The sequence below is a fragment of the Thamnophis elegans genome, chromosome 6, assembly GCF_009769535.1.
Source record: "Thamnophis elegans isolate rThaEle1 chromosome 6, rThaEle1.pri, whole genome shotgun sequence".
Lineage (NCBI taxonomy): Eukaryota > Metazoa > Chordata > Lepidosauria > Squamata > Colubridae > Thamnophis > Thamnophis elegans.
The window spans coordinates 39,777,683-39,921,861 of NC_045546.1; the positions used below are offsets into that span (position 1 = coordinate 39,777,683).

Below are 144,179 nucleotides of genomic sequence, written 5' to 3' on the forward strand. Positions count from 1 at the left end.
TCTCCTAAATAGCTCAGTGAAGTATGTGTCTGGTATCTGATATGATTACTTAGGTCAGAGCTACAGAGAGAAAGATTTATGTAAACAATAAAATTATTTCCAGAATGTAAAATATAAGGGAAACTAGTATATATAAATAACCTCAAATTCCTTTCAAAGAATTCTTATTCATTGGAGACTTGTAGCAATCAATGACACAGAATAAAACAGATGTGGCAACCACACCCACACACACCTACACACAAAAGTAAGAGGACATGAAAATTAGAGTGAGAAGTACAAAATTATAAAGTTGAAAGGGAGAGGCCATTCATAATTCATCTGATTCAACTTCCTGATCCATGTACAAAACCCAGAACTAGAACATTTCTAATAGATGACCCCACTAGTTTTCCCTTGATGCAAAGAAGAGAGCTCCTCTTTCCTGCATGGTAACTGGCTCTATTGTTAAAGTGCTTTTATCAACAATAAGTTTGTTTAGCGCTCAACTGAAATCAAGCATTTTGTAACCCAAGACTATTACATTTAGCTTTGACCTTTGGGCAGCTGAGAGAAAATGGGGTTCCCAGATGAGGTTTTTTTTTTTTTATTAAATGTTTTATTCATTTTCATTTTCAATTTTGTACATTCACTTATATACTGTATATTTGCAATAATAATAATATAATAGTAAGAAAAGAAAAACCCCAACCTAAACACAACTCATAAACCCAACCTATCGCTTTCATACACCCCTTCTTCTCCCCCTCCAACTTTCCTTTCTCCCTCCAACGATCACCCCTCTTACTTCCCTTTCCCCTCCTATCTTCCTTTCTCACCTTCCTCACCCTCCTTCCCCTCTCATCCTCCTTACATTCCCCTCTTCCTCCCTCCTTACTTCTCCCTCTTCCTTTCCTCTACTTCTCACTATGGTGCATTTCTCTATTCCTTAATCTATTCAGTTACGCTAAAAAGAAAAAAGAAAGGAAAAAAGCAAAGAGAAAAAAAAAGAGAAAAATAAAAAGAAAATATAAGGATCAACAGTATACAAGTGTATTCTTCTTATTCTATATATTGAAACTATATCTCCACCCGCCCACCCACCCCCAATGAACCCCCCTCCCTAACCCCCTCCGACTTCCCAGGTCCCACACCCGGCACCGTTCAGTACCATTCACCTTCAAAATATCTTATTAACAATAATAATGAAAATAAAATAAAAAGAACACTCTGAAAAAGAAAAAAGAAAAAACGAAAAAGTAAATAAAAAAAATTTTAAAAATCTTTTGCATTATGCTCAGCCTCCCATCATTCTTAAAATTTAAACAGTGTGAATCATTCCATTTATATTTTGTCCTCGTCCCTTACTTCTTTGATATTTACCCCCATCTTCCTGTAGACTCTCCAGATAGCCTTTCTTAACCTTATATTCAAATATTAGTTTATACAAAAATCAATTTATCTTCAAATACAGAGCAGTCTAATCATACTTTCGCTACTCATCTTCCTACCCTTCGTTTCACGTCTCCATTCCTCCCAAGCCCAAATTGCATAAGATTAGGATCTCGCTCTTCACTTTAAAATCCTGAGCTTTTTATGTTATACTTCAAGCATGTAAATCCGTAAAATGTGTGCCCAAAATCCATACCAGTTCATTCAATCCCAAGATCCCTTCATCAATATCCCGCTCCACCTTCCTTTCTGCCCCACTCCTCCCAACTCCATTCATCCCAAACCGCAATTCAAATAAATCTTAGTCCCCGCTTTCCTCACAGAAAACACTTCATGCGCAGTTTGGATTGAGATTCAAATAAGTCTTGTAAAAGTCCCGTATAATATCTGTCTAGAATAAGCAATGCTTCTTTCCATTCCTCATCAGTACACAGCTTTACCATTTCATACCAAACAGAAATCCTAAAGTTTTAATCAGTCCAAAAGCTTAGAAAGTATTTTAAAGACATCGCTGGATCTATATTCTTTACTCTTCTGCCCTTTCGGAAAGAGAAGGCTACCCTCTCCCTTATAACCACGTGTCCCGCTGCTTTGAAAATATGACTGAATCCTCAGTTTCCGCTCTTCTGTCTCTCCAGTAGGGGGAGAACAACTCCCTCCTTCTTGTAACCAAGTGACTTGCTGCTTGTCTTTCCTTCACCTTGTCCTTCCGCGTTTCCGAGTGAGTCAAGAAGCCCCGCCTTCAGAGTTTTATAATAAAAGTCCCGAGCTTCCGAGACAGAATTAATACGAAATCTTTGATTTTCAAATGTAACTGTGATTCCAACTGGAGCTTCCCATTTATACTGTATTTGACGATTTCTAAGTTCTTGGGTTAAAAAAGTATAACCTCTCCTTGCTTGCAGCATCTGGAGCGGGATTTCTTTAAAGACAAACAAATCATGGCCATCGATTCGGAGCCTGTTATTGTAAAACTTTTGAGTGATTGCATTTCTGGATTCTCTTGTGAAAAAGTATATAATTATGTCTCTTGGAAGCTGTCGTTGCTCTGCTACACGCGAATTCTGGCGATAGATTTTTCGAATATTCCAATCAAAATTGAGTCCCGGACCTCCCACCGCTTGGCTGAAAGCTTCTACAAATGTCTGTTTCAAGTTCTCTCCTTTCTTTTCGGGCAGTCCTCTGATTCTTATTGCAGACGCCTTTCTGTTATAATTTATCATTGTAAGTTGTGTTTGAGTATTTCTAATCTCTTGTTGTAATGCTTGGATATTAGAAGTCAAATTAAAATTAGCCCCCTCCAAAGTTTCCAGTTTAGTCTCCATTTCTTTGATATAATCTGTCAAAGTAGACGTAACTTCAAACATATCCGCCTTTATTTGGGCAATTTTAGTCTGTATTTTATCGCATAAATCCAGCACAAATTCTTTAATTTCTTGTTTAAAGTCATTAATTATTTGAAAGAAAAGCTCCTGTGTCAAGGAATCTCCAGTAGGTGGTGTAGGAGACAAAGGCAGCGATTTACTAACAAGTTCTTTAAGCACATGCGGGGGGGATTTTTTTGCCTGCTTAGACCTGGGAGGCATTATAGATAAAAGCTGAGAATAAACAGATAAACAGTGTCTTCAGCTGGTCAGTTCTCAATAAATTATTTGTAGATTTTGCTTGTTAATGAGTAGCAGTCTCCGGGGAGATAAAGCCGGTTAATTACGTCATCAATCACCAACACAGTAAAAACGCCATTTTGTATCCCATTTGCACAGAGAAGTTTCAAAGGAAAAACAAGGCTGGTGTTTAGATAGTTATAAAAAAAAACATCACAGGAGTGAGACCCGCTCGTGTTAGCTTAAGTTGCTTTAAACAATTTATCATTGTCCTGAGTGGGGGGGTCGCCTGTCTAGGGCTGCAAAAAGGCAGCTGCGAGGAACTGGCTGGAGATAAGAGCTCAGTTACGCTGGATCTCTTCTCCGTTCGCAGCCCAAAAAAAAAGAAAGGGGGCTGTGAACTACGAATAAATCCTAGCACCTGAGCTTCTGCCTGCCCCTTTCTGCCAGAAAGGGGTGATATCTATTGATCTTAATTAGATATACAGACCAGAACTCTGAGAGGGGCTCCGTTGAGCTCCTTCAGCGACCCCAGATGAGGTTTTTCATGTGCAGTATAAACCTTGTCTCATTCATAGAAATTTACAGGTATTTTACCAATCTTTTTTTCACAGAAAAAAAAAATCAAAGAAGGAAAATACAGACAGCAGAAAGGTGCTATGGTTACTCAAGAACCAATGCATTTACAAGTAGTCCTCGATAATCGAGCTCAAAATTTCTGTTGCTAAGTGAGACATTTGTTAAGTGAGTTTTTCCCCATTTAAGAACTTTCTTGTCACAGTTAAGTGAATGACTGCAGTTGTTAAGGTAGTAACAAGGTTAAGTGAATGTAGCTTCCTCATTTACTTTGCTTATCAGGAGGTCATAGAAGGTGATCAATCACATGGGACACTCCAACCATCATAAACCTGAATTGGTTGCCAAGTGTCTGGATTTTCATCATGTGGCCGTGGGGAATGCTGCAAGGGACATAAATATAAAAATGGTGTTAAGTTGCTTTTTCAGTGGCGTTATTTTGAATGGTCACTAAACAAACTGTCGTAAGTTAAGGACTATCTGTATTTCAAATCTTTAAACGTGATTTTACCCTTTTTAAATTAGGGTTAGGGTTAGAGTTTTTCTGATTTTTTTTTTTTTTAAAGACCTTATATGAAATACCAGCTTTGCTTTGGAAAGAAATTACTGGGCCATTTTCAAATACAAAGATGTGAGGTCAAGCTGCATCAAAGGAACATATGGAAAATTGTGTCACATTAACATTGAGTCCATGTTCAAATTAGTGCACCTTTTCTTGGGTTCTTCCTATTTATTTATTTAGTTTCTCAAACATGTACGAGATACAAAGTATAAATATAAATATTGACATGAACACAGGAAGTGGGTACAAATAAATGGGGACAGTAGGACAGGGATGGTAGGCACACTGTATGCCTCCTTTAGGAACCTCTTAGGAATGGGGTGAGATCCACGATAGAGAGTTAAGGTTAAAGTTTTTAAGGGTTTGAAGATGTAACAACAGAGTCAGGTAGTGCATTCTAGGCATTGACCACTCTGTTGCTGAAGTCGTATTTTCTGCAATCGAGTTTGAAGCGGTTTACCTTGAGTTTGTATCTATTGTTTGCCCATATATTATTGCGGTTGAAGCTGAAGTAGTCATTGACTTTAGGACATTGTAGCAGACAATTTTGTGTACTCCACTTAGATCAGACCGTAGGCTGCATAGTTCTAGGTTGTCCAAGTCCAAAATTTTAAGCCTGGTGGCATACATTTCATTGTTAATATTTCATGTTGTCAGGGCAACTATAATAAAATGTAGTCTGGAGTCCCAGGAGAGAGGAAATGCTTCTCAGAGGCCCAAGAGGTAGTGGAGTATGGTAGACAGGAAGAGGCATCCTTTCTTAGCAATTCACAATTCATATTCATAGTTATGTAGATACAGTAGTTGCTTTAGGTTGGCAAGTTTCTGTCTGTAAGTGAACAACAATAAAGAAGCTACTCAATGTAGCTACAGATGTCATTCTTGATTCTTGGGGCCTGACATCAATCTTGCCAGACAAAAGAATCGGCATAACTATACTCTATAGGGGGGAGCTGTCTTCCTGCCTACCAGACATTTCAAGGTCCTGAAGGCCAAATATGGCTTTTGAGGATCATGTCTCGGCATGCATATTTTCCAATGAGACAGACTGAGACATTTAATGTCATTTAATTACAATTTATTAGAATATTCTGATAAAAGGAATTTCTCTCATTCAAAGAGGGGACTCAAATCCTTAGCTTTCATTTCATTTTATAGCTAAGACTTCAAGGAAAATGCAAGTGAAAAAGTGTTTGGACATGACAAAAGTAACTTCTCTTTTCCATAGGAAATCAGTTACATTTAGTCAAACATGCTACATGTTTGCATCCCATAATCTCACACATGCTCATTAAAATGAAATATGATGACAGAAGGGATGTAAATTTTAGGATGTTAATAAGGAAAAAGGTTGTTTGGCGTTCATGAGACAAACCAGATGCCAATTAGGGCTAACAAGCTTTTCCTTATCAGGAGAATTCTCCAGACATCCCCTCTTATAACTTTTCTTTTCAGTTTAGAAATGTTAGAAGCTATCAATCATTCAATCCTACAGCAATAGGATCAAAAGATTTGCTACATTCCAGTCTGTGATGATTTGATAAATCCTTGTCACCATTTTAAAAGAAAGAAAAATAAGTCAAATTAAAATATAAAGTAACTACCATATTTTTCGGAGTATAAGATGCACTTCCCCCCCTAAAAGAGGCTGAAAATTTAGATGCAACTTATACTCTGAATTTAGCTTTTTGGAAGCTTTTTTTCAGCCCTAATGAGTTGCTAACAAGTTCCCGGGTTCGTTCCAATTGGGAGAAGCCGAGGAAGATTTGAAGACTTAAGAGGTACTTTATTCATCCAGTTTCTATTTTTGGGAGATGAGCTTCTCAAGGGCAAGGCAGAGAATTCCTGTGATTACATGATTTGTATTCTTTTGGGGACAATCCCTGTAAGGCAAGGCAAGGATTTTTCTTATTGGCTATCTGAGTTTTCTCAATGGTTTCCTTCAGGCAAGCGCTGGGCCGGTTTGTTGATTCAGCTTTGTTACATTTTTACAGATGTGTTACACTTATTAAGAGTTTCCTGGCTGTCTGGGGAAAGAAAAAAAAGTGGCAAAAAGTGGCGTTTATTATACTATTGTGTTTGCTTACTTTTCTGGTGTTATGGGAATAAAAATGAATACCTGGTAGGCAGAATTCCCTCCCCCCCCCACACACACCATTTTCCTTCCCAAAAACTAAGGTGTGTCTTATACTCTGAAAAATATGGTATGTTAGTTAACAAGTATAATATTATCACAAGGTCCATGTTATGTGGCCCTCAGTCTGTTGCTCTTCGCCCTCTGGGAAGTAACCCCTCTCTCCTGGACTCCAGATTCCATTCCACCACAGCAATATAGAACAGAAGCCCCAAAGCTCCTGAAATTGTCTTGGCAATGTTTCGGTGAGATCTCACTCGCTATCTTCAGGCTAGTGTTTTCAGTTTAAAGTGTGGTCGTGGCTGCCATCTTTCTATAAATCTTGGTGGGGTGTGTGTGTAGTGCTGGCTTTGTTTCAGTAAGTGGAATGATTGGTTGTGTGGTTGTATCATGATTGGTAGATTGGTGCTGATTGGTGCTGGCTGTGTTTCTGTTGTTGTTTTGTGTTGTAACGGCCTAGGTGGTGGGTGATGCTCGTTTGTTGACTAGGGCTGGTTTCCAGATGTCTGGTAAGCGGGAGGTATCATCACATTTATTCATGTTGTGGTGTTTCTCTATTCCAATAGCTTCCATAATTATTCTCTTGTTGAAATGTTCAGTTATGGAGATTAATTTGGTTCCTTCAAAATTAATTTCATGTCCTGTAGCTTTAAGGTGCTGGAAAAGGGAGGAAGTTTTTTTTTTTTTTACTGCGTTCTTATGTTTTGCGATGCTTGCATTAATTCTCCTGTTCGTTTGTCCTATGTATGTTGCAGGGCAGATTTTGCATGGTATTTTGTAGACTCCTTGGCTTTCTAGCTGGATTTTGTCTTTGGGGTTTCGTAAGATGTTGGGTATTTTTTGGTCAGTGTTGAAGGCTGTCTTGACATTGGTTTGTGGAGAATTTTGCTAATTTTATCTGTGGTGCCTTTGATGTAAGGGAGGAGGGCAATGCCGTTGTCCTGTTCTGTGTCTCGGTTTTTGGAGGGAGTCTCCCTTTGGATTAGGTTGGTAATTGTTTTTCTTTGGAATCTGTTGGAGTTTAATTCGTTTGTGAGAGTGTGTAATTCAGTTTTCACGTGGTCTTTGTCGGCTAGACGTTTGGTTCTGGAGATGTGGGTCTTGGCTAGAGAGTTGATCTGTGCAGGGTGGTGATGGGATTGTGTGTTTAAGTAGCAGTTGGTGTGTGTTTTTTTCTGGTAGATGGTGTGTCCTAGGGAGCCATTAGGTTTTTTGTAGATTAGGATATCCAGAAAGGGAAGTTGGTTGTTTGCTTCTATTTCCATAGTGAATTGTATTTTGAGGTATAGGCTGTTGAGATGTGTGAGGAAGTTGTCCAGTTTTTCTTTCCTGTGTGGCCAAATCATGAAAGTGTCATCAACATATCTAAGACAGAGTTTGAGTTTGTGTTCAGATTTATCTAAGGCGTTAGTTTCAAAATGTTCCATGTATAAGTTTGCGATGACGGGTGAGAGGGGTGATCCTATGGGTGCTCCTACTATCTGTTTGTATTATATATATATATATATATATATATATATATATATATATATATATATATATATATATATATATATATATATATATATATATTCATTCATTCATTCATTCATTCATTCATTCATTCATTCATTCATTCATTCATTCATTCATTCATGGATGTATTTGGGTCTTTTCCCGTGTAAGATTGAGATTGTCTTGGAAATGTTTCAGCGAGGTCTCACTCACCATCTTCAGGCTAGTGTTTTCAAAAACACATATACACACACGTTTGTTTGTTTGTTTGTATGTATGTATGTATGTATGTATGTATGTATGTATGTAATTAGTGTCACAACCCCTGGTATGCCCAAATATGGGAGGAAGCTCACAGCTTCCATTCTCTGTCTATCGGCTCGTCACAAGAGACCATCCAGACAGAAACCCAATATTTTTACTGTTGCCTTTGTGTTGTATTTGTGCTGATAAATAAATAAGGGAGACTAGTATAGATCTATTTCAAGCTATTTAGCTCTCATCAGCTAGCCATACCCTTACTGGGATTCAAACCTGGGCTGTATTACATATTAGGCAGATGTGTTAACCACTAAGCCACAGGCTCTACTCCTTTATCAGCTGAGCCAGGGAAATAGGTATGTAATTAGTGTTATTTATTTATCAGCACAAATACAACACAAATGTAACAAAGGCAACAGTAAAAATGTTGGGTTTCTGTCTGGATGGTCTCTTGTGACGAGCCAATGGACAGAGAATGGAAGCAGTGAGCTTCCTCCCATATTTGGGCATACCAGGGGTTGTGACACTAATTACATACCTATTTCCCTGGCTCAGCTGATAAAGCTGAGAGCCTGTGGCTTAGTGGTTAACACATCTGCCTAATATGTAATACAGCCCAGGTTCGAATCCCAGTAAGGGTATGGCTAGCTGATGAGAGCTAAATAGCTTGAAATAGATGTATACTAGTCTCCCTTTATTTATTTATCAGCACAAATACTATATATATATATAGTATATATATATATATATATATATATATATATATATATATATATATATATATATCACATACATACATACACATATATACATATACACATATACATACATACATACACACACACACACACACACACACACATACATACATATGACACAACTAATTATCGTAGTGTAAAATGTGAGATATTTCTTTGAACCAGCTAGTATAGAGATGAGTTAGAAGAAATGTAACAAAACAAATCTGCGGAAAAAAATAAAAACAAGATAATTCCAGCTATTGTACAGGAAAGTAAGATTGGATTTTTCCCATTGAAGCAAACCATTCATAGAAAATGCATTCTGCACCTCATAAATAAATATATGGTCTTTAAAAAAATAGGAAAATGTTATTTGATTAATTTAAGGCATCAGAAGAAGCCCCTTTGACATTAATCTGACATCTTGGATAAAAGCTTAAATTGCTACAAAATGGAAATTGTGAGAAGAGATGCCTAAATCAACTGGTGTATCAGTCCATCAAAGTTAAAGTAAGAATACAGTAAACAATATGTAAATGAAGGATCTAAGCATATAAAGAAGAGCAATCGTTACAAAGAAACACCACCCTCTTCACTAGTTATCTGCATGATCTGTGAAGCAGCTGCTGATTTGAGCATCTTCCTTTAAATAAAGTGTTTTTCTGTGTGTATATGTGTGTGTGTGTTGTGGTGGTGGTGGTGGGAAATAAGCTTGATTTTTCACTGCTCAGCACTTATCATTAACTCTTTCATAAACTGACTACAACACTGTAAATGCTACATACATCACTAGTACTATTTTAGAGTTCCTTTTCAAACTTTGCTCTAAAAAATACACTAAATACAATTTTCCAAGATATGCCAGTGTACAAAGAAGGAACTGTTTCTTGTTCCATGAAGGAATAGATAACATTTATTTTATTTTCATATTAATATAAACTTAACTTGATTTACATTTCTAAAACTAATAAACCAAAATGAACCTATTCTTGGACATTTCTTTGACAAATTTTGTGAGGTGAGTCTAAAAGTGTATGTAAAACATGCATATTCTTATAAATAACCTAAAAATGTATCATGTCGAAGAAAATTGCTTGCAATAATAGAAAAAAATATTGTATTCAGGAAAGTGTACTTTAAGATTTTTGTGCTCCTAAACTGGTACAAATGTTTTTCTGTATTTAAAAACATTCTGGAAACTGATCATGATAGACAAATAAATTAAAATTGAAAAATTAGAAACTTAGAAAACATTGAAAGATTAATGCATCCTTAACTTCTTCTGAAATTGGTAGAAACAGCAATATAAGATTTTTTTTGTCTACCTTCTGTTGTTTCTTTTAATGAAAGAAGACAGGTGTGCAATTCAGGTGTGGAACAGTGTGGATACCTTGTTTTAAAAAGGTATCAGGAAATGGCTAGGAAGAAATAATCATTAACAGTATTGAACAAACAATCACACAAGAATTTGAGCAAACACTAATGCAGGATTATAATAGGCAGGGTATATTTCGTTTTCCATTCTCATACGTATTTGCATAAGACATTGTAATGTGTTTTATCATTGAAAAATTAGAATTCAAGGCCAAACTAGACTATTTCTTGGTACCAATAAAAGCTGTTTCTTTTTAAGATTATGGTTTTGATTCAGTTTAGCCCCACCTTGTTATTTGAACATTTAAGTAGAAGTTTCACAGAAGAATATTAGTAATTTTTAAAAAGAAGATTGGAATTATGTGCCAAGAAAGGCTAAATTAGATTCTCATTTGTTCTTACCTGATTTGCTTTTAATTTGTTTGCAAAACTGAAACTATTTGTGTTTTAGTAGTGTTTTAATATATATTGTTGTTAATTACATTTGATTTAAAAAAACTTTACTACTCTCTGCTTTAAACGTAGTTTTGTACTAGAAAGAATAAAGGGGTAGGAATGTCCTCAGGAAGAGTGAAGCATCACTCAATCAAAGTGCTGTTTCTTCATTATATGAGTATAATGCAGGAAAGGAAGGAGTCCCTGAGGATTTTATTCCACAAGTCATTGCCTACTATGGGGAGGGGATAATGCATATACCACATATTAAAAAAGGATCAATTTTCCAGCCATGTGGTGGTAGCTGTCCTTGACATTTTGGTCAATTGCGCCTTCCATATACACTGCTGAGTAATCTTTTTCAGGCTAAGAGATGCATTTGGCCTTTAAATGGTACTTGAGGAGACACTTTTTTTAGGATTTTCACACATTAAAATATTTTAGGGCCCTAAGTGTGGATATATCCAATTTATTCTAAATTGTCCTAAGGACACTATTAATTTATTTAGAAAATTTATATTGCTGCCTATTCACACATAGCAACTCAAAGTTAGAGGATATAAAAACACAACGTAAAACAAATAAAAATAATAATAAAATAATAGCCCTGGAAACAATACACATTTATATCAACCCAGAGTGGGCTCCATCCCATTCTGGGAACTTTAGGCCTGTGGCAGAACCACGTCTTCAGGTCCTTCATAAAGTGTTAGAGAAGGGACCAGTCTAATTTCTGGAGGGATGTTATTCCAAAGGGAGGGAGCCACCATGGAAGAGGCCCTTCTTCTGGGTCCCACCCGATGTATGTCCTTAGGGGGAAGGAGCAGTGATGGGATTCAACATTTTTTTATTACTGGTTCTGTGGGCATGGCTTGGTGGGTGTGGCTTGGCGGGCGTGGCAGGGGAAGCATACTGTAAAATCTCCATTCCCTACCCACTCTGGGAGAATGATAAGTACAATCTCCATTCCCTCACAACTCTAGGGAAAGATTACTGCAAAATCCTAATTTCCTCTTGATCAGCTGGGGCCTGGGAGGCAGAAAATAGATGGGGGCAGGGCCAGTCAGAGGTGCTATTTACAGGTTCTCTGAACTACTTAAAATTTCAGCTACCGGTTCTCCAGAACTGGTCAGAATCTGCTGAATACTACCTCTGGACAGGACCCACAACATTCGTTGCCTCCCGCCTTAGTGGGTTGGGTAGAGCACTATGACCAGGACTATGTTGGAAAACGTGCAATTTAGAACTGGCCCAACAGCATTTAGCACACAAATTGAGGCAAGCCTTTAACCACTACTGTATCATGCCTCCCTATCAGAATGCACATAGTTCCATTTATATCTTCCTCCTATCAAAAACTTATTCAGTTCTCACTCAGTATCAGCAGGTAGGTATTGTCACTATAGCCGTAGCTTTCTGTTCTGACCCCCCTCCGTACGGTAAGTCATGCCGACACAAGATTACTGTTAGCCACGCTTTATTCACAGTAATTACTCACAGACAAGACTTTGGCAGCAACCCAGACTCCCACAGATAAGACATACACACAAGAGCTTCTCCAGCTTTAGTAAAACTTTTGTGTCCTGCAAAAGGTCTCCTCCCTAAGTCTCTTCTTATATACTCTCTTGGGAGGAGCCCAAATCACAACCACCTGGGCCTGATTATCTTCTATGTCTCCGTAATTGCTGCTGGCGCTTATCTGCCCATCTCTGCCTGGCGTCCGGGACCAACTCCCTTTGCTTCTCCCCACTGCTCCAGGGCCTGATGTCTTCACCACTGCTCCAGGGCCTGACGTCAACTCCCTTTGGCTTTCATCGCTGCTCCATGCCTCAGGTGCCTCCTGGTGGCCAACCAGCCTCTCTGGTCCCTGCTCGGAGTCTGAACCCTGCCCGGGTCCTCCACATCATCCAGAGCCAACTCATAGGGTCCCTTGCAGCTCCAACAGCTCCTGCTGGGCCACAACAGCTTTCTATAACAATATACATAATCCATTGAAATCCAGACACCTGAAGCATTAAGTATTTCTTTCTTACTGTAGGGTTATAACCTATATCAAAGAAAAAGAAATCAAGAAAAACAGTAATTGGATAGCAGATAACTCTTTTCCAAATGATCTTAAGCAGTGCTAAATCAATAGAGAATTTGAGAATTAAAAAAGAAATCCAAATGAAAAACAACTCCACCCTGTAATAAAACCACCACCACCTACTGTAAAACCTGATCTGTAAAGCAAATAACTTTTCTACGATCCAATATCATTTGATGCCTTTGGCCTACATTCCAACAAAGGTAAGAAGAAGAACTCAACGATTAGTCATATGAAATGTTTTGTGCAGAGATTAATTCAAAAAATAGAGAATAAAAGCATAAATAATGATAAAATGTTATAATTTGATAATTTTAGCTTTGACCCTACTTTCACCAATTTGTAAATTACTTACAGATATGATTATACTTATCTACGTATAAAATTTAAAATAGTGTACATTCACTGTAATGAATATTTCAAAAATTGCTGAAAAGAAACCAAGGATTTGCTGAGGAAAATTTAGATTAGTTTGATTGCTATTTCAATGCTGATATTTTAACAAGTATTAAATATTTGTAATTTAAATGCTACAAAAATATATTAAATATTAACTGTTCTAAATTAAGAGGTTTCTAATAAAATGTTAAGAGAGCAGCAATTTCCATTAAAAGTCAGAAAAAAACTTCCGAATAAAAAAAATCTGAAAAGCACTGCAGCTGGTGTCATACTGTAGGTCTCTCAGGAGATAATTCCTTAAGATAGGGGATCCATTACTATTCTTGACTTACTTACCCGAAGTAGAAAATTAACAGCACATCTCTGTGAATGATATTAAAAGACGCATAAATTGTCAAAAAGTCTTAGGAACATCACTCACATGAATAAGATTAATCATGTTACTTATGTGCATGCTATCCCTTGCCATCAACATGCTTATATGCACTGTTTGCTTCAACATTTCTATGTTGAATGCAGAAGTAGGCCTTCTGCTTCTACTGGCATTCTTTTGAGTGCAAGTGGGGCCATTTGTGGAATCAGTCATTTTGATAGCCTTCGATTTATTTCATACATAATAAAAAGCAGTATCTAGAAATTGAAAACATGACTGAAGGACATGAACATTTCTCTTTTATTTTCCTTAGCATCCTTATTTGGTAAATGCCTACATAGGTTTCTAGTGATTACATAAACTTGATAGTTGCTAACATGGATGGGAGAACACAAACTTCAGGTGGACAATCGGCTGATGTGAAATTTAAGCAGATGCAAATTACAGGTATTTTTCTTCAATTACAATCTCCTTTTTTACTCTTCTCTTTTTCCCACTTTCTATTTCTGCATATCTCAATTCCCCTTCCCATCCAGTTTGAAAAGTAATTGTCTAAGCCATTAGGCATCAATAAAGAATGAGGCTCTGTTTCTCCTCCCCTTATGTAATTTCCAAAAGAAAGGTAAGTTTTATAAGGCACGCATAATATAGAAGAGAGGATTGGCAGTAGAAAGACAATGGCAATTTAACAGTAGATGTGCACAACCGATTACTTCTCTTTGATGGAAAAACAAATAGGATCACTAAAGTCAGTCTGGTTCTGGTTGCTTAAGTCTCTTATGAAGTTCTGTATCTGAATCACTTCCCATTGGGATTATAACTGCTCTGCCATGAATAGACATTTAGAATAATTAAAAACATTAGTCTTGAAACAGAAGGGCGCTCTTTAAAAGACAAGGTAAATAAGCCTTTCTTTTTTTAAAAAAAATCCACAATAAAATATTTACTTATTTATCTTCACTGTATTAATTATGCAGATATTTGTGTGTTCAAATGACCAAAAATATTTGTAGTACTTCCATATGGAGAGCTAATATTCCTGAACAAATGACAGTGTGTGACTATTTTCTGTGTTGGCTTCCTGTTTTATTTGTGAAAAGCTGAAAGATGGGAAAAATGTAATTAAAAACCAGCCAAAGGAGTTTCATCCTCTTCTTTGGTGGGGGACATCTATCTCAGTGATCTTTGCACTGTGGTAAAGAAACTTTAGCAATAGATGTCTTCAATTTCAGTAAAAAAAATGGGGGGGGGAGCACATTTTTTGCGACTACATCTTGCATTTGCAATGGGCATAGTAAATGAGGTAGACAAGAACAATGCCCATCATTTTCCTTTCTTTCTCCTTTTTTCTTTTTAGAATCTCAGGCTATGAGGTAAACCACTGGGTACTATTTGGAAGATGAAGTAGTCATCTTCAAACGGATTTGAAATCAAGAAAGCTTTGCTTTGGAGATGTAACTGTGATATATTTCAGTTGTCTGTAAAATCCCATGGATGAGGTTGAACAATTGCTTTAGAAAACATTTTTGGAAATTATTGGCATCTTTTTTTTTATGAATACTTTTATACCGCTTTACCCAGTTAGATTTATGTAATCCAAGACACATAAATTGTAGGTTAAAAGTTTGTATCTCAATGTATTTCGATGTCAAACTTTTAAGAGTCACAGAAAACAAATTTTGCATTTTTTTTGCATTGTAGCCTTAAGCTAATGGACTACAATGCCTTGCCCAGTTTTAAATGAAGATGAGTTAAGAAAACTACATTTGTATTTTCATCTTCTCAACCACTTTGGTACAGTACATATCCTAGCTCAGTCATGTTTTTCCGATTTATGGGTTTTCCTTCTGGAATAGTTAAAAGGGAAAGAAAACTTGGAGGAGAAGATGAAGTGTCTTGTCAATTACACTTTCTTATAAACAAAACAAAAACCATTACTTCACTCTTACACTATTTCATCTCTAATGTTAAAACAAATACAGATAGATACTTTGTTTCATTGTTTCATCAATAAATTTGGACCCCTACCCCACAAAAAGCAAAGACAGATCCACAATTGTTTCATTATTTATGTTGTAAATTTATAAAGTCCACTTTTCACTGTTCCACTGGTGAACTTGTAACCAAACAGTGACCAAAAGGATGGGGTGGAGAAAATCCTGCCATAGTACACAGCATCCAATTTGAAAAGAGGTGTTTACATACAATGAAATGAAGTATACTGTACACTTGATCTCAAGTCAGAAAACATTACTTCTGAAGTGGAGCAGAGAAAGGCTGTAGGAGGTTGCCTTCCCAGAGGGCTGGGGGAAAATAGAGGATAATATCAAGTGTTCCTGCTTCAAGAAATGGTCAGTGGCCCATGCTTATACTAGGGCAAGCTGGTCACGCAGATCAATCATTAGCTGCAAAACTTCTCTGTGAGATAGCCCAACAGCTTTATGAGGGAAACTTATGAAAAAGAGACATATTAAACAAAATTTATTACCATTCAAACTTTTGTGGATTTTGTATAGAATGTGAAGGATGTGTGTTTTTGTTTTATTTTTTATAATTTTATTATGTATGATGTACACTGATGATGGCATTGAATTTCATTGTACGAAGTGCAATGACAGTAAACTAAAACTAAATTGCATCTGTCTCCATTTATCTATTACATATACATCCTACTTTATAATCGTTTAAAACAATTCCCCAAACAGATTAAAATTAAAAACAGCAAGTCAGTGAAACTCAGTAAGTCAGCATGTCAGTACAAAAATATTTTATCTTTTATTTTCCCAAATGTCATTGAAATAGTAACACCTGTGCAGGAAAAAAGAAGTGAAAAGAATTTGAAACTTAGTGAAAGCCGTGAAATGTATATTGGAAATGAAGCACTGCTGTTAGCCTAAGAGTCAAGGAATCAGTGGAAGAGAAGTATGGAGTAAGAGTAGAGCATATACAGTATATTCTTTAAAAAGTCATTGCTGGGAACTGCCACATATGCCAAGATTTCTGTGCTGCAGAAGCCCATATGGCCAAGCATGTTGTAACTGGTAGGTAATCTGAGGATCTTGGCTTTACATGACCTGCTTTGCAGGGCCTCTCTTTAAAGACACCTAAAAGCTACTGCTGGTCCAGAATGCAGCAGTTATCGTTTCACACTTGTGTGAAACTGCTATTGCAAGAGCTGAACTGGTAATGGGTAATATCTCTGTGCAGATTAAGGCTTAAAAGTTTGACCCCTTTTAAAGCCTTACATAGCTCAAATCCTGGTTATCACTGTATGTTGCTCACAGTAATATCTGTTCATTCAATAAAATATGGAAAGAGCTCCTCCTCTCAAGGAGTGTTGCCATTAGAAGTCAGGGAGGTAGGTCTTTCCCATTGCTGCCTTTCTCCTCCAAACAGCACTGTTTCCAAAATCATACCAGAACCAACACTTAAGATTTAGGAAAGCTGCAAAGGCAGAATGCCTTTGGGGCTATTAGGGTTGAAATTGCTCCTGCAGTGAGATTACCATTTGTATCAACTTGTTCTTTGTTGTTTTTTGGCACAATGTGGTAGGAGAGAATATTATTATTTTGTTTGTTGTTTTAACTCTTTTCAGTGTATACTAGAAGTGTAAGCTGATTAGAATCAAGTGACATGCAAGTTTAAATAAATACTTTCAAGGCATGGGAAAAGAAAACTGTGGGAATAAACACCTTCCAGTTGTTTTGTTTTACTACCTGTATTATTGAACAAAGCTGAAAGTGTATTAAATAGGAAGCACAAAAATACTGATCATTTCATTATTCTCATCACTGTGATTCAGGATGTCAACTCTTGATTTCTAAAGCAGTAATGTTTTCCCTTTGAATTAGTTTTCTTTCTCCAGAGTCACCTTCCCTAAAAAAAATCCTGTGAAAGAGAGCAAAATTCATACCTCATAAATTATAAATATTATCTTCAAATGCTGGGCTAACACAAGCTCTCTAAATTAAAACTAATTAAGAAATGTCTTAGTGAGAATCTCACCCTACAGTTTACATATCAGTGTAAACCAGCATCAATTAAAAAGCTCCCGGAGTTCAAGAGGAACTCTTCCTTACACAAGAGGAAATACTCAATGTCCACAGTTACTTATAAATGAACAATGAAAGGACTACACTGCAGCTCGGAACATGGACAGATCCGAAAACACAGCTGCTGTTTTGACGAAACTAGACGGACTGCATCCCTTCCCATGCTTACCTGAGACTAAACCTGGTGGAAGCAAAGGGATTTTACCTCCCGAATAAACACCTCCAGTCCCGCCTTGCAAATCTTACAACCTTTGGCGTCGAGCGCATTTGTTTTCAAGAGAGATTCCTACACTCACCACGGTTTTCGAAAGCGCGGGGTAAAGCCCACGTGCGGCCGGGCTGTCAGCAGCCGCGTTCTTTGATTCACTTCCCGGCTTCTTTGACTTGAAAGTCGTTCGGTTATGCGGGCAATCTTTTCCCCTCCCCTCCTTTCTCCTTCACTCATAGAACTGGGCGGGGACAGGCGGAGGCGAAGACTCGGTGTGTGTGTGTGTCTCCGTTCTTGCCTTTGCCCGGCGACCACTTTTCCGCCGCGGACTTGGAGGCGCTGGGTTTCCCTTCCCGCGCCAAAAAGAGGGAGTAGAGGGCGGGGTCCGCTCAATGGCATTGGCTGGCGCGCCAGCCTCGGGTGGAGGGCGTGACCGGCTTAGGTAGCGAGGTTTCCTTGTAACCCGAGCCTTAATCGATGGCTTTCCTCAGCCCGGGAGAGGCGACGCGCGGACTCTGTAGAACGCGCGGTCGGAGGACAAGCAGCGGTTGCCTGGAGGAGTGTCCGCGCTTCACCTTCCTCCTCTTCCCCTTTAAGGGATAGGGGCCGGGCTGGCCTCCCCTCGGCACCTGTGGGAGGGGGAGCGGGGCGGGGGCAGGGAAAGTTTGGGTCTGTGGTTGGCTGCGCGGCCGGACTTTAGGCGGCGGCGGTGGGGGAGAGAAAGCGGGCGTCTCCCGCCCTCTCTTGCTCGCGCCTGCCGGTTCCCAGGACAATCCAGAGCCAGCGGGGAACGAGCGACGGCTGTTGGCTGCCACTCGGATTGGATTCGATTCCCTCCCCCGCCCCCCTCCTGGCATAGGCTTCACTTGACTGAAGCGGGGAAGCTCATTAACCGGCCGCTTTGGGAGGTTCCGGCTGGCTTTCGGCGCGTCTTCGCTCCCATCTGGACGCGGCGGAATGGGGCACCGGGCGAAGAAGGCGCCTCTTTCCCTGCTCCTCTTAGTGTTGGCGGGTGAGTCTTGGGGAGAGAGAAAGAAAAGTGGCTGCGGAAAGGGATAATGCCGGTATGCACCGAGGCGGGAGGGAGAGATTTTAGTGGGTGTGAGAGCATGCTTTTTTCAAGACGGAGGGTGACGGTCTGGAGCCCTCAATAAACTAATTTCTTTCCGCTCATTAAGCCGATACAGGTATTGTGGCGAGACGTGCGGTGCCAAAAAAAGGAGGGTGGAATGGTGAAGGGGGGGGGGGAATGGGTATCGGTCTTGCTCGCGAGCCATATTGTCTTTGATAGGAGTCTCTCTCTCTTTAATCCCTACTGGGACCATATAAGTCATGACTTCGTACTGGGCAAAGCACACTTCACGCTCAGAAACCCTTTTTTCTTTTTTAATGATCGCACAGTTGCTTTTTTCTTTTTTAAGGAATCGACCCTACACACCTTAAGACTCGTGCATTATGGGCACATGGTTTTTCTAACCCGAGCATGTAGGAAATCCTTAAGGGAAAAAATATTGTGCTAAGTGCCATGACCGTCCTTTCTCTTACTCTGAATTTAAAAATCGGGTCTAGATCTTTGATTTGTATGTGTGTGTTGAAAGAGAGACCTTTGTTTTCTTAAGCTGTTTTTCCCAACTGTCGAAGAGATAGATAATCTATAGAATTCTTTGGATAGTTTATTACCCCGTCTCTTCCGCTCCTTAGCAAGGAATTAAAAACATTTACCTTGAGTTTTCACATTTCACTAAAACAGTAAAAAACAACAACAACAACGGGTATTTGCAACGGCTCCTTTAAGCGGTTAGGGCATGTAATTATTGTGAACTTTCTAGTTGAAAGATTTTTAGGAGAGGGGGAGGGAATGTTATCTTTTTTCTTCCTTTTGGGAAGTGTCTCCCCCAGTAATCACTTCATAGTTCCTTTTGTGATGATGTCACTGGGTTCACTTAGGGAGCAGTGAACTTATTTGCATTATGTCTATCTTGGTAGAACTCTAGCGTCTGAGGTGCTCCAACACTAATTTTAGGTTTGTTAATTTGTGTTTTCTCTGCTATGTTCTAATTAATGAATGGCACCTCTAAAGTTATAGGCTCTGGGGAGAGCTGTCTTGGTGTGGATTCCAGTGCTAGACAAGAAAAGGTGTGTTTTGTACTTGTGTTTTGGGCTTTAGTATGTGGTTTAAAATTAGAAATATGTATGAGACTGAAGAAACCTAGATATGCAATATGTACAAAGGAATTTTGAAGTAGTGTATTGGTGATTTTGACTTTGGGGAATTATTTGGTGATTTTGACTCTGGGGAATTATTTCAGAACTTCTGTCATTAACCAATAATGTCAGTTAAAATTAAATACATTACAAAATGTTTTCATTTTTAAAGCTACAGAATTCAGAAGAATTTTATTGGGTTAAACTTAATTGGAATTTATCCCTGGGGCTAATGGGAGGATAGATTTTATTAAATATTACATCATTAACTTTGGAGTACAATAAGCCTCAATTTGAAGGACCCATTCAGAAGACATCAGCTATCTGAATACAGACTTTGGACTTTACTCCTAAAAACATAAAGGTTCATTGCTTGGTGAATCAGTCTAGATGATTTGCATTAATTTGTATGTTAAGTTATTACAGCAATATATTTTATGTAATTTTCATAGACTTGGATTTCATGGACATAGAGATTTAGTAGCATTCCTTCTCAACATGTAGTTCATTAAACTGAGGTGTTATTAGACTTCAATTTTCATCAATTCTTACCAAATAATTATTTTCATTCACAAGATTACTGGATTATAGGAATGGCCATATTTCATATTTCTGTAGTTTATTTATTTTGGAGGTGATTAATTTAATTCCATGGAGATATTTAGTGAAGATCATTGATAATGATCATTAAGCACAAAATCAGGAGTTATTGTCTTTCAGTAGCATGGCTTCCCTGAACTATATTTAAGAACAGATTTGGACTGCAATTTCTATGTTAGCCCTGAACTGAAGAGGCAAGAGTCCAGTTTTAAAAGCCCAAAGGCTTCATGCTGTATTTATGTTTTTGCATTAATTGTTGGTAATGTTGCCCAATTAATTGGTTCTGGCTTGTTTTCAGTATTAGAAAAGAGGAGAGAACCTATAACCAGCAAGTTATGAAAAAAAATGTATTGTGTTCCAAAAATGATAACACCAACAATACTTATTCTTAAATTGTCTATGAAGAAAATGGTGCCTTGCCACCATCACGATTGAAAAAAAGTTTCAGCACTACTGTAACAATATTGCATAGAAGTTGCACACATGGAAAGTGAGGTGAGGGAAGAAGGAAGAAGAAAAAGAAAAGAAGTATGTCAAGATGCAAAAATACTTCTATGCTTATTGCAGATATTGGAATGTAATTACATACTGGTAGGTTTTGCATAATGACACCATCATCTGCGCCTTCAATTTGATATAACCTTGATTTTCTGCAGATGCTTTCTTAAAAATGCCCTTTGCTTTGTTTGTTTGCGATAATTGTTTTCAAGTCACAATTGACTCATTGTAGGTGCCTGAACTAGTTCCTGCAGTTTTTTTGGCAAGATTTTCAAAAGTATCTTGTCACTGCCTCCTTCTTAGGAATGAGAGATAGTGAGTGGCCCAGCTGTATTCATGCCTAAGGCAGGACTCAACCTCATGCCTTCCTAGTTTCTTGCTTAGTGCCTTAAACCACAGATTGTAAGCAGGCCTGTTTTTACATTTCACTCATATTTCCATCTTTAAATGTCAAAATATAATCCTTAGTCAATAAAGAGTTTGAGAATTGCTTCTCATATATGTTGAGGGTTGTGTTGTTAAAGGGACACAAGTGTTACATGTAATTAGATCAGTGGTAGTCAACCTGGTCCCTAACGCCCACTAGTGGGCGTTCCAGCTTTCATTGTGGGCGGTAGGCATTTGCCGTAACTCTGCTTTATAAATTTTATAAAGTAAAATTACTTCCCTACTTTATAAATCACCATTACTGTGGAACTAGTGGGTGGTCAGAAAATTTTACTACTAACAGAGATACAAAAGTGGGTATAAAAAAGTTGACTACCCCTGAATTAGATAGAGTTTGTACCTATAAAACAAGTAAAGACATTTATGAAATGTTTGACTAATTTATACCACATAGGCAGGCATAGTTCACTGTGATGTGTTATATGATTAGAAATGTACCAGTTATATATTTACCAACTACAGTAGAAAGTGTGATACTGTTTCACAGAAAAACAAATAGAGGCACTTGCCTTAAGAAATCACTTTCTGTGACTGCACATATGGTGTAAACCCCATAGGTAAATGCTTCACTATCCTTCACAGTTTAATAGCAACATAGAAAGTTTCTGCAAGCTGTTTGTGATCAATCTGTAACCTGAGCAAATGTCAAGCTCTCCAGTTCTAATTAAGATAAATAAGATAATTTAATTTAAAAACCTGCTGCTTTCTTTGGTGGGAAAAGCTTGAGGGAAGGAGGTGAGTCAAGTTATACCTCTGTAAGAAAACTCACAGTAAACTTGTAAAACCTCCAGGTAATCAATATTCCTCTTCCATGCTTCAGAGGCCATTCTTTTTTTTCTGCCTAATCTTCAGTTTTTGGCTAGCATTAGGGAATCTTTCAGAGACTTCATTTCATGTTCATTGTTCTTTGCCATTGCTTGCATTTCCAGCTGTTTGATTTCTTTGATGCTACAACAGTTAGTAATTTGAATCAAGGTTTAATTCAAATCCTGCCGTTAAAGGCTTCCAGTAATTAGTTGCTTGTCTGCTTGTAATCATGAACCTCATGAAGCAGTGTCCTTTACAATGCAATTATAGTTAGACAACAAAAATTAGAACATAAAGGGGTTTGTTCTTTAGATATCCTATTTAGCAGATAAATAAAATAAATATGCAAAAATAAATCTGAGAAATCCTGCTTGTCCAAATGGTAAGTAAAAGAATATGTTTTGTTTTCTTCTGCTGGAAATCTACATGAATTGGACTAATTAAATAAACTACTTTGCAAGCAGACATTTTGGGGTTCAGCAAGTACAAAAAGAGAACTGTGTGAAACCAAAACAATTCTAAGTTGAGAAAAATTCTGCTGTAAGGAATTATTACAATGTTTTAGGCTTTTAGAAGAATGAGAATGAGAATTAGAAGAATTTGAGAATGAAGGTGTGCATTGGGAGACCTAGTAGAGGTATAGAAAATGTGCATATATGTGAAAAATAGTACAAGATTTTGTTTCTTCTTTTGTAATAGAATTCTGGGTCATTCATTGAAGCTAAATGTGGGGAAATTTAAGGCCAATGAAAGGATGTACTTTACACAGAAACCACACTTGTTTAGCCAAGTTCTGGTTTGGTTTCCTTTTCTCTCTAATTTCAATACTAGACAGTTTCCCAAATATAATATGAAGGAAAGTTTGTCTACAAGTCTATCATATGTTTAATGTTTGTTAAGTATACACCCAAGGAAGATTGTCTGAGGTGAGACAGTGGAGATGTTTTTGTTTGTCTTAAAGATCATGGTATTTGGGAGGATTTTGAAAAATAGTTCTTATATAGCATACATGTGTTGCCTATGCATATTTTTCTGAGCATTAGCAATTTCCGTTTTATAAAATGGGTATTTGCTGGGCTTTGTGGCATAGATAGAGTAGCATTTGGAAGTCAGATCCCCTCTTCAAACTATATTCACGAAACAGCTGTGTAGAGGACTGATGCCAGGAAGTAAAGTGAGAGTGGCTTAGCCTCAGGACCAGGATGCTTCTCTGCAGCACTTTTAAAAAAGCTGCTTTTGTTTTATAACTCCATGAATTCAGGAGTTTATGTGAAGTTCTGGAAACTATACATTCACTTCTAAAATTTAAGATTATATACAATTATGTACAATTATATACAGGTTTAGACAACTCTAGAGAACTTTTATGTTTTAACAAATCACTAAGTGAACCTGAAAACCTGCATTATGATATAAAAACATGAAAGGTTCAAAAATATGAAAACCCTTCAGCCAGACTTTATATTTCTTCCTCTGGAGAAATAGCTTTCAAACACTTCCTGTAGCAAGCTAAATGCCTTTTTTTCTATTCTTGATTTTGAATTTTACCCCATTGTTCCTTGCAAAACTCTTCAAGCTCAGATAGTGCTTCCACAAAGGAGCTGTTACATGTACCAATTTAAGGGGCATCCATTTCTTTACCTATCATATTCACTTTTTCTTATCCTGAATTTGTCAACAGCTGCACGCACATCAATTCAAATTTGCACAAAGATGGTATGTTTAGTTTGTACCATGTAGAGGTTGTGTCAGCTTTTGTTCACTTAGGAATTCATACAGCTGCATTATTTACTCAAAGCAAGTTGCATTTAGCCTGCAGTCTTTGTGGCCATGCTTACAATGAAAGCATCTGAAAACCTTTGAAGAGATATTGTAACTTCTCTTTGCATGATTAAAATGCCCGTGCAGATCACATCTGTTAGTATTTGGCATGCTATGTGAAATCTACTCATTTTAATGCCTCAGGAGAGAAACTGTGTTCTTTATTGTTTTCATGGTATGTGAATTTGAACTAGACTGATCCTATTAAATTTGTTGTAGTTTCATGTTGTGAAATTGTTTAGGGATCCGCAATAATACCCTATTTGTGCTTTTTTTTAAAAAATCCATTGTATGACTACACACAGGTGTCAAACTCATGCCATCATGTGATGTTTTGCAACATTTCCCCCCTTCGTGGAACTGGGGTGGGTGTAGCTTGCACATGACTCATCCGCCCCACGGGCCACCAGTTTGAAACCCCTGATCTACAACATAAAAGCTTCACCAATGCTATTTTAATAAAGTGTGGCATACAGTGTATGTTTTTCCATATTTTTTAAAAACAATCAGGACTGCTTTACTTTAAAGATAAAGGTTTTATTCTGTCCAGTCATGTCCAACTCTAGGGGGCAGTGCCCATCTCTTTTTCTTAGCTGTGATCACATCTTTGGTGATCATGTGGCAAGCATAACTATTATTTACCCAAGATGTATGGAACACTGTTACCTTCCCACCAAAGTGGTACTTATTTATTTATTTGCATTTGCATGCTTTCAAACTGCTAGGTGGGCAGGAGTTGAACCAATTAATGTGCGCTTATCCCATCATGTGGCTCTCAGGTCTTGAACCCAGCTGCCAAGCTCAGTATCTTTAACCACTGACCATTGCAACCCCTGTTTTATTTTACTTGTGCATTTATTAGTGCATTACATGTTATAGCTGGAATATTGACATGGTAGTTTATGTAGGCATGCAAAAATATATGTTGTGTATATATATATATGTGAAACTGAGAAAGTAAAAAGGAATTGAATAAGAATCCTCTGATCTTATGGAATGTGATTGATGAATACAGGTAGGAACTTAAGAGTTAGGTTTAATTATTAATAAAAGGTCTAAATGTATGGCAAAAAGTATGAATTAGCTCTCTAGACCAGCTAGATAGGTTAATAAACATGCATGTTACACTTCACTAATGGGGCTGATGGAAGTACAAGTTATCTTTGTTTAGTGACCACTATTGGAATGGTCAGTGTGGTCACTACGTGATGCAGAAAATCATGTGACCATGGCTATGCTTATGATTTTACTTTAGCTTTTCTTTGTTTTAGTGTCAGAAGAATCAAATCCCAAACAGTCAGGTAGCTCAAACATCAGGAAAGGTTTCTGGAACTCAACTCACAAGGAAGGCAGATACAAGGGCAAAGTCCTTCTTCCCTGTCTGCCCTGTCCTTTGGAATATTTACCCTGGCATTGGAATAATTAGTAAGACAGGAATTAATGTTTGTATTGACATTCATTGGAGAGGAGAGGAAGGGATTAAAGAGAGTAAGCAGGCACATAATGGAAAGTACCCATAGAAAGGAATGTGCTAGTGCTGGCTGTTTACCTACTATGTTCCCACCTACTATGCTGCCAATTTGTAACCCTAAACTACATAGAAAGGAAAGCCGAAGTGTGAAGCTGATTAAAGTCTTGTCAGTTCCAGGCAGCATTCATGATTCTGCTAGTTAAAGTCTCAGAATTGTGTTTGTTAATATGCAAGCCCTGTTTCAGACAAAAGCAGCTCAGGAAGAGCTAACTTGTTTAGATATTTTCTCTACTCTGCAGGATAAGAAAAAATGAGTTAGGTACAGAACAATGCATACACATTGGCTGTAATGGCAAATGTGCGATAAAGATTCTGCAAATGTGTAATAGGTATGTTGGCATCAGGTATAAGGTTATTTTGGAATAATAATCACTTATTGAACTGGTATTCCACTCAACTCTCAGTGACTCTGAGCGTTAAATTCACAAATTCAAGATTAGTGAACCTAAAGCATCAGTCCCAAACAGCCCAAAGTTTTTGTGACTTTTAACTTTTGGTTCACTAAAAGCTAATATTTTTTTTGAACATGGAGGTGACATTGGAATTGAGAAATTTCATGCTTCAAGATGGGAAATAGTACAGTCTGGAGTACAAATATGAAGGCATTATTTGAAAAGCTATACCCTAGGAGTCTAGGAGAAGCCATGTCCCCCGAAAAAACAAATCCCAGGATAAAAATTAATACATGAGTTATGACTGAAATAATCCTGAGCTTGAACTTGACAAACTGTAAATTCATTTTTTTCTTCAGAAAAAGAGTCTGAGACAAGTTAAGAAATTTTTGCACACCCAGAAATGAATAGTGTAGTTTAATGTTTTAAAAATGTGTAAATATGAAGATTGTTAAGGAATGGAAGTGAAATGGAACAGGTATCAGTGTATTTCTCTATTCCAAACAAAATAGTATGAATGTTTCTGATAACTTAAGGAACCGTTACTAAGGTTCTCAACAGAAAACTATAAATATATGATAATCATATTTCATTATACAATTTTCTTAAAAATGTAATTGCCAAATTGAAGGTACACCAGCTAGATTGTAACTTATCAATAGATGTCTCCAAACAAGAAAAAGGAAAGAAATGTAATCTGTCATTGCTATAATAAAAGACAATATAGTATATTTAAAAAAAACCTCAGAGCTTAGACCCATAGAGAAGGCGAGATAATGAAATCAAATGTCCTAAAAAAAAAAACCCAAGGCCGCACAGGGATTTCAGAATCAATTAGATGCAGACAAAGAAATAGTTGTGTTAGCATGTAAGTGCTTATTTGAAAATGTTTCATAATCATGTGATCATAATTTGTATGCTTCACAGCCAGCATCTGGCAAGCAGAGTCAGTGGAGAAGATGGCTATACAAATTAAATAAGGACTGCCTGTACTGTGTTGTTAAAACTCAGTCATAAAATTGGAATTCTTGCACAAAAATAGATAATGAATTCTAATAGAACTACCAAATATCAAGAAAAATGTAATTAAGTATTCAATATAAAGCTCATGGAAATATGCAATACGGGTAGTTCCCACCTTACAACCATTTGTTTAACAAGTATTTAAAGTTACAATGACATTGAAAAAAGTTTCAAACATCAGAGTATTCTCATGGTCGTGATCAGAATTCAGGTGCTTGGCACCTGGCATATATTTATGATGGTTGCAGCATCCCAGTGTCATGTGCTGACATTCATGGCCTTTTTAACCAGCTTCCAAAAAGCAAGGTCAGTGGCAGAAGCCAGATTTACTTAACAACTGCACTGATTATCTTAACCATAGCAGAAAAAGTTGTAAAATCAGATGCATGTCACTTAACAACAGTGATGTGTGGTGAGGTTCACCGCCAGTGAGGCAAGCGGGCAGGATTTCTCCTCCCCACCCAGCCGGAATAGTGCACGTGCACACGCCATCCATCCCCCTCACCCCAGCTGCACCTGAGGAGAGGGTAGAAAGCTAAGCAGAGCCCCCCTTCTCACTCAAAGCCCTCTTAAAGCAGAGAACAAGCCTGCTCTATGGCGGACAGGCGCACTGGCACTTTAAAGTGCCGGCATGCCTTCCGGGCCGGCCATTCCTGCTGAATAGCTAGGCTGGAAGGCATGCTGGCACTTTAAAGTGCATGCTGCCCGGCCACAAACCAGGACATGTTTCGCTGTATGGCGGGCCGAGGCGGCATGCACTTTAAAGTGCCGGCATGCCTTCCGGGCCTTGGAGGTCCTCCAGAGGCTTCATGAGCTTCCGTGAAGCCTCTGGAGTGCAAAAAACAGCCCTACGTGCAAATCGGAAGTTTGGGAATGGACTTCTGGTTTGCTCGGAAGGCCGTTTTGAATTTAGAATTTAGAATTTAGAATTTTATTAGAATTTGTAGGCCGCCCTTTTCCCTGAGGGGACTCAGGGCGGCTCACACAAAAACTGGGAAGGGGGGGAATACAGACAGTAGGACAACATGTAATAAAATAGCAAACAACATACATTCATCATTCGGGAGGGGCAACTATCCTATCCCCAGGCCTGACGGGCGAGCCAGTTCTTCAAGGCTATGCGGAAGGCCTGGACGGTGGAGAGGGTACGAATCTCCACGGGGAGCTCGTTCCAAAGGGTCGGGGCTACTGCTGAGAAGGCCCTCCTCCTTGTAGTTGCCAGCCGACACTGGCTGGCCGATGGAATGCGGAGGAGGCCTAATCTATGGGATCTTATCGGTCGCAGGGATGTAATTGGCAGAAGGCGGTCTCTCAAGTATCCAGATCCACTGCCATGTAGGGCTTTATGGGTGATTAATAGCACCTTGAAGCGCATCCGGAGATCAACAGGTAGCCAGCGCAGCTCGCGGAGGATAGGTGTAATGCGGGTGAATCGGGGTGCACCCGCAATCACTCGCGCGGCTGCATTCTGCACTAGCTGAAGTCGCCGGATGCTCTTCAAGGGCAGCCCCATGTAGAGCACATTGCAGTATTCCAGCCTAGAGGTCACAAGGGCCCGAGTGACTGTTGTGAGAGCCTCCCGATTCAGGTAGGGTCGCAACTGGCGCACCAGGCGACTGCTCCGGAGGCTTCTGGGAAACTTCCTGAAGATCCCTGAAGCTGCCGGAGGGCGTCCCGGGGGGCGGGAGAGGCTGTTTTCACCCTCCCCAGGCTCCTATAAAGCCCTGGAGCCTGGGGAGGGGGAAAAAGCATGCAAAAATGGGGGGAGTGCCTGTAGTGTGCGCATGAGCATTGGGGGAGTCATGCATTGCAGCATGCCCGTACACGACCCCCACCTGCGCTCTCCCACTTATGGCATGTGAGCCAACAAAGGTTTGCCATCGCTGTTCTATAATATTGAACCGGATTTCTCCCAAGCATTGCAGATGCCCTCCGTAGACCACCCATGGTGGCTTTGGCTTCTCTTTGCTCCCTGGTACCCAAGGATATGGCAGACAACTTGAAGGCCGGTGCTAGGAAGGCGTAGATGATCCTCAGGAAGACCTTCCAATCGGCATTGTGGGCCATAAAGGCAGCAGCCTCTGTGTCATTTTTGAACTGTACGGCTATCCTTTGGATGGAGCAGATCCAGGCGTGTATCCCACCGGAGGACGTTCATCTCCACCAGGACTTGAACAAGTTAGTAGTGGTTACTCAATTCTCGACTGACGCGACCTTAAACACTATGAAGTTTGCCTCCAGGGCCATGCCATCATCCGTTGCGTCTTGTCTCCTGTTGCTCTGGTGCTGGCAGGCGGACAACAAGGAGAAGTGGCAGCTGGCCTCAGCGGCCTACTCTGGGGTTTCCCTTTTTGGGGCTTCCCTTGACCCAATCCTGGTCGAGGACAAAAACAAGAGAAAGGTCCTGCCTACCTCGGCAAGGAAGATGGAACAGAAGGCCACTCCCTATTACCGCAGGTCAGCATTCCACCCACAGGAACAGACGCACCAGAGCAGGTACCCTCCCACCAGGTCAGATAGGCGAAACGATAGGGGATACAATAGGAATAGATCATGCTTCCAGCCCCAAAGTAAGCAGCCCTTTCGGGTCGAGGTGGTCGCCTTTATTGCCGGGACAAATACATCGGCCTCTACCCCACCCATTGACGGACTGGCACTGTTCTCGGATGCCTGGGCACAGATTTCCACTGATGCATGGGTACTTAGTATGGTGAGATTTGGTCTTTGTCTGGAATTCCTCCCTGTTCCTCCGAACACCGCACATTTCCCCCTGCCAAGCGCGTTGAGAGGCGCCAGCAGATGTGTCAGGACATCCAACATCCAACACCTGCTTGATGTTGTGGTGATAGAGCCAGTCCCTGGGGACCAGGCGGGCAGGGAGTTCTATTAGAACATTTACGTAGTGCCCAAGTCTTCGGGGGGATGGAAAACCATTTTGGATTAAAGCTTCTAAACCAATTCCTGGTCTACAAGTGTTTCAAGATGAAATCTCTCAAGTCCATCTTGGCAGGGATTTGGGAGGGGGGATTACATGGCCTCCATTGACCTCACGGAGGCCTACCTGCACATTCCCATTTTCTCTGAGCATAGGCATTTCCTTTGCTTCCTCTATCTGGGGGTTCACTATAAATACAGGGCCTTGCTGTTTGGGTTAGCTTCAGCATCCTCGTCCAGGGGGTGTCACCTTCCCAGACAAAGACGGACCTTCAACGGGTCATTTACATGCTCCAGAGTTTGGGGTTGTCTGTTAACTTCGATAAGAGTACCCTTACACCAGCCACTAGGATTCTTCATCTAGGAACTGTTATTGAATTCCGTTTCGGTAGAGTTTTTCTTTCTGTGGATCGCAAATCCAGTTTGTTGAACTTAGTTAAGCAAGTTTGGAAGGATCGTTGTGTTCCCATAGCCCTCATCTCCAGCTTGCTGAAAAAGCTCATCTCCTATATTGAGGTGGTGCCGTGGACGCAACTACATGCTAGGACACTTCAATGGAGGCTGCTCCCGTACCAGAGGTCCGATTACAGCAATTTGACGCTCAAGATGCTACAGATACTGTTGTCCCTCAAATGGTGGATGTCTCCAGCCTTGCTCAAGGGTTGCAAATTCAGGGAACAGGAGCATCTCATCCTGACAACGGACACCAGTCTGTTCGGCTGGGGGGTGACCCTGAATTCCCAGCTAGCACAGGGCCAATGGTCATGGAATGACTTGCGGCAACATAAATTGGCTAGACCTCCAGGCAATCCAGCTCACACTATGATGATTTCAGACCACGGTCGAAGGCCACCGCATCCTGGTATTAACCGACAATGTGGCAGCAAAGGCACACATAAATCGACGGGGGTACGCAGTCCAGGGTGCTGCAGGTAGAGGCGATGTCACTGGGGCTCTGGGTGGAGAAGCATCTACACTCCAAGTGGAACACATCACCGGCATCGACAATCACCAAGCAGACTGGTTGAGTTGGGAGACGGTGGACAATGGAGAGTGGAGACTTTCCAGGGAGCTGTTCCAGAAGGTTTGCCAGAGGTTCGGAAGACCGGTGGTGGACCTGTTCGCCACTCTGTCCAACGTGCAAGTTCTGCGGTTCTTCGCTCATTTCCCCACTCGGGGAATAGAGGGGGTCGACACCCTTCACACAAGATGGCCAGTCGGGCTGCTGTACGCTTTCTCTCCCCTCCCTCTCCTTCCTGGGTTCATACAGAAAGTGGTCAGAAAGCAGGCAGAAGTCATCCTAGTGAGTCCGCATTGGCCCAGGAGGGCCTGGTTTGTGGCTCTCATGAGCCTTTCATTAGAAAGACCATGGAGGATCCCCCGGGGAGAAGTGGAGTTGCATCAGGGGAAGCTGCTTCACCCAAATCCACAGTGGTTTCAACTAACCGTGTGGAGATTGAGTGGGAGTGCCTGAGGGGTGCTCACCTGTCCCAGAGGGTAATCAGGACCATTGAGGCTTCCCGCAGACAGTTAACCAATAGAATATACGACTCCACCTAGGCGATGTTTGTTGCTCGGTGTTGGTCTGTTCGCGTGGAGCCTCGGTCCCACAGGTCCTGGACTTCATCCAGGATGGGTTGGATAAAGGATTGTCTCTTGCCACAGCCAAGAGGCAGTTGGCAGCGCTAGCCACAATGATTCAGGATGAGGGCCATACTCCGCTAACCCGTCTACCCTAGTTCAGAGGTTCCTCAAAGGGGCGGCTCACTTATGTCCCCCGCCTGTTCCCAGGTGGGACCTCCCCACAGTGCTGTGGGCCCTTATGACATGTTGACCTGCAATATGTGGACATGCAAAAAAATAAGTGCAAGTGAAAACTGATGTAGCACCCCCAGATGATATAGTGGCAAATGCTCTCACTAAGCTATCACCTGCAGACTCCTTTTTTAGGCTCAAAAAACACAAAATAATGCACATGGTGCAACCAATTGCAACACAGTTTGGTTCATTGAGCTGATAAGATAGGGAATGGACTGTATCATTCTGTTTCCAAATTGTTCCCTTCAGGATCCAGAATAGAGCAGGGATCATCTGGTGTGTTATTTTCCATCTCTATTCTGTTGCTGTTTTATATGTAAATGAATGAAAGATGGAATAACTAAAGGTCACTCCCTTTGGTACAATCTATGATAGCTACCTAGTTCAGTCCTTCTAATATAAAGGTTCTGACAAAAGGTCTGTCCTTCTGATACAGATATATAGATAATGTAAATTTTTGCCTCTTATTCATGTTTCTCCTTTTCTTGTTTTTTCTGGTTAACTTTTTTTCAGTTTTGGCAATGTTTAATAAACAAACAAACATCAAATTATATTGTTAGCTGACTGAATGGTTTGTCTGCTTGCTCTGATTTGGATATAAAGATTGACAGAATGTTCTTGGGGCTGGAAGTTATCAACAGTAACATTCTACTACCACAGAAATATGTGTGGTTTCACTAATGGAAAATATGAAAGAGAAATACTTGATGGAATTAGGAAATAGCGGCTGAAAACAATGCATATAAAATTATTGCTGCAAAAAAATATGAAAGGTTTGATACGTATATTGAAAAAAAAAAAGGTAAGTTACAGAATACATAGTCCATGGGTGTCAAACTCATGGAGTCACATTGCCATCATGTGATGTATTGCAATGTTTTCCCCCTTCACAGAGCTGGGATGGGCGTGGCCTGCATGTGATGCATCTGGCCTATGGGCCGCCTGTTTGACACTCCTGATGTAGTCACAGCAACGATCAGATTAACAAGAAAATGCAAAATAATTTAGTGCTAATAAGCCAGGTTTTGGAAGTGGGAAAAGAAAGCTAAACGAAGGGCTTTTAGCAGACTAAATGGAATTAAAAATGGATTGCTGAAGAAATTTGAGATTTAATCTGAAATGTGGGAAATATTCCAGAGATTTGTATGATATTGATAGGTTGAAGAGTGGGATTATAAAATTTTGTCTCTCAGAAATAAAATGATGTAAAGGAAATCATAAAAGTTGCGAAACTGTTGAAAAGAAAAGGTAAGCCTGCATTCATAGATAGAAAACTGTAATTCCTATTATTGACTATGAAATATAGCCAGTGTGAGGGATGCTGGTATTTTTTCTCAGCAATATCTAAAATATCACAAATCACTTTTAAAAAAAACCTTTTACTGTAGCAAGGATGTTCTAGGTTTGGGAAAGCAAGTGGCATAACAAGATTTGGGAAAACAGATTATTTCAACTTCATGATATTTCTGAGATAAATGGCACAATGAAGAAAAAAGCTGAATTAAAGAATAGCTAGAATCGCTCACATTTGTTGAGTATCTGTCAGAAATAATGAGGTTTCTGATAGAAGTAAATATAGAAACCTTACAGTAAGCAATGGAAATTCTGTGCCATCAAGAAGGATTTCTTTTTCTTTTATTTCTTCTAAATGTTATTTTATGTACTGTATTGCTTAGAAACACTTCCTTCCCTTCTGAAATTCTTTGCTGTAGTGACATTCCCGACATCTGTATAAAGGGTTGTTAAGTGCTTTGAGAATCATGCTCCTGAGAGTTGACTCAATTAAAACCAGGTTCTTTACATGTGAGCAGGGCCAATCTTGACAATTTTAATGTACGTTGAAGTGCAATGTGAGAACTGGTGGATCAGATACAGAAACTATTGTCATCTCAATACCTTGCGCAGCTACAGTATATGAATGCATTGTCAGACTAGTATTTACTGAGAACAATTTTGTTTGCTCATGTAAAACAAAATAGTCTTTGTTTTTTTTTGTGAAGTGACCCCAAGGGATATATAAGCAAAGAGAATGCCAACTTGCTTGTTGAAAACCAGGTTCTGTAGTCCGTTTACAGCAATGTCAATTTTTATATACTAGACTGACTGTAAAAGCAGATTTTAGAAGAATATCTTTCAATAAATGATATAAAACGATATAAAGAACCATAATGGCCCAGTGGTTGGAATATAGTATTGCAGGCTAATTCTGCCAACTGTCAGCTGACTGCCAATAGTTCGGTTTTCACCAGCTCAAGGTTGACCCAGCCTTCCATTCTTCCAGAGTTGGTAAAATGAGGACCAGATTATTGGGGGCAATATGCTAACTCACTGCCCAGAAACAGCTATAAAGCATTGCGAAGCAGTATATAAGTTTAAATGCTATTGCTATTACTATAATATGCTATCCTAAAATAAATTATTCCAATAAATAATGGCAGTAAATAGTAGTAATTTTGGTTGGCTTGCTGTACCTAACCATGATATTCATAAATCAGGGAATACTTAAAGGTAAAAGTTTCCCCTATCCAGGTGTCCGACTCTAGGCAGTGCTTATTTCCATTTGTTAGCTGAAAAAGCTAGCATTGTCCAGCATGACTATACATTGGGCGCATGGAACACTGTTACCTTCCCATTGAAGTGGTACCTATTCCCTCACTTTTGCATGCTTTCGAACTGCTAAATTGGCAGGACTTGGGATGAGTAATGGGAGTTCATCCCATCATGCAATGGTAGAGCCTTGAACCCAGGACCTCAGTTTTCCTGCTGATAAGATTAGCATCTTTAACTGCTGAGCCATTGTGCTCCTTAGGAAATACTTAAGATGTAAAGTGAAGAAATATAAAAACAAATCAAAAACTCCAACAATTTGGTGGAAAAAAATGTGACTTCATAATGTTAGTTTCTTCCCTGAATGTGATGTGGTTATTTATATAATCGAGCCCATTTTAACAGTAACAATTAAAAAGACACATAAATATGATTGCATGACAAAAGCTACATTTTTCAGAGGGTAATATTCTTTTGAATTATACTTGGTAATTGGACAATATAAATGGATTTTCCATGAGCTTATTATAGCTCTAAGACTGATTTTGAGCATTGAAAAGATAAATGATTCCATTTGTTCGGTGAATTGAATACCTGATTGCACTTGCTACTTAGAAGCAGTTTGCCTATAGACATTGACTTTGTATAGATAAGTATAATAAATATGTGACTCATTTATATTGAATACATAAAAAGTCATATAAATGCATTAGAAATATATATTTGAATACTATTTGCATTAGTCAAATATATATATAATTGTGTATATATAAATTTATACATGTATAAATATTTTTCTTGTATTTTGTCTTTTTCTGTTTTAAAGTTTTATTTAGTATTATTATTTCATAAAATACAACAAAATAAAAAGAATAAAAAAAGGGGAAAATGCAAGCTAAAGAAAAGGAGACAAGAAAATCGACTCTTTCCAACACAGTAAAATGTTAATACATTTATGACCTCAACTTTTTATATTATGTATAATTAATATAAGCCAGTTCTATAGCTACACGATTATTAAATCAATAAAATTCTAAATTTATTTATTTTCTATTTTGAGCATAAAATTCAGAAGCAATATCCCAATAGAAACACAACTAAATAAAATCTATTTGTTTAAAATAGTTTATATTGCCATCTTAACCAAATCTATTTTTTTTATTTTTACTCCTGTTATGGAAATTTTTTATACACACACACACACACACACACACACACACACACACACACACATTTATTAACATTTCTGAATCATAATTTATATTAACCATAACACAATTCTCTATCAAATTCTTTAACTCTAAAGGGAAATATCTTATATTTATTTTAAGAGTTCTAAACATTTTTTTTAAAGTTCCATCTTTATAACTAAAATCAATTCTAATGGCATCTTTTTAAAATTGCTTATAACAGACATTCTTTCAAATTCAGTTTCAATAATATTTTGCCTTAAGAATTATTCAGGCATATATAAAGAAAGAAGGAAAAAAACCTGACCCATTTTTAAACTTATTTTATAAGCACGAAACAATCCATTGAAACTTTTTAAAATTACATATGTCAAATCAATAGAAAATCTATCCTAACTCCATTTAACTTAATTTTTAAGTCACTTCCTTAAGCTTGTCTTCATAAAATAAAATAAACATCAGAATGTTTATTGAATAAATATAAATTTCTTTTTTTCTCAAGAGAGTCTCCAATATGATTTTTGAAACAAATATGTCAGCATTGTCAATTTCCATTTCAATTTTCAAACTTGTTCTCTTGAGGATTGTAGATTTACTTGCAACTCTTTTTTGAATTGTTTTGTAATTAAACCATCTTTATAGTAGGCAGTGTTGGTGTAAGATTTATATTTCAAAATTACAGTTGCCCTTTGCATTGTCAAATACTTGTGCAGTAGCTTCAGTGGTTTGATAATTTTATACATGTGGTTGTATCTCTTAATTACTCATCTTTCTTCCAATTACTTGTGTGATTTGTTTCTCTTGCTGCACTTTCGTAATGTTTCGTAATCAACATAGTTGATTTATCAAGTGAATTGTTCTGTTTAAATACTCTTGGAAAATAATTTTTCACAATCTCTTTCTGGCTTAAATGCCTTCCATGTTGCAACATCTTATGTTCTTTAGCTCCCTCTTATGACCAAAGAATAAAACTTTTATTTAAAAAAAAAGATTTTTGTAGATCAGCTGGTATCTCCTGGCCAATACATTAAAATTGGAAGATTGCAGCTTCCCACAACAATCTAAAACACCCAATGTCAAATAAAGTAACACATTCATGAAAAATGAAGAAATTTTTATGTCCCTCTATCAAAATAATAAAAAAAAAACCTTGCACACTTCCTTATTTTAGCTCACCTCCAGAAATTCTCCTCATTTAATAACAATATCCACAAAATGATGCATATCTTCAAGGGCCTCTTAGTAAATGTAATAATCAAATAAAGTGTTTTAAGAAGTGAAAGGCACAGGTTTATTGTCTATTTGAAAAATAAATTCCAAAACCACTGCTTTTTCAACAATGAAATGATTGCAGCCCACCTTCCAGTTTTTAGAGATTTATCCATCTATGTTGGAGTGCTGCTGCAGTCTTTTTGCAAACCCCACTATGGAAGATCCTGTGGGATGATTCTGGGACTCTCCGAGGAAAGTCGTATACTGTTAACTTGTGGAAGTCAATTCATTGATTTGTAAATTGAAATGCTTCAGTCCAGAAAGAACTTTCAAGATAGGTCAGTTGACCATGTTCACTGAAAGCCCTGTTCCAGGGATCTTGGGAGTAATGTTAGGAGTCATGCCTGGAATAGGGATACAGAACAAACAAGCGTACAACATTGTGATATGTCACACTGTGGAGTTTGTCATGTCCTTCTCTGGTGCAAAATTGTTGAAATTTTTTTGTTTCCCTGGATTTGATGCAAATCAAATGTCTCTGAAGTAAAGGGACTAATTAAATATATGTCATTGAAGTCAAAAGATAACAAATTAACACCAGATTAGGACAAGGTATTCTTTTGCCTTGTGTTAAGCAATAGCAATCAAAATGGTTGCGGATTTTAGACTTCATTATGCTTTTGTTTTTTATTTTTTTATTTCCTTGGTTGTTGACTTTTTCTATAAAATATTTATGAATAATTTAACATTATTATCTGCTGTAATTGAAGCAGTGATTGATTTATGTCAATGAAAAAGCTTTGAGTGCTGAATTTGGCCAGTCTATTCTTAAAATGAGCAACATTCTTTTATGTCCCAAGGTGATTATGTCTGCTTAAACTGAAAAACTGAAAAACTAAATAGAGTTGGGTAGGAATGAAATACAGACACACACACACACACACACACACACACACACACACACACACACACACACACACACACACACATCTGACCTGTTAGGAGACAGTGTCTTGAGTTTTGCTTGGGCTTCTCATTTCAAATAAATGAACTAGAATTTTGTTTAATATTAAACTTTCCATTGGAGATCAGCTACGGAAAGTGACATGGTGGTTTCACATTGAGATGAGACATATGAGTGACTGTCAAAGTCTAGCCATCTGTTATCAGAGAAATAATACTATACAAATTTCAGAAATTGGGCATTTGAGACTAAACAAGGAAAATGTAGTCCCAGTTTATAAGGAGTTTTAGAATTATTCTTTGCTTAATTATGTGTTATGATACAAATTATTTTTTAGTTTTCAGCAAGTATACACTGAAAATTGTAAAGAAATAGTAATTTTTTGTGGATTTTTAATATAGGGCTATTGAAGTTTAGATGTGAAAAATAATTCTGATTGTATCTCAACAATTTAGAGCTGCATAGTTTGCTGTATATTTTCCTGTTTATTGTGTCAACATTTTTAACATTTGTACTGAGTTGTTTCTACTGCTTCATTTCAAGGCAATTATGCTGGCATTGGCAATCTTTGAGTCTAAAAGATTGGAAGCTACTTGTTACGTCCATCAGGATTATAATTCTTTAATCAAGTACATTTGCTAACTCTTCTGTTTTAGTCCAATTTTATTTTCTCTCTCAAGAATTCAAGTATAAGATTAAGCTTACATGCATACTAGATTTTAAGGCAATGTCTACATGTTTTATAACTTCTCCCATGGAAACTGTTATTGTTTAAGTAGCCTTGATGCTGATGCTGTGCATGTCTGCCATTATGACTTATGAATCCTGCATGTCTTGAACTATTTGGGGTTCTTGCTCATATGCATGAGTATTTTCTTATATACACAATAAAAACTTCTTCTCAATGGTTTTACTCTATATATCATATATGAAGAAGAGGGCCTAATCATATATATGATTTTAAATACAGAGAGTTTAATTTAGTCTTACCCAAAACATGCTGTCAATTTTAAATTAATCCCTGAATATAAGAAATTAATTAAGATTGCTTTTATTTTTGTTTGGGCAGGAATTATATTGTCTAACTTTTTAAAAATATATCCACTGCTGGATAAATGTTACACATTTATATTGATTTGTTACAGGGCTGGAGTTTTCTCTGAAATAAATTGATGTGAAACAGAAATGATAATCCCAATTCATTGGGGGACAGAGGTGGATGTTTTTCACTTTTATATATCAATACTTTTTATAAGCTTGGGGAATGACTATATGATGATAACACAATTTTATAAAAGAAGAAGAGAAAAAAGAAGCTGTGGTTGTTGTATAGAATATTATAGAATTTAAAACTAGCCTAATGAACCTCAAAACAATGACAATATGTAAAAAGATTCTTAGGAGAAATCATAAGTCTGACATTGTGGTGTAGTGGTTAGACTGCAGTATTGCAGGCTAACTCCTCACTTCCAGAAATTCGATCTTGACAGGCTCAAGGTAGGTCCATCCTTCCATTCTTCCAAGGTTGGTAAATGAGGACCCAGATTGTTGGGGGCAATATGCTAACTCTGTAAACTGCTTAGAGAGGGCTGTAAAGCACTGTAAGCTGTATATAAGTCTTAAGTGCTATTGCTATATGTATGAATCTTTCTAGATGATAATTTTAAAGTAAAATATAAGAATATTCATACTTTTTAAAATGTGTTATACACGGACAATCTTCATAATATATTGCAGTATAAAACCTACAGATAATAAAACTATTAAAAACTATTAAAAACTATAAAATCTTGAATCTCTATGGAAGGTGTAGATTGCAATGTAGATTGCAAATGTGGTCATTTTCTTCCATGTATAATCACATCATAATTCTTCCTTCTATAGTTGTCATTTGCGCTAATACCTATTTATGTTCCTCCTCCTTGTTAGGTTGCTAGGTCAATGTGGTTGCTAACTTCATGTGCTTTCCCGGCAACTGGCCACCTTCTTTGGACTTGAGCTCATGATGCGGGGTGGAGGGGAGCCTTGCAACCTTGCTCTTCCAACATTATTATTACAACATTATTCAGTGGTTTCTAAATAGCTTGAGTGCCTGAGAGGTTCCTAAAACTGAGATTGTGAAAGACCACACAGAGTGGAAGCCAGCCTAAATTGCATGCTGTGACTAAGGTAAATTCCTTCATTGCTAGCAGGTAGATCACTCTGAAGAAGCCAAATTGCTACAATGAGCCTTTGTAGAGCCTCATACTTAGGCTGACCCAGATGGCCGAAAGAGTTTTCACTGAATAAACAACATGACCCTAACCCATAAAGACTAAAGACTAAAATATGTAGCCAAAATGCCATTTATCATTCAGTTCATGCATAATATAATAAAAAAGCAAGGCTGAAATTGATAATATAATAATAATAATAATAATAATAATAATAATAATAATAATAATGCAGTGTTTTCAACAATTGAACCGGGATCCATCTTGGAAACAAACCAGTTAATGTACAGCGCAGCTGTAATAGTCACTAATGAACTAGGCATTAAAATTAAAGTACCTAGTCATACAACAGAAAAAGCATCAAAGCCAAAGTGGAAAATCCGTCTAGAACAAAAAATCAAAAAATTAAGGGCAGATGCTAGTAACTTAAAGAACATGCATGAGCAACGGCTTAAAAACAACAAAATCATAGATCGGCTAATCAGGAGATATAGATTGGATACAAGAAACATCAATGAAGCTGTAGAGATTGTAAAACAGCAGATAACAGCAACAGCTAGAAAAATTGAAAGATATGAGGCATGAATCATCCAATATAAACAAAATCAGCAATTTCGATCAGATCAACGGCGTTTTTATCAAAGTCTTAATGTAAATGGTGACACCAAAAGTGAAAAACCAGAAAAACAGGCCACAGTTGAATTCTGGAAAGAATTGTGGGAAAATGCAAAGGACTACAACAAGGAAGCAAAGTGGATACATGACTTTGAGAAAAGCATTGGCAACAAACAAATGCAAGTATTAGAAATAACAACTGAGATGGTCAAAAATCGAGTTAAAAAGGTAAAGAATTGGACATCACCTGGAAGTGACCAATTACATGGTTTCTGGCTCAAATATCTGACCAGTTTACATGCAATATTGGCCAGGCAACTGAATGAAATTTTACAAAAGGGCCAAATTGGTGAATGATTGACAACTGGAAAAACATACTTGATTCAGAAAGATCCAACTAAAGGAACAACACCAGAAAACTATAGACCAATAACATGCTTGCCAACAACCTTCAAATTACTCACAGGCATTATTGCAGATAACATGATGGATTATTTGGAAACAAACAACATCTTGCCAGTAGAGCAAAAAGGCAACAAAAGAAGGAGCAGGGGCACAAAAGATCAGCTTCTAATTGATAAAATGATATTAGAAAATTGTAAGAACAGAAAAACGAACTTGAATATGGTCTGGATTGATTACAAAAAGGCATTTGACTCACTGCCACATAGTTGGATCATAAAATGCTTAGAAACAACTGGCATTAGCAAAAATATTACATCCTTTACTGAAAAGGCAATGAAACAATGGAGAACTGAGTTGGCAGTAGGGAATGAGAGCTACGGAATGGTTAATATCAAGCGAGGAATTTTCCAGGATGATTCACTTTCACCTCTTCTCTTCATCATCGCAATGATCCCACTATCAGTAATCTTAAAAAAAATGAAATTAGGCTACCAAACAGCCAAAAAAGCTGAAAAAATTTCGCATTTACTATATATGGATGATTTGAAACTCTATGGAAAGTCAGAAATAGAAATCCAATCATTGACAAATACAGTCCGAGTATTCAGCACCGATATTTCAATGCAGTTTGGCATGGAAAAATGCGCCACTGTATCCATAAAAAGAGGCAAAATCACTGCATCTGAGGGAATTGAAATGCCCAATGGCCAACTAATTAAATGCAAAGAAAATGAAGCCTACAAATACTTAGGCATTCTGCAGTTGGATAACATCAAGCATGGAGAAGTAAAAACTATTGTCAGACGAGAGTACACCAACAGAGTTAGGAAAATTTTGAAATCTAAATTGAATGGTGGAAATACAATCAAGGCCATAAATACCTGGGCAATACCAGTTATAAGATACACAGCTGGCATAGTTAACTGGACACAAACTGATTTGGACCTTTTGGACCTTTTTAACCATTTTCATGATAGGGGCCAAAATTTTCTTAGGCACAGTTTTTAGTGATGGTAAACGTTGCCTTTCCTCATTAAGCAGAAAATGCTCCATGATCTTATCCTTCAATTCTTTTTGTTTTTGAGTTAGTTCATCAGTTGGTTCAGTGATAACTGGTTCTAGTGGTGGTGATGTTATTTCCTCCCTGAGAGCTTCTTCTGGGAGTTCTACTATAATGTCTTTAGTTGTGTCTTGAATATCAGTTATTTCCGCTTGTGATATTGTTTTTTGGGGTTTGCCTGAATTTCCTCATGTTCAACTTCACTTTATTCCGTATAATAAATCGCCTTTGATCTGCTAGTTGTTGTTCACTAACATTTGAATCTGGATATTGTTGTTTCCATAATTCATACATTCGCTTTAAATAGCCTCTTTTTTCTGGCTCTGAGTTGTAGTAACAGGCCATTATGGCACGGTTTTCATCTCCACTATATTTTTGTCGTTTTGTTGGCTGGTCCACTTGTAGCCCACTTGTCGACGGATGTCCAGGGACCCCAACATCCACTGCGGCCCTTGTTAATCCGCACGACGACCGATGTGGTATGGAATTCTTATTTGTTTTTTTCACCATATTGTATGGGTTGGCGGTTTTTTTTTTATGGGACCAGATGCCAACCTGACCCCAACCCTCCTCCTTTCTCATCCGGGCTTGGGACCGGCAACGGCGGAGTTGTTGTTGTTGTTGTTGTTGTTGTTGTTATTATTATTATTATTATTATTATTATTATACAATTGTATCACAGCGGCCAGTTGTTTCGCCGGATTTGGCATTGGTTACTAGTCAGGCCCCACCCAGGGGCCTAGGACGTCATAACGTATTTTTGTAATATGCGTGCAGATCCAAGCAGTGCGGCTTTTTGCATTTGACTGATGGTGATTTTGTCAATGCACTATATTTTTGTCATTTTGTTGGCTGGTCCACTTGTAGCCCACTTGTCGATGGATGTCCAGGGACACCAACATCCGCCGCAGCCCTTGTTAACCCGCGCAACGACCGATGCGGTATGGAATTCTTATTCGTTTTTTTCACAATATTGTATGGGTTGGCGGGTTTTTTTTATGGGACCAGATGCCAACCTGACCCCAACCCTCCTCCTTTCTCATCCGGGCTTGGGACCGGCAACGGCGGAGTTGTTGTTGTTGTTGTTGTTGTTGTTATTATTATTATTATACAATTGTATCACAGCGGCCAGTTGTTTCGCCAGATTTGGCATTGGTTACTAGTCGGGCCCCACCCAGGGGCCTAGGACGTCGTAACGTATTTTTGTAATATGCGTGCAGATCCAAGCAGTGCGGCTTTTTGCATTTGACTGATGGTGATTTTGTCAATGCACTATATTTTTGTCGTTTTGTTGGCTGGTCCACTTGTAGCCCACTTGTCGACGGATGTCCAGGGACACCAACATCCGCCGCGGCCCTTGTTAACCCGCGCAACGACCGATGCGGTATGGAATTCTTATTCGTTTTTTTCACAATATTGTATGGGTTGGCGGTTTTTTTTTTTATCGGACCAGATGCCAACCTGACCCCAACCCTCCTCCTTTCTCATCCGGGCTTGGGACCGGCAATGGCGGAGTTGTTGTTGTTGTTGTTGTTATTATTATTATTATTATTATTATTATTTATTAATTAGTTTTGTATACCGCCCACTCTCGGAAGACTACATGCCTTTATGCATGTAGCATTGATGTTTGACTTTTATCAATCTTAGATATGTGAAACTATGGATAGTGGCGTAATGGATTACAATGTCCAGCTACATCATGCCAAAGCAGTATTATATTTAGAAATAAAGTTTTGGATTGTTGGGCCACTGACTAGAACCTGTGCCAATATAAGCATGAAGAAGCAGGTTTACAATAATTTATGTGTTTGGTTGCCTCTGTGATTTGAAGAATTATTTGTGTAAAACTATTAATATGAAAAACATACAGATTCTAATGTGCGCTCTTCTGTTAATCATCTTTATAATCTTTCTTGCCAAAAGTAGCACACTTTCTTGCCAAAGGTAACATATCCAATGCTTAATGTGTTTAAAGAGTGCCACTTAATGTTGAAGGGCCTGAAAAATTTCCTTATATTCTGATGACAAACTGCACAATTGTAAGTCACCTTGTTTAAAACCAACAGCTTATTCTGGGAAGGGGTTTCAGTGGAATGAAACAGCTGCAATTTATTATCTTCTTGTGCACAGGTGTCATGGAGTGTAATATCCAGCCAGTATAGTAACCTTGTAGCTAATGCAACTTGTAATTCTGTCATTGCATCTGCACAAATATGACTGAAATAATATGGCTTGAGCAGTTAGCATGAATGTGCATAAGTATGTACATAGGACAAAGAGAGTTAGACTCTGAATTAACTGAACTAAATAAGAGGTTTAGCTTTTTTAAAATGGCAATAGTCTATTTATTTCATTACCTTATGACACTGTGATTGATACTTGCCAAAATATTTCGTTGTCAATATCGTAAGTCATATAACAACCCTGTAAGTAGTCAGATAATTATTTCTTTTCTTCAAGTAGGGGAGTTAAGAGAATAATATCAAATACTAATTTAACCATGTATCAAAGCAGTCAGAATGGTTTTGTTAGTAAGGATGAGCACAGATGAGAGAGTGAATCTCCTTATCTGTTTTTCCTTAATTGCTCTAATCCAAACACAGCTTCAATCCATTACTATTAGTCTATGATCACTTCTCTGAGATTGTGTTTAAGATGCAATTGATATTATTTCAAGCTGATAGAAAAATAGATTTTAAGTAATTATTTTCAGGCTAATTCTCTTTCACAAGTACTTTGCATTATCCTTTGAAATAACCTCTCTGTTGCTGGAGAATACAGTAGTGGACAATTTGTCCCTTTATAATTATTGTATGATGATTATTCTCATCAGCCACAAAACATAATCGAATCAACTAGAAAACCTTATTTTAAGTGAATGAGTTTGCAACATGATAGAAGTTAATAATCACTTTTTTAAGGTTCTTGTATTTTATCCATAAAGAATATAATTTGGGATCCTGTACAAAGGCACATCATATTTATTTGGCAATATTGACAGGACAAGGCAATTAAAATGCTGAAAAAAAGCTGCCATAGTTAAATAATATGCATGTTGCAGTTGCCTGCCAAAGGGATCAAGGGCAATTAAAATTTAACAGTGGATAAATGGAAATCATATGCAGGGCTAGCTGAGGACCTGTTTTAGTTCTTATATTTGAAATAACAGAAGCAGAATTTGACAATCTAAGATTCCATTCAGTCCTCAAAATTCTTCTCATACATGATTCTAGGAATAATTACGGCTTTCAATAGCTCAAAATAAGTACCCCCCTCCATAATCCACCCCTCTGTCTGTTTGTCCAAACTTTTGTCTTTGTGGACCACATAATTTAATTGCTTGGAGACTTTCAGCAAGAAACTGTCAAGTGTCCTGGAAAGTATTAGAGATGTAGGTAATATTGACTATTGTTCTGAATAACCACGCATTGGTCTGCAATGTATTATAAAAAATACATTACAGTCCAATTTATGGTTATTCAGAACAATATTCAACATATCTTTTTTCCTGAAAAAAGTTGTAGACTTAATGCTTTTCATACTTTATTATTATCAAGAACTACTATATTATTTTATCCTTAATAAATTAAATAATTGTATGTTAAAAATTATTATAAGGCCATTTATTCTCAGGAATTGTCCCATGGTGTCCTAACACAAAAAAAGTTAGAAAAATAGAAAAAAGGAAAATTACACAGCACCCCATTTTTTATTTTAATATAGATTGATCTCATTATATATCAAAAACAGAGAATGCTAATGTGAACAAATCAATACATACAGAAATAGTACATTTTTAAAGTCTGCAGCTAATCTCTTGTAGGGCTTGTGTGTTTACAACTTTATGCCTCAGATTGCTTTGTTTTCTGCAGATGCATAAATTAGAATATACCGATTAGCAAGATTTGGGATAATCTTATGTTAATAACTATTCAATTATATCAATTATTTTGAGTAACTTCCGGAAAAAATTGAATACTGGTGTAATATGGGTGGGGGTGATATTTTTAAATGTCATCTTTGAAAATTCTAATGTTTTCTAGAGTCTACTTTCTCTTAATTTCTAGTGAAGATTTTGACTGGATCTTTGTCCAGAAGTAGTTCTTTATAAAATGGTATACCAAAAAGAGTAGCTGATATATAGGTGTAGAAGAGAAAGTAAATAAAGCCAATGAAATGTATGATAACTTATAAACAGAATAACAGTGAGGATTACGGTTGGTGAGGCACGGTGGCGGTGAGAGCAACGTCCACGCCGCTGTCCCCGACAGGCATCTCGCGTTTATGTCCGCCATAGAGCTGCTGCTGCCAGAACAGGAGGAGGCGAGAGAACCACATGCCTCCTTTGCATAAGGAATTTTTCGCCTTTTAACCCTTGCTTAACTCTGCTCAAGTGATCATAAAGATAGTCTAAAAGAGGCACGTGGTTCTCTCGCCTCCCCCTGAAGTTAAGCACTAAGCATAGTCATCCACTGTGAATCTGGCAGCAACTACCTCTGCCTTTTTCCTTTTAATTTTTTTTTCTTTTCATCATGACAGTGGTGAGGCCCTGCCTCCCCTGACTGCACGTCCCTGCAGGATAATGTCTGATTCAGAAGTTATATGTGTGTACATTGGGATAGTAGAGGAAAATACACTTCATAAGTTATATTTCAAGTTTTTCTTAAAATATGCAACTATAATTCTTGTCAAGTGTGTATTTGCTTAAAATTATAAATGCATCACCCAGAGTCACATATGCGAGATGGGCGGCTATATAAATGTAATAAACAAACAAACAAACTGTAAAAAAAATGACTACATTGCTTTTCATAGTTCAAATTTTAAGGAGACTTTCCAATTTATATAAAATATGAACAAATGTTATGTTGCATAAAAGCATGGTATCCAAATATCTTCAGTATGGAAGATGACAAAAGCTTCAAATATAAATGTGCTAATAATATTTATTTCATTAGTTTTAACACTTCAGCCAAGTATTAGATTTGGCTTTAACTTTCAGAACAGAAGTAGTTACAATTAGAATTGCCTTTGTATCCTATAGAAAGGTGTGCTAGCTTCTATTCATTTAGGGATACCTTCAGAGTTGCCTAATATTTTCCTATACTGAAATACCTAATATCTGGAGAAAGAAACTTAGAAAAACTGAAGCTTGTAAGAAAACTTATGTTTCGAAGGGAATCTAAATGCCATACTGTAAAAGGCCAATGGTGAGGCTGCTGTTAAAAAAGAATTATAGGATGACATTAGGCCATGAACAAAAGGAAGAGCTGATCAATTTCTAGTACTCTTTTCAAAGGCACTTAAGTGAAACATTTGACAAATGGAGAGAATAGCAACAGAAGTAAAAACACAGTTAGGAATAACCTATCATAAAGAACTTTTAATATCTCAGGGCAAATTGATTGCATTAACATAGACTTGAAGTAAGTTGCATATATAATTTCATGTCTGTTTTTGTGATGTTTATGAGATCCTTGAGTACAGGCTTAGTGCCAGAAAACTACTGTAGAGAAGGACAATAATAATCCTGTTTTAAAAAATGACAAAAATCTTAAAAGAGTCAAAGTAATTACAGATTGGTCAGTTTGATGTGAATACTCACCAATTGTGCAACAAATTATTAAGCAGTCAGGCATTTCTTGGCAAGAGCCAGCATTGGTTGGTTATGGAGAATATATCATGCCAAACTAATCTGATATCCAGTTTTGATAAAGTGACCATTGTTGTTGACCAATGGAATGTGATGGACATACTGTAATAAACTTTGTATTAAAAAAAGGCTTTCAACCACAGTTGTCCATGAGATTTGCTAAGGAAGATGACAAAATATAGATTGGATTAGATTAGGATATAGACTATATATAGACAAGAGTGGTGTGGTGGCCTAGTGAAGATGGTCACCTCAACCTTTGAAAGGTTGAGATTTCAATTCTAGGTAGCAACAGATATTTTCTCTTAGGGCTCACAGAAACACATATCTGCTGCGAATCCACATATGTATATCAGTAACTCCAAATCAAGGTGGAAGGAAATGTAGCAATTAGAGGACATTATCAAGATTGATGAGGATCTTGATAAATTGAAATATTGGGATATATTGAAGAATATATCAACCACAAGAAACTCAAAGTCTTACATTTAGGTAAGAAAAAATACACCAAGTTATGAGTATTAGTTTGAGGAAAATATACTGAACAGAAATCCTACAAAAAGGGTATCTGAGTGTTTAATGTATTACAAGTTAAATATAAATCAGCATTGGGCCACAGCATTTTATTTATTTGATATATGTATCTTATGTAATGCCTATTGTACATATCCTGGGCTGCTTATAGTAAATGATATTACAATAAAAAGTAAAGTACAAAATTCAAAGCCGATCATATGATTCTGCCCCATTCTCTTCCCCCATTATCTTCAGTTATCTTCAATTAAATGACACTATCTAATCCACATTTTCTTTGAAATAGTGTATCACTAAGCTTGATGTGTTGTGCTAACATTAAGGAAAATTCTATATAGTCTGACATGAATATTGTGTCCAGTTCTGGCCACCAGAATATTAAGAATAATATTAGTAAACATCAGTGCCCAGAGCAAGATGATAGGGATCTCAAAGGATGGTTGGAATGTTTAGCCTGGAGAAGAAAATATTATGTGTAGACATGATAACTCTTCAATTATCTGAATGACTGTGAGACAGAGGTCAGGACAGAATGTTCAAGTTGTTTTACAAGATAGGACATGAAACAATAGGCTTAAGTTACAGGGAATGTTGGCTGGATATGAGGAACAATAATTCTAACAGTAAGATCAGCAGTAGCAATTGTCTTGTGAGATGATGGATTTGCCTTTTCTGGAAGATGTTCAAGCAGACTCTAGATGAGCTGGGATGGGAATCTTGTAGTAAATAGTAGTGCTGTGACTGAATTGGATCAAATGATCTCCAAGATCCTTTTGAATCCTCCTATACTTTCATTGTATGACTTAAAAAGGTGGAAATTTCCTCCATTGCTATGTAGCAATTCACATAATTGTAAATTTAGAATTCAGGTACACTATGGAGGACAGGCTGCACCTCTTTCTTGAGAATTATTGTACGTAAGTCTTAATTATAAATAAAAATATATTTTAAGTATAATTAACTTAAAATAATCTTTTGGAAGTAAACATTTAATTAAAATTTAAATGTAAGTTCAAAAGGATTCAGTGTAATAGTGGAATCACATAGATACAAACTGGGAAGAGGCATTTATCTTTATGAGCAACAGGAAACAAAAAATCTTGGAAGGGGTTCTAGAATACTGTGGATTTTTTTTTTTAAATAAAAATAAAAATAGTATGCATTTTATTTTTAGATGGAACTCCAGTTGTTTAACTCAGAGATTTTGAATCTGTAGATTTTTCACAACCTGAAGTGGAAGATAACAAGCAACTTAGAAGTAAATTACTTTCTTTTTTAAATTGCTTGGGCCCAGGCAACTCTGCCTAGGTGTAAACTTACAGCTGGCTTAATAGGCAAATTGGGGACCAAAGCCTAGAGCATGTTTTGGAGATGCTGAAGCCTATGTTCCTACCCTTTTACATCCTACTATGATGTTTAGTAGAAATGCTGTAGTCCTTAGAGTATATGAAGGCATGTATATTTTAGTGAAATTCACACATTTAGTGCAATGTTTTTGTTGAATGGTTAGGAAAAAAAGAAGATGGAAGTTATAATAAATGATAAGATTAAGTCAAAAAGCATGATGAAAGTTGTGGGTTTTTTAAGGAAGTGGTATATTTATTTCCCAGACAAATCATGATAAAATCTATAATTTAACTTATGAAATAAGTTGAATAATTTTAGCGGGCTGGAGTTTGAAAATCTGTAGTGTGGTCTGTCTGTTGTTGAGTTTTAAGATTTATAGAAATTGAAACTAGGAGGAAACATTATCATTTTGGAAACTTTCATTTTAAAAATTACATATACAACATTACTTTCCCAATCTTCATAACTCTTAGTAATATGAATGTGATTAAAATATATTAAACATTTTTAAACCATTAAACAAACAGTTGTTGTCACTTTAGTTGAACCTCTTTTCTGGAAAGCATCTTTATTTTTCATTGGTTTGTTAAGAGAACCCTAGTTCAAGATCTTTTGGCAAACTTTCAAATAATTTTTCAAATTGTGCTCAAGTTTTACTGTGTAGGCTAGAGGTCTTTGCACAGTTACAAGTAAAATATATATTCTTTTTTTCATAGCATTTTCCCACAAGTGCAGTGTCCACTTTTTTATCCTTGTGAAATGTAGTTTTTGTTATTGGCTGGATGTGCCCTTGGGAAAGAGTATTACAAAAATACAATCGTGAAGATGATGTAGCAATCTGTTTTATCAGTTACAGAAATCTCTCACTTTTGTTTTTTCAATATTGGAAAACAATTATTATTTCAGTATATTTTGCTGTTGGCAAGCAAAATGGAAATAATCATACATGAATTGCATTATTATTACTAGAAATATCAAGTCAGAAATTAAAGCTATAATAGATATCCATGGATGATGCAGTTAATGAGTTGCAGAATGAAAACAATTGTCATTGTCAAATACTATTTGCAAGAATATTGTACTTTAGCTTAGTAATGAAGATATGCTGTGCATATTTGAATGCCTTGGGATCAATTGATGGCATTTGTGATTCAAGGAATATTTGTTATCAGAGCTATTCCCATGTTTTCATGTCAGGGGCTAAGAAAGGATAAGTCGTGGGAATAAACTAGGATTTTGGACCTGCTCAGGATAATTTTCTGCTTTAGGAAGGCAGGACTTCAGTTTGAAGTGCATTTATAGTCTTTCCTGATAAATTAAGCCAAAGACTGGCCTGTGTAGGGAGAGTTGAATTGGAGTATTTGGGTATTAAGATGGCTTAGTAAATGTTGCAACATTCAGTTCAATGATTCACCACAGGAGGCAGCCATAAAGAGATGCTAAACCTTCTTGACTCAGAGTTCCTAACTAAAAAAATGATGGCATTTGGTAGTGTTGCACTTGACTAGTTATCCCTCTGGACCCTTTGGACATCTGCTACCATGGTGCCAAGTCAATGGACTGATGTAAGTTGGAGGCCAAAATATCTCATACATTTCATATTACAGAAGATCTGGACACACATGGCTAGAAACACAATTCAGTATGTCAACTTTAAATGCTTGTATTGTGTGAAGTTAGTGAAGTAGCAGGAAGCGCTGACACAGAAAAAAGGTCTGTTTGTTCCACTGATAGAGGAGCAGATATCACTAGTGTGTTTGATGGTAAGAAGACTTCATCCCTGTGCTTTCCGTCTCTTACTCCTGATTTTTTATTATAGTTTTAAATTTCAATTTTCATAATTTTAATATTTTAATTATATTTTAATTTTCTTTTTTATAATTTGTAAGCCACTCAGAATCACCTTGTAGGGGAGATGGGCAGCATAAAAATTAATTAAATAAATAAATAAAAACCCACACCCAAAGAAATGTTTATAATGCTCTCACCTCCTATTTGCCCTACGACAACTCTGTAATGGGCTAAGAGAGACTAATTGGATCAAAATCACACATCTCCCTTTTGTTTAACTACTAAACCAAATTGATTCTTTCTATAATGCAAAATGGTAAAAACTGAGAAGGGCAAAATTGGGTTTTGGGGGGGGAGGAAGAGAGAATTTACCTCTTTCAGGCAAATATAAAGTCTGTTGCTGAATTCTTGGAATGTGAATGCTTGAAACTATTTTGTAAACATTTGGTTGGCTTGAAGAAAGTATATGTACAAATACTCTTTGACTTACAGGGATAACTACAATTGAATCCAAAATTTCCCTTGCTAAGCAAGACAATTATTAAAGTGAGTTTTGCTTCATTTTATGACTTTCCTTGTCACATTTGCTAAGTGAATCACTGCAGTTGTCAAGTTAGTAATATGGTTGTTAAATGAATCTGACTTCCCATTGATTTTGCTTGCAGAAGGTCACAAAAGGTGATCACATGATCTCAGGACACTGCAACTGTCATAAATACATGCCAGTTGCCAAGTGCCCAAATTTTGATCATATGACCATGGAGATGTTGCAACAATTGTTTAGTGTGAAAAAATGGTCATAAGTCACTTTTTTTCAGTGCCGTTGTAACTTCAAAGGGTCACTAAACAAGTGGTTGTAAGTAGAGGACATCTGTAGTCCTTTAATATAGGTTCTTTTTCTTTTCAGTGAACAAAGTTGTCTTTTCATTTAATGACGCTGAAGATACGTGTTATTTTATCCTACCATATTTTCTTTAGATGATTTTCCTGGACTAAGGCAAGCTAAGCTAAAGCTAAGCAATTTACTTTGGCCTGTTTGAATTAAGGTTTAAGGGGAGAGTATTTGAGATTCCTACTGGTGTATTACGGAAAGCTAAGTCAAACATATATGGATTTATGATGGAATGGAACACATGTTTAAATGATTTTATTTAAAAATTGAAATTGAACGAAGGCAATTGAACGAAGTCAACTGAAATACTTCTTTCCTTTTAAGAAAAAGAAAATAAATGTAGTTCTAAGTTTAGTGTATTCTTAGGAAATAGAGTCTGTCAAAATCAGTTGATAGGTCTTGAAGATACCTAGTCTTCAGGAGAAGCAGACTATGGTAGAGACTGAGTTTTGCCTTTCCTAATTAGAAATAGATACTTAAAAACCTTTTGGTGTCCAGCAAAGGTAATAAAAGTTATGCACATTCCCTGCAGTTCTGTGACAAATAAGTCTTTCATTGTTTGATAGTTTTTGATGTGGAAAAAATGTAAAAGGATAGCCCTGGAGCATTGGAGAAAAAGAGATTTTACATAATAAATTCTGGATTGTTGCCCTAAATACAATTCTAAAGGATTCTAAATTCTTGTCTATTTCAAAAGACAAGTTTCTACCAGTTTAAGATGAAAGTACCTGGAATGAGTCATAAATGTGTTAAACACTGAAACCAAGTTAAAGCTAAGCAATTTTGCAGTCTATATATCTTTATGCTGTTCTGCTTTAATTAATGCTGCAATTGTAGATGTCTAATATAACTGTCCATTTATAGACTTGAAAGCCCTAAAATGTAACTTAAATTACCACAATGGAGGATTCTGTCTTTCAGGATAACTTTTTTATGCTGCATTTGATAATTTTATATTTTAAATTCACAGTTGGTTTTCTTCTCTTTCAGTTTCCTGCCATGGTCGTATTGTGAAGGTGCCTGAAGGACCATTAATACGAGTTGAAGGAACCGAAGTGGTGATTCCATGTAATGTTAGTCAGTACGGTGGACCTAGTGAGCAGAACTTTGATTGGGAGTTTTCGGCAAATCTTGGTCAGGATTCTAAGTTTGTACACATATTGAGTACATGGGACCCTTCCTTTATGTCTCCGGAATATCAAGACCGGGTTAATAGGGGAGAGATCATGTTAAGGCGAAAGAGCAACAGTACTGTGGAATTCGTGATTGGAGATATTCATCCTACTGATCAAGGAATATACCGATGTACTACGCCCAGCACAGACAGTGTCGTCCAGGGAAACTACAATGATGTAGTTGAAGTTAAAGGTACTTCCAACAGGGTGAGGGGTATTTACAATTGGTAGTGGTTTAGTGTAATTTTAAATATATTGTGTGGAATATGTCTTGAATAGAAAATATAAATGGTCTAAATCTCAATAGATTTTAAATGTATATAGGTTAAATGTAGATATGTACATGTCATTTTGTATGGACATGGAAAAAAGAAAATCGGCAAGTACACTGAATTAAGTGCATTACCTAGGCACAGTTGAACTAGTGCACCTTTTTTCTGAAGGAAGGGGCCCATTGAAGTGATCTAGACTTAAATCAAATATTTCAAATATTTTCTTGTTGGTTTTTTACATTTTATCAATAACTCTGTTTCTAAGGAAGTTGAATAATTGAATGTACAGTTCTATGTAAAATATTTACTTTTTTTGAATTTTGGCATGTGGCTCCTACTGATATAGTTTCAGGCAAACATTTAGGCACCTCTGATCAAATTACATTTTTCAAAGAGTACCAAAGTTCATTCAGGTCCTTTCCATTTGTGTGGGGTTCATGTCTAGACCTTGGTTGGTTCCCCTGAAACAGTGAATTTGTTCATCTATTTTCCTGTAGACTTATTAGATAATCGCTACATGGGCCACTTGTGTTTTACCTGTCAGACAAATGTCATGTTCTTTAGCTGTGGTATAATCAATATAAAACTTTTTTTTTTCAATGATGGAGGTATATTCAGGTTTCAAGGCAGGAAAGCTTACCCAGACCATAACACTACCGCTTTAACGGTTGACAGTTGGTACATGTTTCTTATTATGGACTGCAGTTTTGATTTTGGCTAAATGTAACAACATCTTCATAGCTATAAAGTTCCATGTTTAGCTCATTGTCTTGGAGAGTCACCCAGATCCTTTTTGGCATGCTTGTGAATGTTATTAATGACATATGTCCTCTGCCTTGTGCTCTTCCATGAATCTTATTTTTAATTGTGTTTTTATGAAATCAAGACTTTAGTAAAGGTAACATCTGTAAACCTGAATACTATGACTCTTAAATAATTTTGATGGGCATTCTTGAGCAAATTCGCTATTGTTCCAAATAGTGTCTATTTCAAGATTGTCCCAGTTGTGTATGAATCAGTATTTTTCAGACTAGAAGATGCTCTGGACTATAAGAAGCACATTAGCTTTAGAAGAGGGGAAAAAAATCTGCCTCTGCTCTGTCCGTTTGCCGCCGCCATGGCTATTTGCTGCTGTCATGGCCCATTTACCATGGCTGCTTGCTGCCGTGGTCCATTTGCCACTGCTTGTTTGCTGTTGCTGTAGCCCATTTGCGGCTGCCCATTTGCCACCGCCCATTTGTTGCTGCCATGGCCCATTTGCCACTGTCTGTTCACCACTGATCACCATGATAGGCAGCAATAAGTGGTGGAGGCAATCACCACTGCCTTGAACAGCTGATTGGCGCCGCACCAAGTCCCTTCCCTTCCAACGCAATATTCACTCTATAAGACACACAGACATTTCCACCCACTTTTGGAAGGGGGAAGTGCATGTTATATTTGAAAAATACAGTAATCCCAAAGATTTACAAACTGTTTTTAAAATAATAGGCATTTTATAGATGCCTTGAGAACTATCTGAAGATAAATGTTTACCTGGACACAGTAGGCCTCTAGAATCTGTAAGAAACTCACTGGGATGATGTGAGCCAACACCTGTGAAATTTGTATAGAACAGAGCTGGTTCAAATCAACCTTGAATGTTTTATGAAGCAATTGTGCAATCCTAATTCTGATCCTAAATTATCCCTTAAACTGAATTGATTGAATTAAAGAGACATTTTTTTTCTTTCCCTACTGGCACATTAATTAAGAAATCTTCAAATGTTGCAGAGGATTTTTTAAAATATAATTTTATTAAAATTTTGTGTGTAAAAAAAGAAAGTTAAAACTTATACAAAGTAATATAAAGTGAGAAAAACAAAAGAAAAAAAAGAGAAATTGGAAATATAAAAGTGCCAAAAAGGAAAAAAATAAAAAGCAGAAAAAATAGATATAAAGAAGTCTAATCTTATTTGCAATTATAAATGTCCCTTTAACTCAATGATTACAACATAACTCTCTTCTTCCTATCATCTATCCTGGATGATATTAAAACAATAAATTCTTAAGTTCATTTTTTTCCTGTTTCACACAAAGTCATAAGGGCTTTCCAGTTAGTAATAAACATATTGTTTTCTCTCTGATCAAATAAATCAGTTTATCCATCACAGCAAGTTCCATTTTTAACTCTCCATTGATGTAGTGTGAAATTTTTCCATTTTTATGTGTACAATAATCTCACTACTGTTATGCAACTGTTTATCCAATCCCCACAAAAAACCCTTGTAGTCTCCTCTGAATCAGTGAATCCAAAATTTTCTAGTTTTTTAACACATCCACCAAACTTCCTGAAATATCTCTTCTTGTTCACATTTACAATTTATATTTGAAATGTTTTATACATTCTATGCAATTTGCCTGGTGACAAATATCAATTATACATCATTTTATTAAAAAAATATCTAAGATTATAACATAGTATAAATTTTAAAACTTTTCCCATTGCTCCCATCTAAAGAATACTGTATAGTCAAAATTGTAGCCCACTATATCACTAGCAGCAATAGCACTTAAACTTATATACCACTTTACAGTGCTTTACAGCCCTCTCTAGTGGTTTACAGAGTCAGCATATTGCCCCCAACAATCTGGATCCTCATTTTACCCACGTCGGAAGGATAGAAGGCTGAGTCAACCTTGAGCCTGGTGAGATTTGAACTGCCAAATTGCAGGCAGCCAGCAGTCAGCAGAAGTAGCCTGCAGAACTGCACTTATTGAATATCATTGTTCTTCTGTTTGAAATTTCAATAAAATTTTATATTTTTTTAGCAATTATATGTTCAGCATTTGTACCTGTTTCTATTTCAAACTCAGTATTAACAAATGTCTGTGTACATTCTCATTCATCTTTTTCAAAAGGCAACTGCGCTTCCCACCAAGACATTTTTCTTCTCATTCAAGAAGCTTCTTCAGTTCAGATAACTTTTTTTCTGATTTTATTTTACATTCCCCTGGACAGAATCCTTGTATCTTGCCATAAATTAGCTATTTGTGTTAGTCTATTATTTATTGTCTATAAAATGCTTGTTGCGCTGAGATCCACATGGTTTTCAGGTACAACCTGAGTTTGCATCTATTCCGTAATCTTAATATGGCACATCTAACATGCTGTGTTAATAATGATTTTTAAAATTCACATTAGCCTTGACCTTGGCATACCACAAAAAGCTATGCCACCCAGGCCATGTCCTTATCCCAAGAAGCGTCTATTTCTTCTGACAGCAGCCAAATCCTTCATCCAAACTGGCAATATGTACAACACAATTTAAATCTGGTAGATAAATTCCTCTTCTTTCTTTGCATCTTGTAATATGCAAGATGACTTTCTGCCATTGTTTAAATCAACCACATGAGAAACTGTGACTGTTGTGGAGGGTTACTGCCCCATCCAAAACCACCTTGCCCCTGTCCCACCCCCCACTGCAAATGACCTGCAGATTCCTCATCCCCATCCATGCTGACATTGCTATGGGCCAGACAGGGAGAGCCCATAGACTATATGTAGCCTGCAAGTTGTAAAATGCCCAGGTCTGGTATATCAGTTGTCAAAATAAGTATTGTCTGAAGCAAAAATATTCTAGGCAAGACATTTATTTTTATGACAGAAATTGTGTTTTCCCCATCTTAATGTGTCTTTTAAAATTCATTTTATGTCTTAATGTAGTTGTTTTGGGGAAAAATTATGCAGTTTATATTTATCATATTGTTACCCAGATATTTTACGTTTTTCTCAATCTTCAAACATTTTTTGATTGTTAGTTCTATTTGATCTTCTATTTTTATAGTTTAGTTGGACATGTTAGTTTTCTCTTTATTAATTTTGAAACTTAGTAATGTGCAAATTTCTTTTAAATTATTGATTACTATTTCAATTCTCTTTAAAGGAACCAATACCCAATCATCTGACATAGTGCCTTAACGTATAAGTTTCTTTTTTAATCTTTACCCCACAAATTTTCATCTTATTACCTCTTCAGTCTTCAAAACTAAAATAAACAAGAGAAGAGATAGTGGGCATGGGAAACCATTTATTACAAGTGTGTGCTTGACAATCTTCTTTTTTCTAAATAGTGATTGCAGATGGCTTAACTGTTACTGGATCGAATTTCTACTCCTCATCAACTTGGAACGTATCAGAAGGAGATACATTTCAATTACGTTGCTCAGCTTCTACCAATTCTACTGAACACACCCATCTGCAAGTGTCTTGGGAGTTCAAGGGTAACCATGTTTGGCAAGAAATCCTTTCCCTGACGCACGAGGGCAAGTTCCGGATTGGTTCAGAATACAGTGAGCGCTATATCAGTGGGGATGTGCGCCTAGATGCTATGGCTAATGATATTTACAGCCTATCTCTGTCCCAGGCTCTTCCAACAGATGAAGGCGCTTATAGGTGCCGAGTGAGTGAGTGGGTTAAAGGGGCAGATGGTTCATGGCAAAAGATCCAAGAGAAGACTGCTGATATAGTAAATTTGGTGGTGAAACCGACATGTGAGTATGCAATATTAATTTCTGCTGTAGTAATACCGTAGATATGATGTGTAATGTATAGCCACAGCATGAGAAATTAATTGGCTTGATTAAGATATATCTATCCCTGATTCATATGCATACATACGGACACACAGGCACACACATTTAACTTATGACCACATTTCTACTGTCCTAGTGACTGTTAAATTAGATTTTTATATTTTTCTACAGAAGAATATATAAGAAAAGAATATAAGGAAACATTTACAGATTGTAATTGCTATTAAATAGTGGAACAGCATGGATGCTCTATCAGGGAGGATTTTAATCCACGGCTGAGGATTCTTGCCTTGGGCAGGGGTGGACTAGCAGATCTCCAAGGCCCTCTTCCAACTCTAGGTTTATAAAATTCTTTGAATTGGTATGGCAGAACTTCACAATGTTGTGTTTGAACTTTATTCTATTTTTATCAAAATAAGCTCCCTAAAATTTCAATTGAGATCAACTTTTTCATATTTTAAAAGCTGAAAGAGAATCACTGAACCTTACTAGGGTTTACGACTTCAAACTAAAAGAGTTCAGGTTGCCTGTTTTTATTTTATATTTCACTGGCAAACGTATTTTACCTAAGCAGACATTTTATGATTAATTGATATGACTGTTGGATTTTTAATTATTTTGGGTGATGTTTACTATGGTGATATTTTAGTGATATCTTTACATTTTACAGTTTTAACCTTTGATTTTATACTAAATTTCTTAATTTAAGCATTGTTTTTGGTCAGGAGATGAGTGTATACATCACTGTAGTATTATTACTGCTTTAATAAATACAGTCTTCTATTATTCATATACTCATAGAATAACAGGCAAGTATCAATTTTGAGGTGACCATTAAACAAGTTGGTTTCTTGACAAGTCAGATTATGACATATTTGGACATATGCACAGAAAACTATTGTAATATTTTAAATATAACAGAACATTTATAATCTGAAGTATAGGTTTGATTTAATAATGTTTGCAAAATTTGCATTCCCTTTTTGAGATTTTTCAGGTGCCTGCAAAAGTTTTAGATACACTGATAAAATTAAATGTTTCTTGAATCACTGAATGAATAGAAATTGATACAGCTTCTGCATGGTACAAAGGCAAACACAACATTTTTTATGCAACTTGGAATGCATGCTTAGTATTTGTATGCAGTTTTTTTTACAGATTAAAACCAAAACAAAGAATATAACAGGTGCAAAAGCCTGAACACCTTTGTAGAAATAACATGCACAATATGTTTGAACCTCTCCTCAGATTTTCAATAATATTCACATCTGAGGACTATACCTTTTTTTATGTCAGTACTTTTATGGTTGATTTTAGATCATTGTTTTATGCAATAGTAAACCACTTTTTGGTGTTAATTTTTTCATTGATTGAGAAATATCAGGCTCTAAGATATGTTGGTATTTAATTGAATCAGTTGAATTATTTATATCTACACAATATTTCATCAATTGCAAAACCAACCTCTCATGGTTAACAGTTGGCAAGGTGGCTCTTTAGTATTTTATCCTCCCCCCCCACATGAATTTCTTGTGTTATGGTAATCACTTTTTGTTTTATCGGGCTGTTTCAGGGTCATTGAAAATTGAATACTCTAGACAAATTACTTTTGTTATGAAGCTAGAGGAAAGGTTTCCTTCTGATATTTCTTCTTTGTGAGTTATCGTTGTATAAGCTAGGCTGTATGGTGGTTCCATAATCCATTGTCAGCTGTCCTTTTTTGGCAATCTATTTGCAGTGACATGTATGTTCCATTTTGTTGATATGGCTAGTTTTGGAGAAGCTCAAAAAGAGATTTTTCTTGGTTTTCAAGGACCATATTTGCGGATGTCAAACATCAAAGGAGACTTGTGAAAAAGTGACTGAATTTACAGTATGTAATTTAATAAAGTATCAGCTGATGAAAAGACATCTAACAAGTAGCTTACATTTAAAATGTCTTTAAGTTGGATTACTTTTGTATTTCAGCTGAAAAATATTTATGTTGGAGTATCAGAGCATAAGAGAAAAAATGGTGCCATTAATTGCAAGAAAACTGAAGCTGTAATGTATATTTGCATAGACTTATTATACAAGTAGAAACCAGTTGAACCTGATAGATTAGTGCTTTAACTGTGTTACTCAGCAATACACATGTTTGCCCATGAATACTAATGTATATGCAGCCAATTATATGCACTTGTACAAGTTGACAGGGACACAATTGGTGAACTACAAGACAAGTAACACTTGGAAGTTAACAATAATCCTTGATCTTGTTTCCTTAATCTCCTGCTCCCAATTCTGCAGCTTTAGATGTGTTCATCACCAGAAGCAATATATCTGTGATGGAACGAGAATCTCTTGAACTTACCTGCAACATCACAACAGACAGAAGTGGTATTTTCCAAACAGAAATCACATGGTACTTCAATGAATCTCCAGATGGCACCATGGCAGAGGCTCAGGTTTTGCTGAATGCTGATCGTGATTTAGTAATTAGTGATTCCACCTTTATCAGCCCCAACCATGTAGATCGAAGTAATTACAACCTGTTGATGCGTGATGTTGGCACTGAAAACTCTGGTTACTACTACTGTCAAGCAGCTCTGTGGGTGCCACAACACAATGGCAGCTGGCACAAGGTAGCAGAGAAGATATCAGTACCAGTCACTGTGGAAGTGGTGACATTGGGTGAGTAATTGGATATGAAGGTAAACAAACTTTTGAATTAAGCTGAGCTGGTGGTTATGCGGGCAGTTTCTTATGTGCAGTTTTCTTGCCATTTGCAAATTTTGTGGGCAATTATGACCCGGTTATTACTTGATTTTGATGAGAATGAAACATTTGAAGGAATCAGCTGGCCAACCATTAAGTTACAATAATGGTAACTTCTTTTTTATGTTTCACAATATAAAAAAGAGAAAGGCCATTCAGTGGTAACAATATTTTTCCTAAGATTTAGACTGAAAAAAGGTTGTTCATTTCAAAAATATGGATGTTTTGACAAATATTTGGAGATAAATACCTTTGCTTTGCTTGTATCTGATTGGTTATGTCTATTTTGATTAGGTATTGGGTTTTTTTAATGAATGTTATGAGGAATTATGGGTTTTGGTGCATTATGGTTTTCTCTTTTGATCTTGAGAACTGCAAAGAGATATCAGTTGGGAGATGTTAGATGGGAGACTTAAAAATAATCAATTGTAATAATGTTTTAAACTACTGAATTTTCCTATCAGTTCATGTTCACTTAAGCAACACTTAAGCATTGCTATGATATAAAAGCAGAACATCTAAATTACATTTTCAGTTTCACAGATCAGATCTCAACTGGTTCAGGCAATTGTTTGTCTTGAAAATTTCCTTCTAACTTGCTTATTTTATCTTTGGATAATGAAACATAGTGTAAGAAGAAATAGATATTATTTTTCAAATTTATGCTTCAATTAATGTTTTCATCTTAGAATGAAATTGCAACATTTTAATGCAAATAAAAATGCAAATAAAAATGCAAAATAAACTAGCATTATAATACAATAATATATTATAATGTATCTAATAGGTTTATGATTAGTAAAACGAAAATGAGTTAAACAACTATCAGCTATTTAAATTTTATTTCTGCCTTTTTTCTTTCCTTAATATATGTTGTTTTCTTTCTTTTTTTTAAAAACATTTTATTTATTTCATTTTCATTTTCATTTTATACAATCACTTATATACTGTGCGTAACAAAAAACAAAAAAAAGGGAAAAAATCCACCATAAAAAAAAACAAAAAAAAAACCCAACATGACACTTCAATCCCCCATACACCCTTTCTTCTCCCCCTCCAACTTTCATTTCTCCCCTCCAGCATTCCCCTCTTCTACTTCCCTTCCCCCTCAGACATCTCCCCCTCCCTCCATCTCACCCTCCTTACATTCCCCTCTCGCTCCCTCTTTACTTCTCCCTCTTCTTTCCCTCTTCTCCTCACTTTGGTGTATCCCTACAATTAATCTATTCAGTTTATTTTTTAGAAAATAAAAGAGAAAAAGAAAAAAAAGAAAAACGAGCCGCAGTATACAAGTGAATTCTTATTGTTCTAAGAATTGAAACTGTAATTCCACCCTCCCCCCTCCCCCCTATAATCCCCCCTCCCTAACCCCCTTACGGCTTCCCAGGTCGCATACCCGGCATAGTTCTTTAACAAGCACTTGAGTATAATAAAGCCAGCTAACTTTAAAGTTAAAAAAATAAAAGAAAAACAAAAAAAAAGGGAATAGTAAAAAATAGAAAAGAAAAAAACACACACAGAAAAAAAAAAAGAAAGATCAATAAACCCACTACATTAACACAGCTTCCCATCATCTGTAAATCTTAAACAATGTAGCTCATTCCAAATTTCGGTTATTTTACTACTTGCAGGGTTTCAAACTGTGTTAGAGCCAGGTAAGTTAATCAATTAGGATTCCCCAACTAAAAGTCTCATTGCTTTATCTATCTATTCAGACCTTTAATTTATCTCTTTTTTATCCAAATATCCAAACCTTTCTATAAAACCATTAAACTCAAGTACTTCTTTCATTTTTCATTTCCAACACCTCCCATTCTATCCTTACCCACATCCACATGTAAATTTTTTTACCTTCCACCCTGCCTTTATCCATATCCACATATATATTTTATCCGCGTCCATTGCTCCTCACATATTTACTCCACCTTCCTGGAGACTCTCTGACTAATCTTTCTTAACCTTATATTGAAATAGCAACTGATACAAACATCAGCTTGCATTCTAGCCCCGAGTAGTCTTGTTAAGCTTTCGCTACCCTTCCCTCTCCCACGCGCCTCCCAACTCCGTTCGTCCCAGACCACAACTCAAAAAGATCGCGATCTCCGCTCTCCTCGCCTAGGAAAATAATTCATGCGCAATTTGAGTTAGAGTTCAAACAAATCTTATATACAATATGTGTCCACAATCAGCAACGCTTCTTTCAGTCTCCATGTCTCATCGTCGATATACAACTTTTCCATTTTATCCCAGGCAGAAATCATAAAGTTTTAAGAACATCGCTAAGTCTTTATTCTTTACTCTTCTGCCCTTCCGGAAGAGGAAAGCAACACCCTCCGCCTTGTAGCCACGTGTCTCGCTGCTTGTCTTCTCCTTCTCCTTGTCTCTCTCCAGGTCCGGATGAATCAGGAAGTCCCGCCTTCAGGGTCTTGTAATAAAATTCTCGGGCTTCACAGACAGAATTAATGCGGTGTTTTTGATTGCCAAATGTAACTGTAATGCCAGCTGGGACTTCCCATTTGTATGGAATCAGAGAATTTCTGAGTTCTTCAGTTAAGAAAATGTAATCTCTCCTTGCTCTTAATATTTGAGATGGTATCTCTTTAAAAACAATCAAGTCCTGTCCATCAATTCTCAACCTCTTGTTGTAAAGCTTCTGTATTATCACATTTCTGGATTCCCTTGTGGTAAAGTATATAATTATGTCCCTCGGAAGCTGTCGCTGTTTTGCTACCCACGAATTCTGGCGGTAAATTTTTTGAATCTGCCAATCAAAGTTAAGTCCCGGACTTCCCACCGAGCGGCTAAGAGCCTCAAAGAAGATCTGTTTCAAATTCTCCTGTTCGTTTTCACACAGTCCTCTAACTCTTATTGCGAAGGCAGTCTTATTATAATTTATCATGACAAGTTGCTTTTGAGCATTTTCAATTTCCTGTTGTAACGTTTGAATTTTGGATGTCAAATTAAAATTAGTTTCTTCCAAAAGTTCCAATTTATCCTCCGTTTCAGCAATATAATCTGTCATGACTGTCATTACTCCGATCATATCCTCCTTTGCTTGAGCAATTTTAGCATCAAATTGATCATATAAATCCGATATCAGTTGATTAATTTCCTGTCTGAAATTATTAAGCGTTTTGAGAAGAAATTCTTGTGTTAACAAATCTCCAGTGGAGGACGTAGGAGGCAAGGGTAGCGGCTTCATAGCAGTTTTTTGAGATATGTTATTAGGGAAGCACTTCTGCTTAGATTTGGGAGCCATTCCAGAATAAAAATAAAAATAAAAGACAAGCAATCAGGCTAGCCAAGAATCAAAGTCTCTGCTCCCCTCAGTTAATCTTTTAACAGTTAATACGGAGAAGCCTTCAGGAGAGTAGGGCTGACTAAGTACGTCACATCAAGCACAAAAGCTATAAGATCGCCATCTTGTGACGCAGCTAGAAAAGGGAGCCTTTTGCAAAGTTGAAGCTGGTATTTTAGATAGTAATAAAAGAAATTCCTCAGGAATGGTCCCCGCCCGGATTAATTTTTAAATAGCTTAGCTTTGTCCTGGGGGGGGGGGCACACTGCCTAGGGCTGCAAAAAAGGCAGCTGCGGAGAACTGGCTGGAGTAAAAGCTCAGCTAATGTTGAACCTCTTCTCCATTCACAGCAAAAAAAAAAAAGCTATGAATTACAAAGAGATCCTAACAACTGACCTTCTCCCTGCCCCTTTCTGCCAGAAAGGGGAGATATCTATAGATCTTATAAGATATACAGACCAGAACCCTGAGAGGAGCTCCGTTGAGCTCCCGACGGCGGCAGCTCCTCCCCCCGAAGCCCAATATATGTTGTTTTCTTATACTTCTTTAATTGTAAGCTTCCTATCACTGTGTAGTCAGGTGACCTTAAAACTAAAATTATAAATAAAATTTGAAAAAGATCCATAAATGAAAACAACCCAATTCCCTTCTTTTTTATATAAATGGAGGTAAAAGAACACATTATTTTTCTCGTAAGGCATATTTCACAACTAAATACAAGAGAACCTAGAGGTTGTAATATGAAGACTGTGAATTCTTAAAATAGAGGGAAATCACTGTCTTGCTAATAGTTGGAGAAATAGGGTGTTTCGGGCAGCAATTGTCTGCATTTTAATAGTGCAAAGAAAAAGAACAACTTCCTCTGGAAGTCCGCTGGCTTTTGTGCAGCACAGAGGAAAGATGGACCATTTCTTGTGTGCTGCTGGCTAGTCCTGCATGCTAGGCTAGGCAGATTTAAAGAAGGAAGAACAACTGTTTTCCAATAAAGTTCCATTTCTGATATTATCTTGTAGTCTCCCTACTCTCAAGTTGGGTTAAACAGGAGACTTCTATTCTGCTTTTGAAAAGTTGCTCATAGCCAGTGGGAGCTTCTGCTTCTTTATATTACAATTATTACTTGGGTTTAGGTGAAGGTAAAGGATAAAGCTATTTTTAATGACCTTGTATTGCCTGGGGGAATAAAGTGGGAGAGGATTCTCATCATCAGAGATACATAAATTGTATCCAAATTTCATCAGCAGCCTCCTGCTCTTTCTTGATAGAAGTTTGAGAGCTTGGCAGGGTATTAATTCATTGAACTGTCAGCAAGGCTGTTCTTTGACAGTTGACAGAGTGCAGGAATGAGGCTTATCCAGCAAGCTTTTATTCTTTCCTTCTAAATCCTCAGTCAGAGAGTCAGTGTCAAGAGCAGAGCTGGAACACAATTCTCAAAGTCAAAAATTTACCTAGCAATCCACTTCTATAGACCTTGCAAATATTTGTGGAGTTGGCTAAAACTTCATTTCTCTACAACTTTATTCTCATTCTTATCAGAGCAGAAAACAGTTATTCATGTGATCAAAATTTATATGCTTGGTAACTGGTTCATAGTTATGACCATTGCTGTGACCCAAGATCTTTTGCAACCTTTTGACAAGCAAAGTCAACGGGGAAGCGAGATTCACTTAACAACCGAGTTACTAACTTATTAACTACAGTGATTTACTTAACAACTGTGACAAGAAAGGTAAAATGGGGCAGAACTCACTTAACAAATGCCTCACGTAACACCAGAAATTTTGTTCTCAGTTGTGGTCCTAAGTCAAGGACTAGCTGTAATTCCATGAAGAATCAGACATACTAAGCTGATTGTACAATCCAAATCATTGGATTGGTGAAACACGACTGGTAAAATACTAAAGAAGCTTTGCAATTTAAAATCATGATATATGTGAAAATATAATCTATATTCGCTATTCGTTCTGTTTCATACTTTTAATGGTTACTTTGGCTTTCTTTCTATTTTCCCAAAACCTACACAGAACCAAATTACTATGTGTTTTTGAATGCTTCTAAAACACCCCTGTTTGCTGAGGATCCCACAGAGCTTGAATGTAGGATCATGGAGGTACAGAACACCGAGACAAATGTTCATTTCACTGTGTCCTGGTACTATAGGATGCCCACACGCAGTGACGAAGTGGTAGAATATGAACTTCTGGCCACTATGGATGCAGACTGGACACTAGTACTTGGGGAGAAAAGCAAACAACGTGCTCAGAATGGGGAAATAATTTTCTCTAAACCAAAGGTAGACACCTTCCGCTTACGAATCCAATGGACTTCTGAAACAGATAGAGGAGAATATTATTGTGTAATTTCATCATGGAGCAGACAACGCAACAACAGCTGGATAAAGATCAAGGATGTGGCTTCTATGCCTATAAGCATTTTATGGTCTACACAAGGTAGGATTTCTCAATTCTGACTTTAAATGTGTGGGTTAGGGTTGGTGCAAATTGATGATGATTCAATACCTTTATAGGTATTTCCAAAAGAAAAAAAAAGGTTTTTGATAAGTTGTACATGCATTTCCCACAGCCAACTTTGAAATGAAGAAAGCAAAATAGCCAAATGTACAAATGACCAGCCGGATGACATTTATTATGAATAATAATAAATAGCTACCAGTATAAGGTTAAGATACTTTTATTAGGAAAGGAAATATATGTATTGCAAGTTTTGTTTCTTTAAACATCTTGCCAAGAAGCAGCCTGAAGTATTTCTAAGGAGAATGTGTACTCGAGAGGACATAATGGCCTTGAGGTAATTCTTGTGTCCTTAGTGTAACAAAGAATGGGAAAAGACAATGAAGCATGTTCTTTTTAGATATCAAAAGGCATGACTCATTCAGAAGACTGAATGCATAGGATGAAGCTTTGTAGCTTTTTAAACACTGACAAAATAGTGATAATCTAAAGCCTTGTTGATAATGTTTTTAAAAAATTATAATGTATCCAGTTGTAATTCTCTGAAATCTCTCAAGACTCTCAACTGTTTTTCTTCAAAAGACTAATACGGACATTTGCCTTCAACTTTTAAAACATTAAATTTAAATTGTGAAAAATCTGAAAATGAAGTTTTAAATTTAAGAACTAGAATGAATTTAATTTTGTTGCACACTCTAAAAGACTTGAGAAATAAAATTCCTCTTCCCAGCACCAAAATTATAACTTAGTCCCTGTTATGTGATTGGCCTTATTTCAGCTGATCTGATAAAATGTTAACTGAGTTCACTGAAAAAAGCCATAATGTTTTCCAGGTAGTCTTGTTGAATATACAACTTACAAGTCATTTTTTCCTTCAGATTAGTTACAGTCTTCTCATTAAAAAATATATCAAAAGACTATATTTTTATTCAATAGTCTCTGATTTCCCTCTGTAATCACCTATGCTAATAACATAAGGATAAGACTTTAAGAGAGTTGACACTAAATTAAACAATATAATAATCCAATTTAAAGCAGCTCACATTTTAATGCAATTGGATAGTCAGCAACTGAAAAGAAGATGTGGATATTTCTTTAGTGTATTGATTTAAAAATATTCTAGAGCTCCCTGATCTACCAGTTCCTTGTTCTTTGCTGCAATTCTTGGCTCTACTTTTGCGGAGATGCTGTCAGTCCACTATTCTTCTCCTCTAAGCCTAGTGTTAAAAAGCTGTGCAGATTTATTTTATTGTCATCTATGGTGTAGTTGAAACTTTCGAGAAACCAGTATTGTCTTTTGCAATGTTTTTGACAATTTACAATTTAGATTGCTGAATTTTTTCATCTCACTTCAAGGCATCTGGCTTTGATCAACTTACAGTACTATATTTCCTTAGTATGTTAGTATATTTTCTTAACAGAGAATAAAACATGATCATTTTTTCAGTTCAGCCGAGTTGCCATGCAAACAGACAATACACAGAAGTATGTTTCACAAGCATGAATTAAGACCATATATAATGCTAGCAATGTACATTTCTTCTTCTATAGATTGAGCATGAGGAACCTTTTAAAACTAGAACCTAAAGCAGTGATTGAGATCCATTGCTCCTTATTCCTAGTATTTTGATAATCAGTGGTAGTGAGAATCTGTGCCTAATCATTTTGAAAATACTTCTGGAGATTTGGAGAGAGAAAACAGTTATGGTGTGGAAAGAGACTAATTTCAGAAGTTGGATATTATCCATTTCACATACTACATCCAGGTTTTAGATGTACATAAATTAACTTAATCACTCATTTGTCATTAATTGATAATAAAAAATGTTTTTAAGGGGTTGGATATAACTTTCAAAGCTGCTAGATGTCCCAATTTGTGTTCTTCTGACAGGAAATAAAAATAGTAACCTAATAACCAGAAAAGTACAAGAAATGTTATGGTCTTTTCATTGAGTTCTGCATACTTTCCAATCCTCATGGATATTTTTCTCTTTTCTATGACATTGGTTATATGTGTGCTGGAGGAGCTTCATTCATGGAGTCCTTATGGGGAAAAGATTGCCTTTCTTAGTTAGAAACAACCTTATCATATGTTAGTTGGTGTTTAGCAGTGGAAGATGCTAAGGCTCCCTTTGTGGAAGGAGTTTTTTCTCTCTCTCTAATAAATCATGAATGTTTAGAATGTAGCATTCTAGAACACCATGACTGATTTTAGCTGTTTAACAGTCTACTGTACTTTGATGTTTACCAGAATCCACTAATCAGAATCTTTTAAAAAGACACACAGGAAAATCAACAGATCTAAGTTCAAGAATATCAATTCCATTCAGTCTCGGTATCTATAATTTCTACTTTCAGAGGTATTTATTAAACAGTTTTGTTGATAAACAACAGTCTTCTGAAAATCATATCTAATTCTCCAAGTGTGTCCAGATATGCTTTCCATCTGCCTTTGTTTTTAGACTAAGGGTGGGCAGAGATAGATCAATAACTAGTGATAAATTCCTATTTAATGCCTGACTAACAAATGGTTCATAAAAATAGGAGCTTTATACTGGATTCTGTTGTGTTTTTATGGCACAGGCAATCATCCACATGTCCCAGTTTGTCATCTCGTTCTTTGAGTAAGGAGTTTTACCTCAATTTTCAAAAGAATAGGTTGTCCCAATTTTGAAATGCAGTTTTTCAGTAAAATATGCCTTTTTATTTTTTCCAATCATATCACTTTGGATTGTGTATCACATCTTAAGAGTAAGCCTGAGGCAAGGACTGCATTATTATTGCTCTTACAATGTATTTTGAGAGTATTTTTTATCCTGAAAAAATGGAATAACAAATAGTGTTTAATAAGAAGTCAGAGCAGTTGTATTTAGACCGCAATAAAATTTGAAAAGGAAAAGAAAAACAACAGTTTATAACTACATTTCCGGTTTTTAGTAATTACCCATTACCCCAAAATAGAAGATTAGGATAAAGCTGTGCATCACAAATTATTTTTGGATGTATATTGTTCAGAAGCAGCAGCTGAGTGGTATATTTCCTGTTACATAGTAATTCAAAACGTGCTTAAAGTATTGCAATGTATTCGTATATCCAAGTGAACATAACAATCCAATATAAAACAAAATATTTATTGATACTTACACATTTTAATCCCCCTTCCTCTCCAGGTATGTGCCTTAGAAATTCTCCAACAGAAAAATTACAATAGGGAGGATCCTTGCCTTTCATAGAAAATGATGATCTTTCTGTTATTTTTTGCCATTGGCATCAACCAGGTGGCAGAAGTCCAGTGACATGAAAAGAGGTGGTAGGGAGAAGACATACTACATGAAAGGATCTGAGATTTCCCTCAGTTAGCCTATCTCAACTTGTTATTAACTGGAAAATTCTTGGGCAAAGCCAGTATCATAATCTAATATACACTACTGACTTTTCTTGGGCAAGCGGACTAAGTGAAGTTTCCCTACAGTCCATGATGGAAGCCTCTTATCTAATCTGTCTTGTGTGATTCATACTCTGGTAGACAAAGCAGGTATAAGTTCCAGTATAGGCTCAAGCCAACTGAATGTTGCTTCCTTTGAGACTTTAACATGCAAACACAGTACTGTTGTTTTGTAATGCAATTTCAAGGACCTCTTTCTTTTGAAGCTTTACACAAAGAAAGTGCTTTTCTTTTGGAGGTTAGGGATGCTCACCTATTCTCTCCTCTATGAAAATTTCCAGGTGCTAAGAAATATCCCAGATTAATCAAAGCAGTAGAAAACCCATCACTAGTACAGGTACGTCTCGATTTAGGACTACAGTTGAACCCAGAATATAAATTGTAAGATTGTAAATAACCTAAATCACAATTACATGAGTGAGAGATACTGCAACAGCTGTAACTTTGGGCACTGGTCAGTAAGTTCCTTTGTTCACTGCTATTGTAATTTTGAATGGTCATTGAATGAATGGTTGTTAAATGAGGACTATCTGTACTGCTCTTTTACTGCATTACACTCCTTCCAATTAAAAAAACAAAGTACTGTTTAACACAGTGATATACATGTTGTTTTAAAAAATTGATAAAAGATACTAAAGTAATTAAATTGGAATACCCTGAATCTCCCTGAATATTCCAGGATTTGAAGGAATTTCCGTGAATTGCAGGAATGGAACCAATAACCTGAAGTATGCCACCCCTATTATAATTCTTCAAAAAAAATTTTTTTGCCACAGAGCTGAAGTTTGATTCGCTGTCGAAATATCTATCTGACAAGCATTGCTATCTTCTCTTGTCTCCTGTTGATATTCATGTATACTAGTGTATGGTAGTTTTATTTCTGAAGCCTAAAGAGTCAAATGCTGGATGATTTCTGTATATAATTTAAATGGTTAAATTTGAGGTGTTTGCTACAATACTTCACTGTAGAAATCACTTTGCGCTTATAGTATAGATGATAATACAAAACCTCAAAGTTTGTGACACAAAGGGAGAGACTTGATCTCAGTGAGTTTTTTCATCTCTAAGAACATATAACACTTCTTTATACCCAGAAGCTAAATATTTGAAGAAAAGACTTCAGCGCCTGGGTGGTATTGCTAGAAAATGACATGTTGAACCCACAAGTTCTACAATGTGAGAAAGTGCCCAAATACGGTTAATGAAATTAATTCTTAAATTCGAAGTTATGTAATAGTACTTATCGGTTTTAGGATTTTCCTCTCCTTTGCTTAATATTGTCTTTTATAAACTTGCATGTTTCAGTAGCAATTCCTCAATATGTCATGTTGTAAAGTGATTACAGGCAATCTAATCTGAACCAGTTACATTATCTGTGCTTTCAGAGAATATATTGAGAATCCTGAAGAAACTGAGAGAGTGGGTCTTAATGTTTAAAAAGACTTAAAGGCAGCTAGTTAAAATGCAAATCTTGACTAAACTATTCTCATTTAATCTGAAGATTTGCATCTTGAATGAACTAATTCTGAAACTTATCTGATTTTATGCTTCAGTGCAGGCTTTTAAACACGTTAGCAATGGTACTTGAATTTTTGAGACATTGCATGTGGATATCTGCCTGGTTGTATTCAGAATGACTGTAAAAGAATGACCAAAATCACAATCTGCAAGCTTTTGAGTTCCTCGGAATTTTTTATGAGGAAAAATTGGGGACAAGAAAGAAACGAACAAAAAAAATCTAAGGACCTAAGTTACGTAGAACTTTACATGTAATGTCACTAGCATCTGGAACTGCTCCCAGAAGATTACTAAAACCCATGCAGTTACCAGAATTCTGCAACTTGATGTAGAGCATGTTACAGAAATCTAAATGAGAAGTGAAAATATCATCACTGGATATCAATAAGCTTCAAAAAAAAGGCTGTTCTGGTAACCCATTAGGCCATGCAAAAGCTTTTGGCCATAAGTTCAGCCTGTTCTTCCATCAACTCCATTAAAAGCTCCATATTGTTTTCATACTGTTTATGGAGAGCACAATCCTATTTAGAGTTAAGAGGCCTTAATCTGAAACTCAGGGGCTTCTCAATCATAAGGTCTATCTTGCTAGAACAGGGGTCCTCAAACTTTTTGAACAGGGGACCGATTCACGGTCCCTCACACTGTTGGGTGGGCATGGCTAGCTGGTCATGTGACTGGGTGGGCGTGGCCAATTTAGCAGTCCATTTTGCCATTGTCCTTGCTGTATTTGCTCAACCCAAGGAATCTATTTACTTAATACCCCCCCCCAAGGGAAAAAGAGCACAAACTTTCTTGCTACTTGCCTAACTTTGTTACAACAGCAGCTTCAGGCTCCTTAAAGTAGGCCATTAAAAAATAATAAAACAAAGAGATTTCCTTCAAAATAACTCCTAATCATATGTTTCAGATGACCACACAATAAACCAGACTGAGAACTGCACCAATTAAGACTGCAACTAAAAACCCCAAGATGGGCATTGAGAGATATTGGAACAGAGGTGAGTTCCTACTGGTTCAGACTGGTTCGCCTGAGTAGGTAGTAACTCAGCCTGCCATGCCCCTGAACTGTTTCGCTCCGCGGCGCCATAGGCGCTGGCATCTTGATTTTTGCTTCTATGCATGCGCAGAACCATTTTTTAGGACTGTGCATGTGCTCATAGCACGCATCAGGTGCACGCTCATGCACGCTATGTCCCTGAGCAAACTGGCAGTAGCAGCAGCCAGTATCCATCTCTGCATTGGAAGCAGGTGGAAGAAGATGAGACTCAACACACACACATACACAGCCTCCAATGGTGAATTAAAAAGTATCTCAGACTGTTGGAGGCCGTTTGAAAATAGTTTGAAAAAAAATGAACAAATTTCTATGAACACTGCACATATCTTCATTTGTAGTGCAAAAAACATGAAATAATACAATATTTAAAATGAAGAACAATTTTAACCAACATAAATATACTACTAATTCAATGGGAAATGTGGGCCTGCTTATTTGAGATTACAGAGCTAAAGGTCTTTTAAGCATGGAGGAGAATTCACAAACTGATTTGCTTTTTGCCACATTTGGGCATCTGTACATTCACACATGAATAGCTACCAAAATTATTCAACAAAAAATTTGGTGGATGTATTTTATATATGGGAAGTATCAAAGCAGTGGGTGAATTCTCCTTCAGGCATTATATTGCGGTTGCATTTGAATTAGTGTTAGCCAACTTTAGCTGATTTTGAAAAAGCTTGGAGCCATGGAGACATGTTCCCCATCCACCCACCCATTTTTAAAGGGCTTTTTTTCACAGGGATGTGAAAAACATCTGAAAGGTTATTTTTAAAGATTTTTAATGACTTTTAAAGACCTTTAATGCACTACTTTACAAGCTGGCAGCTGCTTTGCAAACCAGCACCATTCCCTCTCCTACTCACCCAATGGCCCTGGATCACATGGCTGTTTGCTAACATCTGAAAGGCTGTTTTTAAAAACTTGTAAAGACTTTTAAAGCACTACTTTACAAGCTGGCAGTTGCTTTTCATCCCACCACTCCATGGGCCGGATACCTTGTATTGGTGGGCCGTAGTTTGAAGATCCCTGTGCTAGAACCTAGCCTAAATTTGTGTCACTCTGTCCATACCCTAACAGAACTTTGATCACATGTCCTGCTCAGCCCAAGATGGCACTGTAAACTGGTAATCCACTGTTAAAAGATGAATTCTCTTTCTGAATTAACTTGGTTTCATGTAATGTTGTACAACAGATTACTCAAGGCTTAACATCTCTATTACTGATCTGGTACTGCCATTCAGGAAAGAGAACCATTTCCATTTTCTTCCTGTCTTAGCAGATGGTCCAGAAGAGTGGCATGATCTAAGATAGTGAGGTCTGCTAAGAGATCTAATAGAAAGAAGGGACTGGGCAAATCTTGGAGTAAGCTTGTAGCTGTATTAAAACTGAGGAATATGTAGTTACCAAAAAGCTAAAGAAACACAAACACATCAGGTGTTGAGATTAAATGACAATTATAGGATTTGGAAAGAATGAACTTTCCCCCCTTGTTTTTATATGGATGTAATGTGTTATGTTTTATTCTTGTTTGACATATAAGTGAATAGACATAAAAATACATACATACATACAGTTATTAAAGTTTTTTTCAGGATAGTGTAGGATAAAGAATAGTAGAGCTATTTGGTTAAGATAAAGCTGATTAAATACTTTACATAAATAATAAATTAGAAGCAATGATTAAAGGAAATGAAAAAAAGCATAATCAGTAGCAAGTTAGATGGATTCAATTATAGTATTGATAGTACACAGTTGGAAGGCTTGAAAAACTAAGTTAGTACAGATTATCCTGGAGAAAATCTATGTCAGCACCAACTTGATGGATAATGACCATTGGCAGAAGCAAAGGTTCTTGAGACACTGACCTGCCTTGCAGGTGAGAAAGTTTTATGACTTTATGATTAGAAGCACTTTTTAAATTTAGTTTAGCCAAATTTGCGAATACCTTCGTGCTAGAGTAAAACTTGACATAAAAAATATTTGCACATATTTGCATGTCCTGTGAGCAGCTCTATAATCTAATCAATTGAGAATTTTGGCTCTGACCTCCTTTAAATAACTTCAAAGCATTATTCAAATTCTTATCAGTCTTGCAAGCTTTAAGCTCTGCTGTGTTTTCAGAATAATGAATGAGTCAAGATGTCAAGATGATATGAACAGCGAAGCACTACTATAAGCTGCTTTGCTGTGTGATCTGGTTGTTTTCTTTTCTTCTTTTTTTAAAAGAAAACATTGAATTTTTATTTAAACATGTTATTTTTATTAGCCAACCTGAACTCTTATGAAGAAAAAGTTTGTTTTTTTCTCATAAGAGCTCAATTTAATAAAAATAAAGTATTTTTTAAAGGGAGAAGAATATTTCAAGCTGTATTTAATCTTAATAAGCCAGAATTGCTTTTTGCATTTTGTTTTGTTTTGAAGCTTTAAGGTTGTTAAAAATGGTTTTCCATATATGAAAAATACAACCTGTTTTGGATAAATGAAATTAAAAATTAGATTAAATCAAAATGTTTCTGATCCTTCCTACATGAAGGGAAGTGAACATTGTATATTGCATTCCATCAGAAGCATTCTGTGTGCAAAATAATGTGCCACAGGACTCCTGCATTTAAAGTTTGGATAGCTGCAATGAGCTAGACATGATGTTGCCTGGAACAGTGCAGGAAATTTGGAAACTTTTAATTGTTTTAAAATATGGTAATCCATATATCAGTGAAGGACAGTTTCATGTAGCATGTGGTCTGTGCTTACTACACTGATTACCAGTAAATTTCCAGTTGTAATCAAAGGACTGGGTTTTTTAATCTGTACTGCTCTATTTAGCTTAGTACCAATGTGTTTACAAGACAGTCTTTCTCAAGTTATCCAAGTGCTGCCATCTTTTTTTAATTGTTTCTCAGGTATATGAGATGAATCAGGCTTCCGACTTTTATGCTATATTAGATTCCATTTGGTAATTATGCTGGTTAATTTTTGCTTTATCTTGATTTTAGGTTATTACAATGTTTTACTTCACAGCTATCGGCACTTCTTATTTTTCTCTTAACTAAATCAGCTAAGGGATAAAAGCTTTTATGTAGCTGAAAAGTGAGAATAATGGGCACTGCTGTTACAGGAGAAAAAAAGACTAATGTTTGAATACTGTAATATAATGTTCAAGACACATTTGCCTGCTTACCAGCTTATAAAAAAAGCTGTTTTTCCCATTTAAAAAAATCTGGTTTTCTTTGTGAAAAGCACACATTTGGGCACAAAACCACACACACACACCGTGTTTCCCTGGAAATAAGACCCTGTCTTATTCTTTTTCCATCAAAAAAGGCACCAGGTCTTATTTTAGGTGGGATGTTGTCCACTGATTGACCTCACTTGCGTGCAGTGCCCCCAGCCTCCTTTTCACTGTCAGAGGCCTTTAGGAACTTCTTCGGCTTCGGATAGTTGCAGCCAGGCCTTACACACCTAGGCCCATTTCTTCTGCAGCCACCAAGACTTTTCTGAAGGTCTCTGTGACAGCTCCTGATCGATCTGGAGCTCTGTTATTACCTACAGAGGCCTTCAGGAAAGTCTTGGAGGCTGCAGAAAAAGAAATGGGCTGAGGTGTGCGAGCCTGGCTGCAACTATCCAAAGGTAAGTAGTACCACCCCCCCATCCCCATACTAGCTTAATTTCTTTTTTTAAAAAAATTATTTTCAAAACAAACATACAAATTCTCCTTCTTTACATACTGTACAAAGTGTATCAGTTGGCTACAAAAGGCTTTTGTGCATCTCTTCCACCGTCATCAAATATAATTCATATTAATTCTAATATCTCAACTCAATTTTTATTTAACTATACCTATTATCACTGAATTTAGCTAGTTTTAAATTATACTCTTCCATCTATCAACCTGTATCTCTCCAACAGCAAAACTATCTTATGTCTTCTGCCATTTGTGGATCCAGACCTCCAAACATTCTCTTAAACAAAACTGTATGGACTCTTCTTAGCAACTCCTTGTTTATAGTATCTCTCATGTAATATTGACACCCTCCTTCTGTTTCCTTTTTCAGCTTGTCTTTAATTATCAGCAGTGTTATCAAATATTTTGCAAATAGTATTTCATAGTCCATAAATTCTTTAATGCTTTCTTCTTCTTCTATGTCCTGTCTTTTGAAATAAATATTCTCTCCATTTAATTTTTCTTCCAATATTCCACTCCTTCGTCCCTCAGAAATAAACCAATTGCCACGAATATCAACAGGCTCAATCTCTTTATATTCATCTTCCATTTCAATTTTTTGAATTTCAATCTTCTTATTTTGTGTTTGAAGAACATGCTCAGTTTTTTCATCACATTTTGTTGCCAAATGCACCAAATATTCCAATTTTCTCTCAATTATTTCCTCTGTATCCAACACCCTCTGCAGCGCTAAGAGTACTCCTTGGAGAAAATACAAAGACCCTATGGACACCACAGGCCCTGTGGACACCATGTTCATCCGTGGTTGTATTTTTTCTTAAACACTCAGCAAGACCGAAACACTCACTCGCAAACTCTCTATAAGCGAAAACAAACTTCAAAGAGACAGCTGTAAAATCTTATCAGATCTTAAGCCAAACAGCCAAGCAATAAAAGCTTAGAATGTCAAAGTCAAAACAATCCATCTGTAGCTTACAGAGAGTCACAAAGAAATGTTAGAAGAATAATCCATCCATTTGAAAAGGTTTTGCTTAGAATCAATCCATGTAAATAGCATTTAAAAAGTAAGATAACCACTGTCCAGAACCATTACAAAAATCAAATTCGCCGCTAAGTTCTTCTATTCTTTGATTTAAATTAGTTTTTAGATTTTATACGCAGTCCATTTTTTAAAAAAACAATAAAAGTTTCTCACCAGCTAGAAACACTTTCTCTTTCCACATCGTTCCATTCTGTTCTGTTCTGAGGCTGCCCTGACTTTGTCAGTCTTGCCAGACTGGAATTTTTATTACCAGCAGAAGACTTTCCCTTGCTTTTCTCAGAAATTTTGCGATATCCCCGAGATCAGCAAGATGTAATCTTCCTGTTTACCATCTCTTCAGGATGATTTAGGTCCGTTGGAATCCCCCAGCAATAAAAGTGTCGACTGCGATCTCAGAGCTTTGAGATCGCACATTGTCTCGTCACAGCTTCGGCCCCTCCCTCCCCACACTAGCTTAATTTTTACCAGTGCACCATGGAATGGACGGGGTCACACACACACAGTCACACACATGCTCAGAATATTTAGCTATCATCAAGTTTTATCTTCACCAGCCATTTCTCTAATGTGTGTAGTGCCAAAACTTTGCATCTTTGTGTATGCAATATTCTCACTCTGACTTTTTCAAAATAAGTTCCAGCTGTTTATCCATCACTCCCCAAAGAAAAACCTCTATTAATGATATATTCATCTTTAAAACCTTTGAATCAGTATGTATTTGAAATCCTCCCCAAAAATAGTTCTTTCATTCTCCAAAGGAGAATTCTTGGAAGGAATCTCAGCTGTGTGTCAGGGGGAAGCAGCTTGCAATCTTCTCTGCCCCATTGACTTTCTGGGGAAGCCAACAGAGAATATTGCAAGTGGTGGTCACATGATTGGGGGTGGGATCTTGGCAATCAGTCATAAGTTGCCAAGCACCCAGATCATGATATGTGACTGTGAGGGCATAATATTTTTCAATGGCCTGAAATGCATTATGGGCCACAAAGCATCCATTCTCTGAGTATTGCAATTCCAGTCTATTGTTAAACAGTTTTAAATTGAAAACTACTTGTAATTATCCTCATTCACAGCCATTAAACTTACTGATGAGAAGATAGATATTACATGACAAATTACCCTAAAAAATGAACTCAGAAGATATTTACATGGAAGAAATTAGTTTTTCTAATATACAGTATTGGTAATTATTTTAACTAAATATTCAATATTTAGCATTGGCTAAAATGCTGCAGCCCAAAATGCTTTCACTTCTCCAAATAATAACTTACTTAAGATTTTGAGACTTGAAAGCATATACCAGTTACTTTTAGACTATTTGAACATTCAGAAACATAAGCATTATGCAAAAAGAAATCTTCATTTCTTAATCTCTTTAGTATAATTAAGCCATTTAATGGATACTTCGTATTGGTAGTATATGTCACAAATGTGCTTATAAAGATAATAATGATCTTAGTTCACATTTACATCTCTCACTGTAGCAGGAAATTAACATTTTATATATGTATGTATGTATGTATGTATGTATGCATGCATGCATGCATGCATGTATGTATGTATATAGTTGTATTTGCAACAGTAAAAAAAAAAAATTGGGTTTCTGCCTGGATGGACTCTTGTGACGAGCCGAAGGACAGAGAATGGAAGTAGTGATCTTCCTATATATATTAGATTTTACAACCCCCGGTATGCCCAAATATGGGAGGAAGATCACTACTTCCATTCTCTGTCCTTCGGCTCGTCACAAGATACCATCCAGGCAGAAACCCAATATTTTTACTGTTGCTTTTTGTTGAAAATACAACATATATATTTATTTATTTATTTATTTTATTATTTATTTATTTATATTTATTTATTTATATTTATTTATTTATATTTATTTATATTATTTATTTATCAGCACAAATAAAACACAAATATAACAAAGGCAACAGTAAAAATATTGGGTTTCTGTCGTGATGGACTCTTGTGACGAGCCGATTGACAGATGATGGAAGCAGTTAGCTTCCTCCCATAATTGGGGCTTACCAGGGGTTGTGACACTAAATATATACCTTCTTCCCTGGCTTCAGCTGATAAGGAGGAGACCTGTGGCATAATGGCTAAGACGTTTGCCTAAGATGCAATACAGCACAGGTTCGAATCCCAGTAAGGGTATGGCTAGCTGATGAGCTGATGAGAGCTAAATAGTTTGAAATAGATCTATACTAGTCTCCCTTTATTTATTTATCAGCACAAATAAAACACACACACACACACACACACACACACACACACACACACACATATATATATATATATATATATATATATATATATATATATGCACATACATACATACATACACACACACACACACACACACACATACATACATATTCATTCATTCATTCATAGATTTTCACGGGTGGAGGTATGCTGGTCTTGTTGCATAATACCATTAAAGGTAGAAGAAATCGAAACATATATTGATTGATATATGCTACCTTCTCAAGCAATTCTAGGCGGCTTACATAAAAACCCAAGAAAACTCATAAAAATACATCACATAAATAAACATTAGTACAAATATTTATTGCTTTCTCATTGACCTTCTCATTGACCTTCTTATCCAAACACCTTCTTATCCAAACACCTTCCAAACGAAAGCTATCTTTTAACAGTTTTCTAAATGAAAGTGTGGGTCCAATCTTATCAAAGAAGGAATGCTCTTCTATGACTCAGAAAGTTATCCTTATTCCAAATTTTCAAATTTTTTGCAATGTAGGCCAAGTAGGCCAGGCATCTTTTTTATTTTTACAAATACATATGCACACACACACACACACACACACACACACACACACACTCTACATATACACAAATACATAAACATATATGTAGGCCAGACAAAATCTATTTGAAGATGTCCTCAGGGGGGCCAATCATCTCTGACTTGAATAGGGCCCAGAAACAGTTTGCAGAAGCTGTATAGCAAGCAATACAGCTTCTGCAGATAAAACTGTTCTGTTATCGATATACTCAACAAAGTGTAATATAATTCTCCTCTCCACTTGACAGTGAAACCCCAGAATGAAAAGAGCCTGAAAAATCACATTCTGTCTAGACATATTTTATTTTTTTCATGAAACCAGATGCACTTGCAACAACCTTTACAAGTAACTTCACAACATTGTTTCATTGCAGAATTTAATTATAATGATAATGATATTTAGGAACTCTCCCTAATAGGTTTCTCATTATTATACATAATTGTAAATCTATGCTATTAGAACTAAGTACAATAAAATACTTTTCATTTAACTATCAACACTTCTTAATGTTAGTTTATAGGATATTTTTCAGCGTTTTGCCTTGCTAATGTATAATTGGATATATAAAATCAACACTGAGCAAGTAAAAGCTGTGCAAACAGTTTAGAGCCTGCTAAAGAGTTTAATAGCTTAAATTGCCTGCAGTTTTGTTAAGTCTATTTGTTTTTATTATAAAAACAGACAAGGACATTTCATATAGAAAGGATATGAAGGAATATTCTTACTTAAATGAGTACTTAGAATATTGAAATAAGAAATGTGCTTGTAATAACAATGTTTTAAAGTTTAGGGCTTTGAATACATGCACTTTTATAATAGTTTATTTTTTGGTTTTTAGAAAGATAGGAACAGCAGCATAACAAAAATAATAACAACAACAAAAAGTGAGGACAGAAGCCTCATAACAGCACAGAGAACAGCAAATTTAATGGTTACTTAAACTAAAAGATGTAGTGATTGCTACAACAATGTAGATAATATATAAGTGTTTGGAGTAATTGACTCATTTAATCGAAAATAAAAATAAATATCTTTTTTCTAGCCTGATATTTATCCAAAATGTGGTATTATAATTCTTGTTATTCCAGCCAATGTGGTATTTGTATCATGTTGGCTAGGAGTGCTAGAAACTGCAATCAAGTACATCTTAAGGTCTTGCAACTTTAGTAGAGCTAACTTACGCTATTCTTCAATTCATTTAAGCTTCTGTTCAGTGATAGGCTTCAAAAATTTTAAGCTGTTCTCTGCCCAGTTGCTGGATGGCCCTGGCCATAGGCAGTGGGCATTGCCTAGTTGGGTTCCTGAACCATGGTGGGGTATTTTTGCCCTCCCAGGTCTCTGGATGTGGTTTTTTTTTAGTCTCCGGGAGGGCAAAAATTGTCTCCCCAGGCTCTGGAGGCTCCCTAGAAGCCCAAAACGGACCAGTTTTCAGCCTTCTCAAACTTTTGGTAGGCCCGTTGTTTGTCCTCTCCAAGCCTCCACACGTGCCCTGCACTTACTTGAATCCAAAAGAGGCCACTTGGAGACTCCTGGGATGGGCAGGGCGGGTTTGGCAGAGCCAGACAAGAGTGGCATTTGGGGATTCTCTAAACTGTACAGAATCTTAGCTAGAGGTTCTCCCGAACCCCTGTGAGCCCTAGCAGCCCACCCTGCTTCTATTATCATATCCCATCATTTTTAACAACTTTAAGTCTAGTATGTACTAGGTTACTTTTGCAAAGGTACAGTTCAATGCATTTCCATCATAAATCCTTCTGGGAAGATTGCAGGATATACATCTTTTACAAAGAATTTGTCCCTGTGACATTATTACCCCTTTACTGATTGTTTTCAACCATACCATTTAAGCCATGCATATGTATATTTTATTTTATCAATTCTAGGCCCAATGTGATTCTGGCAGTAGGCAAATTTTTACAAGCCACGTTTAGAGTAAGGACTAAACACAATAAGACTATTGTTGAACTATTTTATGAGACTTGTTTCCTATGGGATATCAAACATATATGCTCTTTTCTTTCTTTGTTATTATGTTTGCTCTTGGCTCCTTTTTAATAACGTTTCAGTCAATCAGTTAGTTGTTGGTTGTCCCTTTTTCTAACCCTTTATGTTTTCTAACCCTATATTTTTTAAAATTGATATCAGAGCCATGCTAACACTGAGGCTCAATCATATCCTCTGGCTAATATAGGAGCTAGCCTTTGTTTAGGTTTTAGCTAGTTGAAGTGCATAACTTATTTTCTTGGGCTGTGGTTTTATTTCCTAGATAGTTAAAAGAAAGTGAGAGAATGATGTCAAAGGACTGTAATACAGAAGATTGCTTCTTCATAGAGTAAGACCAGAATCAATTATTTAAATTCAAAGGCAGATATCTCTGTCAAAAATTAACAGAAAGCCATTTCACAAGGACACAGATTGCTTTCATAAGCAATGGCTATTTCTTCCTTGAGGATAGTATAAATAGAGACTGGAAGACCTTTTGTGAAGGTTTCATTGAACTCAGCAGATGAATGGATTGATCCCCAAAATTACTTTGAAGTCTATGATTCCCTTATTTATCCAATATGTTTAAAAGAGTAACATTTAAGGGTATATTTGAAGCAACATAGTCATATGACTGGTGTAGTCTAAATTGTTGTTAATGTAGGGAATATTACACTAACATTTGTTATCATATTTTATAAGGCAGTATAGTAGTTTAGATTCAAAGGAGAAAAGATGATACCATGAATGAAGTATTAATGCACTTACTTGTTGATATCTTCTTTCCCCCTTTCCCTTTGAATCTAGATTGCTGTTGAAGATCTTAATTATTCATGAATAAGGTCTTCTGTAAACCCCTTGGAACAGTTTCATTTGTAGTAACAAATGTAGTTGATCTACTTAATATAGTAAATTACATTAAAGTACTAATTGGTGAGCAATATTTTAATACTATTTCTAAAATCCAGTGACAGGGCACAATTAAATTAAAGGAACTATCCACATGCAGGTATCTTGAAAATATGTTTTACCTCAGTTGTTTCTATACTACTTATTATAATTCCAGTGGTCATAAAATATTTCTAGAAAAAAAATCTAAACATATTATTATATTTTAATTAGATATCTTTTGAAAGCCTCTGGCTAAGTAAAAGAGTACAAAATGTAAAATGATAATTTTCATCTCTCCCTCCTTTTTCTTCCTCATATACTTCCACTAGTATAATCTCTTCTCAGTTGGTGCATAACAGTAATTCCTTCTAGACAGGAATTCCCTGGAGTTTGTCGTAATAGGGTTGATTAGTTTAAGACATGTTTTTAAGTTCATGAGTAAAATGCTTATATCAGTTTTTCTTTTTAAAAAAACTTGCATCATTAGCACACACAAAACTACATTTAGCTATGTAGGGAATTAATTGTTTAACCTTAGTTGAGAGGAAATCAGTTGATTTCTCTCACTTGTTAGTAAGCTTACATTTTTTCACAAAACTGTCTTGTTTATCCTTCCTTATTCTACTATTGATTGCTTCTTTTGACAGATGAAGGATGACTGAAATTAGGAAAGTAGAAAAGCTTTGTAGTGTTTTTTAACTTCTTTCAAAACATGGTGATACTTTGATGTGTGGACCTAACTAAACCTTACCGATATTAATGGTAATAAAGTCTGGAGAAATGAAACAGTTCTCAGAAAGAGAGCTGTGTTAATCTTTTTGAACAGAAAACCAATAGTTATGTGGCTTTAAATGCAAGTACATGTATTACTGTGTAGGTTTTGTGGCTATTAATCCACTATAGATCTGATTAAGCCATTTCAATTATAACATCTATCCCATTGCAATTCTATGGCTGCATATTGTTATTTTATTGGTTTTATCTTAATTTAACATATTATCTCCTTTATTGTATATAAAAGGGAAAGGTTCTCGCACATATGTGCTAGTCATTCCTGACTCTAAGGGGCAGTGTTCATCTCATTTCAAAACTGAAGAGCCAGCACTGTCCACTGATGTCTCCGTGGTCATGTGGTTAGCATGACTAAATGCCAAAGGCGCACGGAACGCTGTTACCTTCCCACCAAGGTGGTCCCTATTTTTCTATTTGCATTTTTATGTGCTTTTGAACTGCTAGGTTGGCAGAATCTGGGACAAGTAACAGGAGCTCACTCAGTTACACGGCACTAGGGATTCGGACTGCTGAACTGCCAACCTTCTAATTGACAAGCTCAGTGTCTTAGCCATCTTTTTCTCATAGAAGGAAATAGATATTATTATATAAAAACATAAGAAATGTTGGTGATGAAGTGGAGAAAGTAAAAATAATTGAAATTGCAATATATACAAACATTTTTACTCAAATTGTGCTTTATCAGAGTTTTGCTAACAGTAAAAAATAAATAGTAAATAAATAGCAAACATATATAACAACTCAGTTTTTCCACCTGAATTGCCGTAATAACTTCTCTCATTAGATGAGTAGAGAGTCTACTTTTCAGTGTACTTCAGGCTTTACTCTTACAACAATCTAGGTATAATACTGAAAATCCAGAAGAATTTTGTGCAGACAATTTAAGAAATATTACTTCAGATTTCTTCAAATTTTGCAATAGACTGTTTACCCAATAATACGAGGGTTCTTCCCATATAAATACCTATGAATTAGTACCACCCCATAATAAACACAATTATGACACATGAAACATGCAAATGACATCTCATGCAAATGTATTAAGTAACGGCACTTGCATTAATGATCTAATCACATGCATTTAATCCATGCTGTGGATTACCCTTCCAAGAACTTACTCGGGGATTTAGAGGGTTCTCTGAGGATATGCTGTCAAATACAAACAAGATAGATAAGAAGTGCAATAAGCTAAAATCCAATGCAGGAGACCTAGACTGGAAATGACTTGTCACTTCTGAAGAGCTACTAGCTTGATGAATTTTAATTCTTTTTTGTAATACGGTAAATAAGATTTCATTCTTTTTTTTCTTGTTCATCTTTTCTTCCCATAATTCATCTCAATCCAGTTGTGCTTTCTTTCTATTTGCTTCCCTTCTCTTCCTCTTACCATTTCTATCTTTTCTGCTCTTCCTTTTCCCTCTGATCTTCCTTCTCCTTTTTCTGTCTCTTTCTCTCTCCCTCCTTTTTGTTGTTCCTGTTGGAATGGAGGAGGGGAAATAGGTGCATGTGTTAAGAATATATTCAAATTTAGCATGAACTAACAATTTAATGTAGCAATTTCTAACTGCTTATGTATGAACTCTTCATAATGTGTATAAATGTGAAAAGGGTTTATATTTATAGATCTTCCACATCACATATAATCTGCCCTTTAATTGAGTCATTTTCAAACATGCTGCTATTTCTTCAGTAACTGGATGATAGATGTTTCACCTTTCCCAATTTTGCCTAATGCTGCTTCTGAAGAGGCAAAGGGAGTGCTTTAAAAGTGTGCTTAAATGTTAACTACATCCTTTTTTGAACATTAATGATATAGAGCATACTAATTAACTTAGAACTGAAGAGTTTATAAAAATAGTTTAGAAATTAAGAAAGAACTTAATAGTTAAGAAGTGGAAACTGTTCATATAAGAAACTTATTTTACTGCTTCATTTTAAAATTAATTTTGCCACCTTTGAAGCATGTTTAATACTCAAAATGAGAACTTAGCGTACTTCTGTTGCCTTGATTTGTTCTCTTTTACCATTGCATTTGTATAGCATTGTATCATTTCCTCCTTTGTTTGGTGCTAATATAGTTGTCAGTGTTATCATCTTCTAGTGTTTACTTGTTGTGAAAACTGCTGCTTGAACATAACAAAATGTAATCATAACAACTATCTTGTGTATCTCTTGAGGAAGGGTGTCTGTAGTATGTGGTTTTTATTTGTGAAGTATATTGTGAGCTTGGAATAACTTATTTCCCCATTGCCTTGTAAAAGATTCACCTGTGTTTGATATTCAGGGTATTTTTTATTATAGGATAATGCATGGTTGTATAAACAGTTCTAAATGCCAAGCTAGTTCATTTCTGTAATAAGAATTCTGCCTCCATGGTACACGACCTGCCTTTTTTGTGCTGTAAATCTAAAACATGTGATTGTAGAAATGGAGAACAGATTAAGGAAAGTAAGAAATATTGTCAAGTACCAGAAATGCATATATATTACTTTAATTCAAAAATTTTACAGGTAGAAGAACAGGCTATAAATGTTTTAAAGTGATGCCTTTTGTAGAAATTTAAAGCAACTAAGACAGTGACAGAGTCAATATCTCTATATCTAATTATCTATTCCCCAGTCATGAAAATAGTTGATTTGACTTCTTTAGGAAGCAGTTAAAATTCTTTCCTATAACTGTCTCCACTACATATAGAGTTTGTTTTCTGCTATTACTGTGTTTCCCTGAAAATAAGACCCAGTCTTATATTTTTGGGTCTCCAAAATAGGTACTAGGTCTTATTTTCACTGAAACATGATTTCAGAGTGATCAGTCTAGTTGGTGTCCCCTTGCCATCTGAACAAAAAGTAGCGAACATGCGGTAGCCAATGTTCAGCTGCAGCCCAGTGCACTCTGGAGCTGTGCAACATATGCAGCACAGGTGAGTAGATTACCTGTCCAAGCAGCAGGTGGCAGCAGAGGCACAGGTGGGGGGATGCAATCAAGATGTGCCATGTGGGTCACGGGAAAGCCAAGAGTTGGTGGACTGGAGCAGGTGGGCAGCTGCAGGTGGCTCATCTTCGTGCGGTGGCGCCAGCAGCAGATGGTGGCAAAGGCATGGGGGAAAGCACGCAATGCAGACGTGCCGTGCGGACTGCAGGCAAGCTGAGAGATGGTGAGATAGAACAGGTGGGTGGCTGCGGGAGGCTCATTTTTGCATCTCTTGGCTTGCCTGTGGCCTAGTGGAATGATGGGATTGACTGCTTTCCCCTGTGTCTTTTTCTGCCTGCTGCTTGGACAGGTAATCAAGTCACCTGCACTGTGCAGGCTGCATCTGTTGGCAGACACAGTTGGTCCCCATGCTGTTTCTGGTGCTGGCCACCCCCACCCCCAGGCTGACTAGGATTTATATTAGGCACATGCTTAAAAATCAGGGTAGGTCTTGTTATCAGGAAAACACTTTGTATGCTCAATATTGGTAAAGCGCTTTTTAATTAATTACTGGATAATTCAATTTGAATAAAACCTCTGTAAGTTCAAACAAAATTCAGTTATACCAATTTACTTACAAATGCAGATATTTAGTTCAGCCTGATTATTGTTTTATGATATCTAAGATTTGTATTGATCTGATTTGTGGAGAATTATGCAACATATTTGATATAAATTTGTTTTTGTAGAATATACATTTATATTCTAAAAGAAGGTTATTATAATATAAATTTCTTTTTACATTATAAAAATTCCCAGTGGTTTATAGCTAATAAGAAACTTGCCAGATGATGTGAGAGAGAAAGTAGCTGTACAATATTTCTCAACAGGAAGCAATTTAAGATCAACCTGAAAAGAAGATTATTACAAGAAAAAATGGCTTGCTACAATATTATATTTTTAGGGTTCTATGTTAATTCTGGAATTTTAAATTTTTAAAAATAATTTATGGGGTAAAAAAAACTAAACTTCCTTTTACTGTACTTATAATAACAGTAAAATTATCTCAGAACATGGCTTAACTCTGTTTATCATTAACTATCCATTGTGGAAAAAGTATTCCCTTTTGTTCAAATGTGAGAAGTTGAAAGTCTATGGTAAAACATAACTATATTGTCATTGCTCATCATATGTTATTTAGGTGAGATGCTTGCTGTAAAAAAATTGATTAAATAAATAAAAATGTCTAGGGCATCATATGTCAAGGATTAGAAGAACATACATTTGGAATTTTGAAATTATTGGTTCAAATGGTTTTATTTATTCCACTGTGTTTATCTGGCCACATATTATGATCTATATGATAATTTGTGTGCATTTGTTGCAGCAGATTGAGGTTTGTAATCTACTTACGAAAGATCAGGACTTGAGACCACGAAGGAAGAGAAACAGGTTTATTGGATGCATCGAGTTCAGCGTGTTCACACACCAACATCTGAACTGCCCTGGCTACGCCCAGGGCAGTGATTTTATACCTTTAATCAAACTTCGTCAATCAGAGGGCGTTTAAAGAGGCGTATTCATACAAAACGTAAAAACCCCTGTTCAGAACAGGGAAGTACATCTTGGAAAAATACAAAAGCAAATATTCATACCAACAGTTTTCTGCAACTTCTCTGTACTATCTCTCCCCCACGTCTGGCTTCCTGTGCCCCTCCTTTACAGAGTCTTGCCACACTGTTCAGCCCTATTTGTAATATGAGGAAGTTAAAAGTCAACTTTGGGACTCCAGGGCACTGGAGTAAAAGGCTAAACTAAAATGAATCTATAAGGTCCATTCTATTAAGACCACCTAATCTGGCCAGCCACTGGTGGGTTTACCTGTGCAACCCATGCTGTATCACATTGATGCTCTGCAGTAAATTTATTTAACATTTATTATTGCTATCTAGAATCATGTATGTCAGTGACGTGCGGTGAAGACGAGAAGGAGTGAGGCTCCTCAAGGATGGTGACAGAAGGGGCTCCGGACTCCTGTGCCATCTCCCGCCCGTCTTCCGGGACTCGCCCAGCCCGGCATGCGGCACTTTAAAGTGCATGCCACCGCCCCGGCCATACAGCAGGACCTCCTTTATGGCCGGAAGGCACGCCTGCACTTTAAAGTGCATGTCGCCGCCCCGCCATACAGCGAACTATATGGCCGGCTCTGGGGCAGCAGCATGCACTTTAAAGTGCCGGTGGGCTGTATGGCCGGGCCCAGGGCAGCGGCATGCAATTTAAAGTGCCAGCGCACCTCCCGGCCATAAAACAGGACATGTTTTGCTCTATGGCGGGGCGTGGTGGCGTGCACTTTAAAGTGCCGGCGTGCCTTCTGGCCATTCAGCGGGACCCACCATAGAGCGAAACATGTCCTGCTTTATGGCCAGGAGGCGCGCTGGCACTTTAAAGTGCATGCCGCCGCCCCGGCCATACAACGGGACCCGCTGTATTGCCGGAAGCCGGCGTGTTCTGCTCTATGGCAAAGTGCGGCAACATGGCTTAAAAAAATTAAAAATTAAAAAGTGCCAGCCCGCGCGCCAGCAGAGGCAGCTAAAACATACACACACAGACACAAATTACTTATAATAAAACAAATTACAATTACTTACAAATAATTTTGAATTCCTGCCCCCTCCCTCTGACCCACATACCTTTTCCAGCTGTGTCAGAGGATTTCAAGTCTCCTCTTGTCCGCCATGATGAAAATGTAAAAAGAAAAAGGCAACTTAGGCAAGAGTTGCTACTGCCAGAGCAGGAGGCGAGAGAACCACGTGCCTCCTTTGCATAAGGAATTTTTCGCCTTTTAACCCTTGCTTAACTCTGAGCAAGAGTTAAAAGGTGAAAAATTCCTTATGCAAAGGAGGCACGTATTTCTCTCGCCTCCCCCTGCAGTTAGCACTAAGCAGAGTCATCCACTGTGACTCTGGCAGCAACTACCTTAGCCTTTTTCCTTTTAATTTTTCTTTTCTTTTCATCATGACACTGGTGAGGCCCTGCCTCCCCTGACTGCACGCCCCTGATGTATATAGAACTTAAATCATGATTAATATTTGTATAAGCTTAAGTTTAATCCATGCAATTGAAAAGATGATTATAACTTTTAGATGGTTAGGTCTGTTTTTAGTGTCTTCCAAAATGTGGTAGTCTGACAGGAGAACCTAATTTTCATATATGCCTTCTCCAAGGCTTATTGAGGCTAACTGCAGTAACATACAGTCACCCAGAGTTACATCATAGAGAATATCTGCAGCATAAAAATGTAGTACATAAATAAAAATAAAAATATATTTATTTGTTATGTTAATATCCTATACAATCCAATTAAGTATGTTCAGCTTCTTAAAAAATAGTGTTGCTATTGTTATAACTATTATTGTTTGCATAGTAGATTATATGGTGTTGCCAAGAGAATATTTGTGCAGTGTTCTTAAATATTTATCTCTTTCTGTGAATCATACAACTAGTGATGTAATGACTATTTATACAGAATGTCTTTTAGTAGAATAGAATACAATTGAATACAGTAGAATACAATTGGTAACAATGCTGGTTCAGTGGTGGGTTTCAAATTTTTTTAGAACCTCTTCTGTAGGTTTGGCCTGTGTTGTAGGAGTGGCTTGGCGGCCATGTGACCAGGTGGGAGTGGCTTGGCGGCCATGTGACCGGGTAGGAATTGCTTGGCAGCCATGTGATCAGGGTGGGAGTGGCTTGGCGGCCATGTGACTGGGTGGGAGTGGCTTGGCAGTCATGTGACTAGGTGGGCATGGCAAACTTGTAAAATGTGATGAAACTCACTTAACAGCGCTCTTGCTTAGCAACCAAAATGTTGGCTCAGAAACTCTGGCATTTGAAGCACGCAAGTCTTAAAGCTGTCAAGTTACAAGATCCTTGCACCCCTAACCCTTTAGAACCCCACTTCCAGGTGTGTTCAAACTTGACAGCTTTAAGACTTGTGGACTTCAACTCCCAGAATTCCTCCTCTCACTCTTCATCTTGATGATGGGCAAGGGGAGGGAGCTGGAACCGGTTCTAAACAGCACTGCAGATTTGTAGAACCTCTTCTATAGAAGAGGTTAGAACTGGCAGGAACCCACCCCTGTGCTGGTTGTATCTTCAAAATCATTTTATTCTCCATATAGTGACATATTAATTACTGTACATTATTGAGCAGTACTGTTTTTGTTTGTTCATATGGGAACTTCCAGCCTGTCCTACAAATCAGATTGTCTTGTAAACAGAAGAAATTATATAAAGAGATGATATTTTGCTAGCTACTAAATTGATTTCAGGTTGGTTGCTGTTAAAAAGTAAGAATAGATGTAATTAAAACTATCCTGTTTTACAGTAGTTGTAGCATGTGGATGTTCTATCACTGGAGCCTTTTAAATAGGGACTGTACAGCCATTTGTCTGAAACGGTATAGGGCAGGGGTGTCAAACTCGATTCATTGAGGGCTGCATCAGAGTTGTGTTTGACCTCGGGGAGTGGGTGGCGTAGCCAGGGTGGACATGGCCAGCTCGACTCATGTCGAATACTCTGCTAGTGAAAACAGTTCGGGAGGGTTGCGTACGGCCTTATCGAGCTCCATTTTTGCTGGCAGAGGGTTGCAGGAGGCCATTGTAGCTGAAAACAGAGAAGCAGAGGCACTGTGGGCTGGTCCTTCACTTTTTCAAGGGCAGCTCCCGGGCCAGATCTAAACATCCACGGGCTGGATCTGGCCCACAGGCCTTGAGTTTGATATCTCCGATATAGGGTCTCCTACTTAAGCAAGGGGTTGGACTAGAAGAGCTTGAAGGTTCCTTCCAACTCTGTTATTCTATGTTTTATGTTCTGATAGGAATGTAAAAGCAATTCAAATAAAAGACAATTACAATAAAATTGCAAAGGTGAGAAATTCTAAATTTCCAGTGTTCTATTATTTTGAGATACATTTTAAGGATGAGTAATCATCATGTCATGAATTATTCTCATATTTGACAGATTACTGTATATACTCGAGTATAAGCCTAGTTTTTCAGCCCACTTTTTGGGCTGAAAAAAGCCGCCTCGGCTTATACTCGAGTCAGTGAAAAATTTGCCCGAAATGGAGGAGAAAAAGGGGCGGGGCCATGCCGCTGGGTGACACTCGTGAATGGCCCAGTGCCCCTGTGAGTTTCCCTTCCCTCTGTGTCAGTTTGCCGCGCAGCGCGCACCGTACCATCCCCCCTCCTCACGTTCTAATGTAATGCAGGGCTGTCTTACGATTCCCCTTCCTCCCCCTCCTGCCGCTCTGCAACGATGTCCCACCTCCTCCTTGTTATGGCAAGCAGCCACATAGCGATGTCCCACCTCCTCTGGTACAGTGATCCAATGATAGGAATCACTGTGCCGTGTGTCATAGGAGGCGGGACATCGCTCCCGCGGCTGCACGGGACATCATCATCACAGCGGGACATCAGCATCATGAGGTGAGTGAAGTATTTCATTGAATACACCGCTAGTTTACTGTTTTTCTTTGAAATAAATATTCAAAAACATTATTGGTATCTATTTTTATTTTTGAAATTTACCGGTAGCTGCTGCATTTTCCACCCTAGGCTTATACTCGAGTCAATAACTTTTCCAGTTTTTTGTGGTAAAATTAGGTGCCTCGGCTTATATTCGGGTCGGCCTATACTCGAGTATATACGGTATTCCCTAAACCAATTATAATAGGAAGTATTACCAGTTTAGAAAAGTTCATTTTTTTCTGATGCTGTTCAGGTGCTCATTTGTACATTTTTTTAAAACAAAGCTCTAATTTCTTATTAAAACTCAGTTAGGACTTCACTCAAGAACATGTTGAAATTATCAGTATGTAATTATTCTGTGTGCTTTCCTACTGTTTTTGTTTTAATGTATTGTCAAAACCTGCTATTAATTTGCACTAACGCTTTGTGTACGTTTGGTAATAAGCACCATTGAGTACAGGGAAACTGCAGAGCTGCACACTATCCTGTGATGTTTTGTATGTCTACATCTAACTAATTATGGTGCAGCCTTTCATTTCTTTAAAAAAAACTTGAAATAGTCTGTATGCTATTAACAGCATAATCCCTTGCTTACTGCATAACGTTTATCCACCATTTGCTTGCTTCTTATGTCTGTGATTGCTTTCTTCTTCCCAGATTACACACTGACTGTAGAGGCTGTGAAGCTGAAACCATTCTTCATGGCAGGGCATACATTTGAAATGACCTGCAAGGTATCGTCCCAGAACATCAAGACTCCTCGTTATTCAGTCCTCATTACAGCAATGAAGTCTCTTAGTGATCGGACAAGAACAAATGGCACTACTCGTATCATTTCTCTCAATCAAGATTCAGTAGTTAGACGGGAAGACTGGACAGACCAGGACCGGGTGGATGGTGTAGTCTTGGAAAAGATCCAAGAAAATGAGTTCCGCTATAGGATGTACCAGACTCAGATTTCTGATGCCGGGCTATATCGCTGTGAGGTGACCGCATGGTCACCAGGGGGTGGAGGCAGATGGCGGAAGGCAGTTGATGGCTTCTCCAATCCTATCCAGATAGACTTCCAGACATCAGGTCAGTACAAATGCCAGTCTGAGAACAGTTTGGAAAATACGCCTGTATCTGTGTTTATGAAATTAGTACCAGAATTTTTCTAGGTTTTTGTTTTAGTACTACTAATGATAGACTGGACAACTCTAGAAGAACTCTAACTTTGGTAATAGTTTTGCCCCAAACCTTGTCATACACGAATTTGCAATTTGAAAAAATATAAGGCATGAATATATCCAGTTTGATGTGATATTGTTATTTCCTCTTCCATCAGAATTGCCTAATGGTAGCAACACTCCCTGCTCTTTCCATAGTATCTACAGTGTTCTTGCAGCTGTAGCTATCAGCATGTCAGGGGTGGGTTCTGATAGGCACTACTGCCGGTTCGCTCGTGGGCGCACTGCGCACGCATGCACAATGCACTAAAAATTGTTCTGCGCACACACAGAAGCAAAATCCCCGCAAACCAGTTCAGTGGTGTGGCAGGCCTGGGTTGTTGCCGGTTCCAGCGACCCAGGCTGCCAAACCACTTCTGATTTGGCTGAACCAGTCCTAACTGGTAGGAACCCACCACTGCAGCATGTATTCCTACCCAACAGCTGAAAAGGTTATTCAGAATTAAGTAAATATACACATAGCTTTGATTTTATGGCACTTAGCATTTAACTTTGCTAATTTCCTTTTCTATTATACTGAAAGAAATTAATTTAAATCTGGAAAAGACCCATAGATTTTATGGTGAGTAGTGTTTAAAGATATTAAGCATTACTTATCAGTCTCCCCTGTACCACTTCCCATTCCAGACCATAAATCACTCTTGTATAAAGAGCTGGTAATGGTGATACTTTTAATAATTGCTTTTTACCTATGGAAAGAAAAAGATCACATGCAAACACAGGTTATACTTTATATTATGTATGGGAAAATAAGCATTGGTCATACCTTCAAAAGTATTAAATACGTGATAGAGAAAGTATATTGCGAGATATTTAAGGGAGGAAAAATGTCAATTTCCCACGCAGTAGCAAAATAGCAAGCAATTTCTTAATTGCAGCAGAATCAAGCAAATATTGGAAATTCAGAGCCATAAAATTTCAGCTGTGAAAATAAGACTACAAAAATGTTTCCATTTTTCCTTACTTTAATACTTCCAGCCTATGACATTCTCCTTTGTTTAATGAAGCAGCTTTCCTGCATGCTGCATACCTTCTCTCAGATGTGTGGGTCACTGTAGGCCTGGAGGCAAGTAAAAGCTATCTATTGTATCGCACACCACCATGGTATTTAGACTTTAGTAGCTATAAACATGGAGAGCATGAAGAAAATCGATAAATCAAAAACTTGCAGCCAACTGAAGATCCTTATAGTTCGGAAATGCTTCTTTAACTTAGGATCTTCCTTCAATAAACACAATTTGCTGTATTTATAATAAATTGTAACGTGGCTCCAGTCTATTTCCTATTCTTGGCTTAGAATATTGTTTCACAAAACTGAATTGGTTTTCCTTTTCCTATATATTTATATTTTGTTTTAGTATCATTTAAATCAATACTAGAATAATAAAGCTGTAATTTTCATTATAAAGTGCTGTCAACTCAGATAACAGCCTACAATTTAGGAATGAAGTAAATGTAGGAATATTTAAAAGAAGTCTAATATTTCAAATAAATAATTTTCATAGTTTTAGGATAGGTTTTGTGTTTTATATTGATATTTATTTGAAGTTGGAAGGACTTGCTGGCACCAGAAAAATAACTAATTTGGTTTCCTTCCAAAGTTGCTTCAAGATATCAGTTTTCCTAAATGTTTTATGTTTCAAGAAGAGTTTTCATCTTTACAAATGTCTAGTCAAAATGAACTGTCTATGGTTCCTTTTTCCCCCCTCTCTTTGTAACTTAGCAATAGCAGTTAGACTTATATACCGCTTCATAGGGCTTTCAGCCCTCTCTAAGCGGTTTACAGAGTCAGCATATTGCCCCCAACAACAATCCAGGTCCTCATTTTACCCACTTCGGAAGGGTGGAAGGCTGAGACAACCCTGAGCCGGTGAGATTTGAACAGCCGAACTGCAGAACTGCAGTCAGCTGAAGTAGCCTGAAGTGCTGCATTTAACCACTGCGCCACCTGCAGTGCTGCATTTAACCACTGTTATTCAGTGAATATTAATTAGATGCAGTTAGGTCATACTAGAATCTTTATGATTTTACACTCTATTTTTTACATTATTATTCAAGTTTTACAAAATTATATCATCTAGAATTTTCAATCAATTTATAGTAATGGTAATCAGTTTATAGTATGGTAATGCTACAGGTAGTTTTTGATATATGGCCAGTCATTTAACAACCATTTGAAGTTACGACTGCATCAACAAGGCTGCTTTATAACTCATAAAGCACTTCTCATTGTCATAAAATGTTGTGCTAGGCACCCTGTAGTCCCATGATCCCATTTCAGGTGTTTGACAACCAACTTGCATGTAGTACGGGTTGCAGCATCTGCAGTCATGGAACAGCAATTTGTGAGTTTTTTGCCAGTTTCCATTTTTAAAAAAGCCCATTTGGGAAATGAAGTAGCTTAATGACTGCATGGCACTTAACAATCACATCATTCAGACTTATGATCACACGATTGACTTAATAACTGCTGTAACAAATTATTTAAAAAATCAGCTCCAGTTCCTCAATTTATGGCTGCACTGATTTACAACTGAAATTCCATTCCAGTTGATGTTGTAAGTCAGAAACTTCCTGTATTCTATTCCCGAGATTCTTAACAACATGTTTAATATACAACTTAAACAGCATGGAGATAATATGTAGTTTTGTCTCATTCCTTTCTTTATTTTAAAGTTCTGTTTCAAATTAAGTTCTTACAATTTATTTATCAATCTATTTACTCATCACATTTCAACACCATCCATCTCTCCTAAGTGACTCTGGGCATTTTAGTTTAAAAAAACCATAAAAGCACTAATAAAAAAAACTTAATATAATTTCTTGATCATTGTAAAGATTACTCTGAAGAATAATCAGATGTTCTACAACACCCATTGGATGTGATATATTCCCATTGTCTACCATAATGCTTTGGTCAATAAAAAAAACAAATTTCCTTAAATATTAATATTATATGAAAACATCTAATCATGTTTGTGTGTGTGTGTGTGTGTATGTATGTATGTATGTATATGTATGTATGTATGCTGGTCTTGTTGTATTTGGGTCTTTTCCCGTGTAAGATTGAGATTGTTTTGGCAACATTTCGCCGAGGTCTCACTCGCCATCTTCAGGCTGGTGTGTTGAGCTTAAAGGGTGGCCAGAGCTGCCATCTTTCTATAAATCTTGGTGGGTGGGTGTGGAGTGCTGGCTTTGTTTCAGTAAGTGGATTGATTGGCTGTGTGGCTGTATCATGATTGGTAGATTGGTGCTGATTGAGTTTCCTTATGTTATACCCATATTTATATATATGTTGTTATTCTTATCCCTCCTTTATTTGACTATATCCTGTATCATAACATTTTCCCCCTAATAATCAAAACTTTAATTGTATCTAACTTAGTTTTATTATTATTGTTGTTGTTGTTGTTTATATAATCCAAAGGGATTGCTAATCTTCCTTACATGGATACCATTCAATATTCATATCCAATTATAGTCATCATAACACTGCACATTGTATACATTAGTAACATTATTAGTTATTTATTTAAGCTATATTTATTGTCAATAAATTTCACTAAGTTTAACTAGTTTTAGATTTTATTCTTCCATCTATCAACCTGTATCTTTCCAATAGCAAAACAGTCTCATATCTTCTGCCACTTGTGGTACCAGTCCTCTAATCATCTTCTTGTCAGCTTTGTATAGACTTCTGTTAGCAACTCCTTGCTTATAAGATCTCTCATACAATCTTGATGTCCTCTTTTTGTTTCCTTATTCAGTTTATCTTTGATTTTCAGCAGTGTTATCAGTGCTCTTGCTAATAGAATTTCTCTCTTTAAATCCATAGATTCTCTAGTTTTTTCTTCTTCTGTAACTTGCCCTCTGGAATAGATTTCCTCTCCATTTAATTCCTCTTTCAGTATTCCATTCTTTCCATTTTCAGAGACAAACCAATCATCATAAATACAGCAGGTTTAATCTCTTTATATTCATTTTCCACTTCGATTTTTTGAGTTTCAACAACCCCGTTTTGCATTTGATAGACATCCTCAATTTCTTCATCATATTTTATTGTTATATGCTCTAAATATTCTAGTTTTTCTCTATTCTTTCATATGTATGTGATAATTTCTGCATTTCTGAAAGTATCTTTTGCAAACTTGAGACTTCTATTTTCTTTTGAAATTGTGCAATTCTAACAAACACAGCTGCTCTAGCTTAGAAGGTTAAAAAAATTAAAGCATAGATTCATAAAGAACGTTGTTTTCACTTTTCTCTGATTAGAAATATACTTCAAAGGGACATCTGTGTGCTTCCCTTCTTATCACTCTCTGTTGCCAAGCAGTAAAACCTTGTAGTGCCAAGTCAAAACAATCAGTGTAGAAAAAAAAGTGTTCCATTTTCAATACACAAACTCCAATCAACAAATTCTCCCAGCCTCCAAGCAGCGGTAATACTGTTAAAAATCTAATTTCCTTTTGTATCTTTTTTGTATTTCAAGTTAGAAAAAAGTCTCCAATCTTTAAATGAATTAGAAAAATACCCACAGCAATGGAAGAGGAAAACTTTAGTCCATAGGTTACTGTTCTGTCCCCCCTTCACGGCTCAACAAACGGCCAGACAAATAAACTTAAAAGGAACTTTCTTTATCAGTTCTCAGTTCAAACTGGCTTCGAGCCCAAAAATAAACTAATTAAAGTCTCTGCCAGAAGATAACGGACTGAACACAAATCTTTCTTACTTCAATACAAGGTGAATCAAACGAAAGCAAAGCCCTTCTTCCAAAGTCTCTACAAATCAGGGTTACAGAAGTCAAACCACTTTTCCAAGTGTAGAGCAAAGAAACCACGATCAAGGATCAAGGAACGCACGAAGGAACGTTGACTCCTGCAACTAGGGTGTGGCACCATCCGTCCTTTTATCTCCAAAACCCCACTAACCAGCCCCAGCTGCATCGTTAATCTTGCATTCCGAAAAGACTCACAGAAGGCTGCTGCTGAGTCACAACAGGTTACAGAGAACAATAAAAGAAAAAATAGAAGAAGAAAACTTAATCCATCCGTTTCAAAATGCTTGCATAAATTCCATCCATGAAGATATCATTTAAAAAATAAGATAAATACTGTCCACCATTCAAAATTTAATTCTGCCGCTTGATTCTTCTGTTCTCCAATTTAGATTAATTTTAAGTTTTTATAGGCAGTCTCTTTTTAAAACAGTAAAAGTTCATCACCAGCTGGAAACACTTTCTCTTTCCGTATCCTCCCATTTTGGAGCCGCCCCAACTTCGTCAGCCTTGGCAGGATTTTTTGTCGCCCACTTGAAGAACTTCTCTTGCTTCTTTCAGGGATTTTGCGGTCAGCAAGACGTATTCTTCCTGTTTACCGTCTCGTCAGGATGGTTTCGGTCTGATTGAACCACCCAGCGGGAGAAGTACTGGCTGCAGTCTCAGAGCATCGAGACCGCGTGTCCATATCGTCACAACGTTGGTTCCTCCTTCCGGTTTTGTTTCTTAGTGAAGTGGAGTGAGTTTTGTACGTGTGAGGTGATGGATTCTGCATAGGGTTGGAGTTGTTTGGTGAGGAATTTGGCAAGATTCTGTAGAGGTGAGCCTATGGAGCTGACTATGGGTCTGAGTGGTGTTCCTCTTTGTGTATCTTGGGGAAGCCATAGAGTTTGGGGCATCTGGAAGATTTCTTTCTGTGGGTGATTCTTTGCTGGATCTCTTCACTGATAGGAGAGGCTTTTATTTTGGATTTGGTGATTTTTTTCAGGTAGGTGGTGGGGTCTGTGTTTAGAGGTTTGTAAGCAGGGTCTTGGAGTAGGGTGGATAGTTTGGCTTGGTAGTCAGACGTGTTCATCACCACTGTGGTGTTACCTTTGTCTGCTGGGGAAAAAAGAAAAAGCACTCACAAACCTCAGGAAAGACAACAACATAATCATTCTCCCCTCCAAAAAACTGAGAAACAGAACAGAACAACGGCATCGCCCTCCTCTCTTACATCAAAGGCACCACAGATGAAATCAGCAAAATTCTCCACAAACACAATATCAAGACAGCCTTCAACACTGACCAAAATATAGCCAACATCTTAAGAAACCCCAGAGACAAAGTCCAGTTAGAAAACCAAGTAATCTACGAAATACCATGTGAAATCTGCCCTGCAACATACATAGGACAAACAAACAGGAGAATAAATGCACGCATCGCAGAACACAAGAATGCAGTAAGAAAAAAAGAAAAAAATTCCTCCCTTTTCCAGCACCTTAAAGCTACAGGACATGAAATTAATTTTGAAGGAACCAGGTTAATTTCCAAAACTGAACACTTCAACAAGAGAATAGTTATGGAAGCTATCGAAATAGAGAAACACCCCCACAACATGAATAAACGTGACGATACCTCCCGCCTACCAGACATCTGGAAACCAGTCCTGGTCAACAAACGAGCCCCACCTACCACCCAGGCCATTACAACACAAAACAATAATGGACCCACAGCCAGCACCAATCTACCAATCATGATACAGCCACACATCCAATCAATCCACTTACTGAAACAAAGCCAGCACTCCACACCCACCCACCAAGATTTATAGAAAGACAGCCGGTCTGGCCATGCTTTAAGCCGAGAACACCAGCCTGAAGATGATGAGTGAGATCTTGGCTAAACGTTGCCAAGACAATCTCAATCTTACACGGGAAAAGACCTGAATACAACAAAACCAGCATACCTACACCTATGAAAATCTATAGATAGATAGATAGATAGATAGATAGATAGATAGATAGATAGATAGATAGATAGATAGATAGATAGATAGATAGATAGATGATAGATAGATAGATAGATAGATGATAGAGAGAGAGAGAGAGAGAGAGAGAGAGAGAGAGAGAGATAGATAGATAGATAGATAGATAGATAGATAGATAGATAGATAGATAGATAGATAGATAGATATTTGGATCTGTTAGAAATGTTGGGTTTTTACAATGTCTTTTATCTTTTCTAGTAGCTTTTCAGATTTTCTTCTATGCAATCTTAATATACTGAATCTGTTACATGCATTATGACACAATACATACATACATACATACATACATACATACATACATACATACAAAACGCTGAGCTTTTCTATTGATTGTTACATCTCAATTTCTAATGAACTTGGTTCCTGAATATATTCTCTATCTAAAGATGTTTCTGTCATTCTGTAATCCCAATTGTAAAAGTTTTCAAATACAGTATTTCCATCTTCCTTAAACTTCATTTGCTTCTACTAGATCTGTTTCACGGTTACTTCTGAAGAGTTCTACCTTTGCTGTGAAGTTTCTTATGATTTCTCTGATCTTTGAAAAATATCTCTCATTTTCCGTTTCTTTTTGTTTTTATGAATTCATTGACATCTTGTCTGCAATATCTTGTCCTTTCTTGCTTGACATTTAAAGTCTGTGTTCAATTATGCATCCTTGTCGCTGCTTAAAGCTTTTCATGCTTTGCATTGCCTTGGCCATCATTATGATAACCTGTTATGAAAGTCATTTGGATCCATTAGAAATGTTGGGTTTTTACAATGTCTTTTATCTTTTCTAGTAGCTTTTCAGATTTTATTCTATGCAATCTTAATATACTGAATCTGTTACATGCATTATATTTAAGTATGTGTTCTCCAAGTCAGATTTTGCTGGTATTGAAGAATCTTCCCAAAATTTGTTTAGCCTATCTCCTGCATTTATGTGGTCTAGGATTACCAGATATCTGAACAGGCAGAAGAGGACACTGACAATTGGGCATGAGGACAAGTGGAAAGAAAAGGAATACACTCTTAATTGTTTATCTGCCCTGACATCAGTGGTGGGTTTCAAATTTTTTTTAGAAGCTATTCTGTGGATATGGCCTGTTTTGTGGGAGTGACTTGGTGGTCATGTGACCAGATGGGAGTGGCTTGGTGGTCATGTGACTGGGTGGGTGTGGCCAACTTGTAAAATGTGGTGAAACTCACTTAACAACGCTCTTGCTTAGCAACCAAAATGTTTGCTCAGAAACTCTGGCATTTGGAGCATACAAGTCTTAAAGCTGACTCTTGCACTCTTAACCCTTTATAAAAAAGCCTCCAGGGGTGTTCAAACTTGACAGCTTTAAGACTTGTGGACTTCAACTCCCAGAATTCCTCCTTCACTGCTATTGCTGGGGTGCCACCAGGACAAGAGCGATTTTGGGAGGGACCTTCCCTCCCCCTTCAGAAAACCCATGCCAGGAGAAGAAGCAGGCTGGTTTGAATGATGGCTAACAGGCGGTTTAGTGGCCAGTGAGTGTCTCCTTCACTTGTTCGACCAGACAGAGAAAGAAAGGAGGTCGCATAGCCGAGGCAAAGGAGCCTGCAGCGTGCTTCCTTCACACTTTTGGGCAGTGGAGGTGCTTTCTTGCACGGCTCCTTCACTGCCACCCATCTGGGTTCAAACCAGGCTGCCTCCTATCTCCCCACATGGGCGTTCTGAAGGGGGAGGGAAGGTCCTTACCTCGTGGTGCAGTTCCAGGATGGCGGGAATGAGATATTCTTTTTTTACCAGTACGGCTGCGTAGCCTCAACCCCTGCCTTCCTGCCACCTCCAGTCCAGCCCCACACAAACTCCCCGCCAACCTACTGACCTCAAAATACTCTTCTGGATGGCCTCTCCTTTGCATCCTGTTGCCGGCTGCAGCCATGTCTGGGCAGGTGCTACGACCCCAAAACGGTCACATGACAGTGGCAGATGGGCCCTCCTGGTTTCTTCTGGAGGGGGCAGGCAGACCGGCAGAATTCCCCCCCCACATCCACAGCCACCTGCAGCCTCGGAGCCTCGGTTGAGCGGGCAAAGGAAGTAGGTGGGCAGGGCAAGCATGGCGTGGACAGGCGGGGCAAGTGAGTGAGTGAGCAGCGTGGGCAGGCAGGGGGGAACGGGCAGGGGATGGGTAGGCTAGGGGAGGGAGCATTCTGGTATGGGGCCTCCTAAAGAAGGGGTATGAGAAGGCACCCTAAATTTCACCAACTGGTACCTCTGTACTAGTGCATACCAGCTGAAACCCACCCCTGCTTGACATCTGCAATAAAAGTTACAGCAAAAAAGTACTAATATCCATATGTATATGAAATTATTGTTTCCTACCTCAAAAAGATTGGTTTCTCAATTACAGGAATGTGTTAGAGCCACTTATAAAGCTAAAGGCTTCAGTGAATAACTGATTAAGGTCTTGTCAGTTTCAGATGGTAGTGCAAGTCCTTCAGATGGTACTAATCAACTAATTAAGGTCACAGTGCTGAATTTGTTAACTTGAGGTCAGTATTACTTATAGTATTGCAGAAAAAAAACACTCAGGTATCTTCATAGATATTCAAAAAGTGAAACAATATTTGATTTTAAGGCATTGTCTACCAGAGCACATGAAGACAAAAAGGAGAATATATTTGGTAATTTTAATATGGTCCAAATATTTCTTTTGCATTTCCATGTCCTGTGCCCCATTCCTAATACTGTGTGCTTTCTAGTAACTGCATTTGACATATTTAACAGATATCTTAAATGTCATGTTCACTATCCCTTTTATATAATATGCATCTATAGTAGGTACATACACTTTTATAACATTAATATTTCTTGATGCCCCATAATTCTAGTAGATATAACCCCTTGTTCAGTTAGAAGACATTAGCTTTTTGAGTATCATTGCCTTTCTATTTTTTTCATGTAGTCTCATGACCTGAAGTGGCTCATTCTTGATATAATGCATTAATGCAGACAGAATGGAGTTGTTGGTCAAAAGACATTTACTCAGTGACCAAGGTACAGTTTGTTCTATATTTAAGTTGTACTGAAATAATATGTATGAAGTCTTGGAGTGGTCTTTAATCAGGAATAGAGAAGCACATTTGTACAATTGTTGCTAGAATATTAACATGGCATTTTTCAAGCTTGTCAGATTATTAGGCAATAGTGATCCATTATTCTGATTTAATTGTTACTGGGTTTTTTTCTGGTGTATGGAAGAAAAAGTCTTAGCTAGGCTGTTAATTGATGCATATTGCTAGGATTATATGATGCCTAAGCTGAGAGGTTTAAGACTTTGTGGGTTATAACACCCTAAAGTAATAAATGAGTTGCATAAGCCTACACATGGTTTATGGATGACTGGGCAAGAAATAAACATACCACTTCCTCTTAATGGATGACTGGGAAAGAAATAAACATATCACTTCCTCTTAAAAACATACTTCTATATGTAAAATATTAATAGCACTTAAACTCACCCTGTTTCCCTGAAAATAAGATGTCCCCGGATAATAAACCCAATGAGGTGTTTGAGCTCATGTGCTAAAATAAGCCCTCCTCTGAAAATACTGTATTTTTCAGAGTATAAGGTGCTCCGGAGTATTAAACGCACCTTAGTTTTTGGGGAGGAAAATAAGAAAAAAAATTCTGCCTATGCCTACCAGCATCTATGGTATTCAGCTGACACTTGGTAACAAGGTCAGCCAATGAATAGGCATAGCACCTAAATCCTCATTGGCTAATGAGGGCTATTTTGACTCTGAAATTTGTTGTGTGAGCAAGGAGACAGGAAAGAGTCTGGCTTAGCCGAGAACTGAAAGCGAAACTGCTTGTGTTTTGCTTGAATTTACTGCTACCTTGGAAAACCTGCTTTTGGTATTGCATCGTATATTATTATTATTCTGAATCCTGCTGAATCAGCTACTGTGCTTTCTGAATGTGATTGCTGCTGCAAACTGACCAGTTAGGTCGCTTTCGCACTTATTGCAGCCTGATTCAGCACAGCTGATTGGCAGGTGGATCAGACTGCTGGAATACCCCCAATCAGCTGTTCCAGGCTGCAGAGATTGCCATAGACCATTGTTGCCTCCATGCCTCGCATTTTTGGCCTCTGGTGGGGTGGATGGGACTACATTCGTTGTATAAGGCACATCCAAATTTTAGCCTCTTTTGGGGGGGGAAATGTGCGTCGTGTACTCCTAAAAATATGGTAAGCCCTCCCTGAAAACATTGCAACGCAGCAGTAGCTGTTTGCTGCCTCCTGCACCTCAAAAATAATACAGTTTTCCAAAAAATAAGAGCTCCCTGGATAATAAGCCCAATCAGACTTTTGAGAGCATGTGCTAAAATAAGCCCTCCCTGAAAATATTGTAACACAACAGTAGAGATTGCTCAACTACATAGGCAAGCCTTTCCTGAACTTAATACCCTTGGTATTATTTTCACAAGTCCTATTCTTTTGCTATTTTCCTGAAAAACATTTAAAAAGGATTTCTGTTTTCTACCCTTGGATGGAAATATGCTTCAGAAATTATGATATGGCCCTTTGTCAGTTGATGTCCACAGTTAAAGGATAGACATTTCTTCTAATATTTGGTGGGATAATTATATTTTAATAAAAACAGTGCATTGCCACACATTTTTTAAACTTCCATTTTTATGTTTTAAAAAATATAAAATAGTTATAAACTTATTAGAATTAGAGATGGAGAAAGTCTTTTAGGATATCTAATCCCATCTAGAATTAAAAGGTTACTGTAGTTATAATGTGAGAGAGAGGAGGGGAGGGAGGGGGAGAGAGAAGGGAGAGAGAGAATATACTTAATATATTAGAACATCCTAATATTTAGAAGAATGTATATGTTGTATGTATGTTGTATTCTTATTTTGATAACAAATAGCACCAAAATGCAAAAATGTGAAATTTTCCAGTAAACTCCTTTATTGTTTTATCTTAATAAACTGCCAGATTCAGGGGAGGCAGCTTGTGGGCTTAATTTCATTTAGGCCTTAGACTTCTTTTTAAAAAAGGCAATCAGACTTCAGGTAAGACACTATCTCTTCCCTGCTGCTAGATTTTTGAGAAGAAACAGAAAAATATAATAGCTTCAGGAAAGTGTTAAATAAAGAAAATGGATTCAGAGTAAATGCTACATTTTTTTTATTCAGGATTCTTAATTTTTTTTTAACATAAACCATTGTGTAACAACAATACATTAGTTCTATTGAAACATGGTGCTTGAATTTTTTTTAAGTTTCCCATCCTTACTGCTCCAAGATAAGAATTCGACTGAAAGGTATAATGTTCTTTCAAAATAGATAATTTACTAAAAGTTAATAATTGTTTTTGTAGTTTGAATGTTTATGGATTCCTAAGCTAGCCTGGGATATTTAAAGATTTCCTGTGAAGTCTAGTTGTCTAACCACTAAAGCTCACCTCCCCTATTGAGGAGTTTATCCATTCTTCATCCATTTTTCCCCCCTATTAGTCTGGGAAAAGTTAACCTTCATTTTCATGCCATTGCTCAACAAATGAATCACTTGTTGGAAGGAAGTAAGGAAGTAGATTATATAGAGCGAGGTGAAAAGGAAAGATAGGGTTAGAAATGTACCTTTTTAAAGATGCTGGATAGATCGCTGTGGGGAGGATTTAATAGTGAAGGGAAGAAAAACTACTTTGGTACTTGAACCAGCATCCATTATGCCCTCAACTCCAAGTTTATGTATCCAAAGTGAGTTCCTGGAGAACAATCCAAATAATCTTTGTAAAATTTATCTACTAATAATTACCGTATTTTTTGGAGTATAAGACACACCGGAGTCTAAGACACACCTTAATTTTGGGGGAGGAAATCAGGAAAAAACCATTTCTGCCTGTTTCCCAGCAGCATCCATCAGTATTCATCTGGCTAACGTATTTGCTGCCTTGGTCACAGCCTGGTTCCCGAAGCCGCCCGGGGGAACTGCGATGAAAGCCAAAGCCACCCGGGGAACTGCCATGGGGATGGGAGGTGGGGCAGGGGATGGGGTGGGGTACGCATCTTACTTGAGTCTGGCAGCTCCACTGCTTTTCTCTCTTGGCCACTCTGTGCAGGAAATATCTTGCACAAAAACTTCACAAGGTTTTCCCTGCAAAGACTGGCTGAGAGATGCAACGCAGCTGCCAAACTCATTAAGATATGCATTTGAGAATGAGCCACAATTTGGGGGTGGCAGGTAGGGCAGGGGATGGGGAACTTGGCATCCCTGCCAGCGGCAAAGAAGTGTCCCAGGTGCTGCCGGACTCTCCCCTCCCCTCGCTTGTTGGGATGGGGTGGTGAATGCGCCTTCCAGACCTGGCACCTGGCAGAAGAAACTTCGCCCAGTGCGCTGCCTCTGCTCTACTGTTCGCTGTTATATGGGAGAGGGGGCAGTGACTGCCTGGGATCCTCTAAATCCCACATTGACAGCCGAGTTCCCTTCCCTGGTAGGCAGGACCAGCACCGGGTCCGCCCGCTGCTGAGCTCACTTCGGGCCTGCAGCACCTGAATGGGTGCACCAAGTTAGCAAGTCCTCCCAGGTGACCATGGCCTTTCAGGGAGGAGAGTCGGGCTTGGGACTTGCTAGCTGGAGCGGCACCCATGCCGGCATTGCTGCTTTCTCCAGGGACCAGAGCAGAGGAAGGACCGGAAAGACGTGTGCGGCAAAGTCTTTGGGAAAAGTCCCTGGTCATCTCTCCACACCTTGGGTCATCCCAGAAAACCAAGCTGGGATACTTTGGCTGCCCCTGCTTGATCTCTGCCCACGGACTCCCTTAAAGTGATAGAAAGAAGGAGGAGAAGTGTGCGCAGCTCTTTCGTCCTCCGCAGAGTCACATTATCTTTTAAGCTGGCCAGATCCGTTTCAGGCAACAGATCTGGCCAGCTGAAAAGAGAATGCGAGTCCATGGTGGGAGGAGGCTTGACAGGTATAAGAGGGGCAGTGAGTGCTTGGCAGCTCCTGAGGGGGCCAAGCCCTCCCCGCTTGCAATGTCTTCACCCCGAAGGCATCACTGGCAGCCGCTTCTTGTAGCTCATGAGGTCTGCGGTCTCCTCGTTGCTGCTGCTGCTCAGCCTCCTCAATGCACGTAGGCAGGAGGCAGCGGAGGACACGACATGGGTTTCCTTTGCTACCTGCGCACTCCTGGTGGCCAGCAGTCGAGCTGGCAAGCCAGCAATCAGCTGGCTGCCTCTGATTTCCCTGCCCTGTTTCCACACACAGCTCCTGCATCCTCGCCCGACCACGCTGCCCTCTCGCTTTTCTCTCTGCCTCCCCCGGCTGACAGTACTGGCCAGGAGAAAACAGAAGGCAAATCTGTAGAGGAGGAGGAGGGCACGTGGTCCTGCAATATGCACTATGGGAACTGGAAGGAAAGCATTTTCAGGTGGCAGCGTGTGCCACTTGAAACACGATGCACTTTTTTGCCCTCTGCATACACTCTTTTTGGAATTGGGGAGGGAATTGTGGCACTACAGCTAAAAACGCTTTTGTTGAAAAGGCTTTGAACACAATTCCCCGGGCTGCTTCGGAAATCAGGCTCCATGTGAAAGTGAGGAGTCCTGCCGCATAGAACCACCTGAAAATGCGATGCGTGGAATGGGTGGGTGGAGCTACATTCAGAGTATAAGACGCACCCAGATTTTCAACCTCTTTTTTTGGGGAAAAAGTGCATCTTATACTCCAAAAAATATGGTAAATAGACAAATAATGTTTGTTAATTCGAAAGGTAGCAGATGGAGAACCTCATATTTGTAACAAATGTCGATTAAACTGATAGAGATATAGATATTTTTTTCCTTTTTAAAAATATTTTTGTAATAGTTATCATTCATTATATTTCCTACTTTTTTCCTGTTTGTAATTTGCAGAACTAAGAGGTTTATGTGTAAGAGAATCTAAGTACAAGTGATACTGAATAGGAAAGATATATTCCATGAATCTCGCTTTAAATATTGCCTGTAACCGCTGCAGAAATAATATTATCAGGACCTTACATTATGTTTTCCTCATCTCCATTTGTAGTTTAGTAAGGTAATGAAAAATACAATAATTCTCTCTGAGTTTGATACAGGATTAATTTAAATAGAACTATTTCTGAATGAACTGGAAATTACACAGAACAGTTTTAATACATATAAATATTTATCAGACTTTCTTTGTGTGGGGGTTATTTTATCTGTACAGATATTTCAGCTTCACTAAAAGAAAAATGGCCACGTCTAATGCTGATATCAAAATGAAATAACTTTGATTATCTATATTTGTAGCAACTTCTGTTCATTTTGTGATTTCATTTCTAAAAGCAAAGAATAAAGTAACGTCCTTGTTCCTTTGTATTTTCCTCATCTCTTACCTGGTTGCTTACAAAGTCTCATACTTCTATTTTATGAATATGCAGTTAAGAGGAAAAAATAAATGTTAATTTCGAATAACTAGGAATTATTTGGTATGGCAGTAATTCTTTCCATTATAGTAAAATTTAGTCACAAGACTGCAGAAAGTCTACATAGGTGAAAGAAAAATGTGCATTATTTTTTCCTTGTTTTATTTTACTTTTTTAAAAACAAAAATTCAACTACATTTCACTTTGCAATACGTATGTTTGATTCTTGCAGCTGATTCAGCATTGGCAAAAAAGTAATGTAGTTTTCAAACCAATAATATTCTTTTAGAAACTTGTTGTGTTCCTGAATGTGTCCTCTGAGATTACTGACTTGATTCAGCTATAACAGAAACCCAACTAGTGTAGCATGAATAAGCTTAGAGCAGCAGTTGTCCTTCCAATATTTTAGACTACAATTTCTGCAAATCCCCAGAGTGCAGAGTTCCTACCAGTCATATCTGGAGAAAGTCAGAAAGGCAAATGTTGTCATAAAGGCATTACCAAAATTAAGGGTACTATTTGAAAAAGTTCTTGTCTCATTTTCCTTTCCTTAACCAATGTAAATTGTAGAAGTAATGTAGTTCCAAGTGGGTTGGACTTCTTTGTATTTTTAAACATTTTTTCTATTCAATATTTTTAGTTCTCAAATCATGATTCATATTTATTTTCAGCTCCATGTGGGAAATGATACACAATAATCTTTAATACTGTGTTTCTGTTAAAATGTGAACTAATAAAGCAGATTTCTTTAAAAAGATGAACTAAGTCTGAGTGATATCAAATTTTCTATGTCAAATCATAATGAAAAACTATGGAATCAAGGTGATCAGTGGGCATGCCTATCTATAATCTTGCATAAAATTTTGACTTTATGGTGTTTTGTTGCTTGTCAAAGTCTATATCTATTATTTATTAACACCACACACCTTACTTTTCCTCTTATAGTTTATTTTCCCTGAATACTTTGTAGTAATTGAAAATACCTTCTGTCGTATTGAACAGGCATGATGTTCTTAGTTTTCCTTTGCTTTATTATACTTTCCTTTCAATTTTGGTTTATCACAAAATGATTTTCTATATATAATACTTCAATTACATATGTCTCTTCTCAACAAAAGTATTTACTATAAATCTTTGATTACTGATACATTATTGTCGCTAACTTTCCAATTTTACATTTGGTCCCCCATCATTGTCTAGAAATCTTAATTCAACATTATATATTCACTCTAACTTCCTAATACTCTTAAATCCTAACATGACTTTCTTGTCTGGTCCCAGATTTGACTCAATCCTTTAGAATCTTGCATTTCTAACTTATTCACTTAAATCCTTATGCTGTACGTCTTTGTCCATGGGATTTACTTCACACAACAAGCAGCCGTTTTAAAGTTTTAAAGCTAATGCAAAAATTTCCATATCTATCCTTCCATTTCCCACCTCACAGGGATTATATTATAATTTATGTGGATCCTAGCCGCTTCTTCCATAAAAAGAATAATGTTAAAATTATATTTAATTTGTTTTCAATAGTCACATATTCATTGTCAAGTTCATTAATTTGATGTTCAGGGTTTGTGCATTTGTGTCTGTTTTTTTAAATTAAAATGGATGAAAATAAGTAGTTTCTACTCCTTTTTAAAAAAAAAAAAACAACAAATTTGGGTGGCCCAAGGCTGTGCCTAATTTATTAGTTGATCCTGCCTTTCTCCCCCTACCTGCCACCTCTTGTTCCTGGGCTAACAACTTTTTGCTACATATATCTTCTTTCTTGGAGATTTCTGGTCCAGATTATCATTTTCTGCCTCTTTTGTTTCCATGCCACTCTCAGGCTGAAATATGTATTATAGAAAGGTAACCTTCATTTGTTAGTGTCTAGAAAATCTGCAGCTATTTCTGTTAAAGGCTCAGAAATCTTTTACACCGTGCTTGTTTATTGTCATCATAAAATATACTTTGTTATTAAGCGTGAAAATGGTTTCTGTGAGGTTTTGATCACAGATCAAATTTTTATGCACATATTTGACTACACAGGTTTGCATAGGTATATAGCACAGTAAAATTTTTGCAGCAACATAGGATTAACACTTGTTTTTCTTTCTTCCTAGGACCTGTTTTTAATGTTTCAGTGTATTCAGATAGCCCAACCATTTATCGGGGTGAGCTGGTAAACTTGCTTTGCATCATCACCATTGAGACAACAGTACTTGATCCAGGTATGATTTGAATATGTTTTCCATTTTTCAGGAGTTTATTTCTTCATCAAGTAAATTTTGTGGTATATTTTATAGCCTACATCCCCATAGCCAAGTATCCGGATATTAGATTGTCCTCAGAGGATGTTTGTGCAAACACCCAGTAGTGGTGGGTGAAGTACCAGGTTTACAGTTAAGTCAGAAAGCTGGATTTTACTTTTCTGTGTACCAGAAAAGTAGGAGTTGAAGGGGTTTTTTTTCTTATTAATACGGAACTTCTCAGCATATTCAGTGCATTTTGAATATTTAATCAAGTTGAACAGAACATCTGGAACTGCCCAGGTATTCAGGAAAACCTACATTTTTTTATTTTGTAAGGGTCCAAAGGGTTTAAGTTTTAAAGATCATCTTTAATCATCCTCATATTTGTGGTCATGCAAAATTCAGTATACTTGAGAGGACGCTTCTTTGAATGAACTGCCTAGTGCTAGTAGGTATTCAGCATACTAATATGGCCTTAGCTATTTAGTGTAGTACTTACTTCTACAAATTAGATTTGTTTTGCAGCATGTTGAGAAAACATTTTGGAGAATCTGTGCATTCTTTCTTAATATTTGTCCTGAGGTATTGAAAGTGCCTAATAGAACGTTTAGAAAATGTTGCACTGAGACAATTTTTTTTCTATGTGAGCCATTACTTAAATGTTCAGGTCAGTGTGCATACAAGTAATAAACCTAGTTCAGCATTCAGTTTGCAGGAAAATTTAATTTCACTGTTAAAGTTCAGTAAAAGGAATAAATATTAGTGCAATTAATGAAGTTTAAGAAAATTACAATTTGAAAACACATTTTAAAATCCCACACTGAGTATAATTGCCTTTACCCATTTAAAGGCTCCTGATGACTACATGGACACTTCCATGTTGATTTCTTGGCAACAATATAGAAAGGACTTACCATTCCTGATTTCTATGTTATTTTTTCAGTGTTGGAAACACAGTCCACAGGAATTCATGGTGATCTCTCATCCAAGTACTAGCCAAATTTAATCCTGCCTGGCTTTTGTGAGAATAACCACATTTGTATCACATTCACATACATTTTTCATTCCATCTTATCCCTATATCTACAATGGTGCTTAAAAATTTGTGAACTCATTTGAATAAATAAATGAACAAGTCTAATGTTTAGCTCATATGTTTAATTGTGTTTTCTCTATTTAATTTCAGAATTTGTTTGGAAAACTGATAACATTTTAGAATAATATTTATCCAGAAATATTGACACTTCAGTAAGATAGACAAACTTTTAAGCACCACTCTGTGTTTTTAATAATCTACATGAAATTCACATATAGTATGTTAAATGTGGTATTAGATGGGATAAGAAATTCAACTCCAGCCATAGCCATGAAAGCCAGCTGGATGACTTTGGACCAGTTACTTTCTCTGCCCAACTCATCTCATAGAGCTGTGGAGAAAATAGAAGTTGAATTCAATATTCATGCAGGCATGCTGAAATATACTTTGTTCCACTTACCCATTATTTGTGAAACCTTTGTATACTTCAATTTTTTACATTTGTTTATTCTTGTACTTTACAAACTGGGCTCCAGAACAGTTTCATTCCCCTTAAATGAATAGGCTGAATCACAAAGACCAGGTGGATGCCATTGCCAATCAAGGCTTTACCCAGCTGGTGGACCAAATTTTGGTAGCCATTAAAAGAAAAGGTGGTGCGGAATGCAGTCATTTTGGTTTGTCAACGGGCATGCAGTATAATTTACATAACAAGGAATTGCCTGTTCAACATAATAATAGGCCAGGCCCACTACTACTATATTATTACAGAAATTACAGTTTCTTTCTAAATAAAATTCAACTGCTGGCTATCACCTAGCCCAATATGGCTTGTGGCATCTAGAGCAGCGGTTCTCAACCTGTGGGTCGCGACCCCTTTGGGGGTCGAACGACCTTTTCACAGGGGTCGCTAAGACCATTGGAACTCTAAACGTTAGACTCCCCCTCGCGTTCCTTGAAATCCCCTGCAGATGGGCTCCGGAGTCATCGCCGGCCACGCAGAGGGTTGCCACGGCTCCATGCCATGAAAAACATAGGTGTGCATGCACACCCCATACAATTACAGCCTCATAGACTTTGTAATTGCAGGAACTTGTTCTGAGAGAGGAAGGGAGGGGAGAGACAGACACACACACAGACAGAGATGGGGGAGGGAGGAGAGAGAGAGACAGAGATACAGAGAGAGAATTACAGAGAGGGTGGGAGGGACAAAGAGCCACACACACAGAAAGAGAGAGACACACACACACACAGAGAGACACAGAGAGACAGAGAAAGAAAGAGAAAGAAAGAAAGAATTGGCTGTTTTGTTTTTTCTTTCCTTTTTTTTTCTTTTTAAAAGAAAGTTCACTCTTTTTACTTAGAGCCGGGAGCCTGCTCTTAAACTTCCCAGACAAAATTTCATTTACTTGTAATTATAAATAAATATTTCACAATATGTAATTACATATTGTTTTTGTGATTAATCACTATGCTTTAATTATGTTCAATTTATAACCATAAAAATACATCCTGCATATCAGATATTTACATTACGATTCATAACAGTAACAAAATTACAGTTATAGAGTAGCAACAAAAATAATTTTATGGTTGGGGGTCACCACAACATGAGGAACTGTATTAAAGGGTCGCGGCATTAGGAAGGTTGAGAACCACTGATCTAGAGGCTACCTGTTCTGGGTACAATTGTCTCCAAGACAAAACAAGATACATAGAATTCCTGGTCAGGTCACATCACACTTTCAATATAACTTGTCACAATACATTTTTGCAACACAATGATATTCACATTACTCAGAACTAAATCCTAATACAGGATCTTATAATACCATATTCAAGCGGATATACATAAGCCTACTTTGTAGTACAATAATGAATTAATATTAACTGTGTGTTTGTGTATTACAGTATTTATTCATACAATTTATAGGCATTTATAGGGAAAGCCAATTATTTTGGACATCTCAGAATTAAACATACAGAAAACAAAAAGAATTATGAACCTCCCATAAGGAACATAACATCAAAGAAAGTCCATTCTACAGAAGCATTTTAATAGCCTCCTGAACATTATTACGGTGGGAGCCATATAGATCTCTGTGGGGGATATTATTCTAGAGGGCAGGCTATGTGACAAATAAGGCATGCTTCATGAACCCCCTCAAGGTGATACTGCTTAAGCACTGGGACATGCAGCATACCTTCTCTGCCTGATTACACTAGATGGGCAGAAAAAAAACTGGAGGCAAGTGCTCAGATAACTGGACTTATGGTCTTACTGGAATGGAAGCATTGGGAATCTTTAAAATAAAGAATTTTGTTCAATGGCAGATGGCATTATTACAAGTATAGTCAATATATAGCTTATGACCAATTACAGTATTTCATAGCATCAAAGAACAAATAAGCAATTTGTGCTAAACATAAAATTAGACCAAAAAGTCTTTTGTTTGTTTATTGTTAGGAGTATTGGGGGCATTCTGCATTTTTTTTAAGTGTAAAATCTTAGGTCTAAGTTCCTTCTTTGATATCTCCATAATCTTTATGATGTTCATAAAAACTTGGTACGTGATCTTTATCATTCTTTGCAAACATATATGCTGTTTGTTGCAACTAGGTAATTAAATAGATAACTAAATAATTCTTGGCTTTCTAACTAAATAACACTTGGTTTTCCAAATGAATGGAGGAATTCTAAATTACAGAAATTTAATATAATCTTTGAAGACTTTTAGTACATTGTTCTAGAGTTAGAGCAATTTGATAAACATTTTGTTAGCATATAGAACATTTTATATATTCAGTGAACTTAAACCCCTGCACTTTAATATTGTACAAATTGAATTAAACTTGTAGCTGCTCTTACTTGATTGCTATTAGGCTGTGTACTCCTCCAAATTCAGTTTGGAAGTGTTGCTTTGGAACACACAGCAGTAAGAATGCTGGAAAGAGGCTTGGTGTTTTAATGAGCTAGGCAGACAGAGTGCTACACACTGCAAAAGATCCTTTACCTGTGAAAAACAACATGTTGCATAGTCTGAATCATTATAATAAAATTATTTTAATAGTATACTATATAATTTGTAATTAGCCACTTTAAGGATGGAAAAGTAGGGAATTTAATAAAAAATAAAATTAGAATTAAGCACCTTTTATCAGTTGAGTATCTTTTAAAATATTTAAATACCTGCAATTCAGTATATTTCTCATATACAAAATGAAGCAGTTGAAGCAGTTCTGCTGTCAAGGACATGTCTAATTCACATCTTTGTATTCACCAATTGTGATAATGACTTTTAAGCTCTAGGACAGTATTACAAATGCTTGTAGGAATGTGTGGCAAATTTATTCAGACTAGTTCCCACATTTGATTTTCATCTTACAGTGGGATACACCAAGATATTCTACGTTGAATGAACAATTAAACTGCCAACAGCTACTAGCCTAATGAGCTTAAAAGTACATAACTACGCATGGATTTATAAAAATTGTTCCTATTAAAATACAAAAAAATGATGGGTTCTGACTAGCTGTCATTCTGTATTAGACATAGAAGTCTGTGTAGGCTATTGGGAGCTTATTCCCTAGCAAAATTGACATATATAGTGGCATATACCTTATATACATATGAAGGTAAAAGGTTATCTGAATTGGATCAGTGGTACAGGAAGTTATTAGTACATAATGGTCCCATTATGTTCATTTTAAGGAAGTGCTGTCTGTTTTTGATGACCAAGCCAGTAATTAAAGCACTAATTTATGTATAAAATATTACATAACTAAAATGATATATTTATGACATTTGTATGTCTTTAAGTTACATATATTTTGCATGGGTTCTTATAAAAAGTATATACAACACATTTTAAAAGTAAGTGTATTTCTGGGAAGACATTTCAAAAATCACAGTCTTATCATTACATTTGGTAGAACATTTTTGGCAAAGCACCTGAAGAATTTTGGACATGTACATATGAAATAAGGTATTTTACAGGTAATTTAAACCAATGAAATTAGAGGATAAACAATTTTATAAATTAGATGTAAAAACTGATTTATTAAATTGAAAAAGCAATATACTTTACCCCAACTATAATAAAATAACATTTGATATGTTTAACTCTGTTAGTCCCATTCTCAGAGCTGATCATTTTATCCTACCAAAAAAAGAGAGGCTAGTAGTAATAACAGTAAGGAAAGGTCATAATAGAGTATACAGTGTCCTGGAAAATTGAGGAAAACATCTAACCCTTTCAAGTCTAGGGGCAGGACCAAAGTAATTGTAGTGGTGGTGACTTCAGGTTGACTTTTATGATGGAGCAATAAGTGCAGAGGAATTTAGGTATGATATAATGGTTCAGTTGCTATTTTCCATGTCACTTGCCTAAAAACATTGGTCTAGCAAGAATTCTTTATACAAATGATCTTAACCCTTCATTCTGTGGGTAGGAAGTTTAACATTGAAGTTATTGCTTAAAATACCCTATACTCAATCATACACTGAATTCAACTAAGCTTGTGCAATGCAGTACAATTAACTTTTTGAAGGAGAAAAAATAAGAAATGTATGTACCTTCCTAAAATTTCCAAAAATTCTGTTGAGAATGGTGATTATGATGCCTGCTCTTGTTTTGGGGTTTATTGTTGTATTTTCAATTCCAGATGACATGTCGTTTGATGTCTCCTGGTTTGCCACACGCTCTTTTGCAATGGACAAAGAACCTGTTTTCCTAGCTTCACTAGATCGTAAAGGTATAGTGACACAGGCAAGAAGAAATGGGAGCAGTGATGTCAGCTTAGAGAGAATTTCCCCTATGGAGTACCGGCTTAGAGTTCATGGCTGTGAAGACCATGATTTTGGCAACCACTTCTGTTTGGTAAATCCTTGGGTGAGGTCAGCTGCAGGCGTTTGGCAACAAGAAAAGGAAATAAAATCTAAAGCAATTCTTGTAACTGTGAAGATGGATGGTAAGTGTCCTCAATGAAAATGTATCCTTAACTTTCTGTCAGGATTTTCTATTTCATGTAGCAGCAACAAATAGGGTCTAATTAGTAGAAGGCGGTCTCAAATCCTTCCTGTATGTTTTTGTTTTATTGTACATTGCAATTTGGATAAGAAGAAAAAGGATTGGATGTGATGAGATGAGGGGCAGAATCCTTACCATTTTAGTTGCAAGGTAGAAAAGCTATATGCGCCTTTCCTTGTAGAAACATCTTTCCACTAGCCTCCCTGATTTATCATAATTCAGTAAAATTCCAAGGCAAATATGCAATTTCAACCATATTATTTTTTGAATCAATAGATCAATAACAATAGCAGCAATATCAGTACCTTCTGCAGTATCTTGCAATAATAAAATAAAAATGCTACAAAAATTAATTCAAAAACTACTTAGATGAGAGACAAATAAAGATTTCCACACTTTAAATAGAGCTGATTGTATGCACCATTTTCATTCTTAGTGGTAGCTAGTTCATGTTACAAATATGCCATTGTATATCTCTTGCTTGATAAGGAATGACAATTCAGTGTCACAATTAGTTTCCAGTAAACAGCTGTTCCGTCATATTGAATATGAAATATCTAGGTCTTAGTCCAGGTCACATTCAAAGAAAAAAAAGGAAAAGGAGGTCCTTTGAACAAAATTCAGTTCTTATTAGATTAGAAATACTATTTTTTTTCATGTAAAAAAAATTGCTGCTCCAAGTGATTTGTCTATAACATTACTTTCTTTCTCTCCTCATTCTCAGTGCTGAATGCTTTCAAGATTCCACTGTTGATTGGCATTGGCCTATCTTCAGTTATCGGACTTTTATCCTGCCTGATTGGCTATTGTAGTTCTCGTTGGTGCTGCAAGAAGGAAGTTCAAGAAACTAGGCGAGAGCGTCGTCGTCTTATGTCTATGGAAATGGACTGAAGAAGAGAGATGGATGGCCTTATTTTGGGGACAGAGGGATTTTGGAAGGGCCAGATGTACTCAGACTTGAGTATGGTGAACCAAAATGCCCTGACAACAGAACCATCTGATCTTGTTGTGATTCTGGAGCTGTTTTTCCTACCAATGTTTCACATTGAGAACACATGGTGTGTTTGTCATTTAGCTCTTTTTCCAATGGCACTTTTTATTGGGATAGCTATTTCAAAGGAAAACTGTTGCACAGACTTTTAAGATTCACTACCAAAAGTTGTGATTGACAAACAAAAGCAAAACCCTTTTCTTGTTTAATAGGAGGGTGGAATTGAATTGTTTGCATACAATTAGACAAAAATGTCTGCCTTATAACTAAGTAACCTCTAGATAATATCTCTAGAGAAGGAAGGAAATGTTTCTGTGCTTCAGGTACAGTATGTTTAATGGAAAATCCCTCTTGTGTTTTAGGTGAGATTCAAATTCTTTTTTTAAAAAATTTTAAATGATGATGTTTAGCAGCCATGCTAACTGATTTTTTTTTAAAATGTACTTTGTACAAACTTGCTCTTACAGGGCCCGCTCCATTCTGATTTATTGTTGAAAAGCACAATTGCTTTCTTTCAGTTAGATATGCTTGATACTTAAGTCTTTAGATATGTACCATCAGATTTCTTGCTTCTTCTTTTCAAGCTGGTGGGTTTTATGTCATTACTTAACATTTCAGAAACTGGATGGAGCCTGCTAAATGTTCTAATGAAAACTACATTATTAGTTTGGCCAAATGTCTAGAAATCCTCTTTATCCACACATGGCTAATTTGGGGGAGGGATGGAGAGACCCTGACTAATCACAATAGTAATGTGGAATGATCTGTGATAAAATCAAGTACACATTGCCATGGATCCTTTTTGGTTAGCAAACAAATGATCAGATTCTCAGCTTGCCACTTCAATTAGACTTTGACACTGCAGGATAAGAGTGTGAAACATGGATGAAAAGGATTGGATAGGAGTAAGGGAAAATATTCCCGGATGTTTCTTTGTGCATGACACAATGCCAAGGGCTGTGCCCTTCAGTGTACCATTTACTGTACGTATTCACTAGGAAGGTAATTTTCCCACAGATATTTTCCCCTCTTTTCCCACAGAGGGTTCTTTTTTGGTGCTGTTATGCAGAGAGACTTAGGTCTTGTCTTCCACATACTGTTATCCCACAGCCACGAGGTTGTCCTGTAATTTAGGACAGTCCATTTTCAAGCACAGCTAGTATTTTTAAGCAATAAAAAAGACTGAATAAAAGTATAATAAAATCATTATGCTTTAAATGTAATATGATTTGAATTAAGCTAAGAGATTATACGGAAGTAGAAGCCTATGAATCATTTTTCAAAAGGCTTCAGATTGAACAGAAAATGTTGATCTTCCAAATATACTGGTGTAAAATGAGTTGAATGTACATTTTACACAAGTTGAAGACATTCATACAGATTTAATAATGATTATTGCTGTCATTTTTGTATATTCTAAAAAATGGAAGAACATGTACAGATCACTCATTGTGCAAAAATACCCATTCAACTTGCATATTTATGTATAGTGGATATGTATATATCCACTTGTAGTTTTAAACAGGTATTTGAGTTTCAGACTAAGCCTCATTGGAAACATCTTTCATGGACATTCCAAGGAGTATTATAAGAGGACTGTCCAATTTTAGCTGCACAATATCAGCTCAAAATTGATTTTGGTTCTTATTTGCTGCATTATAGTTCTGATTTGTACTGCTCTATCCTAATCAAATGATCATAAGATGTAATTTTGGGATATTCAAATGAATGCCCCTGGAAGGATTTGCATCTTGAGAGTTTAAAGATCTCTCTTCAAATTTGTGACTTGAAAAGTTTATAGAGCCAACAGGGTTTGAGCTTGGAGCTATTTAGGGGGCTTAGCAAATGATTTGGCTGGCTGACCAATCTTCTTTTCTTCATAACAAACTGTTTCATACTTGAAATTTAAAGCATGACGTTAGAAGTTATTTAAATTAACAGACCACAACATTTAACAAACCTCTTTGGGCTTATTGTTTCATAGTACGAGTTAATTTTTGATATTATTTTTATCCATTCATTAAAGCATCTTATTTCTACAGTAAAATTGTGATAAGGAAACTATTGTGAAGCACAAATGATATTTTCATATCTATTTTTATTTCGTATATCTTTTTGTTCTCACAGTTTGGAGAAGAAACAAAAACATACTTAAATGCAATAATTATGGAATAGATGAGTCCAGGACAGTGCTTGAATTTTCTCAAGTACTTGTTACACATTGACATTGTCTCTTTGTGGAAAGAAACTCAGGTTTGATTCAGGAATTTCTTATTATTCATTGAGGATTTCCTATCTTTCTAGTTTTGCCCATTCCCGGAAAGAGAAGGCAAACTTGCAAGCATCAATTGGCCAACAGGACATAGTTCCTCCCTTTGGATTTGACGTGATGCTTCATGCCCTGTTCTGAACTACACCTGAAACAGTACACTCTTTTTTCAATTGTGCCAGTTTTATATCATTCCTCAATAGATCTTTTATTTCCATAATATTTTTTTATTCCTACATTAATTTCACACTGTTTCTTATTTGAGACTCAGATTTTCAGTATATTTGTCAAAGCTTCAGTCATGGGTTCAACAGTCAAATATCCTAAGGGCTTCCGTTGATCTGGTTTATCATTTTTGGCATTTTCAACTTAAAGAGACTGAGGACATTTGGAATGTGAAATGATCTTGTTTTCAGAAGTATCTTGAATAAAGGAAATGGAATATCTTTTGTTCATTTTAAGAGAGAAGATTCAAGTGCAATTCTGGATATTTTTTAAAATATTTCCAGAATAGCTTTGGAGGATAAGAATTGAACAGTTATAATGATTCTGTGTAATGTGTGTGTTTTTATATGAAAAATAAATGGTCTTTTTTATATAAAATCTGTGTTTTGTAGTTATTGTGTTGAACTACAGGTTATTTTTGTTTTAGGCACCGGAATCTAGATAGGTTTTTCCAATGGATGGATTCTTTTCTGTTGCATTTATATCCCAACATTTGCATGACATTTAGAGAAGAAAAAGACTTGTAATTTGTCCATTTATCCCTGTGAATTTTGTTTTATAGCTGCTTTTATTTCAAAATGATGGATTGAAAAGAACTGATTTTGCAGCTGAAGTGTGTTCTCCCCTGTGCAGGGCTTAGTATTGTGCTGAAAATATATTGAGACCCCTCACCCTCTATTAATTATGTTGATAATTCTGCAATGGTATTTCCTTAGAAATTTCTATATGTTCAGTCGAGAACTAAACTCCTTCATTCCTTCAAGATAATGTTTGTGCAGAGCAATCTCTTATGCTAGTAAGTTTTATAAATTTATCCTGGCACTAATAAACTGATATAAAATCTTGTTACTTAAGTTGTGGTGGCCACATGAATTGAAATAAATTATCTTCATAAATAAATATTGGGTAAATTTTGAGTTCCAAAGATGGAAAGATCTTGAAATCTAATTGTAGACTTTGGCTGCTTTCATGGATAAGGAAACTAAACCTGTAAAGCCTACATATTTGATAGATAATTGTGTGGGACTCTGATCTGTTCGTCTACCCCACATCATTAAAGTGTTCACTATACCCTACAATACAAATGCTTACTGTAGCTAAATGTGCACTGCAAGATTATGTGAAAGCTAATATTTATGTCTGATCACATGCGCGCTACATAATTTTTTTAGATATTTGCAGGGTAGGATTTCTTCAGAGTCTGAGCTTTTTAGAGCCCCCTTTTAGTATGAAATATTGACACTATTGAAAATATGGCTAAGTATAGTCAGATGCCAAGCAGGGTTGGGAGTGGAAGAGAAACAAAGGAACTTCTGTTCCACTAAACTTTTGACTCTTAATGTGTCATTCTCAACTTTTGGGAGGGCCTGAAATAATCTTTTCCAGTGAAATTTAGCTTTACTAAAGTAATGTAGAAACTATGAAATATATTAAAAACTCTGTTTCATGCTTTGTTTGAATATTGAATGAAACGTGACCTCAGAATAGGTTTAAACTCTATATTATAAAATTTCTGATTATGTAGCTGAGAGTTGCTTTTCCTCCTTTATCTGCCCCTCCCAAAAAATGTGATATCCTTTCAGAAACTGCATCTATGGGTTAATGCAATCAATAGCATCATTTTTCAGAAGGAAAAATATTCAGGGTATTCATCCAAGCTGGTCTGAATCTTGCAGATCTTGTGAAATGGAAACAGTCCTCTAGGAAATCTGGCCAAACGAAAGTACTTTTAAAAATACAAAGTACTAGCAAAAGATAAAGGTTTATTTTTTAACAGCCTAAATGAGAGCTCTGTGGTGTAGTGGTTCAGATGTTAGACCAGATGTGAGGAGATAGCACATTCACATTTACTGAATAACTCTGGTCACTAGTTATTAAGTTCTGGAAATAAAATGGGGAGGAATTCCATGAACTTGCCAATTTTTGACAAGTTTAACCAAACATTAAATAGTATAATAAAAGGTTAAAAAAAAATCCCATAGGTGTCTCCTATCACTATAACACTGACAGAAAGGAAGATTCTTTTATAAAGATAAGCAGGACAATTTGTATATGCATATTCCTAACTTGATTATTGTAACTTTAAAAGTGACACTATACATATATTTGCTATTGTAGCCATCCTACCACACAAAGAACTGTAACCTTGTACAGAATACTTTTCAGTGAAGTAAACTAGCTGATTGTATCAAATATTGAATACATATATCACACAAAATAACTATTAGGATGTAAATCAGATCATTATAAGACAAATCATTAGTAGCTAACCTATCTCTAGTCAGCTCTTGAAATTAAATATTTACCATAAAACCACCATACATTCGCATATTTATTTTCTTGTTTACTTTCAGAGATATCTGTTCTTACCCACCCATCCTCATATCAATAATCATTATCAAATGCCCACCAAAACCTATTTTAACAATTAAGAGGACATCTGCGGCATGCATAAGTACACCAGTGTGCCTAGCGTCCTACTGTCCCCATTTATTTGTACCCATTTCCTGTGTTTTTATTCATGTTTATTCTTATTCATGTTATCTTGTACATGAGTGACAAACTAAAGTAAATAAATAAATATACAAGGATAACAAGTTACAAAAGAAAGATTCATTGTAGTAGAGGATTCCCTTGGGATCCAGGCTCTCATAATCAAGGGGTTACGAATCTGAGTAATCACTAACCCAAAGTAACAAGTACCCAATATTGCAACCAATGAACTAGAATCATATGATTGTAATACCTTTTACCCATCAATATCCTACCGCCTGTATTGTATACCAACTGCAGTTTGAGGATCTTCAAAAGCAGCCTGATAAAGGTCACATTACAGTAGTCAAAACCCATGATAAAGAGACTGTGACTCCCTATCCTCAAGGTATCTATCATAATCTAGGTAGTCCAAATGGCATTCCAGCCTAAGCTCGGAAAAGATTCTCCTATATGTGTTCTGTTAAATGGACCAGAATTTCTACTCAATATATCTGAAAGGTTGAAGTTATGGAAAGTCACATTAGAACAAATACTGAATTGTCTGGAATTGGATTCACACAACACATTTAATCAGGTCAGTTAACTAATTCCTAATTCCAACAAATATTTTATGCTTAATCATGTTCACTTTGGTTAATTTGTGAAAATGGAAGGGTTTTAACATCTAAGTCCCTCACCCAGCCTATTTAAGGTCAATATATTGTGCAAATGATGAAGAAAGTGCATTAATATCTAACCAGGTTGTAGTGTATTTTGCATTAATAAGTTGCATTAAAAAAACTAGCCTGAGACCAACACCTCTCTAGATGGTGCTGTCTTGTTTTGGAAAATAAACCTTATGTTATTCACTTTAATTGTTAGGATGGCCAAAGTAATTTATATCCATAAAATTTCACACACCAATTGGGCAGTCTAAACACAACATGTGATTGTCCCTACACAAACAGACTTCCCATGTAGATAGACTGCATGAAACTCTAAAACCCGGCTATCAATTCTATTTCAAACTCATGCATAATTCAACTTTTGAAAATGACATCTCTAGGGTTAATAGAATATTGTGCTCTTTGCCAAGCAGAGTAAATTAAAAGAAATATTTATTCCGTGGCTTCCTAAACTGTTAGATTCCTAGAAATCTTGTATGTGTGCATAGATCTATGGGGAGTTATTTCTGGAAATACTCGTCATATTTCAAAATACACCCAGTCAATTTGCAAAAGGGAGAAGCTGCTGTTCTTTATAATAAATGTTTAATAATTTATAAATGTATATATTACTTTTGTCCCCTTCAATTACTCCCCTGCAATCAATTTCTAGAAATATTTTATTGGAATCCAAACTTCTGTTTAGTTTTGAAATGTAGTACCTGCAGAAACTCATGCAGTAATAACTTAATATTAAAAGTCATATTCTTTCTATACTATTTAATGTTTTCAATACTAAATCAGAATTTTTCATATATTTTAGATGATGTTTATTATTTTTATTTTTGAATCAAATGAAAGAAGAAAATAAGCAAAATGATAGCAAAAGATTGAGGAAAAGTGAAATGTTATTTGTGTTTTTCAGCCTCGAGACCAAATGGAAACTAAACTTTTCAAAATAAAAAAATCACAAAAGGGTATCAAAGTGGGGGCCAATCTAATCTCTGCATGGATGATATTCCAAAGAGAAGGAGCCACCATGGAGAAGGTCCTTCTTCTGGGTTAGCCAGATGGGACCGACAACATTCCTCCCCCCCCCACTGTAGTGAATTGGGTGGATGTAATTGGGAAGAGACAGTCCCTCAGATAACCTGGTCCCAAGCCATGAGGGGCTTTAAAGCTGACAACCAGCAACTTAAATTGCACCTGGAAGCAAATCAGCAGTCAATGAAGCTCCCACATTGAGATGTGACACATGCACATCAGGATCTCACAAAACCATATGGGCCATTGCATTTTGAACCAATTAGAGCTTCCAGTTGCTACTTAAGGGCAGTCCCATGTAGAGCGCGTTGAAATAGTCAAGACGGGAGGTAATGTGAGAAGGGATTGTTGGTCCACCAAAGGACATAACTGGCACACAACCCACAGTTTCACAAGGACCTCCTGGCCATGATTACCATCTGCTCCTTAAGATGCACGGGATCGGTTTGGATCTTTTGGCCCATTAGCAGACTCATATCTAATATTTATATTATAATAAAAACTGCATAATCTATGCAAAAAAAGATAAATAATTGTTGACAGAGGTGCCCTTAAATGTTGAGAGCACTCAAAATTTCATTCTGCTTCTTTGGGGAAAGAATTTCAAAATATTTGTATGCAACTTCTCTCATTTCAAAAAACTGAAATCGTTTGTATTGAAAGCTTTCATGTTTTTTTTAATAAACAGTCTCCCATTAAGATTCATACCCCTAGAGGGTGCTAGAGCAATGCTTGTAATTTAGCAGTACTGTACCTACCTGTAATTATGTGTGGTTGAGGGAAGGCTGGCATTTTTGTTTGTTTTTTTGCTTTAGGTTTTCTCCTTTAAAAATTTTATATAATCTTGACAGGTTATTTAATAATGTGCCTCATGTTTTTGTATGATTGCTCAATTCCTGATCTATTTCTTATTTCCATAACTATGAAATATGGGCAACAAATACCATCAGATGGCCATAAAATGATAGAAGAGAATTGGGTTTTTTTCCATTATTATTTTTGAAGATATTCATTCTACTATATAACACATATATTTACAGAATCACATAGTGCTGGGACGAGAAGACTTTTATATAATCTCAATTGATATACAAATTAAAATTAAAATTGCTTTTTTAGAGCGCAGATTTTACCACAATAATTCATGTGTTAATTGGAGAGGGGTGGAGAGAAAGAAGAGAGACAGTATGTGTTTAGAAACTTTATTGATGGACATTTTTTTTCAAGATACTGTATATCTGATTGGCTGCTACTGGTCAGGATGAATAATATGACACCCCAGCCTGTCTACAGGAAAGATCCTTTCTCCCAAGGATGTCCCTTTCAGCTGGAGGTCAAAATCCAATGGCACTGAAAATTCATCAAACTAGTTTATTTATTTTGTTTTACTTATTTAAGTTTATTGGATGTCAGCTTATCTCAATAGGACAGTAGGATGATGATAGAACGCAAGTATTTATTTGGTATCATCTCTGTCTTTTGGTTCTTTATCTAAGAGATTAGGAGACTATCTTTGAGATAAATTTATCCGATAAAGACATACTGTTCTGCCATGCTAGAGACTAGGAATTTATCACACTTCTTTACTGTACTACAATTGACATTATATGTAGATTGCCATCACTTCAAATAGTTACTAATAATTCACCCATCTCAATCTGGATTTATAAAAAAAAAAAAAATGGGCTTCATAGCAGAAGTAATTGGTTTAGTTTCATTAGATGTGAAAACATCTTTGATATGGTTCAGTTTGAAATTAGGAAGTGTGTTCTAAAAAGATACGGGATACATGACAAATGGATTTATTTCTTCTTCAAATTATATTATTTGGCACTCATCAAGAATGTCTCTCCTTTAGTCTTTAATTTGGTCTTTGAACTTATCTTTTTTATTGAGCAATCTAAAGATATTAAGACTGTGAATATACTTCATGGCCATTTTGGATAATAAAGTGCCACTAGATACGGTAGACCAGATCAGGAAATCAGCTCCACAGAAATATTAAAACTTATTTCATTGAAATTGACTATAATAATAGAATGGTGTCTGACAGAACATATTAGGAGACTTATTAGGACACTGAACTTCGCTTCCTAACAATAATTCAGTGGATTAGGAGGTATCTACCTAAGTTGCTTTCAAATGTTATTTTATTGTTCTGGATATAAAAAAAAAACATTTCAACACCTTTGGACCACAGGAAGTGATGCTGTGGGATAACCCAAATTTGAAAATTTTCTATTGAAAGGTATCTTGTTAAAATATTGAGGTTAAATAAGACATACATATCTTAATCAATAGTAATGTAATGGCTATTTTAAAAACTTTGAGAGACTGATTTCTAAAAGAGATTTGCTCATAAGATCTTAGTTATAAAAGCCAGATGGGACAGCCACTCTCTCTCTCAGTTCAACCCACCTCACACGGTTCTTGTTGCGAGGGGGGGGGAGAGAAAAAGGTGTGTTGAACATGTTTGTTGCCTTGAGTTATTTGTAAAAATAATAAAGGGGTAAAATTAAACAAGCACAGTTGAAACATGTATTGACTAAATAATGTCTAATTGCTTTGGCTCTCAGAAGTGCCTGCAATCCTAAAATCTGTAAGACATGAAAGACAGGAAAAGTAAAATCAACAATTCCATTTTGTTAGGAATTACAACTCAGAATGAAGGTCAGCATTACTGTAGCTATGAACTATGGAATGAAGAATTGTAATGTCCAATCTTGGAAAATGTTCAAGTTTATATGAAACATAAAACAAATTTATGATTTAAGAATGAAATGCTTAACATGCCTATTGGACACTCAAACAGTATTTTAAAAGACTTGTACGTTTGTGTTTTTTTAAATCCTGGCATTGTAACATATTTGAAAAATTATTTATGAAGCTGATACAACATGTCAATGAATGATCTATATTTAATCATAAGCTTAGCAATTCAATTAATCCTATATTAATACTAAATGGATATTTATATTATACATCTTTTATCTTTTAAATTTTATTTAATATTTTCATTCCATTTCTTTTATTTTGGCTCTGTTTATTTTAATTACCACCATAAATGTATGCTCTTTTCTCACTTATATTATGATTATCCTATATATAAATATATGTCTGCTAGTGTTGTCATTATTTATATTTCATGATAATAACTTCAATACAATAATGAATAACTAACATTAAGTGTATATGCTGTCAGCCACAAGAGAAAATGCAGTTAAACTTCTCTATAGTTTAACTATATTTCTAAAAAAAAAAGGAGTCAGAAAAAAAAAACGGAGGAAAGCAAAACCACAAGAAGTATAGGTTTTAACCTTCTATGGAGCAATCAGTAGCATTGGATAAAAGAGGAACTCATGCACCTTAGCAAAAACAGAAGATAGTAAGCTAAGCTCAGAACTAAATAGAAAACAAGATCTCTGAGCTACATCAGAATGACCAGGAATAACTCATCTGGAAATGAATATATATTGTTTCATAAGGAGAAAGGCATATAATCATTTTTTATTAGAAAATGGATCACAATTTAGATTTTTAAGGTTAAGTTTCCACAGTGGAATATCAGAAAAAGCAATAGCAGAAATCTGACATTGAATCTTTTAAAATGGCTCTAAACATCAATAAGACTAATTAATAATAGTCAGGAATTCAATGGATATAAATAAGTACACAAATTCAAAATCATCTTGGGAAAAAAATAATTTGCTTGTGTCCCCTGAAGTGCCCAAATACATGATTGTGTCATAAAAAAATTAGTAATTATATATTTTCTACTGCAAGGGCAATATATACATAAATGGAAAATCTTGGAATAAATTTCAAGAAAAGGTCATTCCAAACCTTTTATTGGAGAATAAAAAGTTTTAACTTTTAATAAATGTTATTACTAATTTTTCCATGGCAGAACTTGGAATTGTCAAGCAGATCTTTGCCAAGTTTGTGACGAACTGCCAAGAAACTATTAAAATGCATTCAAATTCCTACCACCATATCTAAATACATATAGCAAAGGGAATTGTATATGTATAAATTAATAAACCAATTATGAATATATTCATTGTCAATGAAAGTTTTTCCATATCAGGTGAAAGTCCAGGATAGTCCAGCATTCTCTATCACATCTTCATGGATGATCAGATACATGCAGGAAACTCACAAGTTTATAGTTCCCTTCCACTGGTGCTATTTAGCAACTGTTACTTAAAATGTGCTGCCTTGAATTCAGACTAAATAAACATCACACTTAGTAATCACTTACAGTCTTGTGGTCCATAAATTCTAAATCAGTAGCCAATGTCAGCATTACATCAGAAAGCACCAAACACCTTACCTTGTACACTGAATAACATTTCCCTTTTTTTCTTAGTTTCACATTAAACTTCAATAGATGTCTCTAATTTTAACAACAGAGAAAACAATAACTGCTCTGTCTTCATTTTTTCCAGGGTCATCCTCTAGCTATTATTGTAGGCTTTGTTGTAGAATTTTCTGGAAGGACTTTAATTTTTTTTCCCGCTTTCAGTTTTAGTCATCTGTTCTGATTCCCCTCATCCTACATCAAAGCATGCCGAGACAAATATACTGCGAGGATTTATTGACATATAGACAAGACCTTGGCAACAAGCCAGCACAGTCTAAGCCTTGGCAGCAATCCAGCACAGACAATACGGTGGCAGCAATCCAGCACAGACTAACCTTGGCAGCAATCCAGCCTGCCAAGCTAGCCACGAAAAGTTCTTCAACTTTAGTGAATACGTTGACTCCTTCAAAAGGGTGTGTGCACAATCATTCCTTTTATAGTCTTGAGAGGAGCCTAATTACCACCAGCTGAGTGCAATTATCTCCTGTAACTGCGCAACTGTTCCTTACGCCTATTAGCTCTTCGGTGCTGGGCGTCCAGGAGCAACTCCCTTGGCTCCTCCCCACTGCTCCAATGCATGACGTTCGGATCACACTCCCTTGTCTCCTCCCCACTGGTCCAAGGCTCAGGTACCTCCTGGTGGACAACCAGCCTCTCTGTGCCCTGCTCGGAGTCGGAACCCTTTTCAGGGTCCTCCACATCCTCCAGAGCCGACTCATAGGGCCCCTCGTTGTCGGAATCTGGTGGCAGCTCCAGCCACAACAGTCATCTATAGCATTCTCAGCACCTTTGTTAGCTAAAGGCACATGTTCATTCCAATCTTTTCCCTAACCCTCATTTTCATTTTCAAACCATAAAAAGGTCTGGAAAGTTCAGTTTTAAAACCTCTACAAATATTTGTTTTTGTACTTTGATACATCCTTCTTTTGATGAAATTAGGCATCTAGGCTTCACTTAGAAGCTGTGTTCCAGTTTCAAGTTATTTAAATGATTTCCTCTCCTAGCTAGAAGCTTTGTAACACTGTGGGCCTATGCAGGCCAAGCAAGCCTTTTTTTGGGTGGTGGGGGTTGATCATTGCTATTTAATACATTGTTTTCATTAATCATCTAATTCAAAGCTCATTATGCATGTTAATCACAAAGTTGTTGGGCTGAAAAGAGGAACATAATAGTTCCCAGGGTTAAACAGCCTATTTGATGCCATTCAGTTTTGTTTTGATATGTTTTTTGGACCAATATGCATGCCTAGTAACTAGAAGCAATTCAGAAACAGGAAATTACTACAGAGAGAGGTAAGGGGGGATGTTGCATTCTACATTTGCTTGTTAAACTAACACAAAAGCAGCATTCAGTTCCCAGAAAGTCATAATATGACTGTTCATTGTTGCAATTTCAGTTCCACTGATTACCACTTTATGCCCTATAGAACATAGAAAGGAGTGATTATTTTCCTCAATCTCATACGTATAGTTCAGCATGCAGAATCTCTCTCTCTCCCTCTCCCTCCCTCTCCCTCTCTCTCTCCCTCTTTCTCTCACACACACACATGCAAAGGACCCCCTATGCTATTCTACACTTTGATGTTACTGTTCTTTCAGCAAGAGTCCCCAAAGCATATCAAATAAGAGGCCAGTTGAGAAATTTATACAGCATAGCCATAAAAGGTAATTGAATACACAGCCTATTTGTGGAACATGGACTCTAATGAGATAATAGATACTACAGCGCAGGCTCTCTGCTTCTCTGTTAAGACTCTTTGCTTGACTAAAGGACTCTGTGTGGAACAGTAGTTTTGATCAGGGAGGTGCAGTCAGTGGAGGCAGGGGAGGCAGGGCCTCACCACTGTCATCCTGAAAAGAAAAAAAATTAAAAGGAAAAAGGCTGAGGTAGTTGCTGACAGAGTCACAGTGGATGACTCTGCTTAATGCTTAACTGCAGGAGGAGGCGAGAGAACCACGTGCCTCCTTTACTCTATCTTTATGATCACTTGAGCAGAGTTAAGCAAGAGTTAAAAGATGAAAAATTCCTTATGCAAAGGAGGCACGTGGTTCTCTGGCTTCCTCCTCCTCCTTGCAGAGGGCACTTTTTTTAGAGGCTTTTTTAAAACAGTTAAGCAGAGTCATCCACATGGTGACTCTAGCAGCGACTATCCCAGTCTGGCTAGAGCAGCTCTTGCCTTTTTCTTTTTACATTTTCACATTTTCATCATGACAGACAAGAGGAGAGTTGAAATCATCTGTGACACAGCTGGAAAAGGTATGTGGGTCGGATGGAGGAAGGGGGGAGGAATTCAAAATTATTGTAATTTGTAAGTAATTTTTTTATTGTGAGTAATTTTTGTGCGTGTGTGTGTGTTTGTTTCTTCACTTCACTCAAACAAACTCTCTCAATTTGAGAGAGAGTTTGTTTCAGAAGAGAGGGAAGGGGGAAAGGCAGGGAGGGCATCCTTGTTTGAGAAGAGCGGGGCAGCCTGCCAGCAGAGGCAGGTCTTTTACCCGCCTCTGCTGGTGGGCTGGCTCTTTCTTTCTTTTGCCTGCTGTGCCCCCCTTCCCTTTTTCCTCTCCCCACCACTGGGAGTCCCGTACTGCTCCCCTCTCCCTTTCCTCCTTTTCCTCTTCCTTTTCTTCACTGGCTGCTGCCTTGCCCCCCGCCTCCTCCGTCCCCGCCGCTGTGTCCAATAGAGGTGTCTCTGCTTCTCACCGCCGCCACGCTCTTGCCTCACCAACCATAAACCTCACCGCATGTCACTGGTTTTGATTCTGTGTAAGTAGAGAAATACAATGGAATAGTCTATGCTATAAAAATGTTCTAGAATCCTAACTAAGTCAAGATTAAAACTGGTTATGTGTTGATCATACTTTTAATTTTCCTGGACTTATTGATCATAAGAAATAACAGGTTTTTTTCCAACTGAGATCTGGGGTTGGAACTGGAGGTTATTTTTCATTACTAATTTGATACTGAGATGAGGTATGATAGCTTTTTCAGTCTGAGAAGTAGAGGTGGTCCTCATTTAACAATCATTTTTTCAGTACTATTCAAATGTATGATGAGAGTCCAGCAATTCGAATCCTAGCAGTGTGAGCACGGTGGGTTCCCATCACTTTACCTCAACTTCTGCCCACCTAGCAGTTCAAACGTGTGTAATATGTGAGTAGATAAGCAAAGTCAAAGGGGAAGCCTGATTTACTTAACAACCATGCCCTTAACAATTGTAGTGATTCACTTAACAACTGTGGAAAGAAAGGTTGTAAAATGAGACAAAAATCATTCAACAAATGTTTATCTTAGCAACATAAATTTTTGGTTCAATTGTGGTTGTAGGTTGAGGACTACCTGTAGGCAGCTAACCAGCCTTTGTGTAATATAGAATACCTTTGTCTTGATCCAGTAGTCCTTTTCCCATGCTCTTAAATAATACCTTATATAATATCGACATGGACTCCCTGCAGATTTTCATGGTTTTAACTAAATTTCTTCCCCAACATTTAACATTTAACAGTGTTCCAATACTTGAGGGACTGCCACAGAGAGGAAGGTGGGGTAAAGCTATTTTACAAAGCAACTGAAGGCCAGACAAGGAATAATGGATTGAAACTGACCAAGGAGAGATTCAACCTAGAAATAAGGAGGAACTTTCTGACAGTGAGAACGACCAACCAATGGAACAGCTTGTCTTCGGAAGTTGTGGGAATTTAATCACTTAAGACTTTCAAGAAGAGATTGGACTGCCATTTGTCAGAAATGGTGTAGGGTATCCTGCTTGAGCGGTGGATTAGACTAGATGATCTACAAGGTCCCTTCCAACTCTGTTAAGCTGTTACTTCTGGGTAATCAGACTGCAAAGGGTTTTTGAATTACCAATTGATACATCAACCTTTTTCTATAGTGTCATGAAGTTAATATACATGAATCAATTCCACTTATTTTAAATAAACATTTTTTTTTGATAATCCCAAATGAATTGCTTTGCATTCTATTATTGGAAAAATATGAGAAATTCTCTCCATGGAAGAGAAATTCTTTTCAAGGAGAAAAAAAAATCTGTGTTGCATCATCATTATCATAACTGTGAAGGAAAGCAGACCATCTCTTCCATGGACCAAGGAATAAGGATTGAAGATACCAAGAAATAACTAAAAAGGTAAAGGTTCCCCTCACATATATGTGCTAGTCGTTCCTGACTCTAGGGGATGGTGCTCATTTCCGTTTCAAAGCCAAAGAGTCAATGTTGTCTGAAGTCATCTCCCTGGTCATGTGGCCAGCATGACTAAACACCAAAGATGCATGGAAACCTATTACCTTCCCACCAAAAATGGTCCCTATTTTTCTACTTGCATTTTTACATGCTTTCAAACTACTAGGTTGGCAGAAGCTGGGACAAGTAAAGGGAGCTCACTCTGTTACTCAGCACTATGGAGTCAAACCGCTGAACTGCCAACTTTTCTGATCGACAAGCTCAGTGTCTTAGCCACTGAGCCACTATGTCCCTTATAAGAAAGACCTAAGAAGGAGTAAAAAAAAATTAGGGTATATGAAAGCACAAACATTTTTAACAGCTTCTATTCCGACAGACTATTTGTCTGTGAACTTTTAGTGCTTAGTTTTCATGTCACATATTTGAGCAATTATAATACAGCACTGAGTGGAAGAAAAAAAGTTCTTAAGATTGCAAGTAGTCCTCGACTTACAACAGTTCCTTTAGTGACTGTTCAAAGTTACAATAACACTGAAAAAAGTGACTTATGACCGATTTTGACACTGATGTCCATTGCAGCATCCCCATAGTCACGTGATCCAAATTCAGCAACTGAGTTCACATTTATGACGGTTGCAGTATCCCAGGGTCATGTGATCACTTTTTTCACTCTTGACAAGCAAAATCAATGGGGAAACCAGACTCATTTAACAACTGTCTTACTTATTAACAAGTTCACTTAACAACTGTGACAAGAAAGGTCATAACATAAAGCAAAACTCACTTAACAAATGTCTCACTTTGCAACATAAATTTTGGGGTCAATTCTGGTCGTAAGTCAAGGACTACCTATACTGAGAATACAAAAGTCTGGAGACTATTGTGAGGGCTGAGATTCATCACAGCTGCCTTCTTAATAAACCACTATTGCATTGGTCTTCAGATGGTTATCTGTGACCGCTTAAGCATTTCTGAGAAACTTTTCACAAGTTTTTCCACTGTGAAAGTTAGAAACCACAAAAAGAAGTGGCAGTTTCCTCATCACTATTAGGTAAAGCTCATTGCCGGACCTCAGCAATTAAAGTCACACATGTTTCTTATAGAAGAAGGAAGACTGAGTTTAGTATTAATGGGACCTCTTCTGTATTTGTCAGCTGTGCTCCTGTTGTTGTTTGGTGAGTTTCATATAGTGTGGTTTATTTTTATAGAAGTCTAAGTTCAGGTTTGTTATTTCTTGACAATGTAATTATATTCCAGTATTAGCCAGCTGGATATCTTTGGATGATACCAAACCTCCAGTGTCTGATATTCAGGGAATGATATTCACATCTATCCACAAAAGTTCCATTTAATGTTCCTAAGAATTGATTATGTACTTACTTATAGGGGTCTTTTTCTATTTAGGACCAGTTGTACAGCATTTGAAGAGCTATTTTTAATTATTTCACAATTTTAGGAAAGCTGCAGGTGCCACTATTCCTTATCTCTACATCCCATTTGTAGTGGCTTATGTGTGTATGCTACCAGTATGCCATGAGTTCATGCTGTAAAGATTTAATGAATTCTATTCTTTGCTGATTATTGCTCTTGTGTCATCTTCTCTTAAATTAATACTAACCAAACAAGGGTTTGAAGATGCTGATCTTCATGATTGGATTAATACATGAAGGTAGGATCAAACTGTTTTTTTATTAAAGATATGAGGGATGTTGTTTGACTTTAGGACTTATACTACAGATGTTTTCCTCATAAATATAAGCAGAAAACAAATGTATACTAAGTGGCGTGATCAGAATAAATCGTTGAAATGCAACAAACTAGTTGAAAGCCTACAGATGCTCATATCATTTATAACACAGGTCTGGGACTAAAAAGCTGTTTGATTATTTTCATCTAATTTCCATGTATTTTGGTGTGCTGAAAACAAATAAAATATTTAAAAAACTCCTAGACATCATGATTTGCCACAACATGCAAAATTGTCTTCAAATTTATCACTTTTTTAAATTTTTGGTATTTTTTATATTATGGGTTTTTAACCAAATTTAAAGTCCAAATTACTGTTAATTAATTCACATAAGTGCATTTAAGATATAAAATGCCAAAAAAATCTTAAAGGGTTTGTCGGAGTTATGTAAAAAAAAATATAGCACTGTAAATCTGATGGTTAACAATATATACATAAGCTAAGCAAGTTTTAAGTCTGTGCTTCTAATGGTAGAAGGGGTTAATCTTTCCTGAAGAATCCAGTGGGAGGGAGACACAGGGCAGTTTCTTCAGCTGCTTTTAGTTACTATGAGCTTTATTATATGCCACAACACTAATTGGATATTGGTGTCAAATGATAGGAATTGTGTTTATTGTTGGGTGGTAAGTCCTGTAATATTATTAAAAAGCAGAGTAATCGGGGCTCTTTTGACTTCCCTGTAAGACTGATAATCGAAAGGGGTTAAGCAAAGAGTTGTTCTAACTCTCAGGACATACTATGGTAACTTCTTGTATCTACATACCTTCCAGCTGCCAAAGGAATCACTCTCCATAGGTTAAAACAACTGCTTTCCTCAATCAAGATATCTGACTACACAAGATGTGCAGCTGGTTCCATAACATATCTCAAAATGCCAATTGTGATAGTCTCGATTCAATATTAAACAGATCAAGTGATCAAACATAGATGATTGACTCATCTCTAGTTATAGGAGTGAAGCCTTGATCTTGCAACAGTTTTGAGCTCTGGTTTAAACAATACAGCAGGATAAAGAATTATATCTTTTCATCCTATCAAAGGCCATAAATAATTAACATATTTTTCACACACACACACACACATCCTGTGACTTTTTTGTAATTAATAAGTTTCAGGTTCTGAAAGATTTTCTCTTAGTCTATGAAAATTATGCAATTATTCCCTCTTATTTTTTTATTTTCTTGGAAATAAAACCAATCTTGATCAAAATTAACGAGAATGTCACATTTCTATGCAGCATTATATATAACTCTCCTAAATGATACACATTATTTTGTTTTAATTCACTTTATTTTTTTCTGAATTAAAAATATTTTTTTTACAACATTAATTAATGTGGAGAAGTACTTGTCTGATTATAGAAAGACAACTATGCATGTTGCCCTTCATAATAAAAGTTTCTAGAATATTAGCTTTTATTAAATTATTATAAAGATTAATTTTTAAATTATTTCAGTATATCTTACTACTGGTTATAAATATGATAACGTCATATTTCAAAAACTAAAATGTTGCCTGACTATGCACAGGAAGAAACAGACTGAACATAGAGAACAAAATTAAAACTCAATATAGGTTTATCAAAATAAAAGGATTTATTTAATAAAACTAAAGCAGAATTCATAGTATTTGTGAATTCTAATGCAAGTTTTTTGAATGTCACAAATGTTCTAATTTGCATTACATTACCGTCTAACTATAGTTGTTGGAAAGTTTAAACTGTCTTTCTCTCATCTACCACTTCATGGGTCTGGACAATGCCTTTTTTGAATATTTTAATGTAATAAATTGGACTGATTCTACTATCTTTTAATAATTTGTTCATAGATCCCTGTGTGGGAGACCACATGGTGTCTATTCAGGAAGGACCTCTTTATCGAGTAAGAGGAACACACATCACTATTTGGTGTAATGTCACTGGCTACAAAAAATCGGTGGAACAGAATTTTGAGTGGTCCACTTATCAGCTATCAGATCCACAGACGGAGCTGAAGATCATCAGCACTGAAGGGAGAGGATTTTCTTATGCTTTGTACTCCAAGCGTGTTGAAGCTGGGGAAATCTACATTGAAAAGACCAAGGAAGATTCTGTTCTTCTGCATATCAAAGACCTCAAGGACAAGGATGCTGGTGTATATGAATGCCACACACCCAACACAGAAGAGATTTATCTTGGGACTTACAGTGCTAAAACAAATATCTCAGGTATGCTAAGTATGGGGGGCCTATTCACTTCTAAGTCTATAGAAATTTTCATGTTGGATGTTTGATTTATTCTACTAGATTTTTTCTATTCCACATGGAGAGTGAAATGTACTTGTGAGGTAATACATAATTGTAAATTTTCCGAACAAACTAGATAATTAATTCCACTTCAGTGTTAACTTTATACGTGAGGCACTATTAATTAATTCAACATCCATTAGAATACTATTGTGGGATCCGATAGCTATCTGGCTAGATTACAATCTTCTTAGTGATCAATATTCAGTCAGCCTTTAATTATATCCTGTAACTTTCAGACAAAACTAAAGAATTAATTCTCTTTTAACTTTAGTTGGGAAAAGAAAGAATGTGTGGGTACATTGGTCATAAATTTGGAATGATTGACTATGCTTCATTGTAATTGATCAATGACTTCAATCTTACCCTTTTCCCAAGAAGCCATGGTCACACTTATGGTGGAAACATTATCCCAAAATCTCCTCCATAATTATTCAGAATTTGCATTGGAATTTGGATGTGATTTTTTTTTTTGTACAGGCCTAATACCTTTGCCAGAGATAGTTTTTTTGGTGAGTGGTTAAGGGATCAAGATACAAACCAGGAGACTGTGAGTTCAACTGCCGCCTTGGGCAGAAAGCCAACTAGATGACTTTGGGCTAATTACTTCTTTGTCACAGCTCTTAAAAAAGGCGGTGGCAAACCCCCTTTAAAAAAACTTTTGGTAAGAAAACTGCAAGGACTTATCCAGGTAGTCTCCAAGAATCAGATACAACTCAGTGAAATAATTTTTTTTATTGTAACTGCACAATATCAGTAAAGCTTAGGTATTTCATGAAAATGACTTCTCTTGCAGATGACCCAAAGATAAATAGTATTTGAAAATTGCAGCACACATAAGCAATGTGTTATACTATATATTTCAGTGATTGTACATGTGGTCCTCACTGAACTACCATTTATACAGTGACCATTACTAGTGACAGCTGTGCTGACAGATAGTTCTTACATTTTGTTTGTTTATTTATTTTATTTATTTGTACGATTTATAGGCCGCCCAATCCCGGAGGACTCCAGGTGGCTTACAATGAAGGAAAAAAGAAATAATAAAAAATGAAAATTAAAACAGGTTAAAATCAACACACATACATTCGTTATGATTGGGGCTGGACCTCAACAATGAGGTCAACAGCCCCAGGCCTGCTGGAATTGCCAGGTTTTAACAGCTTTTCTGAAGGCCATGAGAGTATTCCTGCAATCATGGCCTTTGCAATATTCCTGCGGTCAACTGATCAGAAAGAGCCAGTTCGATATAAATAGTTAAGGCAACAGACTAGAAAGCAGGAGACTGTGAGCTCAAGTCCACCCTTAGTCATGAAAGCCAGCTGAGTGACTTTGGGCCAGCCTAATCCATCTTCATAGGATTGTTGTTGTGAGCAAAATGGGAGGAAGGTATGTTAGATATATTCACTGTCTTGAGATATTTGTAAAAATAATAAAAAGGGCTTACAAATAACATAAATAATTCAGTCTTGGCATCCTGTCTACATTTATGACTGCAGGGGCTCTTCAATTCTGTCATCTGCCTATGTGACTCCATTTGTATCCTTTTGGCCATCCTGCATAGTGGCAGTAGTAGCATTGGTGACATTGGAGCTAAAGTAAAGGATTGGGTCCTCCTTTAGCCATCTCAGCTAGCTGCTACCACTCTGGGGACTATGGCAGGCAGCTAAAATTGCTGAAGGCCCTGGGCCTCTACTTCAGCCCCAGTACTACAGCTGACGAGTGGGGGGTTTGAGGTGGCACTCCTCAGGGATGGTGGTGATGTCCGCAGTGTTAGGGTTAAAGTGGAGTCTGGGGACTATGGCAGGCAGCTAAAACTGCTGAAGGCCCTGGGCCTCTGCTTCAGCCACAGTGCCATTGCAGTTGAAGAATGCTGCTGTGCAGGGAGTCAAAAGGACAAAGAGTGGGAGTCAGATAGCAGGGTGGGATAGTAGGAAATACCTGACTTTAAGGAGGCTCAGACATGGGAGTGACCAAGCAGGAAATGTATTGGATAGGGATGGGTTTTCACCCAATGATCAGTCACATTCATTTAATGGGATTTCTGTTGCTAAGTCACATTAGTTTCAGTTTAGAGATGAAAATTGTGGTCCATTATTGGAAGTCTGAAATAAAAATATTGGGATATGTTTTTACCTTTAGTGCTTTTGAATTAGAATTAGTGGGGAATTGAAAGAGTTGAAAGGGATTTGAAAAATTTTAAGCAGAACAGAAACTAAGGAAACTACAAAAAGGGTACAGTAAAAAAATATAATTTAGAGAAAGCTTCCAAGGAAAACGGAGAAGCCATTTTCTGAGTTCAAAAAGCATCATTTAATCAATACTGGCAAATGGCAGAATTTGAAATGTAAATTTGCATCCTACAATTGGGCAATGAGAAGTTGCATGGAATGGTCACTTGGGTTTTGGTCTCCATTCACTCTTGTTTTACTACTTAGAAACAAACTTATAATCATATAATTCATAAAGTTCATTTTGCATCTTCCTCCTTTTCTCATTAAACAAATTATACCCTTAACTGTTGGTTGTTTCCCATGCATTCTTTCAGAAAACATGAGGGCCAGAAGCATCATGTACAGTATTAGCATGCTAGCATTGTACTGTCATTCATCCTAGTCTTGATTGTTTGAATACAAGTTCACAATCCTTCAAGATCAGTATATTGTTATCATAGTTTTTGACTAGGACACCACAATCCCCTCTACCAAAAGGGATTTCTATCTGAAGAATTTAAACTGCAATTGGTCTTTTCTTTCTGTAGTAATTCCAAATACACTCTCTGTCACCATGAAGACACAGGCTCTCTTGCGAAATGAAGGCGATTCTTTGGATCTTATTTGTCAAGTATCGGCGGCAACAGCACAACATACCCATATTTCTGTTGCTTGGTATGTAATACCAGAAGGAAGGAACAGAAATGCTCAGAACATTCTTTCTCTGTCCAAAGAATACATTCTGTTTCCAGGCCCTTCCTACACTGAGCGGTTCAACACAGGAGACATCAGGCTAGTGAAAATTGGGGACACGGAATATAAATTTTCCATCATCAAACTTAAACATTCAGATCAAGGGAAATTGTATTGTGAAGCAGTGGAATGGATTCAAGACCCTGATGGAACTTGGAAAGATATTGTCCAGAAACGGACAGATACAACATCACTGACCATTAAACAGCTTGGTAAGCTTTTCTTAAACTCATGTATGGGGCATTTTATAAACAACATATAGTAGCGACCAAAGAATCTGTGAGACAACTGTTTATGTCTCCACAAACGTTGTTAGTTTATTTTAAGATTCTGAGTTTTCCATAACCAAATGCTTAGGTATAAAGTAACATTCTATTCATCAGATCTCTCTACATCTGGGATGTCAAACTCAATTTCATTGAGAGCTGCATCAGGGTTTGTTTGACCTTGGTGGGAGGGGCATGGCCAGGATGGGTGTGGCCAGCTTGACGTCACTCATATCGGGGTACCTGTGGTGACCCGAGTGCTCTGCTAGTGAAAATGGGCTCCTGAGCTCCATTTTTGGGTGCGACAGCCTCCTGCAACCCTCTGTCAGCAAAAACGAAGCTCAGGAAGGCTGCCTGCAGACCTCCCAAACTCTGGTTTCATGGGCAAAGGGACCATGGACCAGTATTTTGCTGTTTCCGGGGTGGCCCCATGAGACGGATCTAAACACCCCATGGCCTTGAGTTTGACATTCCTGCTCTACATGATCAGCTACTCAGTGTGATTTGGTTTGATTTTTCTTAAAAAGAAATAAGCATATTTGAAAAATTCTATTGCTCTGTGATTCTGTCCTATCAAATCCAGAAAAATGAGAAGAAGAAAAGTAAACCTTACAAGTTCATTGTTTTCTCAGATACAGATATATTTTTTAAAAATTCAGTTTAGGAAGACCAGGGGTATGTCTGAAACATATCCATATAACTGCGGGGATTGAAATAGTGGAGAAATAATGTTAATTATTATTTCATTGTTCAATTTGCTAGAGCTAAGATATTCCATGCCCTATTCACATGATCCTCAGCCAAAGAGAAGCTAAGGCAGTAGAAGGAAAAGTGAAAGGAAAGGGAAGAGAATGTCTTCCTTTTGCTTTTAGCTAGTTTTGCTGTGATACTAAATAAGGGGAAATGATATCAAATTTCAGCCCATGATGGTCATGAAATCCATAACCATACAATGGCTTCTATATCTTTGCATCAAATTTGATGACTTCTACATCAAATTTTACACCAAGGTAAAAGGGTGACCTAGCCAAAACAAGTGCCTTTTATTATGATTTAATTTTGTAGTAGTAGAATATGAATTATCCCGATTGACTTCTGCCATAAAATTATGACATCCATGTAACACAGTATCAGTCTTGTGTATTCAGATATTCAGTGTGTTTTACAAATTTCTAGATAAGAGTTATTAGATTTCCAAATATTTCTTTTCCATTTCCTTTTTTAGTCACACTCAGTATATGCAAGTATGGACCTTGAACTTTGTTATAAAGACTGCTACTGTAAATAAAGAGCTACAACTTAGATTAGATATAAGTTGAAGTTTGGACCATGCACCTGGCAAAAGAAATTTTAATGAATTTGTGAATTGAAACAGCAGAGTTTAAAGTTCCACTTTACCTATAAAAAGATCCAACAAATATTTTTCAATCAAAAATATTTTAGCAGGATTTCTATTCTGCCTTATTCAAGGCAGAATAGTTGATAATTTGGAGCAGGTAAACAATTAGTTCAAGGCAGCCATTAACTGTAACATTTAGAATTATAGATGCCTTTCCTCCCAATTCCCTGGAGAGGTGATGGAAAAGTACATTTGGAAATATACCTTTGATGAGAATATATTCTTCTTTTTACTTAATAAAGTTACTGTGTGAAAACAAAGGAACTGTTTTATTCAGTTATTCCAATGGATTTCTATTTGTTGCATAAATCCAAACACACAGACACACACAGACACACAGACACACGCAAACCTCTTTCATTGTTTTTATAAATAACACAAGGTGGCGAACATATCCAATATACCTTTCGCACCCTATTTAACTGACAACAACACTGTGAGCTGGGATGGACTGAGAGAGACTGAGAGGGACTGGCCCAAAGTCACACAGTTGACTTTCATGGCCAAGGTGGAACTTGAATTCATGGTTTCTTGCTTTCTAGACTGGTACCTTCACCACTAAATGAAACTGGCTCTATATAGACACAACTTCACCAGCACCCCAGTTATGCTTGAATTCATTCCTATGAGTCTTAGCAGGAATGATCAATGGTGAGGAATTTGAGAGCTACACTTCCACCATACCTGAGGATTCCAAGTTCATTACACTTGCACTAGGATAATTATTTTAATGGAGTTTTGTGGGGGTGGGGGAAGAGGATATGGTGGAATGGGAATCATGCCTTTAGTGACAGTGAGCAAACACTTGATCAGTTTTTCATAAGCATTTTAGACTTTTTCATTTCCCTTAGCCCATCCATAATGATAAGTTGGTAATTGCCTTGTCATTAGATAAATAACAGAGTTATACTTTTTCTGAGACAAAATAGAATATTGTTATTTCTCAAGATACAAATCATACTTCATGGTACTTAAAACCATCTACATTATCTTGGCATACAACATTGAGAAAACCAACATATACTTCTCCCCATACCTATCAGAGAGAGAGAAAATAATAATACAACAAAAACAAAACAACTTAAGTCCAATTTAATAACATTCCAGCATGCTGCGGAATTGCCTGTGATCTGAGACAACGTCTTCATTCAGCTTTCTGGTTCAGTTACTTGACCTTGTATGTTCACTATGTGCATTTCTTTTTATTTCTGCAGATAAAAAAATGAATATGAATAACATTGCTGTCCAAAATTCAACTCTGAACGGAAAAGAAAACGACCCCAGGTGCTCGGTGGAAACCCAGAATATCCATGGTTCTGTATGGCTTGGCTCCGTCGTTATGGGGTGGTGGTTAGTACTGATCATTACTGGGCCTCATCTGTCTGAATGACAGTGAAGTAAGACCTAATGCAGTGTTTCTCAACCTTGGCAACTTGAAGATGTCTGGACTTCAACTCCCAGAATTCCCCAGCCAGCATTCGCTGGCTGGGGAATTCTGGAAGTTGAAGTCCGGACATCTTCAAGTTGCCAAGGTTGAGAAACACTGACCTAGTGTGAGAAATCTTCTAGTACAACAGCAAAGCAGTGCCAAGCATATCCTTATGGTAAGTCAGGTGGAACTGATAGACAAAGGTACATAGAGCTGTAAGATTTCTGAAATAGAAAACACACCCTAGGTTCATTTATCATTATACAGGAACAATTCATCTGGCATCAGTACAAATATGAAGTCTCAAGGTCAATCACGCTAGATTTTTTTTTCTATACATAAATCAAGGTTGTGTTGACTGATAAAATACTAGTTTTGCTCAGAACTGATAGATTGTAGCTTTTCTATTATGTAGGCTGAATGTATTTTCTCAGAATTTTCCAGATCTACTCACATTCTGCCAGTAAAGTCATTCTCAGAAATTTGGGGGTATTTGGGAATTGCGAGATTTCTGTGGCCTATAAATATATAAAATAAATAAATGAATGAAAATAACTGAAGAAATTTATTTTAAAATAGCAGGGAAAAATAAAACAAGGATAAAATGAAACAGGGATGACATAAACAAAAGAATAGCAGGTGTCCCAAGATAAGGGAATGGGTATGGGCTTTATAATAA

General features: G+C 36.9%; 2 protein-coding genes across 2 annotated transcripts in view; both read left to right on the forward strand.

The window, feature by feature from the left end:
- Positions 1-18,413: 18,413 nt before the first annotated feature.
- Positions 18,414-121,016, forward strand: PTGFRN (prostaglandin F2 receptor inhibitor). Its single transcript, XM_032220340.1, has 9 exons — positions 18,414-18,741; positions 53,222-53,599; positions 57,792-58,211; positions 60,543-60,926; positions 66,330-66,755; positions 93,104-93,523; positions 110,983-111,090; positions 116,813-117,118; positions 117,902-121,016. The coding sequence occupies exons 1-9, from the start codon at positions 18,687-18,689 to the stop codon at positions 118,066-118,068; spliced, it is 2,664 nt and encodes an 887-aa protein (XP_032076231.1). The 5' UTR covers positions 18,414-18,686; the 3' UTR covers positions 118,069-121,016.
- A 15,981-nt stretch (positions 121,017-136,997) lies between these two features.
- Positions 136,998-144,179, forward strand: part of LOC116510300 (immunoglobulin superfamily member 2-like) — a 7,470-nt gene continuing 288 nt past the window's right edge. The window contains exons 1-2 of the mRNA XM_032219791.1: positions 136,998-137,359; positions 140,202-140,618. Coding sequence (XP_032075682.1) covers positions 137,002-137,359; positions 140,202-140,618 — 775 coding nt within the window. The 5' untranslated portion in view covers positions 136,998-137,001. The remainder of the gene's footprint in view (positions 137,360-140,201; positions 140,619-144,179) is intronic.

Excerpts from the sequence above, each read along its gene's own strand:
- PTGFRN (XM_032220340.1), top strand. The coding sequence starts at position 18,687 with ATGGGGCACCGGGCGAAGAAGGCGCCTCTTTCCCTGCTCCTCTTAGTG. Across the intron at positions 60,927-66,329 it reads TGTGGAAGTGGTGACATTGG|AACCAAATTACTATGTGTTT; the intron begins GTGAGTAATTGG and ends AAACCTACACAG. Across the intron at positions 111,091-116,812 it reads GACAACAGTACTTGATCCAG|ATGACATGTCGTTTGATGTC; the intron begins GTATGATTTGAA and ends TTTCAATTCCAG.